The sequence below is a fragment of the Phymastichus coffea genome, unplaced genomic scaffold (genome assembly GCF_024137745.1).
Source record: "Phymastichus coffea isolate CEN01 unplaced genomic scaffold, Cenicafe_Pcof_1.1 PCOF00145, whole genome shotgun sequence".
Lineage (NCBI taxonomy): Eukaryota > Metazoa > Arthropoda > Insecta > Hymenoptera > Eulophidae > Phymastichus > Phymastichus coffea.
Genome location: NW_026706956.1, coordinates 62,505 through 200,747, shown reverse-complemented (window position 1 = coordinate 200,747; position 138,243 = coordinate 62,505). Strand labels below are relative to the sequence as shown.

General features: G+C 40.4%; 4 protein-coding genes across 5 annotated transcripts; 1 reads left to right on the top strand and 3 right to left on the bottom strand.

Moving 5' to 3' along the window:
- Nucleotides 1-5,309: 5,309 nt before the first annotated feature.
- LOC131672188 (uncharacterized) lies at nucleotides 5,310-7,358 on the bottom strand. 2 transcript variants are annotated; one of them, XM_058949251.1, is made up of 2 exons: nucleotides 7,303-7,358; nucleotides 5,310-6,962 (listed from the first exon to the last, which is right to left on the bottom strand). In XM_058949251.1, exon 2 carries the CDS (start codon nucleotides 6,932-6,934, stop codon nucleotides 5,804-5,806), a length of 1,131 nt encoding a protein of 376 aa, XP_058805234.1. In that variant the 5' UTR covers nucleotides 6,935-6,962; nucleotides 7,303-7,358; the 3' UTR covers nucleotides 5,310-5,803. The 2 variants fall into 2 exon arrangements, with proteins under 2 accessions (XP_058805234.1, XP_058805235.1); XM_058949252.1 differs by having other exon boundaries at nucleotides 7,268-7,327.
- Nucleotides 7,359-21,227: 13,869 nt separating this feature from the next.
- LOC131672176 (phenoloxidase-activating factor 2-like) lies at nucleotides 21,228-84,953 on the bottom strand. The gene is made up of 8 exons (XM_058949230.1): nucleotides 84,943-84,953; nucleotides 23,352-23,761; nucleotides 22,966-23,280; nucleotides 22,622-22,903; nucleotides 22,418-22,556; nucleotides 22,082-22,353; nucleotides 21,735-21,952; nucleotides 21,228-21,653 (listed from the first exon to the last, which is right to left on the bottom strand). The coding sequence occupies exons 2-8, from the start codon at nucleotides 23,713-23,715 to the stop codon at nucleotides 21,534-21,536; spliced, it is 1,710 nt and encodes a 569-aa protein (XP_058805213.1). The 5' UTR covers nucleotides 23,716-23,761; nucleotides 84,943-84,953; the 3' UTR covers nucleotides 21,228-21,533.
- Nucleotides 47,984-52,777, top strand: LOC131672177 (uncharacterized). The gene is made up of 3 exons (XM_058949231.1): nucleotides 47,984-48,096; nucleotides 51,181-51,627; nucleotides 52,186-52,777. Exons 1-3 carry the CDS (start codon nucleotides 48,075-48,077, stop codon nucleotides 52,284-52,286), a joined length of 570 nt encoding a protein of 189 aa, XP_058805214.1. The 5' UTR covers nucleotides 47,984-48,074; the 3' UTR covers nucleotides 52,287-52,777.
- A 2,793-nt stretch (nucleotides 84,954-87,746) lies between the features above and the next one.
- LOC131672187 (Krueppel-like factor luna) lies at nucleotides 87,747-105,002 on the bottom strand. Its single transcript, XM_058949250.1, has 5 exons — nucleotides 104,829-105,002; nucleotides 104,175-104,420; nucleotides 103,844-104,055; nucleotides 103,451-103,731; nucleotides 87,747-95,129 (listed from the first exon to the last, which is right to left on the bottom strand). Exons 1-5 carry the CDS (start codon nucleotides 104,991-104,993, stop codon nucleotides 94,954-94,956), a joined length of 1,080 nt encoding a protein of 359 aa, XP_058805233.1. The 5' UTR covers nucleotides 104,994-105,002; the 3' UTR covers nucleotides 87,747-94,953.
- Between the last annotated feature and the right edge of the window lie 33,241 nt (nucleotides 105,003-138,243).

Sequence of the window (138,243 nt, the reverse complement as noted above, 5' to 3'; positions counted from 1 at the left end):
ATATTTGTCTATGAAAAACTTTCCTAGTAATGTAAAATAATTTGATTGAAAAATCACATTTTCATTTGAATCAAAGGTAAAGAAACTCAAATCTTGTCGCAATAACAAAACCAAGCCTACATTTCAATCCTCATCAAGTCACCACGATAGAAAGGAAAGAAGAAAAGGATCCAATCCTTCCCCCCCCCCTCCTTTTACTTTCTTTGGCTGTTGTTCGTTGCGCGTGAAGATCAGACTTGCAGCCGGTGGTGGCCTTATTGCCTCATGAATATGTAAAGCGGCGCTTTCTGTCTCTCGTGTAGCCAGCTATCCTTTCAAGAAAACGCCGAGTGGGTTGGGCCGTTGCCGCTATACTTCGCTCGACCGCAGGCATCCACGACGCTCGGATAATTAACGAGCCACTGACTAAAATAATTTGCAGGTGCAGTGGGTGGGCGGGTTAGTGCAGCGAGCGCGCTAAAAAGCTGGTTGCTGAATAAAAAAAAAATACTTTGCGGCACGAGGTAAAGCGGCAAAATAGTGCTGTTGCCGAGGATTAGTCTTACAAGCGAGTTATTTGAATGAAAGAGGTTTTCTAAGTAGATACTTGCTAATTCAGGAGTTCGGCAAATAAACTGCTGCGCCTTTTTGTTCTCTTTTCGGCTAGACCGCAAATGCTGGAACGTTACAGAAGCCTTTTACTCGCGTAAAGCTAGTTTCAAGTACGATTCTCTTGTGTATTTAGATGGAAAGAACTTCAAAGATGAGATACGCAGTATCAAAAGCTTGAACTCGAAGTCGACATCATTCGCATACAGCCAAAGCAAGCGAGCAACCGACAGACAGACATTTCAAATAGTAGACACTCATGGCGTCGCTGCTCTCAAGTATCTGTTGAGCTTTTTAGTGGAGTACGATAATCTCACTTCAACCGCCGAGTGATGCATGTTCAAATGGGACAGAGCGTCGCAACGATCTGCCTCTGAAGCAACATTATCTGCCTTCGCTGAAAAGCTCAACATATAGCCAGAAGTGAAACGCCGTATTTACTATGTTTAATTTCTGTTTATTGTAAGGAAGCTCGCGATAATTGTACAAAATTTAGTAGTAACGAGAAACGCTTATTCTCTTGACGAAAAACTTTCAATCTAATTAAAAAAAATTAAATTTTAGTCCAGGTGAAAATCGAAATGTGAACTTTAAAAATATGCACCTGAAGGATTGTTTCAAATCCAGGTTGAACATGTTGAAGTGAATGGCTGAAAAGAAAAAGTCATCAAAAGGTAATGGCCTACATCCTGCTCTTTTCCCTAACAAAACTAACTGTCGGAAAATGGTATTCCGCTACTTTTTTGTCGCGCCGGAAAATGTCATTTAAAATTACCTCCGTAATTTCCAGAAATTTTTCCAACAAGCAATCCCAGCTACGCACGAGAAATAAAAATGGGAATAACGCCTAAGCATTTCATCGCGTATAATTCAGTACAGCTGTAATTTTTCCCCTCTTGCTCCCCCCAAAAAAAGAGCAGCAGAGAGCGTGCAAATGCACTCCCGAAAAAAAAGGAAAAAAAGAAAAAAAAAGGTGAAAAACTCCATATACGGCGGACGCGCGTGAAAGGCTACTCGCACACAGCAGCGCGGTCCTCTAATTATAAATCCACGCGTTCGCTCTTGAAGAAATTTTCGTGCAGGCAGCGAAAATAGTTCCGAATGGAAAGGCCATTAATTTTACTCATCCACGCGCACGCGCGCGCGAGCGTTATTACTCGGCGCGAGGCTCGAGCTATACGCTACGAGCGTAATAACGAACGCGAGCGCGCGCGAGACGATATGAGAAAAGTTGAGATACCTACGCCTCACGTACAGAACCCACAGGCACCTTCTTCTTCTTTACTGCGGGCCGCGTGCGCGCGAGACGCGCGGAATATTCTATATGCCGCCCCCTACTCCCCGGCCAACGACGCGCGATACTGAAATCCGTTAAACGGTTGACTTACTCGATGCGCTTGTTACGAACTTACGCGCTGTCTCGATTCCAAGAGCTGTTTCAATAAGATACGTAATTTTCACGCCATCGTAGAATTGAATATTTTCATTGGGTTTCGCTCAATCGCAAACCATCTAAATGCCATTGCTGTTTGCCTGGCTAAAGAATTTTCAGAATAATGTGGTTATTTCTAAATTGAATAGAACTCAATTTTCAAGTAAACGAATTCTTTACGTGCAATAAACAATGTATTCAATTCCGATGGATAATCATTCTCGCCAAATTCACCTAAAATCTAATTTAATCATTCATAGCATCGATTACATTGATATTGCATAATCGCCATCAGCTGCAATAAAAAAAGTAAAACCACTCAAAAATTTCTTTTCATCGGAGTAAAGAAGGTATAAAAACTAGTTTAAATACATAGTTAGCTAGGCACGTCTCGTCCATCGCCTACTCAGCTCGCATAGGTCCTCCATGCAAGGCATATCCATTCCACTCTAGAAATTTTGCAAAATTCCTCATTAGAGAGCGAGTCGTCGAGAAGAGGCGCTACATAGGCATACGCGCGCGGGCATTAGCCAGCAGCACATTCTCGAGAGAGCGAAAATCCAAAACACTCAGTATATAAAAACGTCCTCGAAGTCTGCAAAAGAGGGATAGAGAATGAGAGAGAGAGAGAGAGAGAGAGCGAGATAGTTTTGCAAAGGCAGTACTAGGCAAAGGCCACTTTGGTAGCTTGGTCAATTTGCGTAATGAAGCTACGCCAGCGTCTTCGGCCTGTCAACTCGACGAGCTGTCGGTCAACGCTGTTCGACCTCTCTCCCTCCGAGATCAGAAGGAGTCAGGCGTAATTGCGTCACTCGAATCCAAACGAGCTTCACGACTATCGACGAGCGATCAAATGCTAGTAGCTGCGAGCTTCAGGAACTTGCGATAAAGATGGCTGCTATGTGAATAGCCCTGCAAGACTCGAAACGATCCTAAGAGACGTAGATGAGCTGATGGAGTTTAGAGTGCGCCGAAAATTCGAAGCGCATCGATCGTTGCTAATTTGGAAAAGATTCATTTTAATTGTACCTGCTCATATATTAATATTGAAAATGTACTTTGTCAATTACGATGCAGCTTTAGTCCACATTTGCGAACGGTAATCTCACGAATTAAGAATTCATAATGATAAATCAATTATAATTACGAGCGAGCATTCGTTCATCAATCAATCATCAGTAAATTCCAATGTCGCAATGGGCAACCAATAAAATACGATATTATGCACGGCCTGCTTTCACGAATCACGCACACACGCATTATTCAATCGGCGTGCATAAATAAATGATATACCTATAGTGGCAGCGCCCGAGCTTTCGTGCCAAACGACCGAGAAGCTGATTTATTTACCGCAACAGCGCTCTTCCGCTTAATTCGTCGCTGACTTTGATTCACACGGCTGGCACGAAATCATCGACGACCAGCTTTATGGTTTCTTTCCGTTCGACATTTTTTCGCCGTAGATTGATGAATATTCGGTTGAGTTTCCGAGTCAATTGTCAAATGGGTCAACGATCGGGTTCCGACGCGTGAAGCCCGTCAATTGGGTTATCGGTAGGATGCTACTTACTGTCGAAGTAAGCTTGTAATTATTGCATTATTCTCGTGAAATGTGCACGGTGAATATTTCCCGACAATAAGCTTAGCTTCAGCTGTCTTATTTTCAGAGCGCAGTACATACTCATCAGCGAATAAGAAAACCCGTTTACTTTGACTTTTGATGAAATACATGTCGACCTCTCCGGAATGCTCCATTCAAAAACAGCAACGAGAGTTACGGGAGCTGACAATAGTCAGAATGCACAAGACGTGAAGTTGATCTAAGACTCGGGCGCCAGTTCTTATTAAAGCAGTTGTAATTAAATAGCTCAGTTTCTAAACTGCAAGCCTCGACGAAGTTTAAACTTTCGTATAAATGCTCGCAGGAGATAACTCGACCCAATTCGAGAAATCCCGCGAAATCCTATTCGCTACGAGAATAACTCCGGGATATATAATCGACAGGCTGCATCGTAGATCCTTGAAAAACTTCGTTATTTAAAAAACACGTACATTCGTTTGGGAATTTTAATTTTTCGCTAAAAAGTCCCGAAAAATTTTGGGTAATTCACGAGGTAAACGACGAGGCTTGTCGTCGTCATTGTCACCGCAGCGCCCGTAACTTTCGCGGTTGGTTGGAGGTGGGGGGATTATCCCCTCAAAACCGCACCTCCCAACTTCCCGTGTTTGCGCTCTATCTCTGTTTTTCTTTCAAGGAATATCTCTCCGCTACTCTGTGTAAGTGAGAGCTCTTAATTTATGTTTTGGTGCGGCGCGCAACCTGCGAAAGTACCGCCAGTTGTGTTTGAATTGTGCGATTCAATTTTAAAAATAGAAACTGCACTCTCAAAATTACCCTCGTGAAGCCGAAAAAAAACACAAATTTCACATACTGAAAGACACTTTTCGTTTCGCTGAAACTCCTAGTGACCAAATAGCACAGTGGACTCATTAACCATTACCTTCGTTTCTTTTCCTCTATATCCTTTCTGTAGACTCCAAATGAGTACTGCAAACCGCAAGCGCGAGCCAACCAAGGCAGCAGCCCTTCATCCTAGCGGCAATCTAAACTTGGCTAAGTCAATAGCTGAGATTCCAAGCGCGCAATACGCCGCGCAGAGGATGAAGAGTTTCGCGTTCGCTTCCCTCTTCTTCGATTAGTTTCTTTTCAGGCAACTTTAGAGAGCGTTGCACGCCTTGACTCTCTTCTCGGATTTCCCTCTTGCGAAACGCATGATTATCCCGCGCGCAAGCGCCACCTCATGCAGCCAACTTTGAAGTGTGTGACTTGCAACAAAAGACGCGCGTTTCCTTTGTTTGCACACTTGATTTGTGAGAAACAAAAGAAAAACGAGGACGTGATTTTTATAAAGTTCCATTTTGTGTAAAAGACTTCTTTGGACAAAAATATAAAATGTATATGTCTATTTCTCTGCACATCTATCTCCCCTTCCTATACTTTCGAAATACTTGAACAAGCTATATTCTTTGTTAGGCAATGAAGTCGAAAGAGCATTTTATCAATTAATCTGTGCTTTCTTTGATTTTAATACTGTAATTAAATCTTTCTGAATTTTCAATAAATTATATTTATTGTACTGAGGCAAGCTATGTAATTTATATGTACGTGAACCTAAAAAGGTATTTAATACACACTTTTTAGAAATAAAATTTTATAGATCATTAAAATTAAAGATTATTAATCCGTCATTTTCTAATTATGCTCAAAAAGTTATCAAACTTAATTAATTAAATTATTAATTAATTAAATTTATTTTATTAAAATTTGATTATTTATTAAATATTTCCGAGATATGTGACACAAGTGTGCGAGAGCAAATTTAATTTTTCTTATTGAATGTCAAGTTATTTTACAATGTAGCCTCATTATTAATAACAAAAATTTCCTACAGTTTTCTGTTTTGCTCGATATGCGATTAGAATAACAAAAACTTTTCGTGGAAACAACAGTTATGAAACGATCAATCCTCATGAAAAATAGAATTTTTAGGGATAAAACATCTAACGAAGAAACACATAAAGTTTAGTATCCAGTCACCATGCCAGATATTTTATCCTAATAAATGTAGAAAAAAGTTACTATATCACGAAAATGAATATTAATTTTTTTATTCTGTATGTAGCTGACTGCTAAATTGGCGAAAAATATTATGAAATATTTCGTCACAAATGTGTATTCTCAATATCAAGCTTACATAACCAAAATTAAATTATTCTTGACCATTAATCCTTCCTTGGCGTTTTTGGAATAACGCATTTAATAAGAGAATAATCTTTATCTTCTTTTTTCTCTAATGAAAGTACGGCGCAATATTCTTCGCTTTTTAGCATATAATGATGAAAGCTAACATACTCAGCATCAAATCTGCCGAGACGAATTACTGGTTCAACCTTACCATTTGCATTAATTTGTTGAATGAAAATATCCTGACGACTGTCCCCATTTAATAGATCATAGTAACCAAATTCCATAGAAATCATGGCTCCGCCATCCTTAAGGTTCTTTATGTGCACATATACAAACATAGGATTTCCCTTGGGCTGCTGTACTCCGACATTAGCAATCGTATTCAAATTTGAGTCTAACAATTGACATCTCGGAGCAAGACAATCGAAGAAACTATCCGGGCAAGTATTTATACTGGTGCAGACTGTCACATTCCCATGAGTTGTTGACGAATCCAAATACTGTCCGTCTAATGATCGCTCTTTGACAATGTTGTAATTCGAATCCAAAACTCTTAAAGTTGTCGAATCATTAGCTCGAAAAGAAATCCCGTTGAGGTACCCATTGCTGACACCAGAAATATTTGTTATTGGTTCTAAAAAATACTTGCTTGCTTTATCCGTTTCCGGCATCAGTATATTATCTACTTGCAGACGTTCACCCTTGTCATTGTAACGACATGGATTGCAGGCCCGGTTTCGTAGATTATATACATCGAAAGTGTTGTAATGAGGAATTACTGCATGTATTTCCAATTGTGAATCATAATAATACGGTTTACCGTCATTAATATGAATAGGAGTATATGAAGAGCAATTCTTGAAATCAAGTATACTGAAATGAGTGTATATCGGAGTAAATGCAACCATTTTACCATTTCCAAGTTCATGCCTGTGATTTGATGGTATGATACCAGGTATTTTACAATCTTGATAGCCAGGTTCAGGTGATGTTATCACAGTACTATCATTCTCATAGTAAGTGTAAAGTCTCTGACCATTTACATTCGCAGGTATAAGTAGATGTTCTGATCTATTTTCTTGAGAAAATGTTGAATCTTCTGTGTAACTTGAGTAAATAATGTTAAAAAGAATGAGGCCGATGATACTAATATTGCAAGATCCCATGTTTTATATATTTCTTTTGTAAAATGTCCTGTAAGAGCAAGATATCTGAATATAAAATTATAATATTTCCTGCAGATAAATTTAAATATATAATATCAAACTGGATAATTAAATCTATTAAAATATCAAAAAATGACGGCGTGAAAATGCGTTAGAGTCAAGATATTATATATTGAAATGAATAAGAAAAAAGTATATATTATTTTATCTATCGCTGTGTATACAACTTTAGGTATTAAAAAAAAAGTAAGACCGTAAAAAAGATGCTATGGCAATATTTAATCTGACAAGTTAATTATCCTCGCATACAAAGTATAGACAATTTATTTTTACTTAAGCGTTCGTTTGATCCGTTACAAAAATTATACCTAGAATACGTTCAATATAATAGTTAAACACCCGCTAAGTCGCCAGCTGAAAACAGACTGATGCTACATTAATCGAATGTTTTAATGAACTCATTTTGCAAAACAGCTCTGTCTGTTATCAACTATAAAATTTGATTAGATAGTATTGCGCTTGCCTTACGATTACTTATATAATCAAAATATTAAGATATTTACATAGTAATGGAAATTTTGCAATAATTATTAAGATGACAAACAAAATAAAATATGAGAAGAACAGCTACAGTAGACATTTAGTCGATTAAAAGATTGACAAAAATTGGAGGTTTTGTCATTTTCTGAAGACTTACATTAATAACTTCTATAATAAATCGATAGCACTTAGGATATGGTGCCTTTTTCACAAAAAAGAAGAGTACTAAAGCGTATTTTAAAAATGGAATTTGATTAAGATATCCAATTCATCAGTTGAATAAGAGAACATAAAAATGTCAATTCACAAATGAAAATAAAATTAATAATGATCGTGAAGATATTCAAAAGAATGATTTTGTGAAAAAATAATATAAATGTAGTTTATATCAGAAAACTCTAGGATTTCCATATATACTTATCAATTTCATCAAAGTTTTCTCATCTCTTTCAATAAATATGATAACCCAAAGCTTACGTTCAAGATTCAGCCGACCCGCGCTAAGGAAGTACTGAGAATAAATCTCTAAAAATTTTATCAAGATATTTCGTACCATACAGAATTACTGTCAAAAGTAAAATGCAGATGACCTGCAGATCCACGTTTATGTTCAGTACTCGATTAAAATAGTTAATTATCGTGTTTTAATATCAGTTGCGGCATAATAAGTTCATAAATAGGACAGCTTACAAAGTATTGAAATCAGTGAAGAAATCAAACTAAACTCAACAGAGTTAATTTGATCTTACTTATGCGCAAAACGCGAAAAAAAGTTGCTCACGTTAGGTCATGAAAGACACTCATGCCACGAGAGAGAAAGCTAGCATAGATAGACGGTAGGAATAAAAGAGTATATATACGCGCACACGTGATTCGGCCTTTGTCGCCGAGCTTCCGCTCGGTGGTTTACGCGCGGACGCGAGGACGTGCTTGCGCACCTACCTTCAAGTTCATATCCCTAGCGGAGTGCCGTTTACACGAGCGCGAGCGCGGTTGCAGATGGATGGAGAGGGCTTTCTAAGGGAGTAAGAGCAGCACCGCACGCGAGAGTTGTAAAAATGGCTGAATGTCGTCCTGATATAGCGTCGCATGCTAAATGATCTGCGAGTTGAGGCTTGAGTTTATGAATGTGAAGATTTAGAGATAGAAAAAGCTTTCTACAGAACAGTTTTATTTTGCAGTGATAATTCATATTTTGTTTTGCGAGAAAATCAAGTCTCGAGCAGCTGCTCAAGAAGACTTTGAGTAATCTACATGTAATTTCGCTTTTCTTACATTGGTTTTTCGGTGGACATAACTAACAAATATGTTATAACTTACAATAACAAGCATAACTTCATCCATTAAATGTATAAATTATTATTTACTTAAATTAGCAAAAGCTGCTAAAATATTATATTTTTATCTTGATATTTGTAACCTTATCATCATCATAAAAAGTTGTTGAATATGATTTGCAACTGTTAGACCAATCTCTTTGAATAAAAATTTTTATTTCTTCGATATCTTGACATTCTTCTCTTAATACCTTGTCTTCACTTTTATCATTAATCGCTTGTATATGACCTTCGTTATATTTAATATCTTGGATATCAAAGATTATATTGTTGAAATTAATTGGACATTCTGTACTTGGGTTCATTTCAGTTGAAGTTATTCGTATCATTACTGTTGGATATAGATGGTTGTCGTTGTTACTTCGACATTCTGTACTTGTGTTCATTTCAGTTGAAGTTATTCGTATCATTACTGTTGGATATAGAAGGTTGTCGTTGTTACTTCGTACAATCTTTACCTTTACTTCTGGCTGGACTGTATTTATAGTTGATTGTTTCCGATTTCTCCTGCTTAAAGTAATTCAAAAGTGATTTTAAAATGAATCAAAAAGAAACTACCTTCGGTTTCTAATAGAGCATTCGCAATTCAGCCATGATACGGGACAAATACACTTTGATACCGCTCAAGCAGAAGAAATGCTACGGCAGCACAAGGTTTCAAATTAATGCTGAAAATAATAAAAATATAATTTAATTTCATTGTCATCAATACCAGGCATAAAATAGCAATATGATAATTTTTATGATTTTCCATTTCTACTGAGCTTTCCGGTTAAGCCTAAATGTTCCTTTCTTCGAATTGTCTACAGGCATTGTTGCTACTGTTTGGAAATCTCGCGATCCCATTACCCAATAACAAGCCAATATTTTTCAAACTTTAAAGGTTTTCGCTATTGGTATACAATATATAATTATTTATAAGCAATCTTAACAATATTTCTTAAAAATAGGATACTTTCAATCAAATATTTTGTGACTTAATCGGTTTATGATCATAGAGTTGCGCTGAAAAAATCTGTTACACCACAATTCATCTCGCATGCAGTATAATTTTTTACTTGTTTTTCTTTAGAACTTGTAATGCTTGGTATTTGTTATCGAATATTGCAAGAAAATCACACTAAAAAATACAAAATAATTAAGTTAAATTATTTCTTTTCATTCAACTGATAAAGAAGCCAAACGTTCACAGGTATTGTAGGAAGCTTTTATATTTCTATCTTTTTTCTGTCAGTTATATATGTAAAATAATGATTTAACTTGATTATTTTGAACTTCTTAGTGTAACACTTTTTGTAATTGATTTTCAGTTCTCTCCAAAGAAAAATTCTTAAACATTTTTTGTTATTTCTTTTAATTATGTTCTCAATTTTCATCTTACAAACCATTGTATTTTACACTGGAATTATTTATATTAGATTTCCTTTATATTATAATAGTAAGAGATATTGCTCACATGCCCTTTGAATTTGTAAAATAATATTATCCCTTTATTCTTTAAAAAATAATATTATATAAAATAAAATTAAAATAATATATAATAAAAGAAAATTATTTTTCATTCAGTATTATAGTTCCATATTATAGATGTGATTGCAAATGGGGAAATAGCACTAATTCTAGTGTAAGAGTATGCGGAGGAAAGGGGTGTATAAAATGCATCACGTGACCTTGGGTACTTTCAGCCGGACGATTTGAATTTCGAGCAATGTCTTGGCGAAAAGTTAACATTAATTAATTATTAATTATTAAAATTAATTAGTTAAATTCACAATCTAAACGATTAAACAGCTTTAACTAGTTTATGAATAGACTTGCCGATAATTTAAAAACGGCCATGCATTCCCTAACTTATAAAAAAGAAGCTTATTCTTTTAGATTTTTAAAATATTTATCAGAACTCTAAATATTATAATTTTAGTTGAACGGCTACACAGTTCGTTTTTTAAGCGCGTTTGGACTTTCACCGCTTACGCTATTTAGTTTACTCAAATCGCAATATGTTGGGTTCTATACAATATGAAAAGAGTTATTCAAATTCATTCATTTTGAGGTAAAAAATGCATGTTATATGTTGAAATATTCCTCAGGTTACAGATAAAATATTTGAATGCCCATTTATAAAGTAGATTATCTAACAGGTACGGCAAGACTTTATTGGCGAAACAAGAGATTTATAAACGAGCCGAAGGCGAACAATTATTAAAGAATAAAAATCACGAGTATTTATGAATATACTCGATTATTTTTCGTACCGAGCATACGTATCTTATCAAATTGAGTATCCGAATATGGACAAACTATACTATAAACAGCAGTTATGCATGTCGTCAACAATAATATGCATTACAGCTTACATTATTCGCACAGCGCCGCTGCGCGCACAACACGTATTTTTAAAACACTACATTGTTACTTACAAAAATTCATCTCTATTTTTTGAAAGCTGTTGGTGATATCCAATGTACTTTATTTGCATGACTATTGCGATAAATTTATTGACAATTGGTAAAGTAAAAATCGAATAATTACTTCTATAGCTAATAGTTTCTTCATCGACAGTACCAGTATTATTTTGAGAATCATCACTTATAAACGAATGTTTTGCTCTCAATTCAGTATTTCAATATTATAGATTTTTTCTATTCGAATCTATCGGCGTATAGTTACCACCGAAACTTCTATAGGCTAAAATTATAATTTTGATATTTAGAACTCACTATATCTATGAAATATACATTTACATTAGCAATTTTAGCTAGAATGTAAACAAATTTCATTACATCATCCGACAAAAGCAAATCATGACACTTTGACATGATATGTACGGGTTGCTTGAGAATTTTTTTTATTATAGAGAGAGAAATTTTTTTATTATAGAATTCGTATTATCGTCAAAAAGAAAGAAACCCAGACGCACCGATACGTGCAAAACTAATCGTTTAAAAGCAAGCTGTATTCAAACTAAAACAGTTTTACATCCTTCAAGCCAGAAGAAGGTTAGTAATAGAATAAAATATATATTGATTGATTATCTCGAAAAGTGGCCGGGCCTTTAAAATATTTTTAAAGCCATTTAATTAACTTTAATTTGATAAGTATCGAGTTCATGGGTGACCATATCGGCCTTCGTGATAATACAAAAATTCGGGATAAGCCGAGTATATGATTGAATAAACACATAATGTTGTGAAATATTACACAAATTTTCAATAAAAAAATGTACAGTCTACTTTAACGCTAGATTTCAATCGTACAAAGTCACATACATCTATTAAATTTTATAAATAACTATTTACAGCCCTTGAATGAAATTCCCGGATTACAAAGAGATTATACATATCGTGGGCATTCATATAATATTCGTGTACAAGCAGCTCAACAACTATTGAAAAGTCTGCTGCATCTCAGATAAGACCTGATTACACAAATTATGACAAAGATCATTTCAACATTTATGAATTAAGTGATGTTCACGAATGAGACGAATTAGATCAAGTATTTTTCTCTGATAGCGATGTTTGTCTATATCTATACTTAAGTAAATAAAAATTAGGATTATATAATTGAAACATCTTTTTACAGGCCATTTTCCCACATTTTCCATACGAAAACTTCATAAAGAAAAAGAAAGATTCATCGACTCCAGCTTTAATTCGTCTAACGATGAGTTAGAAAAGAAGAAGAATCATTTTGGAATGAAAATAAGTACTGCAATTCACCAAAAAATAACGAGAAGTACATAGTCGATATCAATGATGGAAATAACTTCTAACATTCGAGAGATTTAGATCTTGAAGAAACACTTCGAGATACAGATAGAATTTGTACTCTTCGTCATACTCGAGAAGATACCAAAAAGAAGGTAGCTAATCTTATGGCAACATTTTTGGGATTTTGTAAAATCTATAGTAATGTTTCATTTCAGATGACTCCACTGATCAAAATATCAATTTGATGTTTTATTAAAAAAAAAATAATCTCGAAAATGCAAAAAAAACGCTTCGAAAACAAACTCACTTGGCTCGTACCCTCATGAAAATTATGTTTATGGATGATGCTTTGAGGCAATGTTTATTACGAGGGAAGCCATCAAAAACAGTCGCAAAGTTTGATCCGAAATATACGTGCAAAGAGAAAATCTTATGTGAAATTACCGATATGGATTGGTTAGGTGAAAGGGGGACTGGAGTGTACATCTGATTTGTATTCGCTATTACTGATTTATACGACATACATGTGCATTATGCAGAGGTCTCCAAAAAATTATCGTAAATTACTTCTTGTACTTACATAGGATCGACACACTCTCGTAGATGTTTCCCCTTTTTCTTATAATACTCAATTTTACCAAAACAGATAGACTTCAAGTTTAGTACTAATTAAATGTAACACAACTGTCATTCATTTATCAATAACCTATACTTATCCAAGCTTATAAACATCACTGAATCAGTTATTTCTATTTTATACTCTGTCTCTCTGTCTCTCTCTGTCTCTCTCTCTCTCTCTATCTCTCTCTCTCTCTCTCTCTCTATTATATATTATATGAAATTTTTAATTTTATATAAAATGGTCTGCCGTTGATGAACAAAGAGTGACGCTATCAATAATTCAGTCCCTCCAAGAAATGAAAAATAAGACGGTTTGGAAAGAGAGAATCTGAATTACTATATATCTTTTACAATCTTATTAATGCTGATAAATAGTAAGCAAACTATCGATTTTACTTATGTTATATTGAATTACTATCGTTCACATTAATAAATCGTTTGTCACATGAAAAAATATATTAATCTAAAATATTATATACAATTTTATAAAATTTTACAGTATTATCCTAATCGCCCTCTTATTATAATTTATAAAATATTTTATAAAGTATTTTATAAAGTATTTTATAAAATTTAACAAGGTTGTACATAATATTAAAATGTTATAGATAATCGTATACAAATTTTATTAATGGTTTTTTCAAATCGTTTAAAATTGAACAAAATTATTTTTGATACAATCCCATATAGATGACCAAACTTTTTTTTCACGTGGGAATATTTCATAATAATAAGTTTTATCATTTTTCTTATCGAATACGTTAGAATTACGCTACGATATACCTTGTACAATTGATCACAAGTCGTCAAAACCAAAACGCATCAGTTTGTCAAATACGGAAAAGAGAAGAAACGCATCAAAAAGAATATTGACGGAGGTTGCTGGCAAGCGAACGTGAAAGAAAAGTTAGTTTTAGCACTTGATATAACCATTTGAAAAGCACGTAGCTAAGCATTTATTCCGGAATATCCTATTTATCTTGACACGGGCAAGAGAGAGAGACTAGTAGTCGTGAAGTCTTTTTTCAAAAGCTCGTCACGTACGCCAAGCGAACGAAGAGAACGAGGAAAGGGGTCAGCAACGCCAAAAACCTGCAATTTCGATTTTACCTTCGCTTATGATCTCTTTGCTGATGTTTTTCCTTTCTGTCGGGAATGGTTTTTCCTTTACTTAGCTTTGCGTGAACTATAATTGAGATTGAGGTTGAGTGTGACAAATTGACTTAGATGATTTCAGTTGCTTTCACTATGCTATTTGCTAATTACCTTTTATCAAATTTTACTTTGTAAAATTAAATATTAATTCACATAATTATAAAATAATTATCTTTCAGAAAAATATCTCATTTCAAATGTACATCTCGCCCACGCAATTACGTAGATACATATTACATTTACTTATTGAAAAAATTATTTTTAAATCCAACATAAAATGAACTCACGTATGCTATATACAGGGTGTCCCATTTTAAAGGAACCACCCCGAAATTTTCGACGGTTGGCGTTGTACAAAAAAATTGTTCAGACAACAGTTGTTTGGGACAATGGGGGCAACCTTTCTGTGAAATCCGATTTGACCTTGAGATTCATTTTAAGGTCATTTGAAGGTCAAAGTCATTTTTTAAATAGGAACCTATATTTTTGATCCCGGATTCGGAAAGAGCGGAAAATTCTACGTTTAGATAACGTATTATGTGTAGGGTGCGGTTATCCCCCCCCCCCGCCTAAGGTCATGTAGGGGTCAAATTTATGATTTTTTTCATCTATGCACAGGGATGATTGGGCAAGAGTAAGGTTAATTGTAATAACCCAATAACTCGATAACCCAAATAACCTAATAATCCAATAACCCGATAACCCCAATAATTCAATAACCCCAATATCCCAAAAAAAGTGTAGGGTCAAACAACAGTGACCTCGAGCTTAAACTTCAGGTTAATTTTCAAAGTCCACCTCATGTATTCAAAGCCTAATATTAAGCCTGTATTAACCTCACCCTTGCCCCGGTGGGATGGAGGGGTGAACCGCTCCCACAACATAATACTTTATCTAAACGTAGAATTTCCCGCTCTTTGCGAATCCGGGATAAAAAAAAGGGGTCTTTATTCAAAATATCTCTTGGTTATTGGGTTATTGGGGTTATCGAGTTATTGGGTATTGGAGTTATTGGGTTATTACAATTAACCTTACCCTTGCCCGATCATCCCTGTGCATAGATGAAGAAAATCATAAATTTGACTCCTACATGACCTTAGGCGCGGGGGGGGGGGGGAGGTTAAATTTAAAGCATTAATAAGATTGTAAAAGATATATAGTAAAATTAAATTTAAATTTAACCGCACCCCACACATAATACGTTATCTGAACGTAGAATTTTCCGCTCTTTCCGAATCCGGGATCTAAAATATAGGTTCCTATTCAAAAAATGACTTTGACCTTCAAATGACCTTGAAAATAAATCTCAAGGTCAAATCGGATTTCACAAAAAGGTTGCCCCCATTGTCCCAAACAACTGTTGTCTGAACAATTTTTTTGTACAACGGCAACCGTCGAAAATTTGGGGTGGTTCCTTTAAAATGGGACACCCTGTATAATACGTAAAATAAAAATCAGCTGTATCTAATAAACCAGCCGTGACTTAAAAGAGAAACCCATAAAAAGTATCCAAAAAAGTGAGCGGAGATCATACGTGCTGAAAGCGAAAATGCAAACTCGTTTGCCATTCAAATGCAATTGCTCTGGAGTTCTTTTTTTTTATTCATTTCTCTCTCTCTCTCTCTCTCTCTCTCTCTCTCTCTCTCTCTTTCTCTCTGTATTTGTCCAGTTAACGAAAACGGGAGAACAAGCGTATATTTGCTGAGGTACCATTACGCTGTCTCGCGTAGCGTAGTACCAGCTGGTGCATTAGTTAGCTCGTGGTATAGTGTAGTTCCGACGTGTGGGTGCGCGCGCAAAAGCTGCAGCCTATGGGCGCTATGCTGTCTGTAGCAGGCTTAGTTCGCAAGCTCATTATAACGAAATCTGTCATGAAGTTACATTGAACCGTTCAGGCTTGTAATGCTTCATTGACGCTTCTTGCGTGTGATATGTACGGAATTTATTGAATACAACAGATAGAACTATTTGTTTAGTTAGGTTGTGCAGAGAGTTGATAAATTGATTTTTATAATGATCGCTTTTATGTTGCAAAATGATACTGTCGTTGATAGTATCTTTTTTATAGTTCTAGAGGCCGATAACAATTTTTACAGAGAAATATTTTAAATAAATATATAAAACGCTTGAAAAGGTCCTGACAAAAGTTTTTCTAACTTAAATAAATCTCGATTTCCAAAAAATTCCTGCAAAAACATTTTTTCATCAGTATAATTCATTGAAAATACAACAATACTCTGTTATAGCGTCGATAGGAATATTACTCATATTTTTTAATTAATTTTTTCAAGTTAATTTGATGATATTCTTCTCCTGAATATTGGTAAATCTATTAGACTTTCACGCCAATTAAAACGCAACGAAATATAAAACAAGTCTGAAAAAGCGCTTTCCAAAAATGATATATCCTCTTCATATATAGAGATACTCCAAATAGATTGAGCTACAGCAAGTGTAAATTATTAGACGACGATTTTAACAAATAAATTCAGTTTATTTAACGGAATTTTGAGGCAAGTGTAAATCTCGCATGACAGTAAATATATCATGAATTTCCAAACATCATCAAAGTCAATATTATTTCATTCGAATTTTATGAATAACTTAATACTGCATTTCATAACATAACCGCTACGAACAAAATCACAAGAAAATTGCAATTTGTAAACTATGTTGAAAATCCTGTTATAATAATTAATGAGCAATTTCTATTCTTTTAAAATGATCATGAATTTGAGTTGATCAAATGCATTAGAGACATAAATTCAATATATACGTTGTTGTATACAGAAGGTAGAGAATACGTACATACTACAACCCGCTAGTTAAATAGAATAATCAGTTGTCTACACTATAGTTTTCGACCCGCTCTACCAGCGACATTTACCGAATCGCTAAACGTAAAGGTTAGCTAGCTTGATTCCTGTAAGCGGAGCCTGTAATATGATTCTTGAAAGCTACACTGATTTTTCGTGCATGATCCAATAAAACCAACAGGCAAATTAAAAACGAAGCGTACCATGTAAATGTGTTCGCTGAAAAGCTGACATTGTTGAATTTGTTTTCTCTTTTTTGTTAGATATTTGTATCCCAAAAAGATTCATTTTATCAAAAAATTGAGCAAGTTATATTTCTTGATATTATGAAATGATAAACGTATGCTTAATCTTTAATTGAAAAATAGAAAAAATTGTTTGAATTATTTTTAATGATGTAACTAAAATTGATTCATCTTTAAAATAGTTATCCGAAATCAATGTTCGTACACTTATCCAAATCCAACAAATACAAATTCAAAGTAAATTATTGTTTTTTTAATTCTCGTAAATAAAATACAATCTAATAACGATTGATAATTAAATAATATACATCCTGTAAATTCCAAATGAATGAAGAATACAGTAAAGTCGTACGTTCACCGGTCCATTATTGGAATGGTAGAAATTTGTATAGACAATCCACATATAGGCAGACGAGAGCTCTAAACTCAGTGGATAAATTCGTCGGGAGAGGTTTAATACGAAATGAACGTAGCCAATCAGCAGTGGTACTGTCGATCAATCATCGACAGGCGTGCGGTTGCTAATTAAAAGCGGAATCCTGACTGCTCGCTAGCTCGCGCATCATGAAGTGCATTCGCGCACTTTAGTTAGAGAAGGGCCAAAATTTGTGCATAGCGCCTCTCTCTTCCCTACAATTTCGATAGCCCACGCATGCTCCCTCTCACTCTGTAATTTGATCAATTAACGCTGGCCTTGTATTAGTACCGCGACCATATACACCAGCAGTGAAATGTTGGACTCCACAGGGAGAAAAAAAGCTCTCTCTTCTCTCTTTCTTTCTCTCTGTACAAGGGGGTTGAAGATGATTCGCAGGTCAACAAAGAGAAAGGGGAGCTGAATGATTAATGTTTTTTTTCAGAGTACGCGGAAAGAATTCGTTAGCTATGATATATATTCGTTTGTTTGTAGTTCGTTCGACTGCAATTAGTCATCTTTTTGGCGTAGGGCGCTCATAAATCTTGTTATATCTGTTTAAGGAATTCAGATCGCCAAGGCAGTGCGCGCATCGCTTGTCTGATATTCCACGATTCGTACTATCCCATGCCCACCGGGAATGCTATGAAAGTCAATGAAAGTCGACGTAGTAATTGATAATATAACGTGCATAATTTGTCTTTGGAAACAACAACGTGGTATTTATACACTTTGGGGATTCGCGATTCAACAGCTGTGTAACAATGATGCGACTAACTGCACAAGACTGAGCGTATATTTCACTGTCCCCCTCTTCTTCCTAAGATGCCTGAAAGCGTTAGGCGTTTTAATCTGATTATACGCGAACTCTGAGGACTCGGTTTGTTGTCGAGTGGTTTCGATTACATGGCTCATAAATCTATAGTTATAGGTCTTAGCCGCTACCATTAGAAACTTTCTGTAAGCTCCCGCGAAATATACAATCCGCTGTGTGCTGGAACCACCACGCATTGTGTGACAATGAAATAATGTCTTTGACAAGGCATAGAAAATGCGAGGAAAGAACCTCTCATTCAGAAAAATAGCGATGCGTCCTCGGCAGACGACGACGGTAACAAAATCGCATTAATTCTTAGCGTGACAACGTGCGAAATTTTCCGCCAAACGCTGTCTCGCTAGCGAGAAATATAAACACACAGCGGACGCAACAACTCTCTCCATAAGAATATATGGCCGAGAGTCACTTACTTGCTTTCGGTGAGCACTTACAGCCATCGATTTTCGATCGAAGCCTGTCGAGGCGCGAAAGAAAACCGTTCCCTTCAGATTTACACGGAGGAGGGAGAGACCGCGTTCGCGATAATGCAGCCGCTAATACATCGCAAACGACGATTTGAGTTCTCGCACGAGCAATAGATAAGGCGGCAAGCTCTTCCAAGGGAATTCATTTTACGTATATACTTTTCGCGCGTATTTGTCTGCTGTTGGCGATAGTAGGGTGGTGGCGAGAACTAGGAATATCGATATACATTTGATATTGCCGCTAGAGAGAAATCATTCAATTGAAAAGTACTTTAAAGGAGCACCCGATTTATTCCCATCGGAAACGCATTTAACAACCGTGAGTGAGAGAGAGAGAGAGAGAGAGAGAGAGAGAGAGAGAGAGAGAGAGAGAGAGAGGAAAGAATTTGCCAAGAAATGTTTGTACTTATTGATGGTGCCCTTGGGACGTATTAGCTTGCATGAATAGTTCGAGCTTGTCATGTTACTTTAAACCGTTACATAAATAATACTCAACCGCTTAAATCTACTAGTTATAAATTATGTGTTTGAAATCTATTTGTATTAAAAGCTTGTTTAGTTTAAAAATCCATAATAGAACTTGAATAACGAGCCTAAAAACGATCAGTAACAACCCTCATTTCGTCACTATGCATTGTGAAATACAGTGGGCAAACATTGTATAGTCTGAAAATAATTATGCTCTTCTCAAATTCTTTCTTTATAAAATATCAAAGGAAAATAAATAATGGAATAATAATAATAGTAATGATAATAATAGTAATAATAATATTAATAATAATGTTAGTAAATAATAATGTTTTCTTGATTTATAATATCATTTTATATTATATTAAAACATACATCGGGTTATTTTTGACTCAAACGGAGTATCGATGCACATTTTTTGATTAATAATCTTATAAAACACAATTCTTTACATCATTATTTGTTTGATTTATTTTTATCTTAATAGTAAATGAAAATTGTAGTAATCGAGTCATTAATCTATGATCTATCAACAAACGTATTTTAATTTCAATTTTGAATTTAAAGTCAGTTTCAAATTTAATTTCAAATAGCTTTCATAATTATATATTTTTAATTAAAAAAGTGAATGACATCACTTTGGCTGAGTTTCAAACTATATTTATATTGTTTAAGTTTGAAAGTCCATTCAATTATAACATGGCAATTTATCAATATTTAACAATCATTTGATGAAAATGTAAATCAGTAATTACTGAAAACTGCAAACCGTTAATCTTTATTTTATTTATTTCTATTCCTCTGTTTCATCTACGCTAAAGCATAATCAAACTGGCTATTAACAATGAAACCCTTGGCTACTTCTCCAGCATTTCATCAGCGAAATGACTTTAAATAACATTTAACCGTAACGCGCTTAGCGCTTTAGCGCGCAAGTGCAGGTGCAGATTAGAACAAACGGCGTGAAGGCGAAGGTGACAAGTGCGTGCAGAAGATGGAGAAAGGCTGGGCGAAGAGGAAAGCAAGAGAAGCGCGTTAATTAACTGCTCGTCCCGATGCCGTCACAGACATTCGAGCTTGACTTAACTCCTCCAAACCGCCAAGCAATTCGTTTCTCGTCGACGCCTCGTTGTTGCTTTACGAAGATTCATTTTTTCTTTTTTCATGCACTGAGCCATTGCGATTATGGTTTCATCGAAAATTATATTAAAGTTTACTGCTACGATAAAAAAGTGTCGGTGGTGCTGAATAGAAAGAAAAAAACCCAAAAAATTTTCTGACTATAACATATTCAACTATTGCAAACACCAAATCAAATGAATTTGTTATTTTTGTTTTAATGGCATAAATAATTTGATAATTTTAATATGAGAGAAATCAATACCTGTATAGAATACATTAACTGAACTGTGTTCTGTAGGGTAAGTTTATTTTTTACAGTCCATTTTAAAAAAATGCTTCTTGTATTTTATAAAGTGCAATACGTAATATAATATTATTTTATGACAACAAAATAAAAAATCAAATATATTAAATAATATAAAATAAATTAATGTTTCTTTCAATCAAGCCGTGATCAACTTATTTTCATATATTGAAGCATTTCAAGCCATAGAAAGAATCATGTATTTACTAGAACGTACTTTATTAATTACTACGTCGTAATATTCATCATTAACAAGATTGCTTGCTATATTGTGATATGTATACAGATTTACCGCTATATCACAATTTGTTACAAATATCAAATTTTGTTAGAAGCTTACACTTTTAATAACAACCTCGATTAAACTATATACTTATATGTAAAATATTTTTTATCATCAATAAGTTTATTTTATTTTGTAAATCCGTCACAGTTGCAAATCTTAGAAATGAAAATTATAATGAAAGAAAACGAATATTTTTTGAAATAAAATACTTTTTCCGATTTATAAATACAATAGACTAGACAACGATAATAAAAGTATAATTCAAATAGATACTATCACTTATAAATACCAAGTGCCGAAACCTGTTGATCGATCCACTGTCTATTCTGCGCTACACTTGCATAAACTCCAGGCGCTGCAGAGCCACATCCGATACCCCAAGAGACAATTCCAGCCTGATGTCCATAAAATAACATAAATATACAACAACAAAAATCAAAAGTCGTATATTAATGAATAATAAAAATCAAGTGGACCTGCGTGAATCGTCCCGTTGGATCCTGACAAACAAGTGGACCTCCGCCATCTTTGGTACAGGTATCCATATTCGGCTGCCCACCAGCGCATATGAAGCTCGAATGTAACTGGAAAAACTGACCCAACCTTGTTGCTCTCAACCGAGTTTGACAGCTACCGTTGTCAACGATAGGTAGAGTAACTTTTCGTAATATTGATTGATATTGTCCTTGTGCTCCTATAGAAGGATGAAATAGATGATTGATAAACTTTTTTCATTCGTTACATAATGTTAAAAAATAAACGAAGTCCTTTGCAATCTTTCAATCACAAAATTGTACTATTTACAGAAAAAAGTATATCATACCGAATGCATTGCTTCCCCAGCCAGAAGCATAGCATATGGTATTTGCAGCAAACTGCTGATCTTGTACAGCTAAACAAATTGGTTTAACATTGACTGTATATGTTGCTGCACGGTTCAGCACAAGAAGTGCAACGTCGTGATAGAGACCGTTCTGATAAAACTGGGGATGAACAGTGACAGTTTGAACACCGATTTCTTGGAACGGTAAAGGTTCAGTCACTGTTGCTGTGTCCCATTCGCCTAATCGAGCAATTAGTGTTCCCGGATCACAGCTGAATTTCAACATTTATATATTATTTTTTTAATTATAAACAATTAGATTTACACGTAACTTACCTAATGATGCAGTGCGCAGCTGTCATGACAACTCTGTTGTTGATGAGTGAACCTCCACATTGGACCACATCGTTGATACCAGCACGACGAATCAAAATGAGCACCATCCATGGAAATTCGGCGAAATATGCTGATCCGGCTACATTGACAATTTCCATCAATGCATAGTTCAATTTAGTTAATAAGAGAATATTATACACTTACGTGAAGGGCTCACGACATTAACATAAGTTGTATCCCTAAGACCACAATTAGCGACATTTGCTCGACTACTAGTAGAACCAGTGATTATAGAAGCTGAGGGATTTAGATCAATGACTCCAACTTCACTTCTTAAAAGCTTATTACTGTCCACTTTGCAGCAGACAAGAACTGGACTCATACATGGTCCGATTCTAGGATCAATGGTGCCGTCACTGTCGTAACTAATAGTATCACTATCAGGACAGTTATCTACAGGTACGCATTTGCAAGCATTTGGAGTACCTATAATACATCCAATTTTCAATAAAAATTATCCAATGTAATAATTACTAATATTTAATTACCAGGATTTTTAACGTCTTCATTTTCAAACTTCACAAGCGAGTTGGGTTGAACAGAAAGTTCTTGTTGACCTAGCCTACAACATACTGAATTGGTTTTAGAACACGATTGACCTTGGTGAGGTACAAGCATACGAGGATCAATTTTGTTCACATCTGACCACGGCATGTAACCAAGACTACACGCTGCCGATAATACGCAGAGACAATTCAGTTGCAAATTCAGTGCTGGTAACATGGACATTGTCGATACTGTGGTCGTTGGCAGCGTTATTGGTAGGGTGAATGGAGGCAAAGTCGTAGCTGGAGTTTGAGATCCTATATGACATAATCATTTTGATATTAATAAACTTTTTTACCAATAAGTCATCGATTACTGTGATACATACCGATATTATTGCAACACACAAAAATCCCATTGCAAGTGCTAGTCAACTGTTGTCTTGGATCAATATTGTTCGGTACACCAGTAACTACATTACCACTGTTGACGGCACATTGAAATATAGGAACGCAAATGCAAAACTGTTGTTGCGTAATTGTTGTTTGCGTATCTGTCGTTGGCAACGTTGGTAATGTTAATGTTAGAGTTGGCATCGTCGTCGTTGGTAGAGTTATTATTGGTGAAGGTGTTGGTCTTGTTGATTGACTTGTTAAAATTGTAGTTGGTAAAGTAGGTACAGTTGGGTTCATGGTTGTGGTCGGAGTTATCAACGTAGGTGTTGCTGTAGTAGGCACAGTTGGATTAGTCATTCGAATGAAGCAGCACACTTCAACAGAATCGGTGCATTGCCGTTTTCTAAACAAATTCAGTAAATGTAATCATTTTTTGAAAATAAGAATATATCATAGAGGAAATGAACTATTTTCTAATTGCAAAATTATTTTATCAATTTAATGCAAACTAACTGCATGATCAAAAGGACGAGAAAAAATAATTAAAAGTTGATATAACCTCGGCCCTTTTCATAAATCGCTAAATCCATAAATTTATTAAGAAATACTTTGCTCTTCTAGTGTATATATAGAGAGGACATCTAAGTATAACGGGGTACCTAAAAGGGTATCAGCGATGAATTTTTTTAGACTCAGCCCATTTAAATCTTGATAACGGATTCTTATTCTTCGTAGAAAATTCTATCCAAATCCGTTTTGTGATTAAGGTTTCTGAAAATGACATTTTCAGAAACCTTAATACATCAACTTTCGGATCGTTAAAAAAAAGTCAGGCAAAGCGGGGTATCGGTGAAAACCGGCAATAACGTCCTTTAAACACATGTGTACTACAGCCTACGACATTTTTTTCTTCATCTTAAAAAAACCTATCGATTTAAACTTCATTTAAATTTTATTAATATGAAACATTACGTTTTTATAATATATCACATATGATAACTAAATTTAAAATAATTTAAAATAATAATATTTAAAATAATAAGTTAAGAATTATTTTAAACACTTATATATTGTTATTACTATTTAATTTTTTTCGCCTATATGTATTTTTGTGTCTGGCATTGGCAAATTAATAATTACAATTAAGTGTAAATAGTTATTACTAATTTTTTTATTTCGATAAATAATTAATGATACTTGTTATTTGCAGTTATTTATAGTTATTTGCATTAATTATGTCTTAAAATAAATTTGTTTTGATAGACAAAAATACAAATAACCGTTAGTAACTGAAAAAAACTGTTATTATTTAATAACTTTAATAACAATAGTTTTTTAATAGAAAATAACTCTTTCTAATTGTTATATGTTACCAAAATCTAATATTTATAAGATTATAAATTATAAATAACTGTTGGCAAATATTACTAATTAGTGATTTCTATTTATTATAATATTATGCATAAATTATTTCCAACGAGGAACCTGATAAAAAAAAATCGCACCTTCAATGCTTGTCTCCGCGCATGGCTCTCATGTAGAAATATACTGTCCCTAACTAATGTAAAAAAGCTTTTCGATGTAATTCGTTACAGCATTTACCTCCAGTTCGAGCCATAAATCTCCCGTTTTATCAAAAAAGCCTTTGCACACCCATTACGAAATATACTAATTTTCATTCAAATGTAGCCAGCCAACAAGGTGACTTTCAAAAATTATTACTGAACGACTAATAGAAATTTCAATTATATCTGTTCCGTCTTAGTTATATATAATTTAAAATAATTAAACAACTAGCAAAAAAACTTCAGTCTAAAGGAAATCTGTCATCAGCGTAAAACATTCAATGATTATAAATCCGTAAAAAAATTAAATAACAAGATTATTCATATGAGTTAAGCTTTACTGAAGATTAGTATACTAACATTTACTAAAACATTTCTCTACGTAAAAAACTATTTTATACCAATAAAGTACCTTCATTGAAATGTGATAATTTGAGTTCGTTAACAAAAAAGTATATGTTAAAATAAATTACTTACTATTCGAAATTTGATTATGTATAGCAAATTGTAAAAAATACCCTTTTGTTTTGTTTTACCCTATTCTAAAGAAAATAATAAAATATGGAATACAAACTGTCGGAAATCGATGACTCCGCTGCCATCGGTTATGACGGTTCCATTTGAAGTACATAAATAAAATGGTACGCAAATACATCCTACAAACGGTGGAAAATGCTGAGCTTGCTTGAGTTGGTGAAGTTTATTGAGCTTTTGCTTGAGTAAGTGTAATAGGAACAAAGTCCTACCAACAGGTTGTTGTTCTAGTTCATCTTCTTTCAACTCCAGCTCAGTCTCAAGCGTATCCTCAGTTTCCAATATCACCGAATACACTCCAAACACGAACGCCAGCAGTAATAGCAACAGCCGCATCCTAACGCCAACACGAACAAAACGCGTCTGCAATGCTATGCGCGATAAAAATCTCGCTCTCACTTTTCAACGAGATTATGAAAAAAAAAGTAGTATGTTGCTCTGCCTAGCGTGTCAGCATTCAAAAACTCGTTAGTCAACTGTGCGCTCACTGGTGCTCTGGCTACAACGTTGCGCCAATGGGAAAAACATAAATTTTTGTTACATTATGGGGGAAATTCCCGATCTGCTATTGCGCGCACTCTTGTTACATCACACACGTGATTCAACGTGCGTATTGACCGATGGTAGAACGTTTTACCAGGCGATAAGTAGCTCAAATCAACGGATACCAAGGACGGACTTTCAACTTTTAGTGTGCGCGTAGTCTTTAAACGTGTGACCTACTTTTCACGGGTAACTTGTGCTCAACTAACAGGATGCGGTCATTGTGTATTTTTATAATTTTGTCACCTACACTCAACGCAATTATCTATTTCTATGATAGAAATGACTATAATTTTCTTTTATATTTTACACGAACTAATTGCAAAAGACAATCAAATCTCAAATTACTTAAATTGACGGCTCCGGCATCTTCACATTCGTTAGTACTTTAGTTTTCCTCGAAGCGCAAGCTTTGTTTTAATGAAAAAAAAAATTATCTGTAGGTAAGAAAACAATAAAGTCAGATTATTTTCATGGAATGTTTGTATGTAGCACATGCCGTATATAGATAAAGTCCCCACTTGAATTTGATGGATAAAAGCTCATTTATTGCATGAAAAGAAGATGTTTATGGCTTTAACGAGAAAGTATTTAAAAAATTCAAGTAAGTTGATTTTATTTAACTTATAAATTTGGGTTTCTCAGTCATTACTGCGTTACATATAAATATTATGATATTTAAAAATACTATCTAATAGTATTTCAATTTCTCTTTGTAAAAATTCATTTCACTGACTATTTCCAATTGATAATTACGTTAAAAGATCAATGTCTTTACCAATCATTATAAATTTTGTAAAATTTGTACTAGAATCGTATATAATTGGTAGAATGTTCAACAAACTTAAATTATTACGGCATAGTAATCTGAAAAAATTATTTTCTATAAGAAAGGACTTTTGTAGTTTTTAAGATAACTAGGATAAATTTAATTAAATCGATTCAAAATTGGTACATTTGCGTTTATTCGATTTCTTAATACGCAAGATAATGTCAATAAGATAAACTCGAAAGTACTAAAAGTAATTGATTTTGAAACATTTGAAGTCACTAACAAATATAATAACTAAAAAAGATTGAATTTTTCAATCGCAAATTATTCGAGAATAACTTGTGATTATCCATAAAAATCAAATGAATTGTACTGAATGCACTCGCATTTTTGACGATGAGTCTTGAGTTTGCTAACATTATTAATAATATAAAAAATATTGTCCAATTTTTATTACTGTCGTCGACGATTTCTTAATATAATGTACATATCATTATTAACATAGAAAAAAAGCTTAGCAGTAAGAAAAATACGTGAAAAACGCTGAGCATCAATGAATTGGCAAACTATTATTCATTGCAGTGTGAATGTGCCTTTTCTTAATATTAATTTTTCAAAATTCATTAATAAATCAACGTATTATAATTAGCATTACGCAACTATTTTCACTCTAAAGACTTATCTTGATATGAAAAAGAATTGAAAGATTACTATCAGCACGTACTGTTTGCTCACGTGCAGTGACCTAACCCGTTTTGTAATAAATTACTTGATTTTATCTTTCTAATGCATTCAACATAGAATAACTTAAGAATCCTATGTTCTGTACAGGAATATTTTGAAAAATCATACGACTAGAAGATGCCGCATACACCTATATTATGAAAAAAGTTAATACATGTGCGTCATGGTATAGTGTACATCGTGTATAGTAAGTAGATGAGAAATTAGCCAAGTTTAAATCGAATGAAAGCCGCTTCATCCGTGAGCCAATTCATCGAAGCGCAGCAGCAACAACAACAACTACAAACAAACATGCCCGAGAAGCAAAAAAGTAGCATTTACGTGCTGGCAATGTCAAAAAGGAGGGCACTTGTCGCCGAGCCATAATCCGAGGAAAAGACGTATACGATGCGCTTAAAGTGCGCAAGTAGTAGCTCGGAAACACGTAGTCGCCAGTATTTACACCTCCCCGCTGCTGCCACTGCTGGGTACGAGAGAGAACGCTAACGAAGCGCTCGGCAGTACTGCCAAGCATCGAAGATCCTTCTGTTTCTCTTAGCAATTAGACGTTCGCACGCTCTCTCTCTCTCTCTCTCTCTCTCTCTCTCTCTCTCTCTCTCTCTCTCTCTCTCTCTCTCTCTCTCTATGCTGTATATCTTCTCTTGTCGAGCGAGCAAGAGAGAGAAACACATCTTCAACCGTCAGCTGGCTTGCGCCGAAAGTAAATTTCGAATTTCCTCGGCTTGCATTTTGATGAGCCGCGAAATAGGACGCTTCTCTCGCTCGCTCACCTAACAAAGTTTCGCGCGGGAAAATTCGCCGCATGTATATGGAATAATTAGAGGCCGTGCGCGCGCGAGCTTGAGCGCGAGCGGGCGAGAGAGAGAAAGAGAGAGCTTTTTCGATTAGCGCTCTGGAAAATTGGGCGAAATGACATGAGGATTGGCTTTTTGAGGGACTTTTATAAATGCAGTTACCGCACACATCACGAAGTTTAATTTGCCACGTGTGATTTTCTCTCTTTTCTTTGCGTGCGTGTGTATGTGGTTCTCTCTTTCTCTCTCTCTCTCGGTGAATTACAATGAACACGATAAACGATTTTATTGGCGGTAGATAGATAGAGATTGATGCGCCAACGAGTAAGTGAGATATTCGATTTTCAAAGTGGATAATTGAGTTTTACTAGCGCCCAACAATTTATTAACTTTTGAATTTTCCCGCAGTGGTCAAAGTCAATTAGGCACTGGATTCCACGTTTCACGAGCATTGAGCTGCAATTTTATTCGGCTTTTATATGTGGGTTAACGCTTTGCGAAAATTTAGCTGGTATTTTTGTCATTCAATCGATACCAATTAATTATCGGAATCGGTTGAATTACTTTGTAAGTATGCACATACAGCGAATGATGTCTCAATAAACGGTTCACTCAACAACGTCATTTAATCGCACAACACCAACTCCCTCAAGATAATGACTGACCTCTTAGCGATAGATAGGTGTCCATCGAAGAGATGAAGGGCGAGCGAGCAAACGGACGACAAATCAATGAGGCAGGTATAGGTAAAGAGGATGAGGGATACGTGGGGAATGCAATAGAGGCGAGGAGGGGGGGTACTTCACTCCCCCTTCCTATCTTATCAAGGCATTATTCAACGAAGAGCGAGCGCCAACTGCTCGGGACTCTAACTGCCTCGCATTTGCATAAATCCATAGATCTTGCGAGAAAGGACAGAGAGGAGCACACCAGCCCCTCTAGTGTAGTCTATCCGTCCTCTCTCGCATGCATACAGCAAATTACAGTGCCCGTTAACTCCGAGGCCTGTATTTGCCTCTTTCGCTTATATCCCCCCATCATCCCTATACGATTCTGCATTATACGACGCAGAGCAGTTGCCCAAGGGCCAACCTTCCACGTGATCCTCTCCCTCTCACCGCCCGTCGGACTCTCTCCCGCTGGGTCCCTCCTCCCTCCCTGCTCGAGACAGGTAATACAAGCTCGAGTGATGCGCACTTGGAATATATTGAGATGTTTTGATTTGCTGGAAATGCGAATTGGGTGCATTTATTGTAAAATGGACTTACCGCTGACGCTATTCGTTTTTCTTTCAACGGGGCTTTTGGTTAATAGGTATGCAACAAATTAAGATAAATTAGAACCAAATATTTTCTTTCAAGATTAGTTCATTTTGGATTCGTTACATTCTGAAATTGCAAAGTTTGCAGATCTTTAATGCCGAGATATCTGAGTATCAGCTCAATAAATTCTTCATTTCCTAGCTCGTACCCCAAAAAGTCTGTGCCCATTACATCCTGTGCGTCCTTTATTAGTAAATTATATTTTGTCTCTTTAATATCGACATTTGAGTATAAATACACAATGATAGTAATTATTTTCATATTTTTTAGAATATACTGTACTCTTGAATTTCTCGTTGTTAACGAATTGGTACATTTTTCACGGACTAGCATCTATAAAATCGGACAAAGCTGTATATTTTAGTGATCTTGGTTGTATTACATCGTAAATTTTCATATTCTTCACATAAGCTATTCATTCCGACTTTATCTGATATGTAATCAACAAAATAATTTTTATGTGGATACAAAATAATCAGAAAAGTCCAATGCCTTTTTAAATGATAAAAAACAGTTTCATATAAATGTATGATAAATGAATTTATAGAAATTGCAGTTTCATTTCTAGAATCAATAGAATTAATATCTGATCTAATTTTCCAAAGATACAAAACTTGGCCGATTTTATTATCACCAGCGGCAAATGCAAATTTGTATATATGAGACTAATTTATTTTTTATCAATATCTTTCGTAAATGAAAGATAATTATTATTTATACTTTGGCCTCCTTACACGAGCAACTGTTGTATTCATTAATCTCCTTCATGAGTAAATGTAAAAAAGGAAGGGCCTCTAATAAAGTTTCAGGATTCATATCTGATTACTCTTAATAAGCATCTTTATAACGAAGTTTTTAGAATCAACAGTGTTACGAAGAGAAATGAAACCAGGTTCAATGTATGAAAAAAAAAAACATCTACAGAATAATTAATTTGGGTACCTCTATAGTGATCATATAAACATAAAATGATTTATAATCTATGTGGACTTTCGCTATATAAATTTATAAATGATATTCCCTCAATGCCCATATCATTTGTCTTTCATTAGATGTGATGAATAACCTCGCTGCAATGTCACGTAGAAGTCTCAATTCTACAGCTATAATATTTTATGTTCTCATTTCTCATCACAAGCTAACTGAGCATCTATATGTGTTTCAAAAGTGAAATTTTTAAGGATAGAAAACTTCATTATCGATACTCAAGGCTTGCTTTAAAAAATTATTTATAACTCTTGTTAATACTCGATTTTCTTTATTAGACTTATTTACTATTACTTTTTCCGTTTAATATCAAAATAATATAGATTTTATGCATAAATTCTTGGGACTTATTGTAAATATTGATTTAAAATTGCAAATGGCAATGTAACCAATTTAATTTTGTATAAGAGTAAACTATCGTTTCTATAACTATAATGCATAATACATTTATCGTAGACTAGATTAAATGTCTTTACTTGATGTTTTCTATACTTCTAAGTAGCGGTATTAATATTTCTAATAGAATATTTTCAACTACTTGTCCGTTCGACCTCTGGTGCAGGTGCGAAACACACATTGAACAAATACGCAGACAGCGGCGAAGCAATCATTTGGCGCTGTCGGCGCTCACGTCGATTTTGCAGCGTGCGCGCTCGACATTTTCTGTCAGATGCAGGATCCCTCTGCGTGGCGATATTTGTGTCTGTTTTCCACATAAATTGCGTTTGTGCTGAATGATGATTAACCGAGCAGCAGCGGCAGCAGCAACGACTCTGCGATGAATAAATCGCACCATAACTAAAATGTAAATTTTCTTTTTCTTTATCGCCAGCAATAAATTGATTTGATGTCTAAATCATAGCCGAGACCGTAAAGAGAGGGAGAGAGATAGACAGTCGAAAGAAACAAGAATTCCGGAAAATCACGACGAATAGTACGCTTTTTGTCTTCAAGAGTGTACTGCTGACGTTGATTAATTGTAAAAATGAAGATGATCTCGTGTACCGGTAGAGTAAGAAAATGTCGTTAATCACAGTCAATCTTTTTTTTTTCTTAGACTTTTACCATCTCCCATTCGCTCTCTCGACGACTCTGCACTTTTTTTTCATCAACGCGACTGATAAAATTTATGCCTTGTGGTCACGTTCTAGGAATCTTTATCACGTTTTTCTGATTTTTTTTTTCTTTCGAACGTCGATTCATTAAATTCTATACTGCACCAACAGTCTAATTTATAACTGCAAATCTCCTCTTCATAAATTCTAATCGATATTTTGAACTTGCAAAATATGACGCCTACATGACATCAGTCTATATTCTGTATAGAACATTAGGAAAATAAATGCAGCACTTCGTCTTAACTGCTTCCAAAGTTACCTTTTTCAACGGATCAAAGTAGAAAAAGATCTATTGAGCCGAAAATATTCACGCTATTTATTCTTTCCCGAATTCCATGCACGACCATGACTTCACATGTAAAAACACCATTGCTACGCACTGAATAATTAATAAAATAATCGAACGTGTGTAGATGCGATGACATGCAAAGCTATTAACAGAATCCTATGCATATATGTATTCAATGCTTCGAGACGGAAAAATATTGTGAGCTGCAGCAACAGTAGCAGCAGCAACGATGTTTTATCCAATAGGCGTTTCGCAAGGATTACAAGCAACGCACCCGGCGACAACGATTTTCAATTACAGTCGACAGCGACGGTATATTTATATGGGGGAAAGAGACGAAATGCATACCAAAACCCCCATTGCAAAAAAGCGGGTATATAGAAAAGGATGCGCCGTTCGATAGCATTCACAACGATTACAAGGATTATGCGTATACGTGTAGAAATGGATCAGGGGAGTAACATTTCAAAATGCAACAGAGATAAGAAATTTCAATGGCTCAAATGACTCATACTACGAGTATTATTCAAAACAGCATTAATAATAATAATAATAATAATAATAATAATAATAATAATAATAATAATAATAATAATAATAATAATATTAATAAGTGATCGGATAAACATTTTTACGAAGCAAAATAAAATTTGCTTTCATTGTTATATTTTCGAAAATACTGGTTATTCATTTTAATTATTAAAATCATAATCACGCAACGCATATACAATTGGAAAAAGCGCGTATTATCGTTGAATCAATGAGTTGGCGCGTCGTGCATTCGAATTTTAATGAAAATATGCTCGAAATATATACGTGATCGCGTTACAATTTCCGACAATTCGCGAATTTTCGCATGATTTGTTTCAAGCTCCGGAATTTACGTTTGATATATGATTCGTAGCAGCGCCACCACCGCGCATCATTCGCCAAATACGCCGATAGCGTGCATATACACGATGGGGCAAACGAGGACAAATCTTTCATGAACTTATTAATTTAAAATTGGAATAATATATTTTCCACCATTCTCACCGTTGCGAATGATTTGTAATGATTGCGAATATTATTTGCGAAAGCAATTTCGTTTATGAATATAATCTGTAACCGTTGGAAACCTCATAGATAACAGTAGTTGACTAACGTTAAAAGTAAGAAAGCCGTATAAAATTAAATTCTTTTTTCTTTTAGGTATTTTCCACCAAGTAAACATTATAGAAAGTGAAAAATGGAAAAAAAATTCTTAACATTTATAATTGTCACGAATTCTTGAATTTGCAAGGTAAAACTTTTCTCGATTTTTTCCACTTTTGCTTCATTACATTCACGGCGATTTGCGCTTTTCCTCGTGGGAAATATTCACGCTGTTCTCCAAAAATAAAATTCTCACAATTATCTCGCATTTCTAAGCGACGAAACAGAGCTTTCAAGTCGCGAAAGTCAAAGCCTAACAAATAAAATCCTCTGAAAACATATGCGCAGCGTTCCGCCGTGCCGGGATCCACTGGCGAAACGTCACCCGTGGAAAGTGTCCATTAATGTAATCAAGTCGCGTTTGCGGCGTATATAGCGCGAGGAAGAGCTTGCGCGCGAGGAGACCTAAAACGCGTGAAATCCACCGGGAGCTTTTGCAAACGACCCAGGCAAAGTGAGCAGCAGCGTCTCTCTCTCCCTCTTGCCGCGAGGCTTGTTTCTTCCTTCCGCATCGTTATTCTCTGTTTGTGCTTTCGCCTCGTTTCGCCGCGTTTTCTTTTGTCTCTCCAAACGTGCGCCCTCACTTTTTCGCGCCCGCGTACGTATTACAGTGTGCCTGAATTGACGCTTCGCGATCATTGTCATTTCACGCGCGACTTTGGGCTCTCGGTTTTTGTTCAAGCGTTGTTGCGTCACCGCGAGCGCGTACGTTTACACGGCTGAAGCGATCGATTCAGTTTGGCCGGAATTCGTAAAATTGTCGGGACAAACAGTCGCGAGCGCAATAGCAAAACACGTTGCCAAGCTTACATTTGAATTAATCCATCTTAATCATTTTTTTTTTTCGCGTGCCCACACCATTTGCACAGCCGTGATTCGACTTTCGGTTCGATTCAAACCAAAATCAGTTGATTTTCAAATAAATCGAGTTCAGTTGGGATCGCTTACAATGCCAACAATTCTTACGCTAAACAAATTCAGTTTTAGTTTCAAAGCCCAATGCACATTAAACGGGCTACATTTGCGTGAATTGCAACCGCTCTTTTTACATTCAAAAATAGTTTCGAGTTAAAATACGCAGGATGAAATGAGGAATCTCGATTATCACAAGAAAATCGATTATTATTCCATTTGGTTTCGAAAGCAATGAACGGTGCAGCGATCAAAAATTCGCGTTGCATCGGCAATGATCGTCTGAGAATAGCAAGCGAATCACGAATAATTCAAAATGGTCGAATGCCGTTTGAGCGCGAAGGGGCAGGATGGAGGGAGAAGGGGAAAGATAGATTGGCAAGCAGGGCAACGACCACTCCGTCAATTTGACGCGAAGGTGGACGCGACGTCGAGTGCAGTGTAACGAGGTCTTTATTATCCGAAAAGCTCTCTCGCTCTCGTTACACCCCTCGCGTGCGCATGCTTAAGTGCGCGCACAGGGGGCGAGAGAGAGAGAGAGAGAGAGTGCGTGTGCTAATGCCCCTGCCGATCAGACGTCACCGAGCGCGCGCGCACAAGAGAGAGAGAGAGAGAGAGAGCCTCGATCGAATTAGCTCCTCATGCATTTCACATGCCGCGTTCGCGCGCGAGCGCTAAGGCTGCAGCCGGAGTTCGACGAAAGTTTGACTGTCGAGGAAACTGCCAGTGCTGCCGCTCGTTCGTTCCTGCGTAACCTGTTGGATGCGAAACGCGAATGTTGGCGTCGAAAATATCAATTTTTCTTCTCTTGCTTTTGGCATAATTCGGACACAAAAAATTATTCACATGTCACCAATATAGCATGTAAATATTCTCCTCAGGCACAGAAATACCAATGATGATTTTGATCCGTGCAGATAAAACTCACAATCAATTGTAAAATGTTGTTTGATCCGTTTAACAAATAACTTGGATAATTCGATTGCCATTAAAACGATAAAATGGTTCGGAACGGAATCGTGAAATATTACTCGGCGGTAAAAGTTACTTTTTGCGTTATATTCAGATAGAGATGCAAGAATAGAAGCAAAAATCATGTTGTGCTTTACAATCGACTCCACTCTCGGGCCGAAGAATGCATTCTCGACGGGGCGGCTTCTGCGCGCACGGGAAAGCGGCGCGGAGTATCCCTCGAGTCGAAACCAAATCTCCAACCGTTCGCTCGCTCGACTTGGCCCCGAAATCCCCGAAAATTAAACTTTGCACGATAATTTAATACGTCAATAGCTAAAACCACGGCGTACACATAGAGCACGCGGTGGCGTTGCTCTCCATCGTTCTCCGCGCCACTCGCGAAACTTTCGTCGGGTAGACGCGAGCGAGCGCGCGTGTGCGCGCGCGAGTCGAGAGAGCTCGATTTACGCGCTTGCACACTTGTGTTTAGCGGCAAGCGTGCTGCGCGCCATACGCCCCCGGCGAACTTTTCGAAACATTCTCAATTACCGACCCGCGTCGAGGGTAGAGCGAGCAAGCGCCAAATTCATTTGCGGCCTCGGTCTATCGTCAACTTGTCGCCGCGTGGCTTTTATAAGGGCCGCTCGTTAATTGATCGATCGCTTAACCAATTCCTCTCTCTCTCTCTCTCTCTCGCCGTCCAACTGGCAGCGCGAGCACAGCGGAATACGAATTGCAAGTAAAGAGTACATCGAGATGCACTCGCCCAGCGGCCACCTGTTCGTTCGCCGAGGTCAGGTGTATAATATCGTTAGCTAGCGTCCGGCGCTCGCAGCCAAATCGTCGTCGTCGTCGTCGTCGCGCACGCGCTTGGTAAGCGCATTAACCTAAGGAGCTTATCCAACTGCTGACCAGAGCCATTACATATATTACGATTAAAGTCGCGTAATACTCCTTAGGGCAGTTTCGCGTCAAACACCGCACACGCAAACGCGCAGCCACGGGATTAGCCTTTAACGATAGCCTTCGGCTTCCCTCGCTTCGCGGCATCGCTTTGTCGATATATATACGAACGTTCGCATCGTGCACGTGCGTTCCGCTTGCTCCCCCTTACGCTCAAATTTCAACTTTGACTCGAGTTAGGGGGGGGGAGGATGCTTTATCCGAATACGGAGCGAAGAATCGTGATGAGCGTGTTTATCCGAGAGACACTCGTTAGTCAAGTCCTTTGTCGCGCGCACATCCCCATCCCCGACCAATCAAAGTCAGCCCAGCATAAAATGCAAGCCGTCGGACCAATACGCTATACATCGCATACATACCAGATAGATCGCAGAGCAGAGACACACGTCCGGACAGTTAAATAAAGTTCGACGTTGATTGTCGAGCCAAGCTTCTTCTCCGGCGAGGAGAGAGGGAATTGGCGCGGGAGCAGTTTACTTTGGAAGAGGTAAAACTGTGTGTACGTACCGGAAATCGAAACCCATCCGTCCGTCTGTGCTCCTCTGCTTCAGCGCGCGCCTCAAAGAGATTTCTGTTTGAAGCACGTGTCGCACTTAAATCCGAGAGAAAGAGAGAAGGAGAGCGCGCGCGTTCTTTATTTGCCCCCAACGACGGCGAAAAAAAGGAGAATAATACTCGCGAGATTGCGACGAGCGAACTTTTGCATTCATACGGGCACCAGAATCGGCGCGCGCAGTTCTCTTATTTCTTCTAGTCTCTTGCTCTTGTTTGACTCTTGCTCGCTCTCTTTGCTGGATCGGCGAATTTTTTTTTTTTTTTTTTTTTTCGCAGCTGACGAAGATTCGTGATTGACTAGGCTTTGTGTGTTTTTGACGAGAAACGATCGGGGGAAGGATCTTTATCTCCGGATGCTGGTTGGCAAATATGTGAATTGCACTTGATGGGTATCTGCAAGAACAGGAATGTACATATCTGACGAAGACAATCGAAGAAGAGTAAATGATGAAGGAATTTGGACTTTTATGACAGATTCTTCAATTAAACAAAACATTTTTCTTGAATTTCTATGAATTCAAGTTTTCTGTAATAGAGCTTATATTTTGCGATTTTAAGCCAGACGAAATACAATAGTTAAAAATAACGGAGCAGAGCAAAAACTACTCAAAATATAGTACAAGAGTATCAGAATTATGATCGATAAAACGTATAGATAGAAAGCGGCATGAATTATATACAATGATCGAAAAAGAAAATAGAGTTCTTCTATCAATAATCACTCGAATGCACTCATACTAATAAATATTTTTAATGCTAAATATTTGATCTATAATGTGTGGCTTCGAAATAATAAATTTTCAAGTAGCCATTTATGCAAATATAATAGAAAGTATATTTTTATATTTTTCTACTTTTTCGACATTCGTTATAAAACTTTTAAAATAAACGGTATCAAGATGAAATCTATTGAAAATCTTATTCATGACATTATCGTCTGGACTAAGCTCTACAAACTCCTATTCTACGTAGATCACATCAAACCACTCATTGTCGTACACGGAAAAGTTTATTCGTCCTTATTCCCCAAGCGATTTCGATTGACTGCCGTCAACGACGTTGTCGTCGTCGTCGTCAAGACAAACTCAACTGTCTTGTATATCGTACACCTGGGGGAGCACTTACTTAAGTTTAAAATACAATTTTTGCCTGAGCGAGAAAAGAGAACGTACGAGTGACAATCTGCTGTTGTCGAGGGAGTAGCGCGCTCACAGAGGATCTCCTCTTGAGGGGATTAAAGAAGCTGATATTTTTTCGTGTTCCATGAAATGGCCCGAGTATGTTTGAAGAGGAACTGAATTCGCAATATGAAAATGACAGAAAGAAAACGCTTAGCTATGATGAAAACAGTCGTACGGCAACTAGAGTCGCATGTAAAAGGTACAAAAAATCGATTAGAAAAAGCACTCTCAGCTCTACAAATATCGACGTCATTCCTTTCGCGCCGAGTTAAAACAAGGTAACGTCACGTATCTCATCCAATGCGAGCAATCGTCGGCGAAGACGCGCGCGCAAGGACGAGAGTGAGAGAGAATGAGAGGATCACAGAGTGGGAGCGAGGGGTGCACTCGGTGAAGTAGAACGAGGCAGAATTAACGATCAGCCTCTCGCTCAGAGAAATGGAAAAAGCAGCAGTCACCAAAGGGAGGTAAGAAAGAGAGACAGGGAAGAGAGAGAGAGAGAGAGAGAGAGAGCAGGCGGAAGGGCACTGATGGAGAGAAGAAAGCTCCTGATTTCTTCGTGCTCCACGAGCTTGAGTCCAAGCCTGTAACGAGAACTACTTCGTTTCTGCTTCCGTGAGTGCGCGCAGCAGGCGATGGACGCTCTTTGGGCACCGATAAATCGATATTTTTTAGGCCACTTTCTCCTCTTTCATTGGTCTGAAGCTCGTATTAATAAAAGTTATTGTTTTAATGATTGGCTTTAGCTTTGCCGCTGTCATCGATGATCCACGTTCTTCAAAATTTCGTCAAGTTTACCGAACGAGGTAAAATTATCGTTCTTTTTGAAATGATATAGATACATGGAAACGCGATGCCTATGAATAAGTTACTGATAAGCCAAGAAAAAAACTCAACATATTGTATAACAATCTCATTAATAATTAAAAGAATTTACGTAAAAGTAAATTATTAGTTGAAATCATGGAAGTTGCCATAGATAACGATAATGACCACGACCATTTTCACTATGGTTGAGCGTTCAAATCTTTGCAGAAAGCACGTCATAATATCCATTTTTTAGAACATAAAGTAAAAAAAAGTTAACGGAGATACAGAAGGTTCTCAACACTCGCGTAATTTTACTCGTACAAAAACGATCGCGTCAGCAATCATGACGTCACGCGCGCGTTTAACGCGAGTACAGCTTCGTGAATTTTCGTAAAATAAGTATGAAAAACAAGAAAATTATGTGTATAAGCAATGAAAAGTAATTAGACTTCAATGTTTTTTTTTCTTTTTTCTTATGTAATGAAAATTGACAATGATACAGTACGCTACATATTGATGTGACTTCATCAGTTCGTGTCCTTCCAGTTCGTGAATACTATTACAGTGTTAAATAAGTTATAGGAATAAAATTGTACCTCGATCCCGACACACAATTATTTGTTTACTATGAATGTGTTTTAATTACGCCAATATGATTATTATATATTGAACTTTTCTCACTGAAAATGTCGGATAGATTTGATATGTTTCAATAAAGATACACAGTAAAAAATTTTTATTCAATTTGAATTATAATGAATTTTACAAAGAATATCATCGTTATAATTTCGTAAATGATTTCAGCTAAAATTACTACACGCAGCGCATTGAAAAAATTGTTTCGTGTCATTTATACTGACGATTACTATAGATAAATGTTGTAGTACAAATGACTCGTGTTTCTGTCTCGAAGCATTAGTTATTTGTACTTATATTTCACAAGAAGATAACAAAAGGCACATGCTGAACAAATTTCACGATATGTACGATTTAATTTTTGAAAAATCCAATAGATGGCTGTCGCACTTACCAAAACTCCATGCAATTGAAACATGATGGCAATGTATAAATTTTTATACGCCAATAAGAACATTATTCTATGTTATTAATAGAATTGAATATGTTCTTTTTTCGTTAGGAACTTTCTGAATATTCATTTGTGACATTGGATGTACGAAAGACATTTTCATTATTTGATTTGCTTGAATGTTTGAATAATTTAATTATCAATGTTTTCAAGTCTAAAAAATAAGGCTATTTTTAGCAAAGCCTTTTTTCTACAACTTAAAACTACAAACCCCGGCACGAGAAACACGAGCGCAAGAAAAAAGAGAAGCCCAATCGAAGAGCTTTGCAAAGCCGACATAAAAAGAGCAAGAAGAGCGAGTAAGGTGAAGTAGTACACGACTTTCGCGAGTTCAATCAGCCGTGCAGGTATACTAGTAGGAAAAGCTCGAGTGAGAGAGCCGTTAATTGGATCCGCAAGGCGAAAGTACGCGCGCTAAGGCTTTACGAGGCAATTGACGCGAATTATTCGAGCGAGCGACATTAGCGCAGCGAGCTCTCGGAAATTTAAGTGACTCCCAATCTTCTTCTCCCGTGCGACCTCGACCTCGCCGATTTATTGGTCGACAAGCTCTAAACATCGACTAATCTAAAAGAAAAAGGAAAAAAAAAAAATTACGCGCGCTAACCTTCGAGAGCCGTATCGAAAGAGTCCTTGCGCGGTCCCGATTCGCTTCTTCGAATGAACGCACGCTCATCATCGCGCACGGCGGCAATATAAAATTCTGAACGTTCCGTACGAGCTTCCCAACCCTCTTGCGAGCATATACGGCGTTCCACGCGCTGCGTATTTATATACGAGCGCTCGCGGGGAGGCCCGATACAGCCAGCAGCAAAACCGAACGGCGGGCATGATGATCCACGTGGGTTTTGCGGTAGTTTACTCCTTTCTTTTATGCGGAAGCCCACCTACTCTGGCTTCCAAAGGGATCGCCGATATACTACCGAGTTTATCGCTCCTTGCCAATAAGACTAACGCTTTCTACTTAAAACTTTTTATTTTCTTCTCTCTTCTATTTCAACTTACCTCCCTTTACACTACTTACGTGTTTATGAATTGAACTTCATTTATTTTTTACGACCACGGCTTTCGCTCGAAAAGCCACGAAACTTCATTCAATCTTGATATGCGGCAAAGACCGCGTATCACGATTTCACGAAGGATTTGCCTTTTTTCGTTCGATGTCGCGACGTCGTAAAAAGCACATCGTTTTTACGCGGTCTGCAAAAAGAAAACAACAAAATCTAAACGAATTCTAAGGTTCATTCCAACATTTTAGTGTAATCTCGGTGAAAACGAGAACAATGCCATCAGCTCGCGGGTGGTATATGATAGATGCGTCACGCGTCACCCTGACAGATGAAATCGTATTGCAATAGCTCGCTTATAAAAAAAGAAATCGGTTAGTTTGATTCATTACTTATAAAGAGCAGCTTGCGAGTGCTACCGGAAGATCAATCAAGCGGCAAAAAATAGCGAGCCAAGACGCAATATAAGTGCAAATACAGGCGGAAACTAGGACAGTGGATGCAATATGCAGCGCGAGCGCAGCACTTAGCGTCATCCCTCTCCAAGCTAATTAATTGAATAAAGCAATTAATCGAGAGAGAGGGGGGGGCGAGCTACGTGGCCTCTCTATGCGCGTACACGCGTCTGCGAATTTATGAGCCCTCGAGCACAAGCTCGAGAACTATTATTGCGACGACGGCGATACCGTCGTCATTCTCACAAGCCAAGCTGATGGCTTGTAATCCGGATTGTAGGCTGCTTGTAGCTCGCGGCTTTGACTCCACGGATTATGCGGCCTATACTCGCGCAGTCGACGTCGCTTGTGTGCCGTCGCACCTCTAACCGAGCTCTTCGTCTCTCCACTGGCGCCTCGCGGGCACGGCCGAGCCTGCAGCAGTGCGACTCGCGCTCGGCGCCACGGGCGCGCGCTCCTCCGCTGGCTCGCGATTTCCGCTTGACTGGACCTCTCTTTACGAGGAGCCGCGCGGAATCGCTGGCGCTGGCACGTGCCGCTGCAAAACTGCGCCTCGCGGCTCTTCGACGACGACGCGTCCGGCTGCTTTCGTCCCCTGCCTGCGCGCCCTCGGCGTGCGCGCTCTCGTCTGTTTGCGCTCCTTCGGCGCGCCAACGTCACCGCGACGAACGTCCACGGGATTTCGTGCGTGATCAATATTTATTTATGAAGAGCAAATAGACGAACGTGAGTTTGAACAAAATAATTAAATAAATAAATAAAAAGGAGTGAAAAATTGACATCGAGAATGCAGTCGTGTTACACAACAAAATATAGAGCACACAAGCCACACTGAAAGACAAAATAAGCAGCAGCAGCGTGTGGCTAAGCGTAGATATATACAAAGGCGATCACTAGAAAAATAGCGATCGATGTATACAGGCGACTCCACCCTCTCTCTCGTTCGTTCGTTCGGTGTGTCTCCATAGATCGTTGCTGGAAGAGAGTTGCGGCATTTTCCTCTTCTGTTTACGACCGAACGCGCGTTCAAATACATTTTCTCTCTCTCTCTCTCTCTCTCTCTCTCTCCCTCTCTCTCTCTCTCGCTGGCCATGAAATATACGGCGCGCTAATGCCGAATCGAGCGGCTACAATTTAGGAAGGCGCGTGTCCAAGAGACTTCCGCTTGGTATATAGCCCAACCACCCGCGAGAGAGAGAGAGAGTATAACGGTGCCAAAAGCACAAGGGAAAAAGAGAGAGGCGCCAACTGCAATCGATGCCGCGACCTGGCGCCAACTGGGCGAGCAGTGCGTTTGAAATAACAATAAAGAAAGGCTACGAACACGCACACCAGCGCGCCAACCGGGACAAAGTATTTTCGCGAATTTTCAATTTTGCTTGCGGCCCATGTGACACACACGTGCGCATACGGCAGAAGCTTTCTTTTTTTTCTTGCTTTCTTTTTTTTTCTCATTTTAGCGTTTCGTTCTTCGCCGAATATTAAGTTGATTTAATTCGTTTTAGATGCTGCTAGTTTAATGAAAGTTTTCCAAAGAGAAAGATGCAGTTTATGAGTTTGCTTTTCAATTGTCGTTTGAATGTAGATTTGTATTTTGGTGAAGTGTAACTTGTTTTAGTTGAATTGCAACAATATTTTATGCATAAACGTAGGATTACACATGGAAAATATTCATTTAATTTTCATAGTGTGTATAAATTGATGCATGCATGCCATGAGGTAGATATTTCTTTTCTAAATATATTTATATGATAATAATATAACATTGAGATAGCATAAAATATGTAACTTCGCTTTTATCTTTAAACATCAGATCAACACTTTAATGCCTTTGCCATTTTGCTCATATTTCTTCCAAATTGGAATTTGCTTTCATTTATGAACAAAGAGACGCTAAACTAACGTACACAAACTGTCGAGTTATTTTGTTAATTCAAGTTGCTGACTACAAACTCGAATATTACTGTTTTTGTAACGAAAATTGTTGAAAAGTATATATTATCGAGGTGAGAAACTTCTCGCAGAACAAAATTGTTTGGTATGATTTCTTTTTTTTTCATAATAAAAACAAAAATTGGTAATTAACGATGCTTTTCCGTAAATAATTAATATATTTATTTCATTTTAAGATTTTTTCATATAGCTTAATGGATTCGAAAAAAATGCAAAATGAAATACCACTATATGTAAAAGATAAATAAAAATGGTATTATTTTCTAATTTGATCACGCGAAAAATTAAATTAATATGACTTTTAAAAACTACGAACAAAGACCTTTTGGTATTGCGAACGAACGCTTGCCAAATAGGATTTGATGCAAGATTTTTGGAATTCGCTTGCATGACAATAAACAGTTTGACACGCGTTTCTTCCCCCGATGCAAACTCTTGCGTGCTCGCGTACCGCGCGTGGCCAGAGATCCAATGGAATTCAATTCGCGCGCCCATTGCCCGTCATCTCCCATACATTCTGCCCGACTATATTGGAATTTGAATTTTTCCAAATCTCTCGGATTATATCGATTCTCCCTCGGCATATCTACACTTTAATGTCGGCGTCGCGGTTAGCTTATAATTGACAAGCTCTTGGATGAGTCTAATATGGCCGATCCGCTCTTACTTTGTAATGCCTAACGCTGCCGATAAACGACAAAGCTGTGGTCGACCGCACTACAGCGAATCGGGGCATGGAAAAACGCAGCGAAGAATATCCGCGAGAGGATATAGGTGCGTCGTTGCTGCGGGCGTTATCCGGCAACGAATGGACTTTTAAATTGGGCCGGCCGTTTGCCACCTGTAGTCGAGCTTGTAAATGGCCGACGGCCGGCCCGATAACGCGCGAGGCACGGGAAAGAGGTGAGAGAGGAAAAAAGTGCACTTTTGGAAAGCATGGCCGAGCGCTTAATGGCGCGCATGCTGCGTGAAAGCCGCTTGAGTTGGAAATAAATGGATGGAGAGGAGATACTCTTGTTAGAAGTCTATGTATTTTCATGTTTACTTCTTTTTTTTTATTGATCTACTTTTCATTGATTTATTGTTGGTATTTCTCATTTTATCACGCTTAAGAGAAAATCCTGATGCGAGCTTTATTGGATATCCGTTGAATGGATTAATATGGCTGATCTTTTTATTGTATAATTTGATTTTTCATAATTTTTTAGAAAGTTTGATAAACTGGTTTGGCTTATTTGTGCAAATCCAGTATATTATATATCAACATAACATCACTTTCAGATCACTATTTGTTACACGTTATTAATTGCATTTAATTGCGTTAATCATTGCATCTATTAATTGCACTTTACAATTTAGTAATGTATAATGTAATAAGAATGGCGCTCCTTTTTACAGCATAAAAAATTGCGAGGAAAAAACTAATCTCTATGAAATACATTTGAGAATTATATTTTTTACTACACATTAATGAAAACAATAGTCCATTTGAACAGTGCTTTCAGTCCGTACACTAAAATGGTACTGTCGCGTACACATTTAAGGAAGCCCACCGTGGAAGACTAGGTGGGGCGACAAGAACTGGACTCTTTGTCCCGTTGTAATTACGTTTCGCGCGCGCACAAACTTAATGCTCGACAATCACTCAGTGACCGTCGTTAATTTCAACTGAGAATAAAAGGACACGTTTTGGACTCGGGCGATACTTCGACTACCGAAGGTGCAAGGGAGTAACGTTTCTTCCACTTCCTCGTCGTCATAAACGAAATTTCTTCGGCTGAAAGTCATCGTTATTGAGTTTGCCGAAGAAAGTCGAAGGCGTAGTATTTTCAAAACATTGAAAAGCGGTTGATGAAATTTCGGGCAAGTTTGCACGCGCAAGCTTGCGGTATTGTGCAAGAAACCGATGAAAAGTTTTCTAATTATTTTGGCTGCTCCGGGCTGCTGTGTGGTTTGTAAGAGCGTTCCCGGTTCATCGTGAATTATTTGCATTAACTTTCACAATGCACTTGAAACAAATACATTATCGGAATGAAATTATTTTCATTTTGAATTCGTTGAGAACTTCATTCAAACATACGGCGCAGAGTTGACAGCCTTGAAAAGTCATTTGAAGCTGTTGCTTTACGTTTCCTATTGGCGTAGATTTCACAAAAATGTCTTATGTCAACTGAAATGTGACTTCGATTTTGGAGTTAAAAATCACGAGTCAATTAAAATCATACAAATCAAATGTTTGTGGATGCAACCATAATAGTGTATCGTTTGAAAATAGGTCAAAGACAGCACTTTGAAAGTTAAAAATGCAATTCATTTTTCAAGCACTGTGCACATAATATATAAGTTACGCAATGTAATATTTGAGTGGTCTTGTCATAGCAGACTTTGACACGAGTAACTTTTTTGATTTATTGATACAACAGAAATACGCGAATTGGTTACTTGGACCTTAGTTGCGGGCTTGAACAGCTCCGATGACGATATTGAAAACGACGATCCGTGCCATTTTTCACGAAAAGATGCACCGCGCTCGCGAGTTGGAAAACGAAGAAAGGCATTTGTTCGCCCGGCATTTGAAGAAGAAGAAGAAAAAAAAAGCCACTCATCATCTTCTTTTCTCTTTTTGTTCAGCTTCAGCCAATTCCCGTCACTTATCCGGCAGCTAGCGCGCGAGTTTTTACAGTCTCTATCATCCCCCGTTCAGCCCTTTTATCGCCTTATATGCGGGCGTGTCGCTTTGTGCGCGCCTTGGCCGTTATACTTTTACGGCCCTTTCTCTTTTCTCACTGGCATTGCGCAACGGATGCTTCCCTTTTTTTTTATTCTTCGCAGCTGTAAGACGGATTTCCACGCAGCCATCGCGCCGTTTCCTTTTAGATAAATTGCCGTATAAAGTATTTCTCAGCGCCGATGACGCGTCAACATCGGTCGTTACTTGCCGTTTCTTTTTGTCCGAAATCAAACGCTCAATTACACTCGCAGCTGAGAAATTTACCCAACAGCTTCGCGCGTGGACGAATATTTTTATTTTTAATAGCGCCAAACAGTTATTCTTTTTTTCTCGCTTACTATAAAAGCAACTGTTTTCAATCGAGACTCATTTAGCGAGGTGTGAAAATATTTATCGGTTTGTTGAAACTGTTAAGTATGTTTTTTAAATAGTTAACAACGACGTTTAAATAACACACAGACTTCATTTGCTATGAATAATAGTGCGTGTCAATTTTTTGACTCCAGGCAAGGTTTGACTCGCTCCAGCCTCCAACTTTAGCCAAGATGTTTATACATATGTCGTTTCTCGTCACAAGGCTTATCGATATTCGAATAAGAATGTGCTGTCGCCATTAATTTCAGTGGTATTCTACAAAACAGTTCATTGTTCCCATAAACTTCGAATGTTCAGACTTGGATAAACTCAAACCTGCAAGCTATGATCTTTCTGAATTATCTTATTTTTGAAATATGACACTCCGCCAAAAGTAGCCTCGTAAAATTTTTACCGCACAATTAAACTTCGAGAATCTAACTATCATACAATGATAATGTTGATTAACCCATTAACTATTACGATTACAACAGAAAAATTTGGCGTCGACAGCTTGTGCGAAGCCCCCATCGCGTTCTTCAGAATAAACACGCTTTCTTATCGGAGTTGTCTCGAGCCGACAAAGCCACAGACCGGAAGAGAGAAAAGAAAGTGCTAGCGCGCGCGAAATGACATGGTGCATGCGGCAAATCTCCCGATAATTTCCGAGCGTGATCGGCTCAGCTGACGTAACGATAAACGATATAGCTGGAACATGCGGCAAACGATGCTTCGCTTGCTGCTGCCGCTGTCGATGCGTAATTGCTCGGTTGTACGTGACGTTACTCAATATACCCTTCGGAAAAAAAAAATTCTTGATTGCCGGGTCGTGAGAGTACGTATAAAGTTGTTGAATCAATAGTTACTGACGTTTGGTTGACAATTTATTAGTTTATTATCCGTTGGATTCTTTTGCCAGGATATGTTGAACCATTTATTAAGTTTAATAAATTATACAAAATTTCCGATATTTAATAAGTCGTTAATGAAATAATGGAGAGATAGGCAGTTTGCAGAGAAAAGATTTCTTTGCGATAAAGTATCGTAATGCATATAATCAACGTGTTTTGTGTTATCTGACGTGTGTATCGTAAGATTAAGTGTTTACTAGAGTCTTTTGTGCGGATAAAAAAAGAAATGTGTGGTATTTATAAAAATAATATATGAGATTGCCGTTTCATGTAAATACGGCTAATTTTGCATACGAATTCGAAACAAAACACACGCACGCCAAAACTGCGATAAAAAGATTTATTCGCAACAACAAAAAGAGCCGCAGAAAACTTTGTAATATCCTGGTCAGTCAAGAACATTTTAATTATTATTCAACGCGAGCGCCTGACGTAAAACTGCTTAAGTTCACAAAAAAACGAAAAGAGGAATGCTAACCGTTTGTACTCGCCAAATGTGCGTATGGAAGTTTTCAAAAACTTCAGCAGCATGCAAATTAAGTTAACCGAAGTACAAGGTGAATTCAATTTCTCAACTCGAAAAGAAAGAAAAGGACGATCGTGTAGCCGAACAATTTTTGGCGTGCGCGCCAAGAAAGTGACATATATATACATATACATACATACATACATACATATATATATATATATATATATATATATATATATATATACATGATAAATAGAAAAAGAAGTGTAAGAGCGGCATTAAGATGACGATCGCAAGGACACCTGCGAAAAAGAAGGCGAAAAGACCGATTGCCTCGCGGCAACTAGCAAGGAACGCACACTCACACTACTCTAGCGTGTATATGTTTACTTAACGCGCGTTTAGCCGCACGCGTATGCTCTTTCTCTCTCTGTCTCTCGCTCGAAACGTCGAGGCGAGTCAGGTCACGGAGTTAGCGCGCTCAGTCGCCAAGTCGTGCGTGGAATGGACACATGTCGGACGACGCTGAAGGAGGTACGCATTGGTTCTTCTTCCTATTTTTCTTCTAATTTTTCGGCTGGTTGATATCCGCCAAAGTGCTTTGTTTTTCTTTTTTTTCTCAGTGATTGTGGTGTGACGCAAGTGGAGAAAGCTCTACTTTTCGTTGTTGTCTTTGGTGTTCTGTATATCGATTTGCGATTTGTTTGTGTTGCAAATTTGTGAGTTAGGAGTGGTGTGATTTGTTACGAGGAAGAAGTAAGTTTCCTTTGTTTGTCCGGGTAGATATTTGTGTGTATAACTGATATTTGCATAAAATTATGAATTTTGAATAATCTTGTTATGACTCATCGCAAAAAAAAAATAAACTCGATGCACTAGCGATTATAATTAATGTGTAGTATTTTTTGCATTATTTTTACAAAGACCACAACAAAAAAAGAAATCCTAACAAGCGCTAGATCAATCATTAATTGAAGAGACATCGTCATCGAAATAAATTGAACAAATGAAAAAAAAAATTGTATAATGAGATGAATTGAAGTAATTTGTTGACAGTATCATTATCGACGAATCTTCAAGTACTCAGATTACACGTAATAAGTCGAGAACAAATTTTTACTCAATCTATCTTCAAACGGAAGTGCTGGGAATTCTATGGTGACGGGTCAATGTGACCTTCAATGAGATTATCTTCGTGAGACGCCAAACTCGTACTAAGACCGTCGTAATAAGTATATACAGTAATTTCTTTGCAGACGTTTACTATCTAAGCTATTTCGCAAAAAATATATTAATGAAGTCAAAGAAGCTTTATTTATTATTGAGTTTAAAAATGCGTTTCTTTTTGTCAGTTTAAACTCGTTTTCACTCTGTCAACTAAGTAAATTTTATAAAATTATTTGAGAAACACGTTTGCATTTTTCAGGAATATACAATCACGTGACACGTGAATCACATAAAAGAAATAATGAAATTTTTCGCATTACGAAACCCGTGAATCATTATAAAAGTGGATAATAAATGATGTTTGCATATTTTCATGAAAGTATCATTTGCAAGTTAATTCGGATCACGCGGGGAAAAATATATTAACATCGAAAAAAGTTGTTGTGCGAAATGTCGAGTCGTAATTCGTGGCTAAGCCACACATAATTGGTTTCACATTGGAAATGAACTTTTTGCTTGACGTGCAGTTTTACTGATTTTTTTTTCTCGAATGCACAGTATCTCTCTCGCGTAGACTCAACAATCGTTCATAAGTTTCGCGCATGCGTCAGCAACTTGAATATTGCTGTTTTTATCCACTTTTTTGCCATGGTATTTTTAGATGAAGCAAAATATCATGGACGTGTTTGGCAACTCCGGTTGTCTCGTTTTCCAACATTAACTTCCGCGTACGCGCGAAACTTGTTTTTTTTTATGTTATATGTGCAGGTGAACTAAATATCAAAGCAAATTTTTTCAAGGAATGTTTGGGGGTATTCGATACATTTCAACAATGAGTTACAACTCTATATTGAAGCCACTTTTGTAACTAGTTAGTTGGAAATTTTCTGTAAGCTAAATTATGCGTAAAGCTATTGAGAAAAAACGAGGTATCGATTAGAATTCATATTTGTCAAAGATGTAAATTATATCATTTCACTGGCATCGATTTATTTACTTAATAAATCCGCAAGTGTTATCGTTAAAAAACGAACTATAAATTGTATCTCTGTAAGAAATTTTTTTCAAACCAATATCATTCAAGTAACTATAAATATCACGGATCGATCAAAACTAATAAAGTTTACGTAAAGTAGCTTCGTTCGCAGTAAAATTTACAACTTCTTCATTTTTATTGGCTAAAAACGCTGACATAGTTTAATACGAGGCACGGAAGTTGTAAATGTTCAAAAAAGAAGAACGAGCGTTCTTCGCCAAAGTGGGTATGTTAAAAAAAATATCAGAAGCGGAAAAAAGGGAGTTTAACGATCGAAAGAAAGATGACTTACATGTAGGTTACGCCGGCGCTCACGGTTACGTGAAAAACGCGTGTAAAAGTGCCCATAGGATTACGTAAGTAGTGACGGCCGCCCGTGGTTAGACGCGTACTTTCGATGAGAGAGCGAACACACTCGCAGCTATAATACGCACAGTGACATGTGATTATTAGTTTTCATAACGCCTTTTTCCTGTCTGTGACACACTGTCACGGGAAATTGATGTTTCGAAAACTCATCGTGTAGAGAATCGATGTTCCATTCGAATTTCTCGCGTAATCTGCCGTCTTGTGAACGGGAAAGACAAATCAATCAATTTTGATGATGAGCGCTTACATCGAAAATTCAGGTCATGCCATATTAATATATATTCCACGTTTATGAACGTTTCGTCAAGTGTACAATACGTTAGAGGCTTTCTGCATAACAGCAACTGAATATCTCGAAAAATAACGCTAAGTGTTATTTCATTTACGCCTGCATTGGAAAGATTGTCACGAAAATGTTGTTCGCGCTTCGCATGTACGCGAAGGTGTCAGAGGTCATAAATATTCATATATTTAAATATCGGATGGATGCTTGTATAAATGTCTCCCGTATATTGGAAATCTACGCGAGCATCTGATCATTTGTGATTCATCAATCCTATATAATTTATTTGGAAATCAATGTCAATAAATGGCTTCGTTAATTGCTGATTGTATTGCGAACGTCAACATTTCTCTGATATTCTGCCATGTAGATAAAATAATAGTGTATAATTTGATTATTATTTTGTTGTTGTACCGTGTATCTTATGTATCGGAACTTTTGAGACACGATTTACCTTTAATTCAGGCATCACTGAGCTCAGCAATTCCATTGGATTAGGTCAGAATTTTATGTTGCGCAACGTTGCAGCGTCAGATGATACCGATTTCATTAGACAGCGAAATTGCTCGACTTCGCTGGCGCAATTTTTTTTTTCTCGTGAATAAGCAAGGAACAAGTTCAAGTTCATCGGGCTGAATAACGAAGCCTTTCGAATGACCTAATCGTTTGAAATGTTAGATTTCGTCATTCGATGTATCGATTCAAAATGGAAAGTGTCCGATAAATCACTGGCAATAATCGGTACGAATTGAAAAATTCACAGGAACGCCCGACGAGCGGCTGCTGAGCTCGCAGCAGCAGACCTGCCAATCAGTCCCGACCGGGGCTGCAAACGAGGGGCCATGTTGCTCGTGCATGGCCGAGCGCTTGACCGTGGCGAGGCATCAGCAGCAGCAGCAGCAGCAGCAGCAGCAAGCGTATAGCCATTGCGAAGATGAGCCGCCGCCGTACGCCTCGCTTGTAGACGCGACGTCGTCGCCAAGCTGGTCGTACGTGTTTCCCGTGCCGCCGTACGAAGACAGCGGCGTTGCGGCGAACGCCGAGGGCCGGCCGATCGCAAGGCCGCTCGTCTCCATTCCGCTGACGAGCTACGGCATTTACAAGATCGAGCCGCCGAGGTACACCTCCGTCGTAAGCCCGCTCGAGAGACACCCCAGGCTCGTTCCAGAGACTGTTACCTCTGTCAAAGCGTCCGGCGGTGCGGCTAGAAGTGAGTTCAAAGAAAAACACAATACAAAACAAGTCAGACTTTCCATTCTCGCCATTGAATTTTTGCTCGCTTTTGCCGGAACGAATGACAAACCAAATCACTAACGAATCCTCGACTATCGCTGTTCGAAGCAACTTATGAATCATTCGATATATTTCTATGGATAATAAACATTTCACTTCGCAATTCATATCAATAACATTTCTTTTTATGTGCCGCAAAGTAGCAAGCCGGATATCAAATATCCAACTGGCAACTTTTATTTGCTGAAATAAAGAATGAATATCTGACGACTGGCGTGATGTTCAAAAATAGCATCTTTCAAAACATGTTTATATTTGCTTGAACAATTATCAGCGCGAGAGGTCATCGTTGACGAGTGTTTCTGAAAAATGTTCTCTCGCGTTCGTTCTAATTACCCGTCCTGAAAACCACGAAACGTCTTTCAATAAATCGCAACGGTGGATGATTCGAGCATTCCTACATGCGCGACTCACCTCACGATCGTCATATAAAACATTGATTATACTTGTTGTTTGCTTGTTTTTCTATGTGCAGAATATGGCGCGATATTGATAGCCGCGACGGTCATCATTTTCCTTATGGTTCTGTCGCTGATGGTGCGCTTCGTCACCGAGAAGAGCCTCTGGCGGGGATGAAGTAACCCATTGTTAACCGCCTTCCTTGTCGCGTGTGTGTGTCTTTTGCTCTCTGCTGTGATTTATCGCTAAAGTATCTTCCTCGCGAGTGTGCACTTATCCCGCGTAGCCAATACTTTTAATGTTAAGAATAGTCGTTCTTTATTGTGCGTGTGTATGTGTATATATATATGTAGGAAGGTTCTTTATTTTTACTTTTTTGTATCGAAACATAGATGATAATGGTAGGGGTTTCGCGCGATATATTCTTTTATCAAAGAAACAATTTCGACAGTTAAAATTGTACGTTGAACGAAATGTTAATATACTCGAATATCGGAACAAAGTGCCTTATATATCGTACTTCTTAGTACGTTTGTTTACTGCAATTTTTTGGATGAATAAGTGAACGTCTTTCGATAAATTGAATTCCTTGTGAGCATAAACGTAAACATATCAAGTAGATTTAAGTGCATAATTGTTACCAAACGTAATAAAGTATATTTTTTTCTATCAAATCTAGTCTGAGTGTCATTGATGCCTCTTTCTCCGACTATAACCATGTCGCTCGTTATACCAGGAAATGTCGCGTAAAACAATAAGTTAACAGGTCCGCGCGGAGCAATGAAATACAAATGCGAACAAAGTCTCTTCGCGATGCACAAGTAAACTTCTGAAAACGAAAGAGGACAGGGAGAGAAAAAGCCGATCAAACTGTAACAAAAGCCTGGAGGTGTGCACACGCGTGTACATGCGGGATTGGGTGTAGGGCGATTGGAAACAAAACGCGCTGCGAACGCGGGCGCTCACCGCGCTTTAGCGCGCGGATGAAGTAATTTTGAAACTTAATTAGTAGACTCGTTCGAACGACATCGAATGCTACGGGGTGGGCGCTTGTCACCTCGAGTCAGCGAGACGAGAAGCAGAGCGTATAGCGGGCCAAATTTTATCCCTCTCTCGTTTCCACTTCGGCGCAGCAACCCTTCCTATTTCTGCGGTTGCCGCTGCACAACGCCGCGACGCGTTTTGCGTGTGTTATTAGCGCGGCTGTGCTTTCCTTTCTATCTCATAAAATGGACGCCACCGCCGCCCCTGCTGCTGATGATGCCGAGGCTGAGAGAGGAACCCGGCGCTTTTGTAAGCAGGTGTGAATGTGTTTCGCAACCCCGCGCGCGCTCGCCTCGCTATTGCCTCATTTGCGTGGGAAATTCGCGCTAGAGACAGAATTCTGCAGGCCTTTATTTCTCTTTTGCGCTTGGCCATGTTGACGAAGCTTACAGTTTCAATTAATTAGTTTTTTGGCTCGTTATTTGTGTCGTGCTATGTACAGTAGGTAACATTTATTTTTATTTTTCAATATCTAATAGCGTGAATAAAACTTTAATTATTCTTTTCTTATGCTAAATATATCATACAACATCAAACTACTTGTGTATAGCAATCAAAAGGAGTCTTGATGTTGAATAAACAAATTTGTTTGGTAAATTAACTAATTACTGTTGCCATTTGCAAAACTCGCTTGGTAAATAATACAATAAACAAAATGTCAAGTCGACGCTATCAATAGTATTATCAAGTTCATATCAATATTCTACAACCTACTTTGGCCATGAGAAAAAATCATGACTTATTTTCCGGATTGACATAACAACTTAGAAATTAATTTACGTCGACTGTTAGATCTGTCATATATAGCGACTTTACGATTGAGATAAAAAATCAATTAGCCAGACGATAGCTACAAACAGTCAAATCAATGCTGTACCAACCGCATGATTATCGTCATTTTTTTCCATTGAATGCATTTCTTCGTGGATTTTCATTTTTATTATATACGCAAATATTATTTTACCTAAATTCACGTAATTATTACAATCTAATTTTCACACATCCTAATTCTCAAATACAATAATTTTTTTAAAATGTCTTTGCCAATAATTATAACAGCGTATCAATAGCATAGAAAAAAGTATTTGAAAAAAGAATTATTTTGTTATTTATGTCGTCTTCAAAGGGTGAAAAATGGATGTGAAAATTATTTTATTAATGGAAGAGCTGTAAGAATTTTTCAACTCTAAAGTATCTTTGAGTCTAATGAATAAACGGAGCAATAAAAGACCAAGAGATAGCACAATCGAGATAACAATGTCCGGAGTGAATAATCTAGAAGAATGTTGAAAGTAACCATTTAATCGGCAAATGTCCTAATGTCCACCTAAAAACTATGCGCAAAGCGGACACAAAAGAGAGAATCGAAACACAGCCTGCGCGCAACTGTTACGCCTTCAACAAGTTCAATCCGAAAATGGCACGTCATCGAGCAATTATTATTCTCCACAGTCTACAGAGGCGAAGGCCCTCGTCACCAGGGAAATCACTTGCCCTTTTGTCCGTTCGCCTTAAGAGATAACTGTAATAGAGTCAGCATATGAGCTCTCTGATTCGGTAACTCGATCCGAGAGAGGCAGCGGCTGCTTCACTTCCGCGCGAGGCGCCCACGCGAATTGTTCGCGAATTGTTCGTCGTCCTCGTCGTCGTCGTGGGCGTTCACTCGAATAGCTTTCGATTATTTTTCTTTTCTTCTTCTTCTTCATTGTCGTGGCTGTTGCACGCGCGCGGAATCCGTGATCGCTCTCTTTGCATGCTTGCGAACCAAACAATGATTCGCATAGGAAGTGGGTTTGTTTGGTCAACTAGTCAGACATCATTCAGCGAGGTATTTTTTATGCTAATTTTATTCCAATGCTGAGATTATCTCATTACCAACATCGTAATAGAAATTTCAATTGAAAGGAATCGCTTCGACAATAATATCGCGCAGTAGTGTGTGCTGCGTTAAATTAAGCATTCATCGTATATAGATTGGTATCTTAATTAGATAGCCGAGTTATTATTAGGTGCTTCGATTAACTATATGCTCTCGATCTCTCGGACCGATAAACCAATATTTGTACAAACCGCACGTATATATATGTATATATATATATATATATATATATATATATATATATGCGCATATGGCTAAATTGACATTGAATTAATTAAATCGATCAGACATTTAATTAAAGACTTTCAATGCGAAAGCCAGTTGAACGAAAAAACAGTTTACATCAAGTTTAATTAACTAATTACTGTTGATTGTGGCCAATATATTTACTTATTGTGTAAGGAAACAGTGAAAACGTTGCGAAATCTATTAATTAGTCGTGTCAATCCATTGTTCTATTTGTAAATGTTAGTTACACAGGCATTAATTATTGAGCAAATTAACATTCATAATTGCGACTTTGAAAATTAAACGTTAGAATTTTTACAAACTACGCGATAAATAAAGAGGGGAAACACGCGTGAAAACCAAATTCTCGGCTGAGAGTAAAACCACAGACTATGACAGAGAAGCCGAGAGGCAGCAACGGCAGCAGCAGCAGCAGCAGCGAGAGCGTAATTAAAGCTGGCGTGTCCGGCTCGTTTGCTTTGCGCCGTCTCATCGCCTCGCCGTCGTCTCCCGCACTGAAACGACGGACAGTCAGGCGTCATTATAAATTCAGCAGCGCGCGAATATATCGCGTGTCCGTGCAAATAAAGAGCGAGAGGCGCGCTCGCAAATATAATCCTGCCGAGAAAGCATATATACCCCTTTCCCCCACGACCCCTTTCTCATCTCGTACACACACACACACACACACACACATACACATGAGCAAATGAAGGAACTTCCTGGACAGGTATGGCAACGTGACTAAGCTTTACACGTTTTGAAAGTCAATTGTTTTTCTGCGTATATATATGGACGCATAAGTGTCGGGCGAACGAACAAGTGTCCCGCTGCGAATTATTGTTCCGTACATGCGCCGCCGGAAGACGGAAAAAAATGAAATGGTTGTACTTGAGAGATATGGAGCCGCGTTACGATGTCAATTGGCGATCGACATCGCGACAAGCGAGCAACGGTATCTCACTGAATTTTTACCAAGTTCGCGTTGCATAGACGTTCCTTCATTATTGCAGATAGTATGCGCACGCGATGACCTCTCCGCGTGGGTTATGAGAAAGTCTTGCTGCTTGCGTAGTCGTGTTTATGAACTGACCTGGGTGTTATCATTTGATATCCTGGGAGCTTAACATTGGCCATGATTCTTGAGGGGAACAATCTCTAGATGTAACAAATTATACGTTCATACTGTATTATTTTCCCAGAGCTTCGTTTCCAAAGAGCACCAATAAACTGCCATGTAAAGAGCTATGATAATACAGATTAGAAGTCATAGAAACTATGAAAGAATTCGGTTATTTCGACCAGTTGTGAAAGCGATCGTTTGTCAACCTATTGAATGACCGTTTCCCTCTTTATCATTATCTACTGCCTGAAAGTCACAGTGGATGTTAGTGGTACGCTTGAATAAAGTGACACCTGTACATAATTTTGAAAACATGACTTCTACATCTGATTAAATTAATCATTTTTATTCTAATACATGCATACATGCAATGAAGATGATAAATTCCTCAAATTTACATTAATCATCCTTTAACCTTCCAAATTACACTAAACACATTTCAAAAGCTAAGAATTCCATCCAAGCGATTGGAGGAGCTATTTATAGAATTAATTATATTAGACTTTGCTTTTTGCCTATATCAATTGAATAATTCTCAGGTCAAACAAAAAGTGAATAGCCTTTTTCCGCTCGCGAACAGAAATAAAATAGCGACGTTCAATGAACGCATTTATCCTCGAATTTCAAGTACCTGTCGAATATGTAAATTTAATGTTCCTGTAAATTATGCAGAAGCATAATTCCAAATAGCACATTTTCACCTCGGCTAAGATTCAATATTTCTTTAATCAATATTTCATCATCGATGATATTGCCAGCGATATTTTATTCTCGACAAGGAATTCACTTTAAAGTTCGTTCAATAACATCGATTATCCGTTAAATTATTGCTGCCTCGAATGAATTTCTTTGCTAGTTTCCTTTCATCTTCTTCTAAGTAACATCGACATCTCGACGGATCTTCTGGCAGTTTACACCTGACGTTTCGCAAGCCGAGACGACGACGGCACCAATACTAAATTGCAAAGCAGTGTCGCTCCATTTCCATCAGCCAGCCGTCGCAGTCAAACAATCGGCTTCCATATTCCGAAAAAAAAAAACCCCCGTGAAAACGCGACGCGGCGCGAGCTTTCGAAGTGAAAGTGGCGAAATTGTGTCCTTGAAGGAAAAAAGAGAGGCGCGCTGCGACGCTGCGTCTGACAAAGAAATCGATCGCTTTGAATATTTCGAAATACTTTGAATATCGGTACGTGTTCGGCGCTGTCAATCGTGAATTCCATTGCGGCGGCGTCCGCGCGCATCGCGCGGCCCGTCCCGATGATGATCGCATTGCCGCGCGTAAGCGCGTGAGCCGAATACGCCAGCAGCCCCCGTTGTGTCTGTTGCGTGTGCACGCGCGCATTCTTTTGACGCCGTATGATCTCCCCCACTTCCGCCCTGGCTTTGCGATTATGCTGCGGATGCCTTTTTCGACTGCATACGATGGCTATTGCGAAAGACAAAGACGCCTCTGTTCCGTTTTCGGCTTGCGCCAAAGTCAATATAATAATACGTTGAGAACGCTCGTCGTTAACAGATCTAATTTGAATTGCTCGTCGACTGTTTACCACGGAAACTATCCGGTGAAAACGTAATATTCGATGTAACGAACGCCTTAAACGATGATAATCAGCATCAGAATTTCCGAGTTATTACACGCGAATGAAACCAGTTCCTTTACGCTCGTCTTTGTGCCGCTGATGCACTTAATAAAGCCTTCGATTTCCTTGCAAATAACACGCGATGCGAAAACCCAAGCACAGATTGACTTGTTAACATCTTGCTTATATATGCTTATACTTCTTTTTCTCGGCAGTCGATATCGCACACTGGGATAATTCATTGATCACCGGCAGAATGGCAACAGCGAGGACGTAAAAAAAGAAGCGAGAAACAACGTGTATTATCGGTGTAGGTACGCGAAATCAATGTTGATTCGCATAGCCAATTCGATTTTTTTCGAGATCGAAATAATAACTCCCGTTCACACACACGAGCCGTTACGCGATGACATTCTCCCACCTCCCCCATCGCCAGCACAGATTAACGATTATGTTGTTCACGTTTCTGACAGACCAATTGAAAATACTTTCACGATTCATTTTCCGCAGTAAATGACAGTTTTATTATTCGCATTTTGTACACGTAAATGAGTTATTTGTCATATGAAAAGCGCTTAAAAGGCTTGCGATTATCCTCTTTAATTTAATATCCGTGCACACGTGTACCACTTATTTACACGGGTCATGTATCCCAAATGCTTTCACGGCGAGATCAAAGCTCCAAGAGTTATTCGCTCGGAAACGCTTTTATTTGCAATTGACATTTTTTTACATACACGCCCATATTTTTTTCAATATTTGATTCCACGGCGCGCCCATCGACAAAATCAATAGCCCTATAAGAATTTAAAAGAATATCGAATGTCTCGCTATTGATGTTCGCACTTAACCAGCGCTCCATGTAACTGATATCCATCACGACAATAAAACATCATCGGAGTCTTTATTGTCAACGAATTTCACATTCAGCGTCCATCTATATGGCATTCATATACGGTTTGTCCTAAATCAATGAAAGAACTCGCAAAAAAAAAAATGAAAAAGAAAGGCATAGTGGATGAGCGAAACGAACGAAAAATAAGAGAATCAAAAGGCTGCGCGCAGTGCATAGCAGCCCTTCACTCTGTTTTGTTTTTTTTTTTTTATTATTTCAGCGCGCAGTCAAAAGCTCGCAGAGTACGATACATCACGATCAGCCATCTGTGTGTGTGTTCCCTTCATATATAATCGCTCTCCGAGCAATACATCATTTGTACACGCTCGCGCGAGCTTTTGCCGATTCCATGCGCTCGCAGCGCTTTTTTTTGCCCTCTCCCATTTTCTTTCTCTCTTTCCCTCTCTCGCCCACTCTCTTTTTTATTCACTCGGTAACCACGTTGTTTAGAAATTTTTGCAGTTCGAAAAATTAAGCTACTCGTGCGCGCTTTGTTATCGACCGACAGCGTTAACTCGTGGCAGGCGAAAAAAAAAAAAATCGTCGAAACGCGTTGTAGAGATGCGCGCAAACGAACGAATATTCGGTTTCATCCAAGTTTTTCAGTGTTCGAAGTTGCGTGCGCCACTTTTTTCTTTTTTTTTTTCTTTACCCGACGCGGACAGCGAAACCCGTGAACGACGATACATCGAAAATCAATGCAATCATTCGACAGCCCATACTTTCCGAGCAACTTGTAGAACACGCAATTTCCGGATGCTGTAACGTAGCGATTATACAGCAAGCAAGCCGTCGCAATAAGCCGAGAAGGGACAAAGGCTCTCTCTTCTCTCTGGGAACGTAAACTTACATACACACAGCTGGAGTGCGTCGGAATCCAGTGACCGCTGTTTTCTCACCTTATATAGGCAGAAGGTCGTCTGTCGTTCGGGCGCATAAAGGAAAAGGCAAGGCATCAAAGCACCCGGCCGTACGCGCAGCAGCGGCGGCGGCACTTGACACCCTCGCATATACAGCGCGCGCGCGCGCGCGCCAGTAGTACGAACTGAGCGGAAAGCCAGAGAGGCTTCCGGCTAAGGAAACAGTCTTGAGACGTCGCGCGGTGGTTTGCCTTATACTTGCCAGGAGCGCGCGCTGAGAGTTTGGCCTTTCTCTTGTTCAACCGACCGCGTTTGCCGGATACTGACGTTATCACGCCAATTGGATAGGACGCGACGGCACTCTCTCTGCTTTCTGTTCGGCTGCGATAAGCGGGCTTCTACCTCCTAATGGTTTCCCCTCGTGATTACCGCGTCAGAGAGCGGCTGCCTTCTTGTGTCTGCCCCGCGATGCTCGGTGTTTTTTTTTTCGCGCTGTGGCAAGGGCTTTCCAACGCGATCCTGTGATCGGTCATTTTCGATTGTTCGGTTGTTGTTCCAATCGTGTCGTAATATTTTTCATCTGGCGAGATTCAAACTTCATTAGTATCTAATCGTCGATCACTTGCACCTTAACATTTTGCGGCAACCGGTTATGTTAACATTTTCGACACTACGCATGGAAAGTTGAGAAATTAAACCGTGAAACTCCACTTGAAACAAACTCCCTCGCAAGCTTCCGCAAGCCAAACAAACTTTTTTTCTCCTTGTTTTCATGTATCAAAGTATCTTAATTAAGCTCCTGTACTCGCGGAGAAAAGAGAGCTGCGCGAACAACGAGTATGTATGTGTATATTCTCTCGCTCCCTGGCAAGTGATTCCAATCAAGCTCGTTACCGGAAGTTTCTCTCTCCCACCCTCTCTCCTCTCTCTCTCTCTCTCTCTCTCTCTCTCTCTCTACATACGACGGAACAGCTGAAACTACGCTCAATCGAATCACTTCGCTCGCTCGCTCGCTCGTATTCGCGAGTTTGCTTTGACGCACTACACACCTGTGCTGATTCTATCGCTTCAAGCCGCCTGTCTAAGTCGCCTGTGTGACATGATGTATAGTTCAGCATTTGAAGGATTAGGACGCGATAATCATGTCGACGCTTCGTGTACCCGTTTAACGCCTGTTCTTCAAAACTTCGCGCCCAAGTTTCGTGTTCAATTTTCGACAATTTCCACGGATCTAATGATGATTGTTGTTGTGAATATTTATCTTTTTAGGACAGTGCGTTTCCTCGGTAAAAATGCTATTTGAAACAGCAGGCGACTAATTTAACCAGAAAAATGTGCGATTAATGTACCAAACTATTTTAATTTGCAGTAATATATTCGCCTTCACTTCATAGAGCAAATTCAATTGTACCGAACCTACGATTTATTATGTGCACTATATTTTCAGTACTGTGTTAATGTTTACGTGTCCAACCTGCAACTACAACTTCCAGGCTGTAATTGTCCATAGCCGGTATTGCTGAAAAAGATACGCGATATATCACTGTAAACGTATCTCTCCACTGAAATGATAAACCATCGATACTCGCAGCTTCAGCTAATGTAAATAGCGTTAACAATAACGCGCAAAAGGATTTCTTTCCCCATAAAACAGAAGCGGGTAAAAAGAAAGGGGGAAAAAGAAGAATTTCTTCACGAGCTTTGGAACGGATGCCAAGCGCGTCCCAATCAATCGAGTCGAATGAAAGTTTCATTCGAAATCAGACTCACTCTTGCTGGTGGTAAAAGATATTAGCCACGCGGATGCATAATTCAATGAGGCATCGAGAAAGCAGCCCGTGCAAGAGAATAAAAAGGACTGCAGAGGAGGAAGAGAAAGAGAGTGAAGGAGACCCCCATCGGACTAACGCGAGAAAGCACTTTTTCTCCCTTGTGCTTCGCCGACTTGATCCTCCATTTCTTCGAGGCTCCTAATTCCTTGGATTCCTGCATTTTCTTATATCGCCGGCGCATCTCGCAGCGCCGCCGACTGCCCGAAATAGATGTGCTACGGTCGAGAGAAATTGTTACTCGCCGTATTTACGTTTTAGCGATGTGTGCCACGCGTAAAAAGAGCCGCTTTCGTTCTTCGCCGAAATGGCTGCGGAGGAAATGGTATCTCATTGACACGATGGACTTTCGGATTGTCGTGCGCACAAACTTTCTATTGCGATTGGGAACATTTCACGCGTACGTTTAATCTTGAAAACAAGAGCTTCGCACGCATTGAAATAAAGATCTCCTGGAAATGTTCCCAACATTTGTATTCACGCGTGTAAATTTATAAATGATGATTAGAAATGTGAGACCAATAATGTTCATAATTTGTTATATTTAACGAAACGAATGAGAGTTAATGTTTATTTTGCTGGGCAAAATTGAGTTCGGAATTGAAGGAAATATTAGATTAGTTTTCATTGCCAGGACAAAGTTTCATTAAACGACGAAATTTTTATAGAGTGATTGGCAACAGTTGGACGCACAAGACGATAGTTTTGAAAATACATATAGCCACTTCGACGACGAGGGAGCTAAAGTGAGACGAATTTCCATGCACTCAACAGAAGCGGCGACAGTACAACTTGACAGCGCAGAGAGAGAGAGAGAGAGTGGGAGGAGGGGGGCACAGCGTAGAAGCTTCTTCATGCGACCTGCGATTTTTCCGATAAACTCAACTTGCCGTACGTAATTGACTTCGAAGTAAGACGACGACTGGCTGTATAGGCGTACGCGCACACAAGCAAGAGGGGCGGCGTCTGATTCGCGAAGCGTAAATTTGTTTATGCAAAAACCCGGGGACCAAGAGCGAGAGACTGATTTGCGTAAATATAGGGAGAGAGAAAGTTCGCGCGAATAAATATTTTACGTTTGCCTCGTGAGAGAGCGCGCGCGAGTTTTCCGCAGCGACGAGTTCGAAGTTGCGTGCGGATCGTCTTTCTACGACTTTGCCCCGTGCGAGACGTGACGTTTTCAGCCTCGTCCCAAGGAAAATTCAGCGTCTCTAATCTCGACCTTTCCGCGAATTAACCCGTCTATCATATAGCAAACGGAAGTACGAAAAAGGAGGAGCAACGATGTGACGCAAAAAGCGGGATGAAATCCGGTAGATTTCTAGATTGCAATTCAACGGTTTTTCGACATTTCAGCCAGCGAAAAATACAATCTATTTACATTTGCGAGAAGCGCAACTTTCTCAATATTTGTTGAATGACTTTTACATTGAAAATCCTGACATTTAAGTGGTTGGTATTGAAATAATTGAGGGTGCTTATAAGCAACTGATTTCCAACTCGGGTGGCAACGTTGCTTAAACAAATATGGTGACATTATGTTATTTCATAATATTGTCGCTTGCTCATTTGTTAAAAATTAATAATCAACTCAACAACGTGCTTAGCTACTTTAAACACACTTCTAAGCGCTTTGCCTGAAATACAACATCTCATTATGGCGCAAGGTCGTACTCACGTCGAACACGAAGCAAGTGTAATTAAAACGCGCGATTTCGGAGGTGTGGCGGGCATAATTAGAAAGCCGAGTAACATAATGAAAAAGAGAAAAAGCGATTAAAGCAGGCGAAAAAAGAGCGAAAACGAGAGAGACAAGACGAGCTACGCTCGCCCGCCAAAGATTCTACAAAGCGAATGGAGTTGAAAAAAGACGAAGGAGAAAACGGAAGGAGGTGCGCGGAGAGCACAGCGGAGGAAGTTGGCAAGGCACAAAGCGAAAATGAGAGATAGCGATAAAAAGAGTAAATAAAGTAAAGAAAAAGTTAGGGTGAAAGAGAGAGAGAGAGAGAGAGAGAGAGAGAGAGAGAGAGAGAGAGAAAAGCGAAGAGGATGAGTCAACGAAATTACGCGACGAATTTCAGCAACCTTTACCCGAGAAAGAGATGCTCCTTTGATTTTGTTCTCTCTCTCTTTCGTTTAGGATTAAGTTGCCGAGGCTTTTCGAACTTCGAACCAGGTATGCACTTTTCGTCTCATCGTTTTGTACCTGACGTAGCGTTGACAGTTTCCACGCGGAATGTTGATACAGTTTGATGAGACTCGATTTCATCAAGAGATAATCAGCCATACAGAAGGTCGAGCGCAAACGCGCGCTTCATTGCTTAATTATGAATTCGACATGCCTCCGAGTTTATATTTTAAAGAAAAACTTCCTCCCATAGCCGAGAGCTAATTTCAGATACATCTCTACACGCGTTGGTTGGCTACATCTGCAGCACGCTTTGCATATTGGAAACTGAATTTTGAAATTTTTAATTTTTGCTTAGCAGTATTTTTTGAGATTTTCAATTTTTACTGCTTTCGTAAGAAATGAAAATAAAGATGAAAGTGTCCTTGCCACGTTATTATATAAACCAATCTAAAAAATATCGTTTTTTGAACTTGGATACATGATGTCAGCATTACAAAGAATCGATTTCCAAATACAAGAAAAGTATTCAACTGTCAAATATTGTACGAATGAATTTACTTTGTACTTAACTCTGTATTTAATGGAAACACATGTCTGGGAAAAAAAAACTAGGATGTACCTTGAGGCTTAATTCAATAAGTTATTATGCAACCGATGCATACTTATAATGAACAATTATCAACGTCAATCAATCATCTATATTATCCATAAAAAAAATGTCAAGACACGTTACTGCATTAAAAACATCATCATTCAGCATTATTCTAATTTTAGGATGAAAAGCAACGACAATTCAGGGGCAAAAGAGTTGACTAATGTCCATATTGCACACCCGACGACGAGTAGACTTTGATTTACCGTGCTTACAATTAATTTAGCTCAAGCAGATAAAACGATAAGATTGCTTTATTGTTGTTATGCCTACACGGCGTCACGTCGCGGGCATCCACGAAAACAACAACAACAAAAAAAGAACAGAAAAGAAAGACGTGCGCGTAGCAAAAGAGTAATTATCGTCGCGATGAAAAAGCATGTACAACGAGCAAATCGTGGGGGGCAAAAGTGCCTTCTGCCGCGCGCTGATTGACAGTGGGAAAAACGGCCGTTTAAATTCAATGCGCGCGCTCGCGTCGCGCAATGACTCGCCGCGGTATCGCGATTGTCAATAATGAAAAAAAGAGCGGCGAGTGAAGGGGAGGGTGGGGGGAGTCGGGAAACGAGTTTTCCTTGAATATGCCGGAGAAACGAGCGCGCGCTGTCGAAGAAATATGTGTCGTCGCTGGGAAAGCCACGGTATCCGCTGCAAATACCTTATCATTGAATTAATTTTACTTCGTTGATTGCGCGCGCGAGAGCGCGGATCGACATTAATAATTCAACGATTCGTCGAATTTATGCTCGACGTCGCTTTTTTCTTCTTCTTTCCAGAGCACGAGAAACTTGGCGGATTGATTTTAATGATATTCGAATCTTTGTAAACCACGCGTAAAAGGCGTTGCGCACATTTAGAAAATTAACATGATAATCTTCAGACTAGTAATAAAAGTTATGACATTGAAACAGGACGCTGTCATCAGTTGCACGTCAAAGTAGAGTATTTTAAAAATGTTTTCTTTATATCGTTATCATTAGAATACGATACGACAGTTATTTAAAATATTTGTAGTAAGGGTAACAGATAAATTTGCACCGAATTTATTTGCTTATGTGGTAGTGTAACACAGGAAAGGAGGCGCTTCATAACAGTTATATAGTTTTTCGTACATTAAAAGATTTAATAAAGCACATTGGAACACTACAATTTATCCAATTATTAATATCGCAAATATATTTTATTGGAGCCTGATTCCATTTTATTGATATACATTACGATACACTGATTACGAAATAATAAAAATACATTGTTATCGTTCAGCGACGGTACGAAAAAACGAAATTTTTTATTTCACTTCAATTACGTTAACACAAAAAAAGTTCTTTCTAGGAGCCATTGCATACTTCAGCGGTAGTTCATTATATAAACGCGCTAGGTTCTTTTCACAAAATAATCATTTCGTTTAAACGGGTCCGCGTGAGCTACATGTCGAGCTCCCTGTAAATGTACCGGCATCAAAACCTTGCTCAGCGACAAACCCGTAAAAACGCGAAGAAGAGCGAGTCCCAGCACCGTCCTAGCAGCAGCCTAAATATCTGGTCCCTCAAAGCATGGCAAGCTCGCGGATCAGCTAAATGCCGGGCGCGCGAGTGTGTTAATATAAATGCAGAGAGGAGGCACGCTTTGATGTTGGCGGGAATGTGCAAGCCCTCCCTCCCAGCCCACGACGTTAAATTACGACACACGAGAGCAGCAGCGGCAGCAACGGCCTTGTTATACCCGCCAAACAGCAACGTGACTTTCGACCTACCAGAGAGAGAGAGAGAGAGAGAGAGAGAGGGTGCCTTCCTCTCTGTAACTCTTGGAAGCACAATGAGCGATTCGATTAACGTCGCGCAAAGTCCGCGAAATTGCCCTACCTAACTTTTGCTTCAACGCTTAGTTATGGCCTGTGTGATGTGCTCTCTCTCTCTCTCTCTCTCTCTCTCTCTCTCTCTCTCGCTCTCTCTATCTCTACCAGGAAGGTCAGAACCTGTTTCGTAAGTGCGCCCGCTACGCTACGCTGACTGAGAGACGATTCTTTAGCGCGAGGCTAGTTTTCGAACTTTTTGTTGCCCGTTAAATTCATGCCTCTGCCCCTTCTCTGAAAATTACACTTGCAATTTTCTGTAGTAGATGGCTCAGACTCGACCGAGAATGCGGACGAAAGTGATCTTTTCCGTTGTTGTTTGTAACATTCGTATAAACAACGAAATGTAATCTGCCTCATCTGCATGTCTCTCTTAAATTAAGGGGAACAGCTAAACATAATAAATGGATAGTGTGTCGAATGGCCATTCGATAAACAAGTCGTATCTAGGCAACGCGCACACGCAAGTAAACGAAGAGATGCCTCCAGTGACATACCAGAGGATTGAGTCCGTGGTTTACTAAGACAGCTGGTCACCCTTGGCACGCGTCACTGCTTCGCTCGCCCGTATCGCTCGCACAATGACGTACACGCGAACTCTCGGCTTGAAAAACAGTCTGCAGGGACCAAATGTACCCGCTGATTTCTCTTTCGAAAAACAAGCCAAACTCTTCCTGCTCCATCGAACCCTCGGTAAAGGTCCGATCGGCGATTCGAGGGGGCGGTGCAGGTAGCGTTCGCGGAGACTCATTGCGGGCCGTGTCCGCTACTTGAGCGAGACCGGCATATGTGCTTAGCCGATTACCCGACGCGCCGCGCTCGTTGCGCTTAATGAGCACGTGTCGGGCCATTCTCGGACGTGCCTTAACGCGATGACAGCTATGGGCGCTCGAGTGTCGACGCGCCATTCCCTTTCTTTGCTGTCCGAAACGCGCCGTGCAATTTCACGGATTTCGGACGCTCCTCACCCGCGATGGACGAGCGAACGAGGAGGGTCCAGCGAGCGTTGAAAAAGTGAAGGCGCGTTTACACTCGAGCGTTATGCCTATCGCTCAAAGTGAATGCCAATCAATGATGCGGATGCTTAGCGGAAGAAAAGAAGCAGCGCAAGCAAACAGGTTGCCGAGCGAACGGCGCGGTAGGTTAATTAAACTGGTAATCTACGTCTTAGGACACACGCATCCGAAAAGACAGTCCTAAGCAAGCCCCCCTCCCCTCTTCCGATGCATCCTCGACTCTCGCTCGCTGTGTCCCAGCAGCTCTGTAAATATTCCCTTTGCGGAAGCGTCATAAAGCTAGCGCGCGTATAAATTACAACGACACGGCAACAACGGGGCAGCGAACAAAACATTGACGTGCGCGCGCGTAGTCTCGCTTCGCGTGTCTCCTCTGAAAAAAAAAATGTAATAAAATCAGAAAAGAAGACGTGGCCGCGCTCTTCTTTTCCGCAACAATCTTTCTCTCGCCAGGAATCCTCTCGTTGCAAGCTCGCAAGCCTGAAAGTTTTCCCTCTTGCGAAGCGCAAAAGTTTTGAATATTCAATACTTGCTCGGAGAAGGGAGGTAGGAGAGTTGCGCGTCCATTGCGCTTTTCCTGTTTTTCGAACTATGCGTGCAGCTGCCTTGTTGACTCGTGCCGAAAGCGAGCTTCTTGCTTGTTCGCGAATTACTTTGTTTTTGCTGTTCTTTTTATGCTCTCTCTCTCTCTCTATGTATGTGTGTGTGTTTGTGTGTGTAATACGTTGGGTTTTTGCCTTTAGCTTGACGAGAGAGAAGGAAACGGACTAAAGCTCATCATCGGTACATCGATTTTGCTTTCCTGAAAGAGAAAGAGCTATTTTTACGGTGTATTGCATCGATAATAATGAATCGCGCTTAATCCTTTACTATTACAAAGATTTTCGCTGTAGATATTTGGTTTTCACTGCGTTGATGCAAGCATAAATATTTCTTTACCGTAAATCGAAAGAAAGGTTAGGGGAATCTACTAAAGTCCTTGACACGTTGAACTGTAAGAGAGATCCCAATTCGAAGGATCGAAAATGTGAACAATCGTGCAGTTAGAAGTTTCGCAAAAGTCTTGTTTTCCATTGTCTGGAATAAAAAAATAAACGCGATTCCTCGGTTCCATTAGCAGGCACTCCGAAGACAGCGAGGGGATTCTGAAAAGAGGATTATTAAAAAGGACGAGCTGTAATTCGCCGATACTCATTTCCGTGCACGCCAGGTAAAGAAAGACTGCAGCTGTGGAAAAAACTTAATCAAAGAGCCAAACACCCATCGAAAGTGCACGCGCGAGACAGAGAGAGAGAGAGAGAGAGAGAGAGAGATAAAAAAAGACGAAGGTAAGCTAAGCTAAAGAAAAGCGCGATCCCCGCCGATAACCAGCTCTGGAGATCGGGAGCGACCGCACCTTTCGAAAGTAATCCATCAGAGCTTGGGCGATAAGAAGAAAGCAAAAGGAAAACTCTCGGATAGGGAGCAGGGATATATAGTATGTATATAGTCGGTAGCTAGGTGGTGGGCACCGAGGCTATTTATTCGCGTCCGAGTGAGCTTCGCCCAAGCTCATCCCATTTTGGTTCCGTGCAGTAGTAGCATACCACCCTAAAAGTCTCCCTCCTCTCTCTCTCTCTCTCGCGGGAGAGCGAAGCTTCGCTCTACTCGACCTCCCCCAGGGTTACACGTCTTCGACATCGATTCACTATGCAAACTCGAGGCACCGCGGCCGCTGATTTTGGAAGCTAATTCACCGATGCCAAGTAGCCTCGTTTCGTCCGAAACTCGCTCGTTAGGAAAATCTCTGTCCGACGAGCCACGGTTAATTAGCGTTTAATTTGCCGCACGCGCCTTCGGGCCTTTCCGTTTAGCCGTGGCTAGCGTGAGTTATGAACGGAGTCGGATCAAACTGCGCAGCGTGACACTTCGTATTTTCCGCTTTGCGAAGCATTTTTAAATGTCTTGATAAAGCCTCGTTGTCGATGCTGATTTATGACTATACGCTATGCGCGCGCGGATGTGGAAAGTGAAAATCCCTCTCCAGCGCTGAATTTATCGAATCCGGAGCCACTGCGACTTTATTGAGCTCGAACGAATACGCACGTACGCAGTTCGCGTTGTTTGCGCGACAAAAGCTATAATTGACGTTTTTTCATAAGCGTGCCACGGGCTCTCCTCTCAGCCGAACCACAGTTCTGCAGACAAACATCTCGCTTCTATCAATCGTCGATGAATGTCGCGAATAGCCAAATAAACCGATGCGCGTCGACCGCACGTACAGCGGTTTATGTTTCATTTCCGCGTACAAGCGTACCGCTTACCGAGAGCTGTTGTGCGCGCGCGTTAATCTCATCTCGAAAGGAAAGGATTCCATCCGAATTTCTCATGGCCGCTCGTTTCCGACAAACCGAAAATGAGAAAGCGAACAACATGGTGTGGCATTTTCGAATCTCTATTTTTGCCTCGGTTACTCCCGAGACGAAGACAAGCCCGTATACTTTCGGTAAAAGACTTGGTTGTCCTCTCCTCTCTCGACCCCGCGGGATTTTCCATGAATAACGTAATAAGGGAGCAAAGCTGTTTTGCTTTCTCGCGCGCGCGCGTGAGGCAGCAGCAAATCGGGTAACAAGGAAACGAGATAAAGGGGATGAATGGCGAATGCTCGTTCTTTTTGAGAGCGGACTTGTTTGGATTGTAGTCCTGCGTTTTGCGATAAAGCTGTTTCTTACACAAGAAAATATTCATATGCCAGGTATTTCGCGTGTATTTGTAGAGTGCGCAAACAGAAGGATTTTGTCACGCGAACGCTTTTCAAGCGTGAAAGGTTTCGATGATTGAAACAGATATTTCATTTGGTGGACATTTTTACAGAACGAATCGATTTACATCTCACATATGATCCTAAAAATTCGTTTGCCACCCTTTTCGTATTGCGATGCACCGATTGGCTTTTGAAATACTATCTCAATATCTCAAAATATTGAGTTTACGTTCGGAATGGCCATGCCAATACAGAAAAATAAAAGAACGAAAGTCGAGAGAACGAGGACAGGGGTCAAACAGGAAAAAGCACGAAACTAATTCATACAAAGCGAAAGAGTGGGGGAGAAGCTATTCGGCGTCAGTTAAACGGGAGAGTGGGGGGGGGGGGATAGGTGCCTTTTAAAGTGATTGAACCTCGAAAAATGTCGCGGCGAAGCAGTTAATGCAAAATTCAATTTGGCTGAAAGCCCGCGCGTCATACATTTTTTCCCATCGAGAGAGAGAGAGAGAGAGAGAGAGAGAGAGAGAGAGAGAGAGAGAGAGCGAACTGCGAGCGCGACGCTGCGATGACCGATCGGTCATACACAGCAAAACTTGCCTCGCAGCAGCAAAGAAGATGCCACTCCCGCTAAAACTCCATTAATCAATTGCAAGCGATATTTTTTTCTTACTCATCTTTTTTAAATTAGCCACCGGCGCGTGCGTTTTTGCTGATGAAATTGGATGGCGAGAGCAGCGCGGCGACGGAAGGTCAGGAAAGAGTACTCCAACGTTAATTAATCAGCGAAAGACAAACGCGATTGCCCGCAACTTTCATCAAATTATGAGCGACTGACACGGAAGAAGCGACGGGGATTTGAAGGTAGACCAAAGAGTGAAGAGGTAATAAACGGTCGCTGATGAAATCTCCAAGAGACGTTGAGTGCGAGAGAAGAGACGATCGGTCGACAAACGGAGAGGATGGCCGGGGGACTCTCTGTCGAGCGGGCAACTTTTAAACGAATCACGTGGTTCAACAGCATGGTGGCGTTTTCTTTTTTTTATTTGATTTTTATGGATGCTTTTATTACAAACGTTTACTGATGAAAGGACTTAGAAAAGTTAGTCTCGCGTTGTGTGCATTGGAGATGTGAGAGATAAATATTAAACAGATCGTTTGCTCGAAATGTCGAAATCGCAATTCGTCAGATTTATCATAATTTAGCATACTACTTTTTTCTCAGATGCTCTTTTCGCATATAACCGGGTTTGGTATTTAATCGAACAAGCGGCCCAAAACAACGACACAGACTGCGCTTTTTACTTGAAATCAGAGCAAATAATAATCCATTAATTTCTGAATCAACAATTTACCAAACCTTTAAACGGCAAAAGTAAACATAAAATTCGGTATGCACAAATACACACAGAGAATTTTAAGCCCATTGCTTCGACGTGATAATCAGAAAAATATACAAGCTTTTCAACGTCCACAGAAATCTCATTTTCTTGTAAAAAAAGTTAGCCGTCGGCCAAACCACGATCAAATAATTGAAGAGAAAAAACTCACAGACAGAGCTTAGTTAAAGAGAATGGGTATATATATACATATAGAAAGAGAGAGAAAGAGCAGGAGAAGGTCCGGAGAGGAGGAGAAGGAGGAGGGCGACGCTTGGCATAAATCTCACCATTTAGCGTAACAAATGGCCGCTGTCGGATGTTCTGCGTGTTTCGTGGACGATAAGACAAGAGAGCGTGTACGCGCGCTCAAGTCTGGAGACGACGCATCCTTTTAAGCGTGAAAAACGACGACGCGTCCGGCCGCTACTACTGCTGCCAGCCGCTTCGTTTTAGCGAGCACTGCACTATACTTTCTCTCCCTCTCTCTCTCTCTCTCTCGAGCTTCGCGGCCAACTTATTTTGCTTGTGCTTCGCACCAGCCACGAAACAATCTCGTTTCGTAGCGCCGAGCGGGCATTGAGTGGTTTGTTCGACTTGAAATGAGGATGTTGAAAGCCAAAAGAAAAAAATACAACAATTTATGGATAACTGCTTACATCTGATTATTGAGAAATAAAGCGTTCAATGTTTCATTTTTATTTCAGTTCCATGATGAATTTGAAGTAGCATCAATTATTAATCGACGTTATCTTTTACAAGTAGAACATTGCTGTATTGGTCAGACATGTTTTAAAAATCATGACGAGATTGAAGACTTATTGCATTATCAAATCTACCGTTACTCGTTTCTTTCTTCATCTTATCAACTTTATAAGATCTATTTAAATTCCAGAACTGGCTAAGTTGACTTATGAAAGAGTAATCAATCAAAAGAATATTAATTTCATAATTGTTTAAAAATGCACAGGAAAATTGTTAAAGCAACTTTTTCGAATCCATACGAATTTCTTCGCAATATTAGAGTTCAATATACCGAAAGAAACATAGAAAATCAGCGAAACTTTACGATTGAAATCTCACACGATGGTTTCCTTCACACAACGCAAACTCGTAGCAAACTTTCAAAGACGCAGCATCGAAGACATAGTTCCGCACTCGACTCAAACCAAGCGTCTCACCTGATTTTTATTCTCGGCAAACTACGCGACATGCACACATATATACAGGCGACGATTGGAAAACGAACCAGTCGCGATCGCAAGTTTCCTGACTACTAGTTGAGCGCAAAATGAAAAAAAAAAAAAAAAAAATAGAGATCTTTGTACGAATCGCAATGAATCGATTGGCTTTTTTTTTATATATGTAGACAATTATAATTGAGAAAAAGTAGCGTATGCCATAGTGTTCCCATTGTACGGGCACGTGGCCCGTTTTTGCGCTTGATTACCGTATCGTATACAGTCTGCGCATATTTTTTTCTCTCGTTGGCGTTTTCTCTTCTCCGTTTCGCTTGCAGCGTTTATTACTACTACATCGTTGTTTCTTTGCCCGAAACTTCAATTCAGCGTCATATCGTCATATTCTACGGATTACGTATTATTTGAACAAAGATCTTTATTAATTAAATTGGCTTAGGCTTTAATTTTGACATTCGTTATGTTTAGATACCTTGTAAGATTAAAGAAAAATTAGCTTAATACAACAAACTTAGTATGTTGATTTGTTTGCATAATGAAATAATGAACATTTGCAAGTACTTAATCGCAATTCTAAGTTATCAATAATCGTCAATCCAATAATACTGATTACCTTTTAAAATTAATGCAGATGTATTAAACAAAAGCAGATTATGCTACAGGTGGGTATCCATCTTTTGGGAGAATCGTAGAATTAGATTACCAGTAAAATTTATAAAAAGGTTCATATATTAAAACACGTTGAATAGCGTGAAGCAGTGATAGTACGGTCATCATAGAGTTTGCATGAAGAACATGAGAAATAAATCGTTGATTTAGTATCCTGTTAATAGAATGAGATGAAAACTATTAGACAGATTGCGAATGTATACAAATTATTCTTTAATTTTTAAAGAGATATAAAATATATATTAATTTTTATTTTTCATATTGAAAATTGATCATTGAAAGTTTTTACCATAAAGATTTACCGAAAGAAAGGATTTCGGAACAGAATAGCCATTAGGTAATCGCAGAAAATTTCCTCTTCTCTTATTTCACGCTTTGTAGTAAATTCTTGTTATTTGAACATCAATTTTTGATTGCATCAGTGCTTGTTTGAAAGTGCAACAATAATTGATTCTAACGTTTAATAGTATTAGTTTAGTTTTAACAAAGTTAATATATTTAAATTCTCGGATTCAATTTGAAATATTATACTGTCATAACGGTGTCAGTAACAGATAACTTGAATTGCCACGAATCTAAATAGTAAATGCTAAAATCGAGTTTCTTTAAAATTATCACGAATAATTCACCTAAAAAGAGACGCCATAGATAAGTATAAAATTACATTACATTAATTATTGAACATACCGACAGAATCGATAATTTCGAATAGAAAATATTAAATTATATCAAGGTGAAATAAAATTAAAACAGAGACGAAAATAAGACCAAGAAAATAATGATAAAGCGCTAATATTAACAGTAAAAAGCCGTTAATATTAAAAAAACACAAATAAGTTGTATAATATAATAAAAATCTTAAATTTTTATTAAAGAACACAAAAAGAGAAAAAAACTCATAGACCCTTCGTAATGAAAAGGCAGTGAAGACGAAGCTCAGTAGCAAGCATATACACGAGTGCGAGTCACGTCGCTTGGATCTGAGCGTATAAGTCCTGAGGCCGGCGATCAAAGCCTCGGGGATATCAAACTTTCAGCCCCGATACATGTGGATAGAAAGGGCAACTTCTCACTTCAGCGCAACCCGCACTGATCAGCCACCATTGTAATCCTGACGTGACCGGTCAGCCGAAACTTGGGATATTCTTGGGATACCGACGCTATATATGCGATGTGTTTGAGAAAGATAGAGAAAGAGAGAGAGAGACGAAAGAAATTCGTTCACCAATGCTATAGCCATAATGCGAAACTCGACTTATTTCATTTTCCTCGACTCTTTGACATGTCCCGCTACTCTAAATTTTTTATGCATGAGAATATTTTTACTTGACTGATTTGCCTTGTAAAAAAGCATAAAGATGTTCCACGTCTTTGTGACTTTATCGAAGGAATAATTTTGGAAGATCGAATGTGATTTAGAGCTTGGATATTTCTCTTTCGTACTGCTGGGATACTATATGACAAGGACGCAAAAATATAATGTTATGCTATAGCATAATAAGTTATAACTTAAATAATAAATAAAAATTCATCTCTCAACAGAAAAATGCTTTTACTATGATTGGTTCGTTGGCGAATTAACAAGAGTAACCAAGTTTATTTTTATGGCGTTCAAAAGTGGTATTTGGTAATACGAATTTTACATTGGATTCAAAATATATATAATGCAAAAATAATCCCGATAATTTTTTAATATAGAATTGATAAACAACTTGGCCGAATCGTAACAAATTGAATATAATTTTTTTTAGACAAAATGATAACTTTATAAAAACTATACACTTACATATATATTCAAATATTTCGACTTGATAGAATATCTTACAACTTTTTCGTTCGTATGAAGATAAATATACAGAAAGACAAGCTAACCGATCCCATTATCAGATAGAAATGGGAATGTTTATCCCGACATTGTGTTTCTTAGCTCTAAATAAATGTTTGAGAATGTATTGTCAGTTTCTATTATAACAAATATTCAATTTCTTACAACTTCATTATTTCGTGATTGTATTTTATCTGCCATGTGCCTTCTTTTATCGAAAATAGAACAATTACAAACAATTACAAACGATTTTTCACTCTTCAAGCACGTAATTTAGATCCGCACATACGTGTTGAAGACAACTGTGTTTGTAGATCAATTAAGATAATTCTACATCCGGCACGATTCACTTAATTGGAGCCAAATACAGCGAGCAAGTTTCTGAAGTCTGGAATGTTCCTACCTCGTAATTACGAAGTAAAAATAAAAAATCAAATTTCATCACTTACCGTGGATTATCGCAACTAACTCGCTAATCATCTGTGATTCCTAATGAAGCTTCCTAAGCTTCATCGTGCACCATATTCCGTTCATTCTTTGTTTCTAATTGTCGATCCAGAGTATGCCTGCAATCACTGGAGCTATGACTATGACGATCTTTTAAAGCAAACATACGTCATCGGTATGGAATACCATGCTTCATTTCCTCTGGTTGGGCATCTTCTTTGTTTGAAATAAAATTATGGATTGATACGTTTTTTTTACTGGAACTAACAAATAAATTAACATATAAGTGATATACAACAAGTAACGCTCTTGCTACCTCGGTATTTGCTCAATTAAATTATAACAAAACATTATAACTAGTCATTTGTTTTTACGTAAATTTTTCTTTATTTTCTTGATGAAATAACGCAAAATCCTTTTAATTGGTTTCAACGCTAACATGTTGGCTTGGATATTTTCAGTCAAAATTATAGACCGTTGATGTGCTACATTTGTTAAAACTTAATTGAAAGTATTTAACTGATCTAAACTTTACCATCTAATTCTTACCATCTAAAAGTATTTAACTGATCCTTCATACCGATTATTTTTAACTCAGAATTAGGAATGAATTTTATGAGAATTTGATATTTTTCTTTGGAAATTTTTCTCTAAGAGTTGACTTTTGTCGATGTGAATTTGAATGAAAATAATCATCTCAGCTTTTATTTATATGATTTATTGTAATCCACTGTGAAAACCTACGCAAATCAATGATTCACATGTTTAAAATTAAAATTAGCGAGAACTAGTAGATTGTTAAAAAAAAGCGTGGATTAATGATGAATTTTATGGGTTTCACGTACAACACAAAACTACACATTGCTACGTCAGATTTAAAAAAATCATTCAAGATTTCCTTAATACTACATCGATGATAAATTTCTCAAAATTGCAGCGGCGACATATCTCAAGCAGAAAAAATACAGCATGTATAGCGCCACTCGTATCGCATATTCTGTGTATATCGAGTGAAAAATATATAAATAAAAACGTAGCATCGGGAATGCGATACGCTCCATTAGGCTGTGCCGCACGAGTGTTGCGCGCGCCTGGAGTCGTAGCAGCGCGTCACGCACGGAGCGCCAAGCACTCGATCAAGCGGCAGGGGCTGCCTGCTGCTGCGGCTGGTCAACATCGACTCGTTCTACTTACTCCGCGCGCCGATTATTATTCAGCCGTTAAACTTTGCTATCAAGCCAAGCGATGAATCTGGGCCCTTTATCTTTCCGACGACGCTCTCTTCTCTTTCCTTCTCTTTCCGGGGTTACTGACTTATTTATGCCGGCAGCATCGATTTATCGAGCAGACAACCAGAGCTTATATTAAGCCCTAATGAGGCCTTCGTGTGTGCGAGAAATATCCGCGGTGTACGCAACGCGGAACCTATAAAATTAGATATTCTTTTTCATTATGTGATAATAATAAAAAGAACATCCTCTTCCAGCTAGTGCTTTTGAAAACAGTAGATAACACTGAGCGGTGAAAACTGTTTAATAAAAAACGAAACGAACACTTAACTCGCGGAATGCGCGGATTCTGATCCTACCCAACAACACAACGCAATATCCAAACTTTGTTTTGAAGGTCTTGAGCTCCATTTTAAATTCAAGCTCGACAATGTTGCTATTCTTGCGGTCCTAATCATTGGAACTAATTGCACTCGCAGGCGTAAACCGCGAAAATCAATCTTGCCTCGTAACTATAAAAATAGACGCAATTTCCACGAGGGAAAGAAAGGGGTTGCAATGTGCTTGATCAATTAAATCCATCAGAAAAAGTAATATCAATTCTCGCATAAAATAGGCTTTTACATGAAATTACCTGTGATTAACTGCTAAAATAAACCGATATCCATAAAAAAAAAGTGGCATCACCATAAAAGCAGCCATCCAGCAGTGGATATGATCAATTTTGCGCCGAGGGCCAAAAACAGCGTTATAAATCGATTATAATCTCTTATATAGGCGAAAAGGGATCAACGTAAAAACGGCTAGTAGCACGCGCGCAATAAAAGGCCCTTGGCGCGCGCGCGTGTATGCGCATGGAAGGATTCAATTTGAAATTCGAAGGGATTGTCGACGAGCGTGGTGCCTAGCATTAGATTACCTCACGCGGCCCAATAACAACGAGGGCGAAAGGGAAGTGGACGGTCGTTATCGCACACGCGCGCGTTAGGAGTTTTGGTCTTGGGAGATGCTCAATTGAATTTTCTTTGAATAATGGAACATTTCGGTATTATTGCATTGCTGCCCGAAATTCAGTTTATTTAGGATTGTTGATTAAACTCGTTATACATTCCCCACGCACGCGAGATGTTACAATTTGTTTACGACATGAATTTTGCAGTAGCGCTCGACCACGTCCGTACGATATCAACACTTTCGACGACACGGTTGAAACGATAAACGGCAAATAATTGGAAGTTTCAAAGTTACGTTGCAATGGATAAGGAAGCGCGCGAAAAGCACTTTCTCTCAATCGATCTTTACAGGAGTACACAATGACCAAGAGAGAAACGGCATAGCATCATGGAAATGAGAAAGCATTCTCCTCTGTCTATCTGAAATCTGAAAAACATACCACGAGCGTTGTCACCCTTGAAATTCCATTTCCTCAAAGAAAGCACAACTAAAGGCTCCATGAGAAGGGAGAAAGAAGGCCAGCTTCTCCATATGCTTTGTGCGGAGCAACGCTCGTATAATCCTCGACAAGATGAGCAGGGGCTCAAACAAAGCGCGAGGGAAAGAAAATATCGGGTATCAAATATCAGTTGCGCCAGCCGCGAGTGCGAATGGCGCAGTAGTCAGTAAGCTCCGACGGAATTAAATTCCAACGGGGCACCCAAGCGCACTGACCCCAAGACAGACCCTTCTCCTCCCTCTTTTTCCTAGTGGCATACCTGTCCCGTCTCACTGCCTCGACGCTGCCTCGAGAAGATTGAAAATCCGAGAGATCTTTGCACTGTTATTCGCTTATTGCGTGCAACAGCGCGGGGTGAAGCGATATACGCGCGCGCGCGTGTGTGTGTGTGTGTGTGTGTACGCGCGCGCGTAGCCTGAAAGGACCCTGGCCAGTTTTCCAGCGGATGCTTTGTTTTCCAGCGGTTTTTATAACCGTGATACCGGCTAGATTGGATTTTCATCTGTAATTTATTCTTGATTGCGTGCGGATTTTTCCACGATAAAATCTTACGTTCGCATGTTGCTCGCCCGGAGCCTCTGTCGAGTTTAATTAAAAATTTTTATTTTCAATATTATCCGTTCTTTATTAACGGTAACGCGCCAGATTCTAGTTCACAGATGGCGTAACGAATTTTCAATCCGAAACTGAATTCACAGCCTTGGATACTGATGAACATCTCTTTCAAGCATTAAAAGTCATTCAGTTTGTTGCATTCGATCGAGTGAATTATGTTCTATTCATGATTAGATGATCGTGAATGCCGAAAAGGCAAGAATTTATCATCCCAGCGCAGCCATGGAACAACGAACATTGAGTTTTTCAGGTAAAATCAGAGTAACGTACTCGGTAAGCTCAATGCCAGACACAAACAGCCATCGCGAATGACAACTATATACGCAGGCAATATACCGCGACATCTCTTCGAATGACGTCGTTGTCGCGAGGATAGCTGCACCTGATAAATTCGACGATGTCGTAAGGGCAAGAGCAAGCCCGAGATAGGCCCACTACAGTGATTTTCTTGTAATTGCGAGAGGGCGAGAGGGAGAGCGAGCGGGAGCAGTTAGCGGGAGCAGTTTTCCAATGGAATCTCGTCTCCCCGAGACACGGGAATTGAAGCCCGAAACTCCGCTCGCAAGCGCAGTAAGACGTAATTGGGAGGCCAAGCGCGCGCTCCTCGCGGTTTTCGCCGGCGCCGCCGCCGCCGGCAGCCAGCGTCGCGCGCGATATCTGCGCGTCATTGAGGTTGCGCCTCCGAATTAACTCGATGCGTGCGCGAGAGCGCCCGTTAGATCTTACACCTTAGCTTATTGTTCTTTTGGATAGGCGAAGCGTCATTTGCGAGTTCCGCTGCGGAAATGCGAACGAAATTAGCAGCCCCGAAGAGCCGGCGATACGAATCTGAGCGAGGGGCTGAAAGTACCTGCGCGACCCGGAAGCAATTTTCACGAATCAATTCAATGCCGTGGAAATTCGCAAGGGATAAAGCCGGGATGCGCTGCAAAAGTCAGCTCGCGCAAAATATGGATTTTCTACCTCTGCGCATGAACAATGCGAAGTATGGCGTGACTCCCAGGCGGAGAGCTCTCGCAGCTAAGATAATCCGCATAAACTGAGCTCACTCAAGTAATATTAGACATTTTCTGTAAATTAACAAAAAGCCCGGCGAGCGAGCGAGAGCTGCGCACCCAATAATTGCCGCACTAATCTCGCCTCCTCGACTCTCGGTATTTCACGACAATAAAGGAATTAAGAGCTAGAATCGTACCCCCGCACTGCCGCCGCCGTCTGTCCGTTCCAGATTTCTCTCTCTCTCTCTCTCTCTCTCTCGCTCGCTCGCTCGCCCCCCCCTCCCTCCCCATCCTAGTGTATACTTTACGAGGGCCAGAGGAACGACATAGTTCCAAAAGATCTCCGGGATCGCGAAGTGTGTCCCGAGATTAAGCTCCGGCAGCAGAGTCTCTCTCTTGCAAGATACTCCTTCTCTTTACCCTCACCCCAAACGTAACTCCTTGATTCACCGGGAAGGAAGCCGTTTAAAGGTTTTATCTCCGCGGCAGGTTCGGCTATATTTTTCTCACAGTTGGCTGCGCCGCGAAAGCTCGAGATCCTTGCGAAAATTCCTCCGTGTGGCTCTCTCTCTCTTTTCGAGGATCGCGAGGGTTCTTCCATTAGGAAAAGTTTTTTTTTCCCCTCTCATGGCGACGCGCGATCTTAATTATTTTTTTCCCCCGAGGATCATAAGATTAACCGTGCGATTCCTCCTCGCGGAACGTGCACCTCTCTCTCGTCCGAGATTATAACTTGGGTAGTTGTGGAAACGCTTTCGCCGTGACGCGACGACATTTTTCACTTCGAGATTTTTTTTCGGAGCTATTTATCCGCTGCCCTAGATATCTTTCCATTCGACAGATTATTAGTTTTTATGGCAAATTATTTCCGAGGAACCGTGCATTCTTACGACGTGTTTTACGATCGATTGTAATTGCTTGAATAAAGAAATATAACGAAATGAAGGGTTTAATCCAAGAAAACAGTAGTACGATTCCCTCTGGAAATCTAACTTTGTTACGAACGTATAACAAAACAGACGCGAGTAGTACAACTCAACTTCAAGTAAGACAAAACCAGCGGAACCCCGCATACAAAATATTCTCGGTTCGCGTAGCGTTACTCGCAAGTTCCCTCCCTCGACTACAAGCACTTGCGTGTATGTATTGTGTCTGCACGCTAATGTCGGGCAAAAGTAGGTCGCGTAGCCAAAAGACAAATCGTACTTCTTAAAACCCAGAGACGCTCGTTCTCTCAGGCGCAGGCGGAAGGAAGCCGTTTAAAGGTTTTATCTCCGCACTGGTAATAATTCTCTCACAGTTGGCCGCCCCACTCGGCCACGCATCGTTTGACGGCGAGTCGCCGAGTTTTAAAAGCCCCGTCCTCCTCTGCGCTGCCGAATATTCCCGTTGTTGTTTCCAGCGCGAGTCGACCGACGTAGTTTATTTTGTCGCGCTGTACATGCGTCGCGGGGCTGCTTATTGCCTCGCAAAAGAAAAATGGATGACGACGGCAACGACAACTATCTCGTCAAATTGCGGATTGTATTCAGAAGTACCGTGGGGCTTTCGAGATCCATCCTTTTTTTTCAAGGGCGTCGTTATTCCTCCTTGTAAAAAGAGGAAGGGAACTTTACCAGTGGATGCTTTTTGCTTTTATCACGGCCTACGGTTTTGTTGCTTCAACTTTTGGGATTCGTAAATTTCTAATGCGAGCGAGAATTTACATTTGCTTTCAAATTAAACTTCTTTTCACTTTCATCCATAAAGAAGATCAATTCATCGAGTCTCGTTAATAGTATTTTAAAATAAATTTATTTTTATGTATTTATCCTTTTGTTCGCGTCGCAGGTCAGGAAAGCAAGAATACAGAAGTCGCGACACTTGATCAACGATTTCAAAGGAAGACTTTCTTTCCAGAGCATTAAAGAAAAAAAGAGTCTTTGTGAAATCGCAGAACCTCCGTAAACTTACCCACACGCGCACAAGCTCTTGGAAATATGATTTCACAGCCGACGACGACGACGACGAGGACGACGCAACAATCTCTCGAAGAGAGCCGTTTTCTATCATCGTTTTTCTCGCAATAGCCGGCGGCTAAATCGGCATTCCGACTCGTCGACGGGGAGTCTCGAATTATCCCGAAGCTCGTGCGACGAGGACGACGACGCTCTCAGCCACAGCCTGTGCCGTCGTCGGAATAACGCCAATGGCCTCGGTGCTTTAACGACGCAAACGCGTAAAAAAAGGGGGGGACGTTGGCGGCACTTCTGTAAGTGCGAGATACGTGAGCAAAAATCAAGAGATGAAGAGCTTTAGATAAGGAATTGAACGTGGCAGATCGCTGATCGCTAGATAGAAGGAAAAAAAAAGAAAAATTAACGAGCGGATAGGAATGACAGAGATTTTGATACTAGGGTCAGAGCATCTGACGAGTAAAAAAATAATTAAAGGTTTAAAATGTCAGAATTACACTCTTTAGAACAATGATATAGAATTATGTTATATCACAGTCCAAATGTTCATTTTCGCGAGGACGCGTCTTTTCTTCAAAATACGTATGTCTATTACCGAACCTTTTTTTTTAGAATTTTACTGCCTTGAAAAGGTCAGAATTGGAAAAGTACATAAAATGCCGAATCCATAATCTATAACGACTTTGCACATTACCGGCACTTAACTGATCATTGACATCCACAGTCGTCTTGTCCGCTGCGTATAAATTATAATAATTTCGTAATTACCGTTGAGCGTCCGCGATTACGTACAAGTTTTCAATTTCACATTCTCATACCAGATATATCGCTTGCAAGAAAAAGGAAAAGATCGAGCCGAGAGAAATAAACCGCGTAATGCCTTTACAAACGAATCACCCTGAGCATCTGCTCGTCATTTATCAGCATCAGTTTTACATGCAGCGTTAAACGAGAAGGCAATATCTCGACTTGGGCGCACGAGAACAAGATCCAGATACACGAAAGAAAGAGCGAGAGAGTGAGAGAGAGAGAGAGCGAGAGAGTGAGAGAGAGAGAGAGCGAGAGAGAAAGAAGCCGCACGCGCAAAGGCCACGACGACGTTTATATCCCTTTGGCATTTTGTCGAGCAGACGCTTTTGCCGCGCACGCTAGTTCGGAGTAAAGAAAGCATTATAATTTGCCATAAAACGCTTTACGATGACAAAACGCCGCGAGCTCACGCAATAAAATCTCTGCAACCAGTGTGCACGTGCGAATGACTACGACGCTATCCCAAGTAATTTCTTTACAGTCGCCCTGAGTTCTATGGCTCTAAATAAAAATCGAGACAATGCTTCTCAATGATCAGTTTTTCTAAGCTGCGCGCTAACTATTTTTCTCGGAACCTCAATTATCGCGTGTGTTGGGATAATCAGCCTTATGACTCAGTTACATTTCCACCCAAAGATTTATGAACTCGGCAAATAATTAATTGACTATTAAAATATGAAATTTCACGAACAAATGAATTGTTATGTGATACATTAAATTATTTTGCTGAAAATTTGAAAGACTTCATTTCGATATATTATGTTTCTAGATTAAATAATACGTAGAAAATGTTATTTACCAAAGATATTATTAAATTACTGATTATGAATAATAATAATTTATCAAATTATTTTAACAATGAATGTTAAAACAACATTCGTCAAATTTTCAAATATAAATTTTCAAATAAAAATAATAAATGTTTGAAATTTAGCTATATTTAAAAGTTAGATTAGAGTACATAGATTGTTAATAATTAAAAATTTAGCATAGCTTAAAATCCCATCGAAGATATACATGTATAGTAGAGTTTTATTTTACTGCACTATAAAGAATATTACAAAAAATACAACATATTTATAAATTTTTACTTATGGTATTCAATGAGTTTAGTCGTGCTTCTTCTAAATTTATTTTGCTAATTATATAAAATGCACTCGAAAATCTGTTGATATAGGTACGTACCAATATTGCACTTTTTGAATTAGGAATTTACTCGCTGATGAGCTCAAAGTGAAAAAGTATGTCTCTTCTAAAACAGATGGTAGACACCTTTAATGATTATAGCTCTATACGTCATTTCTGAGTGTAAATCTTTAAGTCATAAAATTATACCTGAAGGGTTTATACTCAGAAGATTATGAGTAAATTTTTAATGACTAATAGTAACCTTTAAAAGAACAAAACAAGTATTCCACCGTAATAACTCATGCAGTTCTGAAAACTGGTTTCAGCTTCATTAGTTGTAATGGTTGACATTATTTACAAATGTAAATCCCCCATTACTAATTGACGCAATAGACGTTATAATTATGTGAATGACAAAGTGTGCATATATATATGGTATTGAAGGTACTTGATACACGTAATTTTTCCAACAAAAGGCTGACTACATCTACATTTTTGACAATTACATTGCAAAATTATCCTTCGATCAAGTCAATCAATATCAACCGTTTCCAATAAGTCCAGTTTTATTGAAATTAGTTTAACCGTAGCAATGGTACGTGAAAAAAATATGCAGGTTAAAAATAAAACCTCCTTCTTTTTTTAAATCGACAAAAATGATCAGTAAATCATTTTTTTTTATTCACACCAACTTATTTGCGACCTCAAAATGACCTTCATCGTCGCCATGATGAATAAAATAATTACCTAATATTTATAAAAATGATAGCAGTGAAAATTTTAAAGAGCTAGACAGTCTTTCTTTCCATTTCATCTATGTTAGCTTGCAGGTGCAATTACCATGAAACGATTATTCTCGAAAATTTTCTTTCACAAGTTCCTGATCAACATAGACGGAAAATAATTATTTTTGAATATTTGTTTGCTTTCTAGTTTATAGCCAAATGGGTTTTGTATATTCTATTCTACAAGATATTTTTGCAAAAGAATAAAATTATAAGATAGTAATGATGATTATATGACATTTCTTAGGTAGTATTAAACTTCAAACTTGCATACTGGATATATATTCTTCATGATACAATTTGTTTTATATTGTACACATTCGACATCTAATAATGTCTTGTAATTTTATGGGAGTATTCTTCTGTATCTTTTAGGAATATTTGTTTTATTAATTTATATTGATTATATTTTTGATAAATATGAATATATTACATAGATTTATTTATATGAATTCAAGTTAACGAAAAGGCTACTTACTATAGCAAGGTAGCCACCATTATTATCTTACTCGTTCCAAAGTTTTTGATGAAATCTTACTCCCTTAGGTGCTGGTATATAACTTATTCGCCTGTATTTCTAATAATCTCATGGACTAATCTTCAACTTTCTTTTCTGTTCATTATCAGACTGAAATTCCGCTGGTTTACAACATTCTTAGCCAAATTTACATTTCTGATAATTATTATCTACGTAAACCTGTAACAATTGCATTGTTTCATCAACAATTCTTTCCAATTCTTCAGATGGATATTCAATATTGTACATGACATTTAAGAATAAAATAAGAATCAAACTGAAGATTATTAACGTGTATATCTTTTTCACCGCTAATTAACTGATTACTTTCATAATCTTCCATTATAACAGGAACATCAAGATAATTATGCAATAAAACTGCTAATAACAAGATGCAAAAAAATTTAATATTATTTTTTCCTATTGTCAAAAATAAATACAAACAAAATATAATTGGAAATTGTATAATCTTTCCTAAGACAATAAAGCAACAAAAAACTTACTCAATATTTCACTTTACATTCTTGTCAATACATTTTGTAATTTACAATTATTTTCTACTTATACATTAGTAATTGACATTATACTTCCGTTATAATGGCTAATTGTATTATAAAATAACGAACGAGAAACGAACTTTACTGGCTACAAATTTAATTAACTACTAAAAATTCGAATCAAAAGTAGAGAAGTATATTACGGAACTAACTTTGTAGAAAAGATTTATATCAGATACCATTATCTTATACCGTATCTACTGTACATAATAGCGATTAGATTATGTTTGTTACTTACTCTTTCATGAAAAAAATTTGAGTCATACTATACGTAAATCCTTATTTCACGCTTCTACAGAAATAATAATAAATGAATGTAATTAGAACTACCTCAAAATATACAGTTTGCAAATTTTGTTCATTGTTCGATACCCATATGAAATTCATAACATTTGAATAAAAATACATATAATCGATAACGTTAGAAAAGCAGTGACAAAATCATCGGGAACTAAGTCTTTCCATAGTGCGATACGAGTAACGCATATTTAAGTGTTACAGGGCAAGCTTTACTTATACGCAAACAAAATTATAAAAGCTGATTGGATGTTTATATATCAGAAATCGCATTAGCCAATGAAATACTTGCAAACTCCTCTATTTTATATCAGTTACTTTATCCGTTGCTAGTATTTATTGCTTGAATTGTGAAAGATATCGTATTGTTATAATGGCATTATTGGTTATAGTATAATTTCAAGAGATGAATGCAAATTTATCACCGATGAGGATAAATTTTAGTATGGACATTGAGCATTCATTAAAACAATTTTTATTCAGTGAATATTTGTACATAGTAATAAAAAGTTGTCTGAAACAAAATCGTAGTAATATAAAAATAATATATTTTAATTATAGCGATTAAATTTTTCTCACCCGAATCATTGCCTTATATTCCATTATAAAAAAAGCAAAAAAATCTTGTCACGCGACATCGATTCTTGCCACCAATTTCATGACTCTTTTTTTGTAAGAATTTGTGATAGATAACATAAAAGGATAAATCAATCTTTTGTTTGCTGTTCCCTTCTTTATCACCTAGCTGAAATAATTCAATAAATTATGTATTAAAAAATTAAATAATTATTTCACGTTGACTGGGAGAAATGAATAAATTAATGGAATATCGGTAACTCATTTTTTCCTTAGATAAGTTTATTTAATTGCTTTATTGGATATACTTTATTTTCATTATACCGTGACCTTTAATGGACGATGAACTTCAGGAATAATCTTCACGAATAATATTTTATGTACGCACTGAAGCTAGTAAAATAGTGCTAAACACTCACAGTAATATCTTTGACAAGTCATTAATTTTTGAATAATGTTTCTTGCTTTGGAAAAAACGAGAAGATTACAGCGGCGGGCTCGAAAATAAACTGCATCAGAGTCGAATTCAACTAACTTTATAAAATAACCTCGAAAATAATGCTTATCGCGAAGTGTTTTCGTCATAGCATTGACATTAATTTTAATTAACTGGGCGGCGAAAATACAACTTCTAAGTTTAACTTCGAATTGAAATTATCACCGACATCGATGTTCTATATTTGATTCCGGCTAATAACAAACTCGGAGCTTCCCGACAAAAATAATCTTGAATACCGTTATGTAAAAGTCTATTTTTAGACAAATCATTCATGATGTCACGAAAACAGTTTGTTCAAGTTTCAAATTATAGTATATTTTGTAATATGATACAGAGGTTCATCCTGAAGCTGCCCTAACGAATATTCCAATTTTCAAACCAGTCATTACAAGTCCGACCGTCATTGTCGATTTCAGTCTAGTAAACGCCAACGATTACTGAACTGAATTAGCGTTCTGTCCAATCACTATTCTTTCATCAACAACAGATGAATAAATTTAAGTATCGTTATTTTTTTATTGTAAATTAAAATTTAATAATTGATTTTGTAAATCAACGTCGAGTAAATACAACTACAATTGAGCTGACTAAGTTGGGTATTTTTTTACAACAAATGTTTGGATCGAAATGGGCTACCATTACCTTTCTTTTTTGTTTTTTTTTGTTTACGAATTTCATTATAGTAGTTCACAAATATTTCAAGTAAAATACTGCTAATAAAACTAAAATGAACAGTTATAAAATATAATTAAATAAGTGTAAAGGATAATGTAATGAATGGTGAGAAATAAAAAGATGCACATGAGTCCATAAATTAATAAACGAGAAATCGTGAGTTTTTCAACAGGAACGTATGTTTATTTTGCACTGAGCAGAAATACAAGCTATTCATGAATTACGAAGGTTACAGCTGCTGCAAGCCCACCCTCTCCTTTCTCTCTTGCTCTATTGAAACTTTTCGCATTTTGTTTAGCTTCTCCTGTCTCTCTCTCTCTCTCTCTCTGGCTCTCTGTCTCTGGCAAGCCATTGTCTCAGTCTGTTTACGAATTAAACAATTACCTGCCCTCTCTTGACTTTCTCTTTTCTATTATTCTTTGTGTATTTATAGTCGCATGAAGGGAGCAAAGAGAATGACAATGAAACATTGAATGGTAATTACTAATGACTTATGGTACGTAAACCAGCATTTACAATGTTTTCCGCATCATTTGGACTTATATATACATTGATGACAAAAAAAGGTGAATGTTTCTATTTACTTTACCTCTACATATCTATTTATACTCTCTGTCGCTCACTTTCGTTCAATGTCTTGAAAAATAACGGGCGACTCATTCATTCGTCTTTTCATCCCGAATAGGTATTATATGGTAGAAGAGCCTGGACTCGTTTCCCTCTCTCTCTCTCTCTCCCTCTCTCTCACTCTTATTCTCTTCTGCGTATGTTGTGTGTGAGAGCGTGTATTTATCTTCATAAATAATATAAGGGCTATTCAAAAGACAGAGAGTGAGAGGGGAGAGAGAGAGCTAGAAAAGTGAAGAAAAGAATAAAGGCGCGGCTTTCAGGCCGCTTTGTTCCCTCTCTTAATTTCTTCTTTCTTTACCCTCAACTCCCCGTTTCACCCCTTCTCTGCTTTTTATATGTATATATCTCGCGGCATTCTTCACGATTTCTACATTTCCTCCCACCCTAATTTTTCCCCGTTATAGCCGCAGCTCTCTCTTTTCTTTTCTTTCTTTGGCCTTTTATAACAAAAAATCCCTTTTCCCTCATTTTCCACGCTGAAATGGAAAAAAATACAACGTGTGTATGCTCGTATGTGTGTGTCTCTGTGCATGTGTATTATTTTTTTGATCCCAATTGGAATAAACAAAGTCGATATTGTAAATTTGTAAATTTCACATTTATTTAAAAATAAAACAAATAATTACACTTAAACTTACATATTATACATCAAATGCATAAAGGAGGGATTTTTGGAGGGAGGGGATAGGAAGGATGATTTGGAGATTGGTAAAGAAAACGAAATAGAAGAATTACAAAAAACGGAATAGTTTTTTTTAATCATCTTCTTATTTCATACTCGCATATCTCTCTTTGCGAAAAAGGTAAAAGCTCTGTACACATACACACACACACGCGCGCATACGCACAAATATATCACACACACAATTTGACGCTGCAAAGAGACGAGGAGGAGGGGTCGCAGCTTGTCTCTCTCTCTTTCTCTCTCTCTCGCTCTCTCTCTCTCTCCCTCCCTCTCTCTCTCGCTCTCTCGCTCTCTCTCTCTCTCTTTCGACGTTTACAAAAAAGATTTTTTTCTCGCACATACGAAAACAACAAATATTCGCGGGGGCGCGATCGACAAAGATATATTATCCAAAGGATGCACTCTCGGCTCAAACGCATCACGCACATCACGAAAGAGGAAGTTCGTTCGTTGTTTTCGTATCTTGTTTCTCTTTTTTTTCTTAATTTCTTTCTTTCTTTTTTTTCTTTTTACTAGTGGAATATATATTTATATAGATCTCGAAGGAAAAACGTAAACGTATCACTCGCATGCTCATCGCTTTCGTACACACTCATACACACTGTATTTTTTTTCTATTTGCGCCCTTCCTCGGTCTCGAGTTTCTTTTTTGCAATTCTTTTTCCTTTCGTAAACGCTTTATCGCGGTCTTACACGTTGCTACACAAGCAACATATATGTAGGACGACTCGCAAAGGAATTTCTTCTGTTTTGTTTTCATTAAAGTACGAGGAACACACTCTCCTCGTGATTTCTTTCATCTTCAATTCTCTAACTAATACAATTCTCAACAATGGATTTTTTTATCTTTTTTTTATTCCCTATTACAGTTATACGAATCAATCGTTGCTCGAACGACGTTCTTTGTTATTATTTTGTTTCTTGCCTACAAAAACGACGAAAGAAAAAAGAAAAAAAATGAAATTGGCACGCGATCGATCTCAATATTCATGGAAAGCTTCTCGAAAGCAGCGGCGGAAAAAAAATCGAGCTTTACTTTTTATTCGCCGCGTGCCGGATGAAAGCGCGTAATTCACTTGTCGCTAATATTTACAGATAAACAATTTACGCAATAATTATACAGATATATACGCAATACACGAAGAAACAGCGGAGTGTTTGACGAAAATAAAATCATAAAAAGACTCGACAATCATACTCTCATATAAAAAAATAATCATGTATTTCAAAAACGACTTTGTATTTTTTTTTCTAACTTTCTTCCACTTATCTTGTATTAAATAATCAAAGTAAAACTACATCGAAGCTTCAAAAGCGAGCTTACAATAATAGATATAACCTTCATCTCTTATTTAGTTTTTTTTTCTTTAATTCTCGTATGAAATAATCATCATATATATATCAACATCATCGTTATGTACAGATTTGCACCGACCCACTTCGTCTACTTTTGTTCGTTCGCTTTAGCTACAAAGAAATTCCTTTATCGTGCGAAATCCTAAAAAACGAATGATCGCGGAAGAACGTATTTGGCGTCGGTCGACAATAATAATTTTTTCTCCTCAATCTTAATTCCACGCGCTAACAGCTCGACATTTTTTACTTTTACTTTTTGTATTCATTATTAAAGTCGTATAATAATTAATCATTGATCTTACAAGTGACAAGAGGTCGTCTCATCTTCATTTTACTTGGCTAAGCTTACTTACAATTAATTTATTATCTAATTAATTCTTTTGTACAATTAAACAGCTTAAAGTGGTAATACAGAATCGATAACGAGTTAATAATAATAATGAGAATTAGAATAATAATCATAATAATTAATAATTCATAATAATGACATTAATAAGCATTAGCCCTATAGTCAATAATTTATGTAAAAATCATATAATCTGAATATTCAACTTGAATCCTTTTTTTACTCTCACACAGACACTCCCAATATCATCATCGCTATCTCTTAGATTTTTTCTATTTTTCTTCCTATAGACATTCAAAAATTTGATTTATCTCTTTCTTATGTCTTACATTACATTACACGAGTATCACACGTATATCTTTCTATCTCTCACACGTAAGTCATTACAAATGCTTAATAAGAATCATGGAGATAGTCTCCTAATGCGAGAACACTTTTGCCATAAAAACCTCGAGAATGGGGATCACCTCGATTATTTGCTACTATTATTGGTTTCCGCTGTGTGCCTTCCCTTTATTCGTTCATTCGTTTGCTCGCATAAAGCAAGAACGAAACGAAAGAGAAAAGACCTCTAATAGTTAAATGAAAAATAGATTAAAAAAGGACAAACAACGATTACATGTACGCTTTGCGACAAATTAATAGTAATAATACAAGTAAAAATTAATAATACAATCTATCGAAATAAAAGTAACGTTAAAAATAAAAACGGTATGTATAGATTCAAAATAAAAAGTGAAAAAACAACATAAAATATAGAATTATATAAATGAATTTTTTCATATAATTTCTTGTTTAAACTCGGAAAACATCGCTCGAGAGATAAACAATGTTGTACGAATCTTTGGTAGGTGACTTTTTTACGAGAGAAATAAAAATATATATAATATATACGTATAATAAACATCGCGCGCGCAACTACTCCGTTTGTAGATTATATAAACACGACGATCAACGCAAAGATTGGTATTGCACGTGGATTTTTGAGCCTTTAGGTTTCCTTTATTTTGGCTCGACGAGTTTTTCTTTTTGTACGTTTCTCTCACCTCGTGATTATAGAAATGAAGAAGATAACGCTCAAAAAGCCTACACATAACAAATAGCTTGTAAAACGAGCGCCGACGCGAAAAACAAGACAATCCGCTACATTTTTAATCTGAATTGTTGTTGCTGTTGTGCTTTAGCTCGCTCGGTTTTTCTTATTTATTTATTTATTTATTTTTATTTATTTTTTTATTTTTATTTTTTTTAGTGCCGCTTAATAGGCCAGACGCGTATACAACCGAACTGCAATTATTTTTATTTTAGTTTTGTTTAGGACGTGAGAACTTTCATCAATTGATATTTTGTGCGTTTATTCAGATTAAGAAATTTTATGTAGAAAAAGCTCCCACGTCAGCGACTCGTATCCCTCCTCCTTTCGATTTCATTGTGCCCGAATCCTCGCTCTTGAACAACGATTCTGTAATACTGAACGAACGATGGCTTTTCCGCGAAGCCCAGTTTTGTACCTATCCTTTTGTGTACTCGATGACGCTAGCGTTTAAATGACGAACGTTAAGGAAACAACGAAGTACAACGGTCAATAAAAAGAAGAATAAAAAGCATCTCAACGACGAAGCGGACAAAAGTACGGGAAATAAATAGTTCGAAAAGACGTCGTATAAAAGCAAATTGCGCCAAACGCGTGTAAGTCGTAAAAAAATTGCGCGACATAAAAAGAAAGAAACATATAGAACGCCGCGTGAGCCTCTCACTCGGTCGTTTTTAATACTCGCGAAACACCTAAAGGGAATTAACAGTTGGGGTAATTTACAGTAAAAAAGAAACCGCGTGCAGCCATTACGTCGCCGGGCGAAACGAGCGTGAGCGTCGTATATAGGTATACAGCCGTGAAAAAAGAGCTTTTCTTCTTCTCCTTTCGTGATGATCGATTGCTTCGAGAGAGAGAGAGAGAGATGTAAAATATATTGGCGAAAAAAGGACTGTGCGAAAAGAATTGTCAGCTCTCTCGCTCCCTTGTCGTCGATAGATTCGTTCGTTCCGAGGCATTTTACCTTAAAGATTATTCGATTGATTCGATTTCAATGCCATGTGTAAGAGCGATCAATCGAAAATCGACGAGGAACGAAAGGGAGCGAGAGACACCGCTCGACGCAACAAGCAAATGGTTAGAAGAAAAGCGAAGCAAGTGTGTGCAGTGAAGCGCTGTCCAAATATACGTCTACTATCCCGTTGGCTCATAATCCCCGTGGCAATCAATTTGCTATATCACCAAACAACGACTTGGTTTTTTCTTTCAATACTTTCCCCCGATCGTTTTACTTTTTAAACGTGTTTACCTTTCTTGTCCAGTTTTCTTTCCTTTATTTTCTTAAATATTAACCTAATAGATTTTTTTTTGTTTTCGTTGCACGAGGCTCACTCCCTCCATCTAATATACGAAAGCCCATTCGACTTGTCTTTCTCTCTATGAATTAGTACAAAATTACATGCTCGATCGCGCGTTTTCTTATTATTTTTTTTTCATTTAAATTCACAATCTGTAGCGTATTTTAGTTTCCTTTTGTCCGTATTTTATTTTTCTAATTCTTTATTTTTTTTATAAGATCACACGTATAACAAATTATCATACGTCATATACCGTTTATTCACAATTATACAAATAGATGATGTATACACAACGAGGTACGGCATTTTCTTTCGCGTATTTTCATTTTAAATCGTGTTTCCTCTAAATTTTTTCCTGCTCGACCCCTCATGTAGAAGGGAATACTACCTATAAAGAATCTAAAATCGTCTTTTAGGCTCTTTCACGGTGAAAAAGTCTTTTCGTTATATAATTTTTTTTATTGGTTTTTTTTTTCTTTTTCTCTGTTATCTCGGTAAAATGCGTTATCCAAATCGAGGTGCTCGATAATTAGAATCTCATTTGCTTATTTAATTCGAAGATGACTACCGATCGATCTTTGCTCATTCTACAAACTGCAAGTGACGCAATGGAAAAAGAAAACGTTCACCGTTGCACGCGCGGCCCTTTCACATGTACAGTTTTTTCTCATTCGCTCCATTAATTTATCTTTTTAATTAATAATATAATAATAATCTGCGCTCGATCGTGTATCTATTTCACACGAGCTCTCATCATTAGTGGATCTCTCTCTTTTTTTTCTAAATATCGGCTAAGAACATAGACCTGCGCTGCGTTTTCTCTCTGCTGTACGCCTGTATAAAAGTTGCTAAAAACCCTAGCCTACTATGGTTGTGTGTGTTTTTCTGGGTATTATTATTATTTGTTGTTTATTTGATCACTTGTCGATGGCTTCGTTTATTTCTTTAGTGACTACAATATGTGAGACTTTGACTCGATTTTTAGTTGGAAGATCGCAACGCTCTCATCCACTTCGCTCGTAATTATCTTTGTTATTTCTTTAAATATATTAACTATGTATACACGTGCATTTTTTATCTCTTTCTCTCGCGGTTGTTTAGGCCTCGAAGGTCCTTAATAAACCCCGGTTGAGTTTTGTTTGCGAGTGTTTGCGCTTATACAACGGAATGTCTTCGGTCGGTAAAAAGAATCACAATTAAAATGATCCCACTCATGTCACTGTATTTCCTTTATTTTTTGGCCACTATAGATAAACGATTGCGTACTTTGTTTATTTTTTGTTTGTTCATCGTGATTATCTTGTTTCTTTTATCAATGAGTAAGTCGAAAGGATAAATAGTTTTGAAAAAAGTCTGATTGATTTGTTTTACTTATTTTTTGGCACGGTCATTGTGTTTGTGTTCTTGTGTGTGCTTGTGTCCGTATGCGTGTGCTAGTGTGTGGGCGCGTATGCGCGTACATGTGTCATTTCGGGTATATCATTTATAATCTATTGTCTCTCCTTGTATTTTTCGTTTGTTAACAATTCAAAGTTGATTGTACGCCTTCAACTATTATAAAAGAGCGAAGACACACTCGACTCGCAGATATAGCTGGCAGTGATGTCGGACTTGTTTTTTTTTGTTTTTATTTTATTTTTGCGCGCGTTCACCTTCTTTTTGTTGCCTATTTACTTAAAAATTGTCACTCACGCAGACCTAACTCTCACATCCACTCAATCTATAGCACACTCTCTTGTTCTATCTACGTGTTTTAATAACATAATCGTGTAATTCAATTTTTTCTTTAAACATTTTTATCTTTGCCTCATCATTCCTCGTTTAAATTTTTCTCGGTCGGTCGATACTGTTCCAGATGTTGTAGTTGTTGTGTTTCGTGTGTATGTCCTATAATCAATTCATATATATCTTTTTTTTTGTTCTATCACAGGAGGATACGACGCTGGTTTGTTTGCTCATTATTATTTTTTTTGTTTTGATGACGAGTTTCCTTAGACGTGGCGTTTCATGTGCAAAGCCAGATGGTCACTGCGGGAGAAGCAACGGTCGCAGTGCCGACACTTGAACGGCTTTGCCCCGGTGTGCTTACGGTAGTGACGCGTCAACTCGTCCGAACGCGCGAACCGCCACTCGCAACCCTCCCAGCTGCATTTGTATGGCTTCTCTCCTATAACATACATATGAAACATTTTCGTTGAGATTAATAAAGTCACCTTATATACGCATTTCATTGGGCTGCATGTGGCTGCTCGATAGTACATAAACGCAAGCATACACTGCGCGCGCGTATGAACATGTGGCGTGCTATTGCGATCCTGACTCGTAACGTACGTGGCCGCTCATCGAACGGGACAAGCGCTCCGAGTAAATTAGGTTGTTCTCATTGACAATATCGTTATCCGTGCCAACAAAGTGCAGCAAAAGTGCGACGAAAGAGTCAGATTTGCATGACAATTCCATACTTTGCATACTTTAAACTGTACACCAAGTACTTGTGCGATACTTGTTCTACACGTGCTTTTACGGGCATCTTTTGCAGTAGCCAGCATGCAAAACCAGATTGATCGGCCTCCCAGGAAAACCCGCTCAAAAACAAAAAAAGCTAATAAACTTTTAGCTGCGAAACAGGAAGTATATCCCCGAGGCCTCCCTCTCGCGCACGCAAGCTTTCCCGAAACACGCTTCCCGCTCGAGAACACCACCTCGTTTTTCACGGGAAGGGACGTGGCAGCAGTAGCGGCGGCATTATTAAGCCGTAAATAATCCATTGCAAGCGTGAAGGTGGGCGAGAGGGGGGGCGCTGACGTTGATGAGGCCGCTGCGAGAGACAATGCTCACCTCGCCACCTGTGGCGCACGAGCGACGTGTGTGCGCGCGCGCGCGCACGTGTGTGTGCGAGCATAAAGTGGGCCGTAATAACGAAACGCGGTTACGAGATTGACTTGTGCCTCGAGCAACGTCTCTGTATATGTATATGTGCGCGTGACGTTGAGTTTCCGTTACATTGGTCGGGATTTTTTTCTTTCTTTTCCGGTTGTTTCGACGTTTGATGAGTTTGACGTCTGGAGGGTAAATTTGTGCTTGTGACAGTTTTGATCCCTCGTCGGCCGTAAGTATATTATTTCGATACGGCACTATAACGCATCGACTTTCAATGACGAGTGATCCCGTGTATATGACGACCGCGTGCCTGACTAAACTCGTCGCGTTACTACTTTCGTTTCGCTATATTCGAGCATATATTTTTTTTTATTTTTTTTTTAATCCATTTGTGCAATCAGTAAAAGAGTGGAATTAAATTATCACTCGGAATCGCACCGTCGTCTTTATTATCATTGTACACGTCGCGTTTGAATTTTACATCGCTAATGGAAAACAGCACGCCCGTTCGAATGACGCGCTGCATTCAAAAGGAAAGAAAATGGACAAACGAGGATAATAAAACGCGTACGGTTGACGAATGGCAATTATTCGCGTATATATGCAGCGGTGAACAAATTTCTTTTTTTTCGTAGCTTTAACAAACACGAACGATAAATCCGGGCAGTACGTGACGAAAAAAGGGGGCCGGAGGGTGGAACATGCGGAGATCTCGCGCGACGAATTTTTTACGGGTTGAGCTATGGTTTATTGCGAGGACGCGGGCAGCAGCTTGCTCTGCATCTCAGGGATGAGGATACGTAGGAAAATTCCGACGGGGTGCACACTTTGTTTTTCGCGCGCGGATGTAAATTCGCCTTTTTGCATTTCGGCGCGGAATGCCGGCGTCTCGGGGAACGGCCGATCGATACTTCACGCGCGAGGCGCAGAACTTTGGAGTTTCATCCGATATTAACGTTATTATCGACGATGCCGCGTGACTCAGCGCGCAGCTCGACCGAACGCTGTTCTCGAGGCCCGCGAAACGAGCTGATTAAGCAAAGGGCGCTGCGTGTCCTTCCAGGGCGTTAATCCACGGCGTCGCGGATGGGGTCGCAGTGGCGCTTAATATCCCCGGCGCGGCGGCTCTCGCCTGAAAAGGGAAAGCGGCGGCGGTGGCGGCGGCGGTGGCGGCGGCGACTTTTCATCGCGCGCGGTCATTTTTGTCCTCGAGCGATGATAATTTCGTTTAATAACCGCAGCGCGAAGCCTCTCGCATTCGTCTTTGTTGCGCTCGGGCGGGCTTTTGCGGTCGCTAGCTCCTGGGAGACCTTCGCGCCGCTTGGCTTGGCGTTAAATACATTTTCTGCTACCCTTCTTGCTTGCACTCTGGCTCCCCTTTTGTGGTCGAAGTGTGGCTCGCCACCCGCCCCCTTTAAAACCCTTTTGCAATATCGCTCTCTTGTCTGTTTCTATCCCGACGCGAGCCTAGGTTTGTGTGTGTGTTTTTCCTCCTTCTTCTTTCATTTACACGCTCGACTTCATTTAACTCGCGTTATACGCGCCTTTGGAAGTACGACGCTTTTTCATTCCCTCGGCCGAGGATTACATTTCAACGATTCGTTGGTACTTCGAGCTCGCAATTTTCCGCGGGAGACCGGGGACAACGTTGCTGAGTTTTCAATATTTTCCATTTGTCGGAGTTCGTCAAGTTCGTCCGCCCGACCGAATCCAAATCGCACTACTTGGCCGAAAGGCGAAAATTGAGTCCATAGCGCGTACAGCACATATGTACAGACAGGATAACGTTTGCATCGCGCATTTTATCACCGCATAATGGCGGCCAGACTTGGCGTGGCCAGCAGCAACGGCAGCGGCGGCGTAATAAAGCCATATTAAACGAGACGGCTTAACGCGCGACGCGTAGGTGTAACGAGTCAAGGGGAGATGGTCAGCGTCGCGTCCGACCGCACACGCCTCTCTCTCTCTCTCTCTCTCTCTCTCTCTCTCACTCAGCGCTGAATGTTATTACTGCGAACGTACTCTCTCTGCGCGTGCTTTATTGGATGCCTTAACGTTCTAATTCGCGATAATTAAATCGTCCGTTTGGGAATGCAAGCGGCCAACCATGTACGTCGCTGCTGTACGTTGTCTTGCGTTTACGAAAATGACGGATCCCTCCACGATCGTTCCAAAGCAGCCGCTGTGCCACCGAAGCCACACGTAAAAACTGGCAGCGAGAAAGGAAAAAAGAAAGGCTCTTACACTCGTGAAGTAATATTCAAAGGCAGCCTGCATATCCCGACGTGCAGTGCGCGAGATCATGCGAAATGACTCCTTTGAGAAAGGGGTTTTGAAGAAGGTCGAAGAAGGAAGCGAGACGTCAAAGTAGCGCCGCGCAGGCGCGTTGTCGGAGAAACGAATTGCGCGCAGGCAGCGGGCACTCGTCGATTTATTCATGCGCATGCATGCTCTCGTCTCGTTTTTAGCTGCCTCGAGCCGCGCGCGTGTGCGTGTGTGTTTTTTCCGTTCCTCTCGCGAACGAGGCTAGCGCGAACGAGTAAACACCGTTTTACGAGTGGTTTCCGGGCGTGTATTGAAATTCGAAGGAGAGTACTGGCCTATCCTCTCAGTGCCGGTGAATGTTTCATCGGTCAGCCTCGCTTTCGTGCGTCCTTACTTCGGAATCTGCGCGCACGTTACGGGCGCACTTTTTCAATTTTTCGGCGAGCGACGGGCACGCAATCTATCCGTCCCTTTCGATTTCACGAGGCATCGAACATTCTCCGAAAAACAAAGTCTAATCTCCTCGCAAAACTAATCTTTTATACAGCGCACACCGACGCAAGGGTCGTGCAGGGGGCTAAAGCTCAAAACATTCCGCGCACAACTCCGTCGACATATCCTCTCGCAGCAGCAGCGGCAATAGCAAAAGCCTCCATCCCTCTCCCCGAACACGTAGTTTTTTACCCTCTCTCTCTCTCTCTCTCTCTCTCTCTCTCTCTCTCTCTCTCTCTCTCTCTCTCTCTCTCTTTCTTGCTTGGCATGTCGCTTTTGCATTTTATTTAGTCCGCGCGTATACATCGTCGTGTGCGCGCCAGGACAGTCTTGGAATTTATGGTGAAATCCACGTGTTCCTCGTTCGCGCGCGCGCGTGCGAGAGAGAGAGAGAGAGAGCCAGCGAGCGAGATCGGAATATCATTTACGCCAGCAGCAGCCTAGATTGCGTAGGTGAAATTTCGCTGGCAGAGCGAGCGAGAATTACCATACTTTTTAAGATTCAGACTGTGCAGAGCTTCTCCTTGGCGAGGGCGAGAAGTGGCGCACTCGTGCTGTAAATCAATGTTATTTGCCGCGCTTATCGCGATCGGTTTGCCGACACCCGCGCGACGGGTAGTTCCTTATTTTTTTTTCTCGACGCCTGTGTTGTTTGGAATTTTAATGGAACGCACACACGCGCGCTTTGATAAATTTCGCCCGAGCTTAGATAAATTCGCGTCGAACGTGCCTGGAAGATCTCGCGTCTTCCGGAGATGTTTCAGAATGCCTTGCCTACGTGGGTTCTTTCAGGCTAGAAGTAGCTTGGGAGACTTTTGTCTTCTGCGCTCGCGTTTCAGTCTTGCTGCCGATGCCTTTTCACGCGCATACCTCGCGAAGCTGTACATCGTTTTCTCGCGCGCGTGCGCACCATCGACTCTCACGAGGACAAAATAGACGTCCTAATTGCATTGCTGCGAATGGGGAGAGAAAAATGCGCCATTTACGAATTCGCGAAATCTGGAAAGTCGCGGAGGGGCAAAACTAATACCGAATATCGCGGTAACTCGCCTTCGCGCACAAGACATCGCAATACGGCAGTTTCAAAGATTATATTTTGCTCGTACGAGTAGCATATACATGTATATAGGAAGGAGATAGTCTCGGCAGTTTTGTAGCGAGAGAGCGCGAAAGAAAAAAAGCAGCGGATTGCGGCGGGCTCGACGTCTCCAACTTATATGGGGACATAAAGTTCAACGTCGAGACGGATCCTCGTAACCCAACCGCAGGCGCCTGCGGTACAAGAGTGAGCGAGAGAGAAAGAGAGAGACTTTGAATTTGCGGTTCGAAAGGTAAGAGGATATGCGCGCGAGTTTAATTGCGTATCGGAGATGCACTGCGCATACTTCGCTTATTCTTTTGCTTTCTCTCGCACACTTATTCATAACCGTCCTCTTTTGCTTTCGTTGATTGCTTTCTGAGCGCAATGGCCGGTGGTGGTCCGATCGCTCAAGCCCCTTTTGGCGAAGCACGGTAGATTGTCGAAAACACGTTGACACGAGGAATAATCCGAAGACACTGGAATCTATTGTGCCCAAAAGTGCAGAAAGAGAGAGAGAGAGAGAGAGAGAGAGAGAGAGAGAGAGAGAGAGAGAGAGTGAGAGTGGGAACAAGATGTTTCCACGCGAACGAAACGGCAGGTGTAGCCAAGCATTAGACGCCAGCTCCGCCTTCTTGTGAAGCGAGCGCGTTGGCGTGATCTCGCGAGCCAAAGTAAACTTTTTATCGTCTCTGAAAGCTCTGTTTATACCCGCAAGCTCTGTCGTCGTACAATTGCCAAGTGCTTTTCTGTATATCGATGGTGCCGTTGTTACTCTCGGATCTCGGCGGAGGAGCAAAAAATTTTCCAATCAACAGGACTAAGGCGACTTTGATTCCGCCGTCCGCATTTAGCGGACCATCGGCTTGAATCTGTTTACCGGCGATTACGAGCCACGGGCGCAGGAGGAAAAACAAAAATGAAACGCGAAGCCGCGAAGGATCAAAGACGCGCAATGGGAAACAGCGGGGACAGAAAATAAAGTACTGAAACGCAAAGTCGCTTGTAATTAAAAATCGCTCCTTGTATCGCGCGCGTTTACTAACAACCGATATATTTTCCTTCCCGCTTGCCTTTTTCCATCCTCCTACGTGCCTTTGTGCACAAGGATATTTGCGTGCACTTCCGCCTAGTTAATATCGAAAAAATGGGGCGTCAATTAAAAAAAATTGAAAAGGGAATTAAAAGAAACTTGCAGCTAAAAGTAAATTTCGTCGAAAAGCTACTTTATTTTAACAACGTCGAACAGGTGGACAGTCAGTGTAGCATCAACATTGAATCCTTGTCAATCCCCAATAAGTCTTTGTTGGAGCGCGCGAGAGATGGTTCATTGATAGCTCATTAAACCGGTATTACGCCCAGCATATATAAACTGATGGAACGGCGGTTTTGTTGTATATGCATGACAGAATGGCCATTTGATTCCCTACGCGGGGCTAATAGGATGATAATATGCACTCAGGAATCATGGGATAACCATTTAGCCTGATTACAATCGGAGAGTATTAATAGGAGATTGTCGATGGGCAAAACAAAGACAGAGTATGCTCCGCCAGCAGGCAGTATTCTTGCTTGAAAAATCGCAGCGAAAAAGCAAAACAAGTAGACGCGCGCGGAAAGGGTTTGTGTCTCCCAGCGGACTCGTAACGAACCTTTTCGTTTGCCGGCTTGCTGACCTTAAAGACACGAGATATCCCGTTTCGCTGCGCTGCGCTCTGATGGTCCTTCTCTTCTCCAAGCTCGAAATTCGATTCGAGGCGAGATCAAAGTCTACTACTACCTCCGTTATTTTCTTTCAATCTCTGTCCTCCTACTCTGTCGCTGTTTTTTCGATTACCGGAGTAGAAAGGGCTACTGTTCAAAGGCATGCCGCTTACAAACAATTAGATTGCATCTCTCGCCCAGAGAGCGCGCGCACAAGGCAAGCGAGTTACCCACGGCAATTGCATTGGGACACAATGATGGGGCCCCGATTGCAACGTGTGTGGATAAGTTGCTTCTGATTGACCGAGGATAATTACAAGTTTTCTCGCGCCGAGTACGCACGTCAATGTGACACGTGTTTTACAGAATTCTATTAGCGACCAAAGTCAGTTTGTTGCCAAGTCCTATAATTGACTCAGTTAAGAATCTCCAAGCCAACAAAAATTTATATCTGAAAGCTGCTCTGGTTTTAAAGCGATAATCATTTTAAAGAACAAAGACGCATATGTATCAACGTATATTTATTCAATCTTGTTGACAGAGAAGTGCAAAAAAGATGAATCCGCATTTATAGATTGAAATTTATGCACAAAAATATTACATCGATGACAAATTAAAGCCAATCAAAAGCGAAGGAATAATATCAATTCCACAAAGGCAATTAACACAAATTGAACCATTTTGATTGCTACACCCGAAATTACTACAGTGCTGCATTACGCGATTTCAATAAAGCTTCCTGTACAAATATTAAACCAGCAGCACCGACAGAGAGAGTTAGGGTTGGGGCTGAACAAGGCAATAAGTATTTGCAGAACTTTAATAACAGCAAAGCGGATGCATTGTTTGGTGTTTTCTCTCTCTTCCTCTCTCCCTCCCTCTCTCTCTCTCTCTCCCTCTCCTCTCCCTCCGCCCACCTCTCTCTCACTCCCTGTGTCGGTCTGTTTAACGGCGCGAGCGTAAAGCAATTCGCGGCTTTCGAGGCAAGGCCAACACACAGGGGGTACCGCAGTTATTCCTCCACGGCTGGCGTTGCCGCTGCTCTACTGGCTAACCTCGAATCCGAATGAGCGTTGATTTGCATTGCAAGCCAACCCCCTCTCTCACTCTCTCCCCCCCTCTTTCCCCGTCAAAGCAAATGAAAGATAGCGCGTTAATGAGGAAAAAGTCTACAGAGAGTCCGTTTTACTACGAATCTTGTTTCTTTCTTTTATAGCTTTTTCGAGGATTAACCAAGTTTGTTTTTTTTTTTTTCGGTGAAGAAGCTTGCGGAAAAGCTATCGCAAATGTTTTATCGAGTTTCTCCAGCGTAGTTGGTTATCTCGAGTTCGCGTCCGAAAGGAGGTAAAATCTTTTCGAGAGTAAATTTATGGGGGGCGGGGGGTAAAAAAACAAAAAAAAAGAAATTATGCAATGCAAAGCCCCGTTATAAAACTTAAACAGAATAAATTCCGCAAGGAAAAGAAAACATGGTGACGGCAAAAAACAAATTCACGACACTGGGAATCACATCCCCGCTCTCCCTTCTGTTTTACGTATTCCCTCCTACGCCTTTCCTCCCCATTAATGCAGCATTTGTCTTTGGGTCGAATAAGAAACGGATAGATATCCAGGCTGCTCGCGCGAGTATAGATAGAAGTCGTGCGCAGCAAGGGGGTAATGATTAATTATAGGTCGTTATTTGCACGACGAGGTTTGCAGAATTCGTCGTGTTTACGAGACGCAAGCAATTATACTATTAATTAGACGCTAAAAATATGTGTTTCACGACCCAAAATTTCGCATGAAATAATATCCGTCCGAGAGAACTTCATCAATAGTCAATCTCGATAAGAGATGCCCGAAACGATTTTCATAATTTATCCGTGAGTATGTCTAAATAATTGCTCATCGTGAATCATTAGGCTAACGGAGCTCTCCGAATAATTCAGCATGCGTTTTCGAAAGACTTGGTAAATAAATTCTTAAATAATTCTTCCATGTCTGACCAATATCGATCAGTACTACTTGCGCCAGTACGTCCCAACGAAAATGCACAGTCCGAAGAGTTATTACGAAACGTAACTTACCCGTATGCGTCCTCTGATGTGCTTTGAGGTGCGAGCTCTTGGTGTAAACCTTTTTACATCCTGGAAACTGGCACTTATGTATCCTACGCTTGGTGTCGGGTGGACTGTGCTCGTGCGACCTCGCATGATGATGCCTGCCGTTCACGCTCAGGCTACTACTGTGATGATGACGATGGCCGTTGCTCACCGCCACCGTCGTCGTCGTGTTCGCTGTGCTGCCGTTCTGCGTCGTGCTGCCGCCGCTTACCGCCGGGAAGCCGCCCGTCGCCACTGAGATCAATCTGCACAGACAGACGTGTATATTTTCAGAGATTTGCTCCGAAGCTAGATTAATTTTTTTACGGACGAATTGTTATTTTTTTTCGATAGCGAAGATGTGATTATGAAACAAACCTCGCGACACTTTGTGCGTTAGCAGTGGTAACCCTGACAATTGCACTCCTGCCGTTTGCTCCGTGAAGATTAAGATTGTGGACATCGATCATTGAACTGCCGGTCGACGAATGGCTCGAATTCGAGTGACCCTGTCCTGATTCTGGACTCGAGGGTGGTGTCAGGATTTGTCCTTCACCTTCACATCCACTATCTTCCTCTTCTTCGATCTCCTGAGAAAAAATTAAAAAAAATATATTATTGACTTCAATTTTCCGAATTCCACAGCTGTTTTGAATATCCGCATTGACGAATAAGCTAAAAGTAAAATACATATTTGCGAAGAACAAACCTCGTGTTCCTCGTCCTCTTCGAGATCTTCGCTGGGTTCTTTTTTGAGGATGAGCGCTCTGCACGACAGCGACGGCGAGCCGTCCCAGGAGAGTGCCGAGCACGCCGAGCTTGCCGAAGACATCGACAATGAGTCCAGATGCCGATCAAGCAAATCCCTGTCGCGGCCGTTGTGACTGTGGTCGCCCGGGCTAAGCTTTATGTCGTCTAGACAGATCGTCTCTCTGTCGTCCGTCGACGTCGTTACCTGTGTGCATTTATGATATCTTCAGTGGATGTTTACTCGTATGGCGATTCAGTGCTGTTTGTATTAAGACATAAGCTTAAAATCTTTCTGAGAATATGTACTCTGTGATTCGGAATCAGTGGAAATTGTACTAATTCATTTTACAGCAATTTCTATTTAGATTGATTTAACAAAAAGCGTTACTGTTGTCTCGATCAAGGATTGGGATTGTCATTTTTACTCGCTCTTATAGTAATGGACATGGAAATAATCGAATTAGAAACTGTGAACGGCGAATCAGTGAATATTCACTGATTCGGTTCCAAAGATTACTTCTCTCAAGGAGTCCGACTAATGCCGTGCTTTACTACTAACGTAAACGACCAAAGGACAGCGCGGCCCAGACCAAAAAAGGGAAGGATAACAAACCTCCATTTTGATTGAGGGCTCGAGCTCGAACCGTGTGTTTGCGGTGCCTGTGGTGGCGGTCCAGATCTGCGGTGCCCTGAATAAATTCCAGGGCGCCGTGTCGAGTTCCGTCGGTAGCTTTTTGTGCAACTGTAGCTTCGGCTCGTCCTTCAGGTACCTTTCCATCTCGTAGCATGTCTGCGAAAATACAAACAAAGCGAGCACGAACTTTAATCATCAGTCAAATTGACAAATACAAGTCAACATCGTATATATGTGTGTGTGTGTATATATATATATACATATATATATATATATATATATATATATATATATATATCGCTCAAGACGTAGAATAATGATTGGAATATAGCAGGAAGGGAAGGGAGGTCTGTTAAATACGAAAATTACTTGGGTGAAGCTTCTGCGCGCAGAGTTAGCTTGCAAGTTGCGCTTTGCCACTTTGACCAGAGAGAGAGAGAGAGAGAGAGAGAGAGAGAGAGAGAGAGAGAGAGGTAGTACTACTGCAAAGTTGTACCATCCAACGCTAGGCGATGTATTGTGTGCGCGACGGTGGCTGCTGCTGCTTCTTACCCTAGGTGATATTCGCGACCTCTTTGTGGCTAGTATCTCTTTCTCTTTCTCCCTTGTCCAACTTGGCCTATGAGATGTCAAAAACTTTTCAGAATATGAGTATTATTCGGCAGATTAGGAAGCTGATTTGCTTAAATAAAACACGCGGCGAGAAAAAAAAATGTCCGATTAGATATGAATCTCCGTTGGCAAAAGGGTCGTTTGTCTAGGCCGAAATGGCTGCTCTGGCAAAAGTGCGATTGGAGAAAGCGTGAGCAGCAACAAAAAGGCGCGTGAAAAGGAAGAGAATCAAGTTCGCCAGAAGCCATTGTTCTTGAGAAATAATCGGGTTAGCCCGAGAGTGAGAGAGCTGCGTTTCCTCCATTATTCACCGTTAAAACTTTACCTTCTCTCGCGATGGTAACGACATTATTATAACTCTGCCCGCGAAAAGAAAATTTTTTTTACGACCGGAATTCTCCGTTTTCTCTCTCTTGCATTCGGATGTCACTTGTACCATTATAACGAACTTGCACGGCCTAATGGTGAAACTAGGTAATAATGCAGTAGCTTGCATTGTTCTAGTACACCCCTCTTTCGTATAGTTCGATTTCTCACTGACATAAATCAAAAACACGTCAGCTGCCACGCATACTGTCACTTACACCCCCCCCTCCCCTTCCTCACCAGTCATTCCAATTCAAATTTGAATTTGAATTCTCATTTGAATCAGAAAGGGAGACTACACGTCTCGCTAGATTGGAAGAGGGGTCGTCGATTCTATTTTTTTAGAATGAAAATGCGATCCGACAACTTTATTTTGGTTTGACGATGAGATTAATGTATTCGAATTTACCCTCGGGGCGGCACTGATTAACATTTGTCCCTTAATGAGAGCAGTTTGCTGTTTTTTAAAAAGTTTCCGCTAGAGTTTGTAATCTGGGTTAATCATTAGTTAAATGAATAATACGCGAGATTAAAACGCAGCCGTTGAAAGTTTTCAAACTGCTCTCTCGCTTACACCAAAGATAAATTTTCATTTCTCTATTAGCATAAATCTGCCTCTCTCGGTCGAGCTCGCACTTTTTTTCGTCGGAATAACCTTGAAAAGAGAGAGAATGAAAATTGAATTTGGTCGATCGATATACCTACCCACTGAAATATTCATCGAGTGTAAGTGAAGTCTATTCCAAATATGTAAAAATGCTGCGGAAGGGACGAGTAAAAGGGCAAGTTTTGGCCTAAAAAGCCAAAGCGGTGACAGTCGATTACCGAAGAGTAGCGGGCTACATGGAACGGACCTTTCGGATATTGCGCGGTCAGGAAATTTAAAGTGAAATTTTGCGAGAGAGCACCGAACGACCACAAGTGCCAGAGAGAGAGACAGACAGACAGACAGAAGCTTTAATAATCGGGGAATACCGACGTGACATTCACGAGCAAGAACAGAATTTTATTTTAAAATGTGAATTTTTTTTAATTTACGATTGGAATTTTGTGTTTGATATTCTTGCTAATTAAACTATTATAGATGAACTCGTGATTTTCACATCGTTTTCTTTTTTGTACTTTGAACAAAAAAGAACACATTTTATCGTTTATAGAAGTTTAAATGTGATTCTTTTTAATCTGAAAAACCAAGGTGCGTGAAGAAAACAAAAACAAATAAAAGTACCTTCACAAAATATTTTGATTGTTACTGCCAGTGCAAAGTTAAAAATTCAAAAGCGCCGAGCGCATGAAGTAAAAAATTTAAGTAACTCGAGAACTCTGATTCGGCCAAGGTGTCAGAAAAGCTAGAACAACAAAAAAAACATACAGAAGCAAGCCAAGTGCTTTTTCGATAGTATCGCCTTGCTCGTTGGTTTACCAGTCTCCACGCGGGAACAGCTTTAACGTAATTGACATTATTTTCTATTGTCCAAATTTCATTGGGATTCTAGTCGTCGTTGCTTGATTACACATAAAATACGATACGTTTAATTTTGATGAATGTTTCGCAGTCGGAGAGGAACGAGCGGAATGGTAGATAAGGCACGCGAGAGAGAGAGAGAGAGCAAATTTCAAATTCAATTTGAATCAGATCAAAATCCATTAAACGCTGATAACCTCGTGCAGTGATTGATAGTTTGTCGATAAGTACAAATAACTTTTAATTTATATTATAAATCTGTAAGCTTAATGATGGGGTAAGCACATAAATGTTTGTGGATTAAAGCACGTAGGCAAACCTGTTCGGATATCTTTTATTTATATGGATCGGTATTTATTTAGCAATTTAAATTATGCAAATTAGCGGATTACGTGATCGAGAGCAATAATCCTCTCAGCTGTACTTATACGCTCAGAGTATCTATCGATTGATAATGAATGATCTGAATTTGAACGAGAAAAAATATTGATTTTGTAAAAGTTGAGTTAATATTTTGTGGACGCTGACACAATAAATTTACGGTTTTCTGTACCGCTGTCTTCGGAAAGTAATCGCACTAAGTTCATTAGCGTGTATTGAAAGTTCATTACTCATTCAAAAGAATCCAATGACGAGCATATGAATAGCCGCGGCTCGTAAAACGAAAGCCGTCGTTTATTTCAGCACATCATTCATATAACTTACGTTGATCAAGAAACACAAGTTCAATGTTCATTCCAATAGCATGCAGGTCTAAATATAGTCTCGCAACAACAGTGCGCGGCATTCATGTACGAACGTTCAAGCATAAGGATCCAAACAAGACGCTGCCACTCTGTTCCACTCTGGAGAGTGCAGCGCTGAGCTTGTAACCGTTGTACCGAATTGACTTTTTACGCGCGCGCATTTCTAGTAACAGTGACCCCTTTCAAGAACTTTATTAAAGTTATAAATCCTCCCCCCCTCGCTTGCCGCACGCTCTATCATTTTTCATCGCGTGTATACACCAAACAAATAAATGTTCCGCTCTTTAAGAGGATTTGTCCGATACGCGTGCCGGATCTTATGAGCCGTGCTTCCTTTTATGACAAGCGAAACGTTACTGCTAATTGTTTTTTCGTCAAGTATTCTCTCGAAAGTGCACTTCGAACGCTTTTTACAGTCTCGTTCCGTCCCGTAATGTTCCGACATGGCGCTCGGAGGAAAGAGCCTCGGAGCATTTAGATTTTGATGAACTCGCCATCGATGCCGTATAAAATCACTTGTTGTCTCTCTCCAAATCAGAAGCCGCCTTGACGACGCGTTTTATAAGCGTTTCGGCATCAATCAATCGTCGCAAGGTGAAAAAACACTAATCGCCCGGACGACGGAGAAAAGAATTCCCTCGGCCAAATAACTTTTTTTTTATCACGAGGGAAGAGTTGAATGGCATCGAAGAAAAGTAGTAGAAAAGAGGCGCGTCGGTGAGACGTCCAATTGATATTTAATTATCCCGATTGTTTCAGGGCTTCCTTCTCGCTCGCTCAGTGACGCCTGGTTCGTAATAGAATTCCAAAGCGCGAGTCCGAAGCGGGAGATCCATTAAAAATTCCTGGCATTTATTTCGACCCCCGTTGCCCCTCCCCCCTACTTTCTCTCTCTCTCTCTCTCTCTCTCTCTCGACTCTTTTGTAGCCGCAGAAGTTGGCAGAGTAATAAGTAGTGAAAGGGCTTGAAAAGAAGGAATTCGCTTGGAGGGGGTTTGAACTTTCTTATCGTTCGTTTTCCTCGCTCGGGCCGCGTGTGCGTGAAAATTTCGCGCCACTTGTTGTGAGTTGACGTGAATGGAGGAAGAGCTATACGAAGCTGAAAAAAGGGGAAGAAGAAGCTTACCGATAAGAGCTCCCCGTCGACTTCATTCTCCCTACGACCCGATACACTAGCCTGTCGAGAGACGAAGACTTGCTTGCTTTTTATGGCTGCATTGTGTGCACAACAAGCCGACTGCACCAGAGCCTCCTGCTTCGATCCGCTGTTGGATAAACATTGCTTCTCTCCGTGCTCTTTCTTTTTTTCGCAAATATTACATACGCGATGTACAAGACTTTCTAGCCACTCAATTTCTGGTTACGACCCACATTCGCTCACGCGAGAAAGAGAGCTAATGTACTCGTAGTTGCAGGTCCGGAGCGAGTAACCTGGCGCGAGCGCACTGTGCAAAAAACTATAGAGCAAGAGTGCCTAAACTAGTGGACGAGTAGAAAGGTAATGTAGAGCAAGTCCCTGCAGTAAAATTCATGCCCTTAATGCGACTCGTCTTGGGAGAAAAATGAATGATAACCAAGTAAGACTCATCCCGACAGACACGCGATATGTAAGTGCGCATCCTCTCTCTCTCTCTCTCTCTCTCCTTCTCAGCTCGCATATATACACACAGGACTTGTGGCATCTTGCCAGGTCGTTAAAGAGATTCTCCTTCTCCCCGTTTCTTCCTCAAAGCAACTTTAAGGGCGCCGTAAAGCTGCGAATTTATCTTCGCGAGTTTCGCTCTTTCTACGTGCGCTCGCGAGAGAGTAGAGGAGGATTCGCAATGCCACTTGGAATTTTCGACGCGCGCACACACACGTACACATAGGTTGTCCCTCTCTCTCCTCTCTCTCTGATTTTGGGAGCAGCTCTAATTTATGAGCTTTTACGAGCTTGCTAACAACTCGTGACGGTTTACCGTTGAGAAGAGAATTCGCTCGCGGATTGTTAGAACTTGTTTATAACGTCATCTTCCGCGATATGTAATTGAGTTGTGCAGAGGCTTTTCAGCTCACTGTCGGCACAGAGATGAAAAATCGTCAATTTTCATTTTTTCATTCTCCAAACTTACGTATACATTTTTTTCTTCTCTCATTAAAATTGCCCATTGCATTTTGCATAAACCATTTTACCGAAGCGCGCACAATAAAATTTGATATTCGCTGTGCAATAAAGAGCGCGAATTTAAAGCACCATAAAACGAACAAAATTCCATGCATTTCAAAGTCCGTCGTTCGCTCGCTCTCCTTCGAGTCTCTCTCGCGCATCCAATAGCGAAGGCAAAAAAGTTATTGAACGCACTTGTCGCATTTGACACAATTAGAGCGCGACGCCGAAATGTCAATACACAGCGCAGCGGCGCTGTGTCGTTGCTTCGACGACGCCTGATCCAGCGGACGAGCCGCGTGTAACACAATATTATTGGGTTGGAATGCCAAACACACCGTTGCGCGCAAAGGATTGCGCGCGACATGACGGCGACTCGTCGCACGATTGACATGCCCATTTCGCTCGCGCCAACCACGACCAAAGCCAAATGATGAATTTGCCGTGCGCGCGCTGCGACAGCGCGCCGCGCGATAAAAATAAAGATGCATATCAAACGTGAGCGTGACGGTAACGAGCACAACTCGCAAAAGAAGACGAAGAAAATTTGCCGATAAAAGAGGCAGCCGGGGAGAGACGATTTATGGATGTACCGCAAAGACAAGTTGTCGTCCGCGCGCACGTCTAACGTGCCGGGTACAGTCGTGAGTCGCGACTCGAGTGGAGTAATGGAGCAATCAAAATCAAGATGATGCGCTGTTTGTGTTTGTTCTGATTGAAAATGGAAGATAAGGGTAAATCGCTCGCAGACTACGACGGCGGCGGACTGATACGACGTTTTTAACGAGAGATGGCGCTGAGTTTACGACTTTTTTTTCCTTTTCGCTTTTACGTAATCTGGCAATGTATTTTTTTTTATGGGCCAATAAAACCACTGTCTATCTTCCTTTCGCGTCGCGAGCTCGCTTCTTTTTTTCCTCCGATGACTTTTCAATGAAAACTGAGTAGCAATAGCTTTTGCGAATCCATCGCGAGTAAATAAGCCGATGGCAAATTTGTACGTGTCGACTGATTTCCAAAATATGAATAGAGAAAGACAACTCAAAACAACTAAGTTCATTCCAATAAAAAATTGTAGACTTTGTTCTGACTGTAAGCAATGACTATATAAAATCTGTACTCCGTTAACAAACACATACGGATTTCAACGTAAACTCCTCTACATGTAAAAATATCAATTACGACGCAGCTGCCAATCCGAATGATACCACTGCAGCCAAGTTAAAACTATAATTGCAAAAATTTATTTTTTCTCTCAACTAAGTAATCCAATAATCTAGCCGAGATCCACGCTGACGACGAAAGTGGATGTAATTCTCATCAGACAGCAACCGGTGCGCACAAACTTTCGAAACTCGCGCAACGTGCACGCAGTTCATCGTTTCGCAACATTATATCCTTGGCCGTATATACAACGAAACAAACGGGCGCAGGAAAAATAAAGAAAAGAAGACGAAGAAGCGCAGAGGCGCGTATACGCGTGTGATGCTGTAATAAAACACCTTTATCGTTTGAGGAATAGGGTACAGAGAAAAGACAGCGCTTCTCCTTTTTTATCTCTCTCTCAAAGTTTGCCAGTTTACAACTTCGTTACACGCCTCACTTTTCTCAACTGCACCCGTATCACGCAAGTCCCAAGCGCATTATTATTTATCGTCGTGTTTGAACGGCAGCCTATCGAGTAATCATCGAAAGATCGAATGAAAGGGGATGAGAGAAACTAATTAGGCGCGAGGGCGTCAAAAACTGTCGGCGTCCTCGTTCGCTCCGATGAATATTGAACGGGCGCTCGTCTGTCGACCGAATTTCGCCGCCGCTGCCGAGACTTTTTTTTCCGCTCTCGCTCCGGCGACAGGATATTGCTAAATTACATTCTGTCGGTCAAGCCTGACAGCAAAAAGACAGAGATTCGCGTACGTGACGCCGAATTGTTAGTCTTTGTTCTCTCTTTTCAAGGACAGTTGAGCTCTAGGAGGGAAAAGTGTAAACAAAACGCTCGTGTGTGTAATTTTCGTGTGTCGATGGTGGTTATATTTTGCAATTTTCGATAAATGCACGGTTAGCGCAGTATAATATAATCGATTGCCGCTATTGTTGAAGACCTCGTGAATCGAGTTTCTCTCGTTTGTTCGAAAATTCTTGTAGGTGAGGCAATCGACAGATCACTTTCCGGTTGGCGTTGCTGAAAGAAAAAAAATCTTTGATTTTCATAGCGCACGAGAATTACGAGTTATATTTCCATCCGTTGATGCCATATATGCCCGCGTGCACTCTTAACAGAAAGAAAATAAATCCTTCAAAAAAGGATAATCTACCTTCGCACAGATTGAATAACGCAAATAAATTGTCCTCTCTCTCTCTCTCTCTCTCTCTCTACACACACAGACACACACAAGGTACTCTCATAAGACTATTTTTAATCGTTAATCGCATCTGGAGCAATATCATTTCGATTGTAACGAAAAGTTTGCATGATTTTGTTTATTTTATCCATTCAGTCGATCGAGTACGACGTACACATAGAGAGAGAGAGAGAGAGAGAGAGAGAGAGAGAGAGAGAGAGAGAGAGAGAGTGATCCGGACGTCGACAATGCACATTCAGCAGAGGATTCACGGACTGTCAAAGAGCCATAGAGTGTGTGTGTGTGTGCGTCGACAGGTAGTTTGCTCTTTGGTGAATGGGACACACAGGGGCGTTATACGCTTGTCACGCAGAGGCATGTCGCCGAGCCGTGCTGCAACGGCTTACACGTGCGAATGCAGCGACGTGCTGCCGCGCTGTCTTCCGAGGTGAGGCTAGAGAGCTTTCGTGGATCTCGCGATTTGGTTTGCAGTTGATGAGACAGTATTATGCTTCGCTCAAGACGATGCGCTTGACTCGTCTTGCCATATGCCGCCGCAGCCGTTGCTGTCGCTGCTGCTGTTGCGTATTATTGTCAGGCTCCCTAGATGTGCGCGTGCGTAGGCTTGGTTTGCGCTTTGTTTTGCCAAAATCACGCGATCCTTAAGTAATTAATGGGGCGACTGCGGCGTTGACGTCTTAATTGAATTTGCTCCTGCGATAATATTAAAATAATAACTCGGATAACAAAACAAAAGTAAAAAATATTCGGATTTCTAAAATTGATAAAGCGATGTTTAAGCATAGTAGTCATGTTATTGCTATTCAAATTTTCAATAGATTGCAGAACTAGGAGTTTCATGATAATTATAGTATGAATTACTCTATTTATTTTATTAATTGTTAAGTTTTTTTTATATCAAGTTATAGCTTATTTAAGTTTCACGTGTATATCATTGTACCAATTCTTACAAACAAGAAAGAAAAATCCCCTTCTCTATGTTGCTGATATACTGATTAATACCATTTTACCATTTCTAGATGCAAAAGATAATCTAGTATAATAGATTTTTAGTATAATTATTGAAAAAAATATTTTTTTTAATAATTTAAAATGAACAGATTTTTATTAAAATTCATCTCTTATGTAATATATTAAGGTCAATATTTATAGTCGAATTTATTTTCTGATCACCTGGCGTCAGAAAATTCTACTAGAATATTCTCAAGTTTGACACTCCTCTATTTTTATTTACACCTGTTCAAAGAAAACACAAAACGTTGTTTACGAAAGAACCTATCAAATATATTAAGGCAAATAATTTACCGCGTGTTTCGTATTTCTAAAATTCATAAGCAGACTTTCGCAAAAAAGAAAAGAGAGAAAGTGCAATCTTATGTATTCTTAAATGGACGTTGAAGAGAAAAAAGAAGCGTCGCGCAAGCGAAAGCGACTCCTTAGAGGGTCGAGTGCGCTGCCGAAAGAAGGGCAACGAGCATATATACGACAAAACGTGTGAGCAAACGAAACTAAGAAGAAGAAGAAGAAGAAGAAGAAAGCAAAGTTCTCGACGTGAAGAAAAAAGGGGCGCATACACACAATTTTCAAGTCCAGCTCTAGAAGGAGTATGTATACTCTGTACACGGCGCGTCTTTTGAATTTTTATCATTCATATAAGAGTAAGAAAAACGAGCTTTAATGAGGTACTTTAGGAGCGCCGCACAATCGTGTCTCATTTAGCAGAGCCGTCGGCCAATAAAACTTGAAAATTCAATTAGACTTTTCAAGCTAGATGAGCGCTTTTACACTGCAGGTAACAGTAATGCTCTCTTACCTCCGCTCTTTTTACACACACGTGGGCGCGCGCAGCTTTTCATTCGCGCGACGGAAGTTATTTCAATTTTCGCGCTCTTAATTATCGTCGTCTTATTTAGGGCTTTCAAGCAACAGCCAACAAGTTATAAGTCGTGCTTTTTCTTTTTCTAAAGCCTCGCGCAGTTTGATGATCGCGGGTGGACGGGGAAGGGGGGGGGAGGCAAAAGTTCGCTCGCAGCCGCAAACCGTCGGCATTAGCGAATCTAAAAACGCGCCAGTCGGGCAAAAAAAGTTTTTCTCGCGCGTGACGCGATGATCTCTAGCCAAGCGTAAATGGCGCGAAAGGCCTTTCGTCTCTCTCTCTCTCTCTCACGGGAGCATGAGAATTATAGTCTCTCTCCTGCGCGCGCGCACATACATAAAACAGCTGAATTGAGAGAAACGGATGCGCGTGTGATTTATGCGGGCGCCGTATAGCAGCAGCAAGCAAACGCAAGCGCCCTCTTGGCCCCAAGCCCATCGCTTTGTTTCTCTCCTCTGTCTTCCGCTCGGTTAACATTTGTCCGCCGCTAAGTCGCCGAAAAGTCGAACGCGCTTGCCGCGGCAGCCATTGTCAAGAGTGTTTTTCCAACAAAAGCTACTCGCACGCGACGACCCAGCTAGTCAGAGAGAGAGAGAGTGGGAGGGAGGGAGAAACTTTGTTGCCGCTGCTTTGCCAAGAGTCGTACTCTGTGCACGTGCGGCGACACGCAAAGTTATTACAGCGCTTCGGTCCGCGAGTTGATTGGGAGAGGGGGGGCGGCATTTTGTGGGTCAGCGCACAGGAAGACGACGCGTAATTGCGGCTGCTCGATTGGTTTTGCATTTTTGGCGGACGATGAGACGTATATATATGTATATATCGAGGTAAGCCGATTTCACCGAGGCAAGAGCTCGTGGCGCGAAATTCGGAGCGAGTTGAAAAGCCCGCGGTCGTGCAGGAAGCGCGCCGACGCGCGCGCAAGAAGCCGTTCGCCGCCGGCGGCGCGCGCGAAAAAGGCAAGTTAGCAGTAGTGGAGTGGAGAAAGAGAGAGAGAGAGAGAGAGAGAGTTAGACGCAGTAACGCGTTGCGTAAGCGACGGCGCATTCCTCGGACAGTTACAGCTCGGCGGCGCGCGCGGCGGCTGCACCGCCATAACAGCGTGGGACGCGTTTGGCCTTGACGCTCCGGAATTTCGCTTGTCGAATGCCAAGTGCGCGAGTTCGCTCGTACCCGCGATTAGAACTCAATATTTTTTTACGGATGGATCGTCAGCGAGAATACTGGGAATTGACGCGAATGCTGGTCTGGCCATCTCATTTGGACGTGGCTCAACGGAAAATTTTGCAGCAACAGGTTAACCGAACGCGAGTGCAATGTCCGAAATGCAGTCCTCCCAGTACACGAGCAGCAATCAGCCAGTTTGCGACGTCGAAAGCTTCGCTCGCAAAGCTGAGAAATCTTCGACCCTTTAACGTCGTAACTTCTCTCAAAGGGATTGCGAGCTTTGCGCCTCGCGCGAACTTGTCGTGGCAGAACGAGAAAAAAAGCGCGCGCACAGCCTCTCGAACGCGCGACGTTTCGTAAAAAGAGTGAAAGCGCCGACGTCGCGTAATCCCTTCCAGCGGCAGCGCTCGTTCTTGTTTTATTACTGGCATTTAACCTCTCTGGCCGGCCTCGCTTCCGAAAAAAGTTATGTTACTCGAATGAAACGCATTTTTGGCCGGCGGCGGTGCGCGCGCGTGCAAAAACGCACGTGAAAAATCGGGACGCGAGATGCGCGGCGCGGCAAACTTTTTCGACGCGCGCGCGTCCTCGCTGTCGCCGCGCCAGTTTCAATTCCCCCACTCCCGGCCACGCGCGACTATTTTTCCGTGCGCGCGTAATTTATTTCATTAAAAAGTTTGCCGATAAATCCCACTGTCAGCCGCGTAAAAGAGATTAATAGATAGTTAGGCTGAGAGAGCAAGAGCGGACCAACGGATAATGCGAATCTCTCTCTCTCTCTCTCTCGGTGGCGCTAATTTTTTTGAAAAAAACCGCCGGGAGCAGTGTGAGTTATGCCCCGGAGCTATTAAAACGAGAAGAGGCCGCGGGCCGATAAGTTATCGAGACACAGCAGCGCCTCGTTAGCGATCGGAATGCATAATTCAGGCGGCGAGGGAGAAAGGAGGCAGCGCGCGCGCGTGCGGGAGCCCCACGGCTTTTAGTCGCGGAAATATCGAATTATCCCGGCGAACGAGCCGACCGACACGCGCCGCCGCTGCCTCCCCCGCCCCTCCACTTTCCGTCTGTCCCTGCGGCTGCAAGCTTACTTCTGTAACCCTTTCCGTCCGACCGTTTCTCTCTCGTTTTGTCCACGGCCATCTTTCCGCTATGTACTCCTCTTCTCACTCTATTGTTCCGATACTTTTTTTGCCGCCTGCCGTGTTTACTTCATTTATTTCTTTCGTTTTGTTACAGCCGATCGACGTGAAATTTCACGGGTATTACCGGAAACGAATGCGGTCAGATATAAATCATTTTCGCTTGCGTTGACACTGAAAAATCCAAGTGTAAAGTACAATCCGATTACTGAATTTGCGGAATCTAACAAGTCTAACGAGAGTAGTCGGGGTATGGCCGTTGTCAGGCAATCGAATATCGAAAGCACTGCCGTTTGCTTCAAATTAGCTTTCAAGTTTCGAGCATCCGCTAAGCTGCGTAATTTATAAATGTTAAATATGTTTCTCTTCTGGCGTAATGAAAAAATTGTTTTCGACGAGTACGTCCAACTTGACCATTAAAGTTACACCTACGAACGCCAACCAAACGCAAAACAATCATTTCTGTAATCTCGAAAGCCAATATCCCGCAAAAGGCATTATTACAAAGTAACTTTTCCGCACAAAAGCTGATTCGCAGCCTCGAGTTTCGTCTCCGTCACGACGCGACTCGGCGTATTACGCGGGGCAGAGTAGCGGGGCCGCAGAAAGGGATGACGGCGACGACAGAAAAGGTATACTCGATCAGCGCGCAAGGAACTTAACTCGATCGCCTAGCCTCGCATCGCACGGGCTAACTCGATTGCCCTGTGGAGCTCGCGCACAAAAGAAGGACGCCCGGTAGTCGCCTGCGCGCGCGTTAACTTTTCCCCGTCGACGCGACGCGGGCAGGCAGTCGGCCCGCCGAAGATACACACGCGCGCTTCGTTCGAGTAAATATTACTCCGATGGTATGGCTGCAGCGGGCGACCTTTTATTTTTACTCTTTCTGTTTCTTTCTTTTTTCGTTCGGGGGGGGGGAAGCTTTTAGTACAGGCCATTTACGAATTACAGCTGGAGAGGGATGCCGCCGCCGCCACCGCCACCACGCGCGTCGATTGTGTCCGATAAATCAGGATGGGTAACTGCCCGGGGTATAAATCTAAGCAAAACTTTGCCGACCGACGTACCACTCGCGCGTTCGTTTGATGGATCTGTTTTGTCGTTGCACTGAGAAAGAGCTTGCGATCGTTAGGTTGCTTTGTATCTCTCGGAGGAGAGCAAAACAACGATTGTTTCTTCGATCGACCCAATTCCTTTTTTCTCTTACTCGATGGCTCTCGTGTAGTGGACACGACGATGCACCACGCGCCGATATGATTTATTTTTTTAGTCTCCCTCTCTCTCTCTCTCTCTCTCTCTCTCTCTCTTTCTGTTTGTGTTTACCCATCGTTTATTCCCTATTTGTTCGCTCTCTTTTATTTTATCGTGTTCCGAGCTTTCCTCTCTTTTTATCGATCTGTGTCATTACAGAGCGGATGTCAGGTCGATACGAATATACAATTTCCTTGGGACGTTCATATAAAAGATGGAAAGCATTGATTAACAAGATACCCTCGAAAATGAATTCCGATGAGATACAAGAATAGTGTATTTTCTCAATTTAATTGAAAAATATATTTGGAATTCTAATAAGATATTGATTGCTAAGTCTATACATGCCGCTTAAGTGTCGGAAAGGATAATCAAAGACATAATGAATATTGATGACCATAAGCATGAATAAAAGATTTCATCGTATAGGCTTGAAATAACAGCTTGAAATGAGTCAACGAAGTGCATTTCTCTAACGGTAAATGAAGCGCGAAGGTCAGCCAGCGTTGAATGCGTGAACTGATTTCTCTAAAACAAAGTGAAGCCAACGATGTGCAATTCCACCAACCAAGACTTCACATCGTCATCGTAACCGAAAGGAAAAAAAAAATGTTAGTCGTGCCGCAAGTCGGGTCGCACTTTATCGAAAAGTTGGCCGTACGTATCGCTGAAAGCGTGCGCTTCCTCGCGAGGAGTTTTCCAGTCGACCAGAGCGAATACGTGTGGCTCTGCGGTGGTGCAGCAACGGTTAAGTCATGTGTAAACCGCGAGTTGCGCGCGCGCGCGAGAGAGAGAGAGAGACAGGCAAATAGCCAAGGCGATTCTTTACGAGCGAAAGCAAATGTGGGACACGAGTCACTGACCTTTCCTCTACTCCCAAAGCTTCTCGCGCAGTACGTGCGTGCGCATACGTCCGTGACGATAAAACCGCTGATTTTATGTTTATATGCCAGCGTGTTTTTGCAAGAAAGTTCTTTGGGCTACGGGTCTCGTGCGCGTTTGAAGTTTCTTTCGCTTTGCCTGATTTGTTTTTCTTTTGTAGCAGCTTGTTTATTTGCTGGAGTGTATTGTTTCGATTAACGGGTGGAGAAGCTTCCGTTTGAAAGTGAGTAAATGGCAGTGGGAATTTTGATTTCGCGAGGTTTTTTCCGTCACTGGTCCGAGTCACGCGGTCTTTCACGGTAAATTATCATAATTATTGAACGTCCAAAGTGATACATGCTCGACTGCTCCAACTCCATAAAATGCCAATCCACGCGATTCTTCAGTATACCGAAATAAAACCTTCTGCGATAATTTCCCCTTTTTACACACGCATCCGAGAGAGATATCGTTGACGTTGGACTGTAGGCTAATCGAGTGCCCCTTCCCTCTTCTACTTTAGGCGAGCAAAAACAACGACTACGGCGCGCGAGCAAAAAGCTGCGATTTACATTCTCTCACTTGGCTTTATTATTTCGAATTAACATTGCTCGTCCGCTTCTTTCTTTTGCGAGAATCTTGCTAAAGAACATCGACGTGTTTTTATGCGTATAAGGAGAATTAATTAGTTTTGCGAGAGAGAGAGTAAAGCGTTTGAGCCGCAGCGGCGTGTTCAGGCATGAATATTGCGAGCGTCGATCAACGTAGATGAATTCAAGTATTCATTCACCCCCCCCCCCCCCCGGTCGCTGTTTGCCCGAGAGCGCTTGCTTTTATCGGCGTTGGAATAAGTTTATGAAGCGCGATGAAATGGTTTATTCGTTAAAATCGTTTGCTCTCTCTCTCTCTCTCGCCGTCTCCTTCGAGTTATTACAGGGCGCCTGCCGTGATGGTATTTTCAGAACACAATTTTCATTCTTCATGAAAGTCTGACTACCCTCGCTGACGAACGAGATAAAATAAAACAATTATGGTGAAAAAAAAATACATATATATATAAAAAAGGAATGGTGACGTGAAATAAAGCTTGAAAAGAGAGAGGATTGCGGGGAAGGTATAAAGTCTGAATTGCCGGCCTCTATAAAGGCGTGCTTTACGGGCGAGCTTCGCGTATCATCGCCACGAGCTCTCTCTGAAGCAGCAGCACACTGTCTTTTTGCGACGAGAGAGCAGGAACTTTCTTTGGAGTGAGTGTTTATCTCGGAGCTGAAATCCCAGCGAGATTATTTTGAATGTTGAGAACTGAGAATGCGCTACTGCGATGTTTCTATGTGTGAATATATCGTTCGCCGGAATTGTCACGAAATACCAGATTTGTCCTGTCCTTTTCAACTAACAGTTCGCTTTGGCTTTGATAAATCGAAAGAAATGCTTCACAGATTGATCGTGATGGTGCTCTAGAAATCTCGAACTAGTCATATGAGAATTACAGGGAAAAATGTGCCAATGTCACGTATTCATGAATCGAGCCGTGGATTTCTCCGGCGAAAAATTAGAAATGAAAATGACATAGCGTCAGATCCGTTCGGATTCCTTCAACGTAAAACACTAACGCGATCCAATTTCCGACCGAAAATTCAATCTTCCGTCGCGAATTATTCCAACGGATTCGCCGATCCGTCCGCAGAAAGAAGAAAAAACGCGATTCTCGAACAAGGATAAGACGCGCAAACCTCAGCGAGCGGAGAAAGCAAGGCAAAAGAAAAAAAAAGAAAGGGAGAGAAGGACGAAGAAGTCATCCCCCATCTCGTCGCATTAATCCGAGACACTGGCAAACGTTCAACATCGAAGGAATTCACGCGGTTTTAAACGCGATAAATGCCCCTCGTCTCTGACGAAACGAGAGGCTTGGTGTGTCTTCGCGCAGCCTCATATTTCGCCGCGGTGAATTGTTAAAGCGTAATCGCCGCAGTTTTAAGCAGCGGCTCATGCGATTTCTCGCGCGCGCGCCGCGCATAATCCTACATAATCTAGTCCCCTCGGTCGAGCAGACGGTCTCTTGCATAAAATGCCACGATCTATCGCGTGTCGCGCGAACACCAAGCTTTTATATACTCTCTCTCTCTCTCTCTCTCTCTCTCTCTCTCTCTCTCTCTCTCTCTCTCTCTCTCTCTCTCTCTCTCTCTCTCTCTCTCTCTCTCTCTCTCTCTCTGTTACTAATGAGCTTGGCAATAAATGCGACGTAGTTGTATTATGGATTGCGACTGGTCTTTTTCTTTTTCAAAGTACGAACAACAACTATTTTGCGAATAGAATATTTCGGAACTGAATCATTCAAATTACCGAAAGCGTGAACATGAGTTTGCTAAACCTGAAATTAATTAAAAATTTAAAAAAAGGAAACGATGAGAGAATTTCATTCTAAATGAAATATTCATATCCATTGCATTGTACCCAATCTCTCCCATATAGTCCACTGTTCGTATGCTACACAAAAATCACCAGGAATAATCTAGTTCATTTTCATCGATATTCCATCAAGTGCCGGCTTGATTTTTATCGAATTCCTTCCACTCGATGACCTACGGTATTTTGAAAGGCAAAAAATTCCCTTCCGAAACGAAAAACAAAATGGTCCAAATCATCCAGCATTTTCTCCGATCATCCCCCTAATCTATTCATTATTCAAGAGGACGCATAGCCGATAGTCATCACTGCTGGCATTTTTTTCGCATTCTCTCTCTCTCTCTCTCATTCGCAGTCGGACGTACGTCCAATTTGTCGTTCGATCAGTGGCGCTCCACAACTCACGGAATTTGATATCGAATTCCGACATTTAAAAAGCCTTACGGGGTACAAGGAAAAAAAGTAGTCGAGTCAGAGGGTCCATTATCTTGGTCTCTCGCGAGCGCGACGTGCTCGTGGATTACAAGGAATCCACGCGCGCGAGAGATGATAACGGCTTTAACGGCTGTCGTTTTGTCGTAATTTTTCTGCCTTCACCGCGGTTCCTCTTTCACGACAACTTTTTTCTTTTTCACCACTGACATTTTATAACTGACTCGGACGTGAACGCTCGTTCTTTTTTTTTTAACGCTTCTCCGAAAAAGAGCGCGACGATTGCGCGCTTTTAGACGCCTGTCAATAGAGCAGTAAATTTTTACCTAATGATCGATAAAGAAATTCGTTCAAAGTCTGCCATTTAAGACTTAGTTTGTAAACGATTCGTCATAAAAATATTCGTCTCCCGACAACTTTCGTAGTAACAATAAAGAAAAACCCTACGCGAACTTTACATAATTCTAGATGTGCGCAAAACAATAACCATGAACGTGAAAAATTTATTAATTCCCAAATAATAAAAAAAACTTGTTAATCCCAACGCAGAGGAAGTAATGATAACGCGTTCGAGAGAACCTCGTAAAGAAGAAAGGATAATTTACGAAAAACGAGAGTCCAAAGCAGAAAAAAAACAAATTGCAGCCGTCAACTTGCGCACGTATACAGTCAGCAACGTGTTGCAGCAAAAAAAAAAAAAAAAGTTCGCCCTTAATAAAGCGTCCATTAATTTCTTATTGTCAGCTTGTCGCTGCTGCAAGCAAGCATCGTTCGTAAAAGAAAAGGGTCGTTCAAGCGCTCACGCGACACGAAAAGGATTTACTTTTAAAGACAATTCCGCTCGTTTATCTTGGCGCCGTAAACGTGCGAGGATATCAGCGTCGGTGGGGAAGGGGTGGGAGCGGAGAGCTGTAAACCAACGAAATTATAAAAGGGGTCGCTGTCGCCTGCAAGACAGTTAAAAGTTGGGATATTTTTTTATTTTTCACGGCGCCCGAGTTTCGCTTTCAGCGGGGAAATTGATTAGTGCGCCGCGAAAGAGAAAGACGATTTTAAAAAATGCGAGAACAAGAGTTGCCGTTTACAGCAAGTTGGAAGAATGGAGCTTTTGTATTGATGCGTGAGAGACAGTGTGAGAAAGTGCAGTGGATACATTCCCATAGCTATTCTTTTAGTGACTTTTACAAATTTACGCGTTGTCGCTTGTGTTTGATGCTTGTTCGACGTGATTAATAGATATGTCGTGGCAACTCGATATTTTAAAGATTTTTGTAAGTCTCTGTGTGCAATGAAAAGTGATATTGTTCTTTGCCGACGCGTTACTCTGATATACGAATGAAGCTAAATCTCTTCGTGCAGTCTTGTTAAATCCATTTAGAAAATGCGCCCTGGCCTTTTTGGAATGTTTGACATAGAACTTTCAGTAGTCGAGGATAATGGATAAATTTCCATCATTAAAATATTACAATTGACAGAAATCAGAAAGTAAAGCGACCTGAATCGTTCAATTTTCGCGATTGTGACAAACCTATAGATTTCAGCGACTGAACTAAAAAATCGCAAGAAAACTAGTGTAATGTACAATCAAGTGTGAAACAATAATAAGTCTCCTCTCAATCGACATCGGGAATGAGAGGACTACAGGCAGAACATGCAGCGCGGTAGCCGGTGACCGACCTTGAACCTGCTGCACTCGATTTTAATCGAGCGAGTGGCTTCTCTCGCCGCGCCCGTTACTCAGTGCCGGCAGTCCAGAGAGCGTAAATCAAAGCCTCCCGATTCTTTTGGCGCCGCGGCCTCGTAAACTCGCCTTCCCGCGGTCGGCCGATCTCGTATCTCTCTCGGCCGCGATTCTGCGCTTCCATCAGTGGACAGCTTGCCACTGCCGTTTACGAGCTTCGATTTTCGCGGCGCGCGAGAGCCTTCCGTACGTCGGTAACTCCACGGCCACGGCGCCGAACGAAATTTAATCCGTCCTTCGATACAATAACCACTCTATCACTCTCGCGCTGTTCACCGCTAGTACGTCGTAAAGATGCATTCGCATCCTAGGGAAAAACGTCGAGGCGATGGAAAACGCGCCCCAGTGGTTGCGACGAGCGGTAAAAAAAAAGAAAGAAAAAAAAAAAGGAGTCGCGTGATTTCAGCCTCAGGCACACTTCCGCTACTACTCTCGCTTGCTCGGCTCGAAGTGTCTTACTTACCACCCTGCACCTCGCTTTTCGTTCGCGTCTATACATATGCACGTTTCGAGTGCCATCCCTCGAATGCTCACCTGCAACATAAAAGCAAATATTTCGTCACGCTTTTGCTGCAAGAGATTTCAAGATTGAATGCAATTTCTTTTTTTTTTTTTATTTCGTTGAATAGTTTTATGCGGTCAGCAAGAAAACTTTTGGAATTTTTACAAGCTTTATAAGTTAGATAATATAATAGATATAAGAGCAAAAAAACTAGCATGAAAAGCTATTCGCGTAAGACGATGAATCCGCGTTTACTACAAAACGAATTCACCCGAGTGAGTGCGTCGCAGCCAACTCCCATTGCAAGTAAACAATAACGAACCTATAAAAATGAAATATCAGCAGGCAAACTAACAACATTCCAACCAGTCCACGTCCTCAAATATGCAACCGTAGCATTTGCAAAGAGGCGAATAAAAAACAAGAAGCAGAAACGAATTAGCACACAACAGCGTCGCAACGAATAAACCTCTCTCCTTGCATAATTCGCAACAGCAGCCGCGAAGACACGACAAGAAACAGCGTCGTCGTCGTCGTCGTCGTCGGAGGCAATAATAGTCAGCAATTGTTCCAAGCACTTATGCAAATCTGCTCAGCCGACTAATTCGTCGCTCCTGTTTCCTTGGCTCTCCGACTATACCTCGGCGAAAACTGTTTTTCCTCCTACCACCCTACCAAATTGGTGTGTGTGTGTGTGTGTGTGTGTGTGTGTGTGTATTTATTCGTCAATTGCTCCGGGGCTTGCAAACATCTTAATTATACGCATCAGCGCTAGAAGCTACTTTACATGCTCGTTTTGTGTTATTCCAAATGTCGACGAATATGCATTGAATTTTATGTAAATTTCCCGCTCTTCCCCATCCGCGCTGGCTTTTAATTAGGGAGCTAGTTAACGCGTCGTCCGTCTCTGTCTTGCGGCTGAAACCCCACCCGTGCGCTTGCGAGCATTCGATTGCGCGTACCGACGCCTCCCATTATCCCGTGCTAATTTTCGTCGACGACGACGAGCTTGGATAAACAATCCTCTTCGTCGAGAGTTGTGATTCTATCGGTGTTTTTAGTCGCGCCTCCGTCGTTTTTCCATCGCTCCTTCCAATTCCAACGTACCGAGTTTTCGCGTCGAATGAAAGATAAAAAAGTTTAGCGAAAATTAAAAAAAAATAATAACGAGCGAATACGCTGTCTTCGTGAGAACGCTCGCGGAACGAAGAAAAAAAAATTGTTCCTCCGACAAGAATCGACCCTCGGCAACATCCATGACGTTGAAAAAAGAAAATCCATCCCTCTCTTTCGCGCGCAAGGACGGGGGCGATTCGTCGTCACGTGACACGCCTTGTAACTACGGGCAACGTTGGTGGTAATTTGTTACGAGGTCCGCCACCGTGTCGTAAACCTAGGCAAAGCCTCGTTAGCGTGCGCGCGCTTGTGAAAAACAAAAAAAAGGACGCCGTCGTTCCCTCTTGATGTTTAGCAGGCGAGAAAACTGGCGAATTTTGTTTCAGCGAGAAGACAGCTTGATGAGAAGAGCTGCTGCTGCTGCTGCTGTTGCTGCTGCTGCTGCCGCTGCCGAAACACGAGACGACACGGAAAATTGGACGGATCGCTCGAGGGAGGCTTTCATCTCTCTCTGTTTGTTAATTGTCAGGAGGTGATAAAAATGCTGTTAAAGTTTGAAAGGGGATGCGAGAGCGAAAGATCATTATAGGGCTTGTTGCCGCACTTTTTTTTTAAGATGAATTGTGATGTTAAAAACAATTTTTGATGAATAGTATACTGCAACTGGATTTGCATGTGTGCAAGACAATATTTTTAGAAATGAAGATCGCAATCGTTTCGATAATCGTATTGTCTGCAAAATTCGTTTTAAATTATTTTCTTATGTATACAAAAGCGCAATTGTAATAATCATCCTTTTATACATTACTGAATCTCCGTAATTTGATTATTGATAACGTCGCATTATGCGGCGTTCTGCTAATATCGAAACAACTAGCGCTACAAGCTTTTCCTTGTTCTTGGCAAGATCATCCTTATTTTATCCGTAACGAAATTCCATCCATGCAAAAAAGTCTTGCATATCAAGTATACGAATAGTGAAGTTCTGCACTTACATACATCAGTCAGTTTACTAAATAAACCGATATACCAGAGCCAGAAGCTCTTGTTCATCCTTCAAGTCAAAAGATTTAGACGCTCGTAAAGATAGATAGATACTTCGGAAGCGGTGCCTTTCTCTCTCTCTCTCTCTCTCTCTCTCTCTCTCTCTCTCTCTCTCTCTCTCTCTCTATCTCTCTTGCTGCTATGCATCGTAAAGAGAGAAAGAGAGAGAGAGAGAGATAGCAGAAATTTTTCAAGTACGTTGCTGCGAGATATTATACGACTTTGTTCACCAGTAACCATCAGCTAGCTCGGAGCGTGTCCTATCTTTACTTCGACTTTTGCCACTGACTTAAGTCCCATTATGGTGGGTAGGGCGACTGCTACCAAATTTTACGACAGTTTGGTCAAACAACTTGATCGAATTCAATGCAAGTAGCCGTGGTCAACGTTGGATTTTATTAGCGAAATTTTCTTTCAGCTTTGCTTGTGTAACAACTCCATCCGCTTGTAAATTCGGAAACGAAAACTTACATACGACAAGTGTCGCTCGTATAAATGGGTATATAGGCTACCGCATGCGTATATTCCTTTCACGTACGCGCTCGAAATAAAAAAAAAAACATGCAACGCTCGCAGGAGGCAATCTACACCGGGCGATCTGTACATGTGTACGCGCGCATACGTGCGTACAGTACAACCTGTTACGATGCTACTGACTTCGTAATTAGAGGACAGTTATCCGCGCGGTTGAGATTCTTCGGGCGCGATTGCAGGCTATTTCGAAGTGAATGAGTCAGTGTACGGTCGGACACGAAACGCTTCTACGAATCGACCTGTCTGGCCGCGCGCGCGCGCGCGTGCGTGTGCGCGTACACAGTGTGCGAGCGTGCTTTCATTGATTTTGGAGACTCCCTGTAACAGGCTACATTGCAAAGTGGAAATGGCCCTTTCGTTGCGTTGTTGCGGCTAATCTGAAAAAGTTAAATTTGCACTAAGACCCGGCTGGAGCAACAAGTATATCATTGACATGACAATGAATTGACGTTTTTCATCGACACGCCTTCGCCGCCTGGGGAGGGGGGGGGGGGGGTGCCACCATCTAAGAAAGCGGCACTTTCGCAGATGAGACTGCTCAAACGCGATGAGAATTAAAAACAAGGCAATGGAAAGGGACGAGCCGCGGGAGACCGGGCAGAGAGGAGGCAAACAGAGCATTCGAATGCAACTCAGGCGCGACATAAAAATGCAGAGCCTCTCTCTGGAGGAACGCTCGGCGTCGTCGTCTAAGCCCGCGGTGGGCTATAAACTTGCGATTGCATTGAAGCGAAGCGACGGCTTCATTAAGAGGACGCCGATACAAACACTGCCGTTCCAAGGCCTCATTTACATGGGGAGCAACCGAGCACCATTATTCGCGAGGTAAGAAGCCCCTCGCGCGCTGCTCACTCGCGGCTTCTTGCTGCGCAGCCAGCCTTCTGAGAGTGAAGGAGCAAGGGATGAGTTGTTGCAACGCCTGCTTTACGAGCTCGAGAGGTTCGTTTAGCTGCAGTTAAGGGCGACCGGTTAATGGCTGTGCCCGAACCATTTACATTTGCTCGGACCCTCTATGCTCTGATCAACGTTGATCTTGGATTGGCAGAATTTCTCGTGCATCTTGCCTCGACACTTTCGAAATGATCTTGCTCAACGTTCGTTTCGTATCTACAATTTTCAACTGTTTTTTTGATGTGTCTCGAGCATTGCTGTCTGCGACAAATTGCCGATGGAAGGCTCGATTGCAACAATTCGCCTTTCTTGTTTTACAATGCTGATGCATGAGCCCTGATCCACTGCTCGTCAAATATAATTGTTAGCATATACGGCACTCTACCTTTCTGTCACAACTATCTGAAATATCGCTGCTTTTCCACAAGGGATCATCATCAGATATAATTCAATAACGAGCATAGAATCCGTATAGCAAGCCAATCCTCACCTTCGGACACGGAAATATTCAATTATCGAAAAGCCGCATCGTGAGGGCTCGCCCGTAGCAGCGCCTCATCCCCGTAAAACGAGGCGTCGCTCATCGGCCCTACACCGACAAATCGAAAGCAGTGCGTTGAATGCGACGCGCCACGCATATAAGCCGATAATCTTTGGGGGAGGAGTGGAGCTTCGAGGGCCGATAATTGCAAGGCCTAAAGAGAATGCGGACGCGAGCACAGTATTACTGCGTGCTCGATCGATTGAGGGGATGGAAAGGATATATATATGTGTATATATATATATGGATGTCCCTTTCTGTCTGCCTCTCTTCTCGCTCTCTATGATCTCCTGAATGCTGACGATGCATCGTCGGAATTGCGAGTTATTGATTCCTCATGTGCTATTTGAGAGGCGTATATGTATATGCTGACTTGAAGTATCCTCTCTTTTTTGTCGACCATACTTATTAATGGCCAGCGTTCGCGTGGAGATTGTATAATAGCTTTGACCCCACGAGATTAATTGAACTCTCTTTCAATGACTATTGGTCACTTGTGATCGATCGAACGAACAATCGACCGAACGAAAAATAACAACCGCGGTGGATAACGTACCGAGAATTTTTCGCACGCGACTAAAAGTCATCGCTAAAACTCTTCTTCCAGGCGTAAATCAAAAGCATAGCTAATCCCCAAGATTAACGCTGTTCCGCTGGAAGTTCACTCTGGAAAAGCAGAAAAGCTTTCACTAGGAAGAAGCTACATGATCGTTTCGAATTTTTAGCAAGAAAAGGCAAACTTCAAGTATTCGATTTGTCCTCTCTCCTCTGATAATCTTCATTTCTCTCAAGCGCGACAAATGAATGGGATGAATTCTTGACCTAGTTTCTCTTTATTCACGAGTAGATGGCTATTAATACTCGCAACTATGTGTATCTATTTCTCCGTCGATTGATCGCTTTCTCCGAAGCTCCTCATGGATATTTCCCTTTTTGATGCTTCTTCGAACCATGCGAAAAAGAGTCTCTCGAGTGCTTTTCAAACGTAATGTACTCACTCGACGAAGACGTTACAAGTAATATCTCATCTCTTTCGAGTACATCGTCAATTTTCAAAACCTCAAAAACAGAAATCGTGGTTCTCCAAAACCCGATTGTTAGTTGTCATCGTCGTAAGTTTTTCTTTATTGTCCAACGCATAAAAAAAACTTGAAGATGTATATCGCAGGCGCTCGTGTACGTTGTGTGATTAAAAGTGAATACCATATGAGAGAACATTGGCAGACACAGTTTTAACTTCTTAGCGCTCCCCTTTCTTTCACTCAGAAGTCATTTCCTTCAGTGCCTCCCACAGAGCAAGACGTGTTGTCGCTTACTCACATTATATCACACGTACCATTGCACAAATTACAACAAAACTAGTGTTCTTTACTACTTTGGTGTTTTTTTTTATAAAAAATAAAAATACCATCTCATCAAAACTCATAGCGTCAGCTACTCCCACCCCCGTTGAATTATTTACTGTGTAGTCCAGCGAATAAACAAGTTCTATCCTCCCAGAAGGTCAGGAGAGAAGAGAAAACTCTTTACTCACGCACGTGCGCGGTTTTCGGGAAAGGAGGGGGAGGGGGGGGGGGGGAGAAGTTTTCGCGCGCGTGCGGCGTCATCCGAACGAACAACAAAGCGGCAGTTTTTCTTTTCTTTTTGCAAAAGCGAGTTCGTGTATGGATCCCTTGCGTACGCGTAGGCGTGGCGTTAAATTAACATTTGCGCCCAGAGGTCTGATTGGACCGGACACACCAGCGGAAATCGAAGGTGGCACGCGATTAATCGATCCTCTCTCTCTCCCCGCGTACGCGACGAAGCGTGAGGGTTGGAGAATGAACAGCCAGGATAGTGATTACGTATGATGCTGTTAGCGCGGGGTTGTGGCGAAGTTCCTGTTTCTTCTTTTCTTTTTATCTTTTATCGACTGTGATTTGAGAAATAAATCAAGACGATGACCACGCCAGTTAGAGATCGCACTATTTGAACATGCCAAAGTAATGTTCTCGCAACCAATTGTGCGTCTATCTATTAGGATGAGATTTATGATGGATAAATGAGTTTTGAACGATGAATAATAATATATGGCGATCTTGAAATAACTTTACATTGCATAGAAAACATTAACTAAATCTTCTGCGTACAGAAGTATGAAATGCCTTTGCATTGAAAACATTGCAGTTGAATACTTGTCATTTATATGAATATCTAGTGAAATTTCTATCATCTTCTAGCATTCCTCTAACTTCGAGAGCTCAAGCTATGTTCAAAGCTTTATTACTTCAAGATTATCGGTGTCAGCGTATATAAAAGTCTAGCAACATTCGTTAATGAAAATCGTCGCCGCTGAATCTTTAAGTATTCAATTACCAATTTCAACGATTCCTTACTACTCACTTGTAAGCTCTGAAGTTAGTAGGTGGTATGCAATGAAAATTCTCACCTAAAACAAAGAAAAAATACTTAATCTCATTAGTACTTGGAAGTCGTCGAATGCAAAAGGAATTCAACCAATTAAAATTCTGCCCCAACTGTCATTTTGTCGTAGGGATATTATTGATTAAATTTCATTAAGAAGGAATCCGATTAAGCGGCTCACACTCTCTGTACGACCGTTATAACTGTCACTGTCGGTAAAATTCAGAATCGAAAGGTCGCGTTCGCGCTTGCATCCTTCAAAAATTTAAAATTCCATAGCCTCGGCAGCAGTAACAGCGAAAGAATTGGTTTTACTTGTCGGCAGCCTTGAAATTTCCGCAGATATCGAATTCCACGGCGAACACGAGAGAGAAAGAGAGAGAGAGAGAGAGAGAGAGAGAGAGAGAGAGAGAGAGAGAGAGAGAGAGAGAGAGAGAGAGAGAGAGAGAGAGGAGAAACTCTTCAGTCGGAAGGAAGTCGAAAGAATTCCAGCGATTGGCTGCCGACATAATCGAGTTTCGCGTCGCCCGCGATATGAGAAAAGCGAACCGAATTAAAAGCATTCCCGGCGCCGCGCTAATCAGAGGAAACTTTTAGTCGGTTCCGTTATTGCAAATTCCAATGACGCGGAAAAGTTCCTCGTCCCTTCTTTTTTTTTCTTTTTGCCGGTAAACAAGCGTGACCTAAATAAGGAAGAAAAAGGTTGCTATAGCTAGTAAAGTTGAGTTTGTTGCTTTTAACCGGTCATTTAACTTTCATGCGAGCGATTCTTAAACGGTCCTCTCTATTTCCCTCTCTCTCTCTCTCGCACTCTTTTTTTTCTCCCTCACTCACTTTCTTAAGATAACAAAAGAGCGAAGTTAAATTACTCGTTGAGAAGTTGGGGTAACGAACTTCGCAGTTTTTGTTTCAAAGTGCGCGCTAACTTTCCGAAATAATATCACGTTGAACTTTTCAACGGCCAAATGCGAGGAAATGAATCAAAGGGACGCAGAAGAATTTTTTGCCTTCCTTGGCGACGCGCTGCTCGCTCGAATCTCATTAATTCGACGCTGTGGCCTGTCAAAAACTTTCCTGTCGACATCGGAATCCCTCCCCGCCTTTCCGTCCGCGCTGGATGCAAATTACCCTATGAATGCAGTCGATAGTTCATTCGCGCAGTTGTAATTCCATATTTCGATGCATAGCAAAAGCCACTAGTATATCTCTCAAGATTATATATAGAGGCCTCTTTTGACGAGGGAGAGCAGTCTGTCGATTCAGTGAGCTGGAAACATTCCTTGCGCGGAAAGATATGGATGCCGCTCTGCCATCGTCTAATTTGCATCGCATAATAAGACATTTCTTCGCCAAAAATCCTAAATCAAATTACTCCTCGATAAACATGTCAGGTTCATGAATTAGTTAATTGAAAAACGAAGAGATCATTCTTAAAGACTTTTCCGTCTATTCACTGCAAGCTTTAAAACCAAAAATCAATGAACGGCTCTCCCTTCCTCCCGCCCTCTCTCTCTCGCTCTCTCTCTCTCTCTCTCTCTCTCTCTCTCTCTCTCTCTCTCTCTCTCTCTCTTTGGCATGCATATATATGGCAGACGGTATTGTGCGCGTATTCGCTCTCTCTTCGCCCGCAAGGTATGAAAAGGCCAAGAGATGTATGAATTATTTTTCCTCAAGATGGAAAAAATGAAAGGGACCCGTCTTCTTCTTTTTTATTTATTTTTTTTTTTCGAGAAAGAGAGAGAGAGAGAGAGCGAGAGAGTACGCGATTTCAATAACGTCTGCTCTGCGCGCGCATTGTGCTTGGTATATTCACTCCTCTTCTTCGCTGCAGATGTGATTACGGTTTATAACGATGAAGTTTTCTGCAGACGTGCGTTTTCATTGTGCGTACGAAAATATGAATAATAATGTGCAATCGTTATTCTTTAGCCGTCGACGGAGAATTGTCGTGCGATTGCGTCGTGAAATCCCAATGATCGCGGTGACTTTCGTTTCATCGAAATACAACACGTCAAATGAACGACAACGTGAAACGCGCGATATTCGATTTTGCCAGTAAGGAGATCAAAATTTCGCCCCACTAATCTCGTGAATAATTTCACATGGCTCTCTAGTCCTCGAAAATTCAGTAATGGGATTTTGAAAGAAGGTCGAGATGAGTTGGGTTGAAGGTATATAGCGTTTGGCTAGCAGCAGCTGATTTCGCCGGCTGGCGTTTGAAATTATTTAAAAGAAAAGAGAAGGGCAGGAGGCTGGATGGCGCGGGCGAAGGGCACAAGCAACGGAAGATTTTTTCTTTCAATGATTAATGAAGCGAGAGAAGTTTTAAAAGTCCCGGGTTTGGCGAGAGAGCACAAGAGTTTATACTCGCGAGAATTTACGCGTCTTCTTATTAATTCTTCAGCGAAGCTCTTTGAAAGATTCAACGTCGCTAGCTGCTACGCCGTAAGTTATTCATGAAGTTAATCTTTGATATCGGAAGCGAGAGAGCGAGAGAGAGAGTGGGAGGGGGGGGGCGTCGCGAGCTCGATTGCCCGTTAAAAAGCGGCAAGATGGCGAATGATTAAAGTGCGAATGCGGGCTCGTCTTTGATCATCATTTCGTTTCCACGCCAAGGAGCTACCGAGTATGTTCGCGCGCACGCGGGAGTTGCGGAAACGCAGAGGATTACATCGACGCGCTAGTGGTGTACCTCGCGGCGACGGAATGCACGCGTCAGTAGACGCGAATATTGTTCGGTTTCAAGTGTAAAAATAAATTCATTTCGCAATCGCAAAAGTATCGCTGCCACGCACGCGCCGAAGAAAAAGCTCCATTTGGATATTCGTAAATATTATTGAACATATTTGGTTGTAACGTCGCTCTCGCATGAACAACAATAGTCATCGAGTTATCGTGTCGGTGGCCTGGAAAAAAGAAGTCTCTGCAACTAATTTGTCCTGACCGCCGTATATCGGCCCACAAAAACACTTCAATTCACCAACCGACAGAGATAAAAAAGAAGTTTGAAGATATAGCCTCGAAAAAAAGTAGTCGCGTAATAAACGCTAATTGCTCGTTCATGCGCAGGTGCAATTAAGCATCGCCCTTTTTTTTACTAAATAAATCACAAAGTCAGATAACGAGGCTTTGAAAAGTTGCTCTCTTACCTTTTTTCTTTTTATTTCCCCACGGCTGATATAATTTGTCAGTATACGGAGAACCGAATGATCTACCGTTTTTCTTTCTTTGCGAGTGGCCAACGGTTATCGAATTATTTCTTTGGAATGACTGTCATTAGTGCTGGATAAGTTATAAGCTCCAACTTCGTTGCGCTTATTACCGCAAATTGAAACCTCGCGTTCGCTCATATGTTTATTGCAAGTAATAGAACGTTTCTGTTTCCTGAAACGAACCGTACAATTTCGTGACTGCAGGTCATCGAGCGAATAGCTGCGTTTCCAAATCAAACTCATTTTTCTGTGCGCCCGCGTAAACTCGCCAACTGCACTTCCATAATTAGTGCAGTCCTAGTTCCCTTTTCCTTTCCCCGACGTACTAATTATAATAAAACTAACTTTCAACTACCCCGTCGACTGCTTGCACGCAGCAGCCCAATTTTCAACGCCACAAGTTTCCCTTTCCCGCGAGCGCGCGCGAAATAACGAGTGTACTTTGCGCGAGGAGGAAGGAGGTAAAAGAAAAAAAGAAAAAAGAAAGAGGCAAGCGCGGTGATCAAAAGGCCTTAGCTCACAACTACCACAGCGTGAAAAGGCCCGTGTGTGTGTGTGTTTTCTTCTTCTCGAATTAGGCCGTGAATTTGCCTAAGAGCTGATTAGGCTGCCGCTGCTGAGCTGCTTGCCCATTGGTTTGCATTGATGTTAACGTGAATTAAGACGGCCTCGATTCTCTCCTTTTCTTTTCTTTGCGGTCAACGCCGGGGAGAAAAACTTTACCGACGAGTTGAATGTCTACAGGCGATGGAAAAGAATTCGCTCTAGGGCAAAGAAACTTTTTTTTACTTTGCTTCTTAAAGGTTTTAGGGTATTTTTGTTAGATGGAAGTGAAAAAAATTATCAAAGGGAATGTTGGTTCACTCGTCTGTTTCGGGGAAGTATATTTCTTTCAACTAAAAAATTGTGATTAAAAAATTGTAATAATATGTTATGGGTACATAGTCGATCAGTCGATACATTATATTACACTTTAAATAGGTTTAGAACATTTCTAAGAGTATTAGAAATCTAGATTGAAATTTGTAATATCGAAAATTCGAAATAGAGTCGCTGATTATGTTATTTACAGTATTCCAGTTTATTATTTCAATGTACTATAATTTAAATTTGTTTACTCCTATCGTCAAATATTAGAACTATGAACACTGCTGAAGCTTAACATTAAGTAAATTGACGATGAGAAAACTCATCAATGAATTTATCTCAGATTCCATAACGTGTAATTCAGCTGTCAAAAATATAATTATAAAATTGAAGTTTCCATTGTACACCGCCAAAAACTTGATTCAAACTTGGTTTTTTAGAAAAAAACAACCAACAAAACATTTGCTTGGCTTTCCTCGAGCAAACTCTAAGCGTTTGCGCGAGTCGTTAGCCTCTGATGCGAAAACGATGGCTAACGCAAATAAAACTCGGCGTAATAATACATCGTACAAATAATTCAGCAGAGAGGAGTAGAAGAACAAAGCGAAGCAGCATTCGCTTGATAAATGATAATTGTTCCCGGACATTGAATCACAGAGAGACAGCAATAAAGCAACGACGGGAGTACATATATGACACACGACACTGTCGAGCACATAATAGAAGCAGCAGTAGTGGGACGAAAAAAAGGAGCTTCGGCAGAAGAAGATAAGGAAAATCTCTTAGGCATATATGTATACCACGACGAGGGGATGCGACGTACGTAGGCCTCCGTAATCAGTAGGTTGCCATGGCGACGTTCTCTCCCTGCGTGTTTTCCATCTGAATTATGTAGCGCGCCTCGTGTACTTTTCCCTGGCTCGTCTTCTGACCTACATTGTCTTTTCTCTTCTGTTTTTCGGCGCACACGAAAATTGCGCCGATCTCGTTGACGAATGTTCCTCGTATAAACGTTCTGGAAACGAGAAAGAGACTACTACAAGCGCGTTTTTTCTACGCCGCTGTTCTAGCATATATTTTTGATTGCTCGACGAATTGCCGCTGCTCGTGGTTGCAGTGGTAAACGCTCATGCGCGTCATTTCGACGATTGTTAATAATTTTCAATAAGCCACTTTTCGCTCGGTTCTTTCGGGATCGTCGAGTGCACTTTACCATGGTGAATTTTAATTCGGTTCGAATCAACACAAATACGAGAACGAATATTAATGGAATTTCCAGCCGATAAATTTTACTGATGAAAGCGGTAAAGTGCTCATGAGGATTAAACAGCACATAACCGACAGTCCGCACACGGTAACTTCCAATACCGTTAGCCCCTGCCAGACAGAATATCAACTAAAAAGAGAAGTTATGCCAGCATAACCTTCAAAGCTGATTGATCTCTGTGACACCCTACGACAATCCAGTATATCCCGACAATCTCATGGGGGTGTTTGCCAACACACGGCGGTGCCATTATTTCGCGAGCGAGCGCGAAACGCGGCGTACCGCGAAGATCTCGTCATCATCGTCTTGGGCGTCTACCATAACGACGTCGTTAGACCGAGAGAGAGAGAGAGAGAGAGAGAGAGAGAGAGAGAGAGAGAGAGAGAGAGAGAGAACGTTACTACACACGCGGCATTTCGAAGGGGGTTACGGAGCCCCTACCCCGTTTGCACGATTATAGCATACCCCAGTGCAGCGCTGCTGCTGCTTCATAAGCCGCTTGCGACATAGTTTGCGCCAAAGTTTGACATACAGCACGCGCGGCATTTCTCGGACATTAATTTACTATGGTCAAGCTCTCCGCGTGTATGCCAGGAATGGTTATTTTTGCGCTGCACGAAAAAGGCACGCCGGGATTCCGGAAGTTTTGTAATGCGCGCTGGAATATTTCGCGGCGCATTACAAAGCTTTGACAGCATAATTGCGGCTCGCGTTATTCCGGCAATCCAGCGCGAAAAATAAACCGCTAATAAATGTCGGCGGCACGCGCCCCTTCCTCCGTTCTTTTAATAAAACAGAGAGGGACACATAACAATAAAACGCGATATTCACATATTAATTAAAGAGAGAGAGGGAGAGCAGGAAACAAGCCCAAAGGATCGTACCATTAGCAGGATTTATGGTGGGAGCGTGTTGTTGCCGAAAATAAAGTATATGACTTCCCTCTGCGCGTGTTATAAGCCTGCGCCACGCATGCCTCTTTTTCAATGTGCCGCGTCTTACCGAGCTTTTATACGTATTAGCCAGTCGGCCAAATCTAACGTGCGTGCGGCTCGCTTATTCCGAGCGATTCCTTTTTCTTTCTCTTGACTCTCAATCTGCTCTTTTTCCCTGAGAGGGAAAAAAAATTATCCATCAGTAGCGAAAGTAATTCAAATCGTCATTTCGAGAGACATCTGACGTCGGGCTTGTAAATGGCGCGCGACACGTTTTTCTAACACTCCGCAGCTATAAACTCAGGCCTGCGCGTGCGTCAGCTGACGAATGTAGGCTCGTCTAAATCGATAAATTTTTATCGCTAGATCATTCTCGCAGAAAGATACGTTTAAAAATAGAAAATCCCAAAAGCAATTTATCGAAAGTAAAAAAAGACAGTCTGTCCTCTATGCGAAGATTCCTCATACAAGTATTTTTTCGTTCACCAACGTACATTCCAAAAAGCTACCTTCAATTTCCAATCGACAATGCCTTGAATCAACAATAATTCCATAGCGTCGGCTCCCCTTTTCCGGCATTTATATGCTACGCATTGCATATGTGTGTGACGTCTTTTCGTCTAGGAGAGGCATTTGATTTTTCAATAATGCTCTCTCTCTCTCTCTCTCTCTCTCTCTCTCTCTCTCTCTCTCTCTCTCTCTCTCTCTCTCTCTCTCTCTCTCTCTCTGTGTGCTCCCCTCTGTGATTAAGAAAACCGCCCAAAGTTTCGTGTGGGAGCCATGTATAATTGAAAAAGTTTTATTAAACGTCACTGACAGTAGTCGCCGTATATATATATAGTACAGTTAACTACCACTCGAGATAACTGAAAATGAATAAAAGGCTTTCTTTTTCACGAAGAGGCATTTTTGAATGGCACTTGGGGAAGATGTCGAAGTAGTTCCGTGCAATTTCGCGCGCGTATACATCTGTTGTCGCGTGCGCGGTGAACCGACACGGCGAAGCGCGTCGCGCGGAATCCACGCGGAGCTCCCGGCATTTTCTTGGAAGCGCGTGCGACGCGCGCGCACCACGGACAGCCGGACGACTATTTGCCGTGCACTAGACTGGCGACGTCAGAAATCAGACGCGCTAATTGAATAACGCGCGGCCTATTCGGATGAGTTACGAGAGCGAGGCAAAGAAAAGAATCGAATTACGCGAAGCCAGCCGCCGTCCCTCCGGCCCGGTCTGGCGGCGGGTAATTGTCCCTTCCGAGGGCGATTTGGCAATCGCGCAACGACTTCCGCCTGGCAAGGGAACCGCATTAGCGTTCTGCGGAGAATCGGTTTTTCGGCCAAAGTCATTGCACTGCAATCTGCGCGCGCGTTGACTCCGACGGCTAATCGAATTGGCCGTTAATTCCGCGAGCGATAGTTCCTCTCTTTCTTCCGTTGGCGCCTTTGGGAGGCGGACGGCGCTTATATTCTATCTAATTCCGAGCCGAGCGACGCTGCTTAGACACTTGAGATCGC

Bases quoted from the DNA above. Each gene is read 5' to 3' on its own strand.
- LOC131672187 (XM_058949250.1), bottom strand. From the start codon at position 104,993: ATGGAAAGGTACCTGAAGGACGAGCCGAAGCTACAGTTGCACAAAAAG. The intron at 104,056-104,174 runs GTTTGTTCTTCG...ATTTTTTCTCAG, and splicing joins AAGAGGACGAGGAACACGAG to GAGATCGAAGAAGAGGAAGA. The intron at 103,732-103,843 runs GTTTGTTTCATA...CTGTCTGTGCAG, and splicing joins AACGCACAAAGTGTCGCGAG to ATTGATCTCAGTGGCGACGG.
- LOC131672188 (XM_058949251.1), bottom strand. From the start codon at position 6,934: ATGGGATCTTGCAATATTAGTATCATCGGCCTCATTCTTTTTAACATT.
- LOC131672177 (XM_058949231.1), top strand. From the start codon at position 48,075: ATGTCGGACGACGCTGAAGGAG. The intron at 48,097-51,180 runs GTACGCATTGGT...AAAAATTCACAG, and splicing joins GTCGGACGACGCTGAAGGAG to GAACGCCCGACGAGCGGCTG. The intron at 51,628-52,185 runs GTGAGTTCAAAG...TTCTATGTGCAG, and splicing joins GTCCGGCGGTGCGGCTAGAA to AATATGGCGCGATATTGATA.
- LOC131672176 (XM_058949230.1), bottom strand. From the start codon at position 23,715: ATGACTAATCCAACTGTGCCTACTACAGCAACACCTACGTTGATAACT. The intron at 22,557-22,621 runs GTAAGTGTATAA...TTGTCAATGTAG, and splicing joins TAATGTCGTGAGCCCTTCAC to CCGGATCAGCATATTTCGCC. The intron at 21,953-22,081 runs GTATGATATACT...ATCCTTCTATAG, and splicing joins CTGGGGAAGCAATGCATTCG to GAGCACAAGGACAATATCAA.